The following is a 133,175-nucleotide window of genomic DNA, read 5'->3' as shown; positions in this document are numbered from 1 at the left end:
TTTAGAATATAATCTTATAATCACCAATCAAGCCCCCTCTTAAGACAAGAAAGTCGTTTTGGAGAAATTGTCATTCCCTCCTTGTACTAGAATTCCTAACAAATGCTACGGATGTTCAAAGGAGTCTGATACCAATTTCTCAAAAACAAATAGTATAATAATACATTCATAAATAATATTATAATAGTAAATAATATTATGTGATATTAATTACCTGTTGGGACAATATGTATAAATGTGGTAGCAAGCATTAACCAGATCTGAAAATGAAACAACATCCCCTGTGTTACGGGGTGCCATCATGACACAGAAGAGTGAATCATGGATATCATATGCCTATTTTTAAATTACACCTTTAAAAATGATATCCTCCGGATGCTTCTACTCAAACCTTTATGGAATCTGTTTCAAAGCGAGCAGTAAATGCTAATTTCTGACTGAATTACAGTAAAGCATTGTATTTGCATGCTTGGTTATCTTATCTAGACCATCACAAGACCTTGGATAATGTTTATCAAATCATCTTGAGTTTGGTGATAACTGATTTGTCACAATTTTGTCCGCAAAGTGGAATAGCGACAGTGAAAAGAAGTCTGTGAAATCATTTTCAGACTGGGATTGTTTGCCTGTAACATTCCTAGAGGCCACAGTAAATCCTGCAAGAATGTAAGGGTTTATGCAAGAGTAGACAAAAATAGATTCAACAGATTTTAGAAGTGTGGGTGCTTCATGTGGCCTGCAGGGCGCTAGTTGCCCATCACTGGTGTGTAGCATTTTTTCCCCCTCAAAACTCAGCCAACATTTAGGCGTTTTGATGGTTTTCTTGAATCCGGGGTAGCATGCCACTCAGCCTCGAACTACTGATGCGTGTGTGTGTGTGTGTCTGTGTGTGTGTGCTTGTATGTGTGTGTGTGTTCATGCATTTGGGGTTGAGTCCCCCTAGTATTCAAATCCTACAAAAAACACTCATGTTCAAAATAGTTACAAATGCTTCAGTGGAGATGGTTTGGTTGCACTGTTCGTTCACATTGGCCACTAGTGTGTTAGAGCAGAAAATCTAGAAAATAAAAGCGATTTCAGCTCCGTCCAATACAATGAGAGTCTGTCAAACAATACTGTATTATTCTTTCCTTTCACTGACATTCTGCAGATTCGTTCAGAGATGCAAAATGATCCCTTGAAACAAAACAACAATCACATCTGAACGGAAAAACAGTAAAAAAAAAAATACACAGAAGACAACTGTAAGATGGGAACATTATTTGATTGTTTTTTAGCTTATTCACTGAGTGGCTTTTGCATGGTGGTGGTCATTTGCCTGTGAATCAGTCATCCTGACATAAAACTGCATGAATAATTCAGTTGTTATGGGGCCTTACGTTTGCAGAGCGGCATGAAATATTGAATACAGGATCAGAGATGGCAGTGGAGAAGCCTAATGCAATGTCCCCTCTCTAAAAGACTTGTCTGGCTCGCTACATTCTCACCCACACGGCTTACCATGCTGTATTTAAAGAGTGCAGTTGACACTTGGTACACAGGCCTGATTTATGTTTCACTAAGTGCTAAATCTACAGTATAATTTGTGTGTCCTTTGTTGTCATGTTTTAAACAGTTACTGTCATTACTGCTTATCTCTTTTGGTGTGGTTTATTAGCACAAATAAGAGAGGGCCTCGGGTTTATTAGTTTAACTTAGGAGCATCTAAACATACAGCTATAACATAAAATGTATTGGTAAATGATCAGCCAGTCAACAGTAGAGCAGGATTGACTGCCTCGCCTCTACTGTATGTGTGTTATTGTACTAGGGCGTCCCAGTCTATGAGTCTGTACCGGGTCTTGAAGTTTTTCTTTTTAAGACGCCTCTCAAATGTCTCTACCTGAGCGAACAGACAAATTCACATTGGGATCAAACAATGAAATGTAGCTACACCGCAACATAAATAACTATTTTGAGCATTAGCATTGTTGAAATCAGTGCACAATGTTTAGTCACTCTTTTCACTTGTGTTGTGACCACTTCACATTAACAGACATGCACCTTTATAAAGATATTGTATTTCTTGGAAAGGCGATGCATCACCATATGAGCACTTAATAATCAGCCAATTATGACCTCTAGTGGATAAGATCTATTGCACAACCATTTGATTCAAAATAAAAAAGTCATCCTGATGATAACAAAAGACACAGCATTGCATTTAAAGAAAAAAAACCAAAACATGTTTACCATGTTGTTATCTTTCCAATATTTAAAAATGAAAAATTGTATAAAGGACACCAAAATTGCAGAGTACGACTTAGGGATAATTTTCCAGTGTTCCAAACACTCTATGGTCTATTGTTGAGTTCAGTTAAAGTAATGCTGAAGGACGCTCAGGAAACTCTTCTCATTGGTGGTTTAGAAATAAATAAACCCTCATATCAGAATCTTACATCACTAGCTCTTGTGCAACTCCATTTTCTAGGTTTGGAAGACACTGAATTCCACTAAAAGTAAAGGCATTACCTGTCTTCTTGCTTATGTAAACCTTGTCAATAACTGGGTAACAGGAGACAGGCTCTGCCTTTGATGCACATTTTATCGATGCCTGCCATCTCTTTGCTCAGGAATAAAAACAAACAAGGGCCTTCTCTTTAAAGTGATTTGATTACTACTTTTCATGGAGAGAACAGCGCTCCCCACTTTAACCTTCGTCCTTTTACATCATCTGAAATTTTTAATGCACTTATTGCTATTGACTCTAAGAAATCAACTGGGGAGGATAGCGTACATCCATTTTTCTTTAACTCGCTGTCTCTTTGATAATGGAGCACCTACATTCAATACAAATATTATTTCAGTAGTTCCCAAAGTGTGGAAAGCAGCTCGCACACTCCCATCGTATGAAGGGGGAGATTCTAGTGATCTTAATAATAATTTTAAATTCTGGAGTCCTTAGTAAATAAAGAGTTTAACGCCTTCCTTGCTACACACACTGTTTTAAGCATTCACCAGTGTGAATTTAAGGTTGAACATAATCCCATCTCTACTACCTCACTGCTTGTAAATGGTTTTGTGACTTTCACCCTGATGAAGGCCTCTGTAGCCGCAACGCGTAGGTCACCAGCCATTGTAATGTTTTAGTCCAAATTAATAAAGACTCAACCAAGTCTCAACCAAATCCACTTGAGTGCCTTGGACCTCCTTTTTTGGTATTGTGACTGCTTTGGATAGTAATCAACATTGTGCTGCTCTTTTTGTAGATATTTTCTAAGCCTTTGATTCAGCTGATCATTCCCTGCTATTACAGAAACTAGATCCTATGGCCCAAAACGATGGAGGGAAAGAGAACAGAGACAAATAATTCAATTAGGGATTAAGATCAAGTTCATCTGGGCTCCAGTGCATTGGGGGATAGAGGGGAATGAGAGTGCTGATGTTGCAGCTAAACAGGTGCTGAAGCAAGAAAGGGTGGAGATTGAGGTCCCATTAAGTAGGCTAAATCAGAAGCTAAAGCTTTTATATGGACAGAAATGATCAAGAGATGGCAGCAGAGCTGGGAGAGAGAAAAGAAGGGAAGGCATCTGTACAACATCCAGAGGAAGATTGGATCTAGTTAAACAAGATAGAACAGAAGAAGTTGTAAATACAAGGTTATGAATAGGTCACAGTGGTTTAAACGCAACAATATATAGGATAGGGGAACATAATACAGGGAGGTGTGATGAATGTCAAGTTATGGAGACAGTAGAGCATGTGTTATTGCATTGTAAACAGTAGGCTCAGAATGAGAGGGGATTTGCAGAATCTGTTACAGGGGGAGGGAATTAATAAATAGAATCTAGTATTAATAAATATAATCTAGTAAGAGTCTAGATTGTCTCTACTCTACACTCCAGCCCAGTAGATGGCGGTAATACACCTTTCAGTTGGATTCCAATCGCCTCAAAACTAAAGGAGACGAAGAAGAAGAAGAAGAAGAAGAAGAAGAAGAAGAAGAAGAAGAAAAAGAAGCGAGAGAACGGAGCTTGTCTTAAGTAAAAAGTGCTATCAGTAAGAAGAGACAATTTTTTACTTAAATGTGTGTATCGCGAGTGTCCACAATGCCTACAAACCCCTCCCAAGTAAGTTGAAACGAATTCTTCAGTTTGAGAGAAAGTAAGGGTAGTGGAACAAACCTTTGATAGATTAACTCAAGCTAAAGCTAACCTCTTTTGGGCAAACATTGGCTTCAGTAAAGGAACCCTCGTCACTTAACGTTAGCTAACAAATTACCTTATTAGCTTAAATGTACAGCTTCGTTTAATACAAAAAACAAATGTAATTATTACACCAGGACAGATACATGTATTCACGAAAATACAAAACAAACAAAACATCTCAGGCTATAAACTATCAGTCGTTAACGTTACTATTTTCGTTAACTAACGCCAGCTAACGTTATCCGTTTGGAGAAACAAAGACAACAAACATTCTTTCTGTTTTTAGCTAACGTTAGCTAACTTGTTGAACAAGCTAACGTTAACTTGCAGAGAACATGACTCGATGACAGTAGGTAACCAACTACCTAAGTTGAACGTTTCCCTTTTTTTGTTTCTTTGTTGTTGTTTTTTTTTTGCAATAACTGGTGTTTTATGCCTAGGTGGTGAGGCTGAGGCGTGAGCAGTAACATCTAACCGCACCGCGGTCTCTGCCGTCATGGCAAAGAAGAGGAACCTTGATGACTTGGTGGTGCTGTGTGAGTGGGCATCATGCAACTTCAAGGGCAGCTCCATGGAGGAGCTGAGCGATCATATGTCACTGCACCTAAAGGACCACTTGGGAGACAGAGATGCCATGGAGGAACTTGGTGGGTGAGGAGGATGCCTGTATGCCATGTACATGCCATGTCACTTCTCTTGGGAGCATGTCTAAATGTCAGTTCGCCCAAGCTCTCAGACAGCTTTGCCCATTAGCTGAACAAACACAAGGAGTCAACCAAATATCTCGACTCCTAGTACATCCTCTAATAGCCCTCCCCTCTTCATCACAGTATGTTTTTGTCCCTCCTTGTTTAGATGACTATGCCTGTCTCTGGGAGGGATGTGAATTTCTGGCCATGGGCAGCCCCAAGGAGCTGGAGGTCCATGCCCACTTCCACAACTACCATGGCAAGCTCAAGTTCATCGGGACGCAGCTGCTCAAGTCCCACCCAAACCTCCCCAGCTGCAACCAGGACCCGCACAGCAACTACTTGGTCTCTGAAGGATCAGAGGGACTTGTTTGCCAGTGGGAGCACTGCGATGTATGTATACTGTCAAACCTAATTCAAGTGAAGTGCTGTAATAGTCTCATACATTATATGACACACACTTACTAATGAAATAGGCTTCATTGCTGGTCAAATGATTGCTATTAGCATCTCGCCACCTTTTACGGAATATTGTTTCCATTTTTTGTCTTTGTACAGAGTACCTTTAACAATCCAGAGTGGTTCTACCGACATGCGGACAATCATGTTCAGTGCACCAAGCAGCAGCCTCTCTCACACCAGCAGCAGGCTCTCTTCTGCCATTGGAGAGGTATGACTGAGCAGGAAGAGGTTTTTAAATGACCATGGGAGATGTATTTTCAGATGTACCATACTGACATAGTGTGGTCTAAGGCTGACTTAGCTCTGCTGTTCTCTTCTTGTTTCCGTTGTAGGCTGTGACGCCTTCTTCAAGATCAAGTACCGTTTAAGAGAACACCTGCGGAGCCACACTCAGGAGAGAGTTGTAGCCTGTCCTACGTGCGGCTGCATGTTCTCCAGCAACACAAAGTTTTTTGACCACCTCCACAGGCAGGCTGAGCCAGAGGGTGAGAACAAGGCTGCTTGGGTTGGCGTAGCTTTTCTAGGACTCAGTTGTGTTAAATGTATTGAATAATGTTGATTCCGGTTTGTATTCATATACTTATCTCATTCCAACAGTGTCCCTGGTATGTGAGCACTGTGGCAAAGGTTTTGCCAATCAGAGGCTTTTGAGGGATCACGTGCGACAGCATGGTAATGATTTTCTACAACTCTAACCTTAAATTGTTAACATATTGTAGTTCTTACGGATGCACTGTTTTGGGGATTCCAATTACTGATTTTGTAACAGTGTGACCAGCTGATTTCTGATCACCAATTGAAATTTTGCTTTACCTGGACTTTGTACCTACATTACATAATGTTTAAGTGCACAGCAAGCATAAACAGCAAATTTTCAATGCATCACTGTGTTTAACAAACTGTTCCTATGGCTGCATGACATTGCAGGCCTAACCATTTGTAAATATTGCCTGAGGTGCTTACTCTCCTCTTGCACATGAAAACATTTTTCCACTAAGGCAGCATAGGCTGTGGCTGCAGTTCAAAACCTTAAACTGTTCAGCAAAATCATATCCTCATATAGGCTATGAACACAATGTCAGAAATGAATATATGAGCTGTCAATGTTTATATTAACAGTTGAAAATAGCGAATGAAGACAACAATCAGGCCACTTAAAGGACAGATGGAGCTGTTCTCTATTACAAAAATAAAAAGACTGTATTCAGTTACTATCAAATGGCACATTAGAATAAATAATGACTGAAGGCCTGTAATGTGATCGGGCCGTTGAAAAGGTGCATGGGCGATCACTGATGACCTATTTAGAACCTCTATTGGCCGATTATGAACGGTGCATCTTATGTATTATATTTATTGTGTTTCATAGAGTATATCACGTGTTATCTTTTCATTCACTTCCAGTGAATCATATCAAGTGTCCCTTGTGTGACATGACCTGCACCACTTTGGCAACTCTGAAGATCCACATCAAGTTCCGTCACTGTGACGAGCGACCCTTCCCATGTGACTTCTGTGAGAGCAGGTAGACCTCCAAAACAGCTGATTAAATATAATTTGCAACTGTACCTGGGGCAGCAGGGTGGCATAGTGAGTAGGGAAATGTCCTTCATATAACAACAGTCTGGGCTATTAACTCATATCACTGCGAGAAAGCTGTGGGGACCTATATGTTGAAAACACCGCAAGTGAGTATTTCTAATGATCTTGACAGTATTTTTCTATACAATCTAAACCTATAGAAAATTGTGTAAAAACTAAACTTTGTACATATTTGCATTTAAGGACTTTCAAATTTTATTAATTTCTCATCTTCTTTTGTACTGCAATGATTGAATTCAAATAATTTCATCTTCATTAAATAATGTTTCTTGCACTTTGCTCTGCGTATCTGTGAACTTCTACAGCTTTAAGAACCAGCACGATCTACGGAAGCACATGGAGACCCACAATGAGGGGGCTGCCTACCACTGCACAGTGGAGGGCTGTGATTATTCCTCTCGCATGGCCCACACCATGAACCAACATTACAAGAGAGTACATGAGGTTTGTCAGCGTCAAGTTTCACCAAACATCAAGCACTACTAATAGCACTACTAATACACTACTAATACAAGAATGCTACTTATTCCTATTAAAAGGCTTCGCTGATGAAGACTGTGATGCACAGTTGGTTTCACTACTGTTGACAACATGCACTTATTGTAAGTCACTTTGGACAAAAGCGTCTGCTAAATGATGTAATGTAATGTAATGTAATGTAATTCCAGTATAACTATGTCTGGCTCTTTGGAGTTTACATAGAATTTACATATTTAGAAAGCAATATCACACTTGAGGTCTTGCTGTTGTACTGTATATCAGCACGGCTGTGATTTGGTCAGCTGAAGATAATCACAGCCGTGCTGATATACAGTACAACAGCATGACCTCAATGTGATATTGCTTTTATACAACACATGTATAAACAAAACTATTCATCAAGTAATGGTTGAGACAACAGATGATGTTTGTCTTTTATTCGTCTCCGCCAACAAAAACAGTTCCCTCAGGATTTCACTACCAAGTGTTGCCAAGCAACAGGTAAACTGTTTCCCGACTGCAGGCTAGCTAGCTACTTTGATGTTTGCACAGACGAATTCAGCGTACTTTCTTCCCAATCGTCGTCCTCCTGCCGACCTTTCATAATTAAGATCAAATGTATCAGTATTTGCGCTGTCGCTACTAGGTGCGAATGAATTTAGAGTGTATTGTGTATTGGGAATAGCATTTGTTTGTTGCACAACACTGTATTGTCTGCTAGAAGTGTTAACCAGCTGGTTAACTAGCCAGTTACTCAGCTAACGTCAGATGATGTTGTCGTGATCCGCTTTTTTATTTCTCCTCACAAGAAACGCTCCAGGCAGCGTTTTTACCACACAAAAAAATGCTATGTGTGAACGCAGCCTAATCAAGGTTATATTAGAACACCTGTGAAGCGGAGTGATACATATAGTAAAAAGTCAGCACTCATGGAATGCCTCTTATCCAATCAAATTACTCAACCGGAACTAACTGTTGTATAAAGCCTATTAAGATCATTCATATAGCCTACTGTAATTATTACTTTGGTCTTGGTGACGATTACGATGATGTTCTGTTACTTACATTTTTACATGATTTTCACCAACAGGGTGGCATGATCTCCAAATACAAATGCCATATCTGTGATAGGACCTTCTCCTGGTGTTATACTCTCACTCTTCACCTGCGCAAGAAGCACCAGCTGAAATGGCCCTCTGGACACTCCCGCTTCAGGTATAACATCCTTAGATCCACTTTTCTTTTCAAGCATCAGCTGTCAAGAGTTGATGTGATGCAAGTATAATAAAATGTTTGTTTTGGTACATTTCCTACATAGATACAAAGAGGATGAAGACGGCTACCTAAAATTAAACATGGTGCGCTATGAGACGGTGGAGGTGACCCAGGAGATCATGAAGAACATGGCTAAGAGGCGCCAGGCCCCTCGGAAGGGTCCTAGCACCAGTAGCCGGACCAAGAGGGCTGCCGCCAGACCAGAGAGCGGCCGCAGCTCTCCCGCAGGCTCCTCCTCTCCCTCTTCCTGCTCCTCCTTCTCCTCCTCCTCAGAGCTATCTGGAGGCGAGGACCTTTCATCCCAGCCCAGCCCCAGAGGCAGTGACTCTCCCGTCTACTGCGTCATGAGCAGCATCCCTCACATTGAGGATGAGCCTGGAGGTTTACCTCTGGAGGAGTGTGGCTCTAGTGGGACATCTGGAGCAGTCCAGGCGCTGACTGAGGTCGCTAGGGGCCTCGGCATGGACGTGGTGTGAATCCTCCACCTGCACTACACCATGCATCCTCATGGGTTAGATCCCAAATGTCCTTTGTAAGCTCTCTCCTAGCCATCATGCAATTACAGGAGAAGAAATTTGGTTCCTCTCCTTTAGTGTATTTTGCAGTGGAGTTGAGATTACTTTGGAACTGTATGTCAATGCCACTGTTACCTTCATAGTTTCCATTATTTTTAGACTGATGCTATGTTCAGTTGAAAATATTCCACTCAATTTGTACAGCCATTATTAGTTAAACTGTTCTCTCTATAGCTGTTTTGGAGACCACAATTGCACTATAGCGGCTCTCAGTAACTCTAGTGCGGCAGCTGAGCTTTATGATGGCTGATGTTTACTTGAGATCGCCTAATAAATACAGATTACAGTGTTTCTGTCAGGTAGTCGACAAAGCTAACCGTAAATGTGATGATTGAAATGCCGTCTGTGAAATATTCTTTCTTACATTTCCCGCTTTGTGATCTTAATTTTCTGTGAATTACCATGATGACGCCCTACAGAGTGTCAAATGGCATTATTTTTTTATTGTAGCCTTGAAATATAACTCAATTTACCAAGCAGTATTGAAATAATTTCAGGTTTTCAATGCAAAAGTCAGTCCATGTACAGTATTAGAAGATATACAATTTTTGCTCCTCAGAAAAAGCTATTCTTGGTTTAATTTTTAGATTGCCATAACCACAGAATATGTTATTGTAAGTAACTGCAGCATTCAGATTTTAGGTTTGCATAGATGTAGAAACTTTTGTATTTTCAAAGCATTTTTATTTTTCAAACATGAACATTAATGCCACCTGACCAACTCCCATTCCATGGATTTTTTATGTGTCCATGCCATATTAGTTTAGTTATGACATTAAATGTTTTTGTTAAACACACCGTTTTGTCATGCATCTTAATATATCTGGGCACGTAACCAATTTAACAAGGGAATCATTACATTGTAAAACTATCTATCCACTCAAGGAATCAATACTGTCAAAGTTCAGGACCAACATGCTTCAATCAAACAGGGAAGCAAATGTTCTAGAGAGAAACGTTGCTCGTCTGAATAAGTCTTGGGGCATTTTAGCAAAACAGTTTCTCACTTTCAGTTCATTGGATTTCTTGATTTAGGAGCCTGACAGAGTGTGGAGCTCCTTTAAAGCTATGAGTTGTATTGAAGTATTGAAGGGGGGATGTCGCCAAGGACATACAAGAGTGACCAGTGTGCTCATGAACACAAACGGGCGAATCTTGTGGAAGTAGCCACTCTCTCTTGTGTAAGGCTGACTGTGGAGACATGGGGCCCCGGGTAGACCGTGGTCAGAAAGCCAGCCTGATGGAGGTGACCCATGGTAGCAGAATGGCAGAGTTGAGGTCGGCCAGAGTGAGGATAGTAGTTCTCATTAAGTGAGTGCAGAAACTCTCTCCCTCTGAGGCAGGCGTCCTGCTGCTGCCTCAAGTGAAGATGCTGCGGTGAGAGGCCGTGAAAAGCCTCTCTGTCTTTGTACCACCATGCTGCCTCAGGATTCCTGATCGCTTCAGAGCTATTTAGGAAGTATCCTCTTATAAGAAGGTCTTGGCTAGAGGGGAGGTCCATGCTCTTACGTACATCCCACAATGCCTCACGTGAAGGAACTGGGTAAGGATACTTGTCAGCTCCTGGGTAGGAGATAAGCCCCGCAGGAGTGGCGTTGTATGTCCTGGCCACATTACATCTACTGCCAATGGAGTACAGAGCAGGTGTACCATCGCTTGTGGTAATATGCCACACTGGTGTGATGTTCGAGGATGGATCTGAAAACGAAGTGTGAGTCCTATTGGATGGAGATGGCTTGCTTAAGGCTTGACGAGGTGGTGGACTCTTGGAGGAATCGTGCCGGTCATCTTCCCCCGCTCCTTGCTTCACCCTCTTGACTTTTACGAGGCTCCTACATTCAAGCTGTCTTTTCCTGTCACCTGACTCCCAGCTGCGGCTGCCGTTGTGTCTGCTGTCAAGTTCAGGAGTCTGATGCAATGACTTATCCGTAAGAGGTAAAGCCTTGAGAGAAGCATCCAACCGGTGGCCTCTGTGCTTCTCTGTTTCATCCATTTTCGATTCCCTTCTGTCCCATGGTGGGTTCAGCCTCTGTCCCCGCTCCTCCCAGTCAGGTTTCTCCCTCTTTGCTGAATGGCTGTGGTTAGGCGCTGGTGATGATGAGTAGTGCTGGTCAGGGGAATGACTTTTGTTGAAGTGGCTTATATCTTCTGCTGTTGTCGCTCCTCCTCTCATGTCTGTGATGTTTATTTCTACATTTCCGTATGGAGACTGTCCACATGGAGATTCTAAAAAGTGAGAAGCAGATCAGCTTGATTAACTTTACTGTCTTCTAATACTGTGGCTAAAGGTATTTTATTACATTGTTGTCCTTGAACTCACCTAGATTGGGGCTGATGCAGGAGGGTTGGACTAATTCCTTCTGTTGTAGCGTTGAGTCGGTTGGATCGGTGGCAGATGGAAACTCAAGTGCCAGTTCTTTGTTAGCTTTCATCTGCATTTTCTGTTTAGGGATGCATCAAAGACAGAAGGGAAAGCATGACATATTTTTGGAGCCAGGTACAAAACTATGCAGCCCACAAGTACAGTACGTCTTAACTACATGATGCCATCAAATCCTTCTAATAGGTAACTACAGGGTATTCAAACCTCTTGTTCTGCATTTTATGGTATTGCAGAATTCAAAATGGATTAAATTGAGATTTTTGTGGTTTCTGCTCTGACATGGACTATAATCTGTGAGACCTTACATAGACATGTTCAATCAGTTGAATTGGCCAGAGGTGGACTCAATGTGAGTGTCACTGCAAAGCTGCTTAATATGTATTGACTCAGAACATTTCAGCTTTTCATTTTTAATTAATTTGTAAAAACTCCATTTGTGACATTTTGTCTTATTGTGTATCGAGACAAAAGTCCTAATTCAATCCATTCTGAATTCAGGCTGTAACACCACAAAATGTGGAAAAAGTAAAGGTTGAATACTTTCTGAATGCACTCTAGGTTATGTGACAAGAAGTTTGATCCATTTAATGGTTACCTGAACTTGCTTATGGTAATAGATCTGCCATGCAATGCAGACATGCTTTGCACCCCACCTCCCTCGTTTCTGAGAAGAAGAAACAATGTCAAAAGTTTGTACCAAAAAGTAAAAGAACTGATTCACTAAAGTAAACTATTTTTTCCTCTCACAGTCTGACTGACCTTTGAACTATAACAGGCAACAGGCAAGAAAATATTTTTTCAATCTGATTGTATATGCTACAAGTGTATTGACATGTCCGTTTTTGTTTGATGCATCATGGACACACCTTTGGCCGGAAAGCTCCCTGCGAGGTGTTGTGGAAGGCTGTGAAGGGGATGAAGGAGGGCAGCTTTGGTGTCCCTCTGGATAGGGGCTGGATGAGCTGTAGAGTGAGGTGAAAGGGAATTAATTTGGAAATTATGCTTAATGGATAAGTGGCAAAAAAGATAGAAAGGGTGGACATTTCTAGAAATAGTGATATGACTAAGCGGAGATAAAGGGTGGCTTATGTTGTGTCTGTAGAGAGGAACTACTTTAGTTGGGAATCGGTCAAGCAATGAAAAGACACAATACAACAGCACATCTCCTTACATGACTGTCCTGGGTCCCCATTATAGATGGAGCAGGTAAGATGGCAGAGGAATGGTGAAGCATGGGAGTGAAGGAGTGCTGGTGAGTGTGCTGATGCGTGTGTTGGTGCTGATGGACCTGGGTGTGAACGCAGGAACTGGACTGCTGAGAGGCCAGCAAGTGTGCTGTCAGTTCCTGAGGATGCGGGATGTTGTACTCTAGAGGGTAAGATCACAGAGAGACACACAACATGTACTGTATTTACTAAGTATTCATTTAGGAAGAATAAAGCTCACTTCATTTTACTGTCAAATATTGCAACTCTAACAGAACAATAGGATGTAGTATTAGTATGTTGTAATAAAAACATGTTGAGGTTTCATAATGTCAAAAACTGAGCATGTAGGTGTGTGTATACCTGACTGGGAAGTCCTTTTTGGAACTTGGGGGACTGGCATCAGTGGGTTGGACCCTGGGATCAGTGAGGCTGGCTGAAGAGCTGCGGAAGCTGCAAACATACTGGACCAAAGTGGTGTGGTCCAGTTCACTGGCAAGATGGAGCTTTCCTCTTGATGCCAAGTCTTCTGTCACCTGATTAGGGATCAGCCTTCAGTCAAGGAACAAACAGAAACAATATCAAACTATTTCTGTGAATATTCGCAGAAATATGCATATAATAATTTCCTGCAATTTACTTCATAACCCCCCCCATAAAATCAGTAAAAAGGGGTTGTTTCTTGTTTACCCCTTTTCCTACTTCCTCACATTTTCTTCCCTATCTTTTCCTTCTGTTTTTTTTTTTTCTTTATTAAATATTAATAATAATTAATTAAATTGAATAATATATGGGAGATTCGTCAGAGATGTTGACGTGATATGGCATCTAAAAATGACTATATCTTGTTAGATTGCATCATGTAATCCAATTGAAGACGTTCTGTGTGCCGGTGCCAATCCATTTAATTAATTTGGGATCCGTCCGTTCCAAGGACACATGATTAGTAATGCTGTTAGTGAACACTGAACAATGTGATATGCAGTACATCTGTTGCACCCACTGTGAACATGAGCTAGAAACAGAATAGACTAGAAGAATTCATTACTGTGATACATTATGAATACGTTGTGTATTTTAAGAAATCTTTCTGTACACATAAATCAGTAAAGTAAAAAGTAAAAAGACCCAGTGGATCTTAAATCTTTCTTTTTCTAATCTGTCTTTCTTTCATTCTGTACAGCTTTATGTGACTCTTAATGTTGTAATTGTTCGGATCTCTTGCCTCCCTCCCTGCATATAAATGAAAGAAGACAGATGGTCCCTCTGTGAAATACCATCTTTTCCTAAGAGGGTTTGTTTCGGGTTACTGTTTAGCACACATATATAAGCACACATCTTCCCCGAAAGTGTCTATAAATAGTATAATAGGATTTCCAATTAATTAGTGGGTATCAATTACTGGATTAAGGAACTCATTAACTCAGCAGATTACTCCTCAGATCTGAACAGACCAGTAGAAGAGCAAGTAATTTGCTCCAAATTCAACCTTTCTTCTTATTCTTTTTATGCTGTTGTTCAAAAGTGGTTCATTTGGTGGCAGACAGATTGTGTTTGATAATGCCAACCTGATGCCATCCAGGTACTTTCCATTCTGCTTTGAGTATCCCCACCATCCTGCTGGCATGTTTGTGTCGATGCCCCTTTAACCCCTCTAGGCCGCGGCAATCCAATCGCCTGATCCCTCCTTTCTCATAAAGACGAGATTAGCTGGAGGTTAAACACCCTCTGTTCTCTAAATTTCGTCCATGTCAGCGTGCCGGAGAAATCTCTTAATCTCATAAAGGAGCTGTTTGTTAGGAGCTTTGGCTGGGCACAAAGTAGAGTGAATGAGGTATGAGGAACATCTAGCTGTGTCATGTAAGTGCACACGGGCCGCCGATACTCGTCTTTAAGACAAAACATACATATACAGTATGATGCATGCCATGTATTTCAAAACCTCTCTAAAGTCTTGACATACTTTTCATGCTTTCCTAACAGACCTATACATCAGCAGTCAGCTGTCAGAAGTTTATAGAATAATTCCATTTACCTTCCAGATTATAATGACATTTAACAGACAAAATTCTGTACTGCCCTGATATCAACTTGATAAATCACTGTATATTTAACAAAGTGCCCAGAAGATGAGATATCAGATATCCTTCTTGTTTGTAAGCCAAAAAAACATTTGTGCTTCTAAGTTAAGTTAAATTAAGTTTTAAGTTTTGCTATTTGAATGATCTACGCTCTATGGATGATCATTTTTTACAAGTGCAAACACTGAACCACCTTATGTGCATTTGAAAAAAAAAAAACGCGGCTCTGGTGTTAAATGAGAACAGTGTGTTTACATAATAATAAGCATGTATCTCACCGTTCACTATAGCAGTATTCTCTGGTTCAGCCAAAAACAAATCTGTTCTATTCTGTCAGTATATGCAGTTTCTTACCTAAATGAAGAAAACAAGTGAAAAACCTCTTGAGCTCCTGATGTTTCAGGGCTTTTATCCAGTGAATAACATCCAGCTCCTCCAGCATGCAGTCAGTCACTGGAGTGAAAAGAAAGGCTTCCTATATGTCCTCCCTTTCCCCTCCCTTATCTCTCTCTCTCTCCCTCTCTCTCTCTCTCTCTCTCTCTCTCTCTCTCTCCCCCTCCCACTCTCATTCTTCCTCATACACATGCGCACACAAACACACACACACACACACACACACACACACACACACACACAGGCTAGGTGTGTTATAATTTCTTTAGAAAGTGCTTATTAACAAATTTGTCACAAAATCCTTTATTGGGCAAAAAAAGGACACAAACAATTAAAAACAGAAAAACAAACAAATCACAATGTGTTACTTTTTATATGTTTGTTTTGCTCCATCAAACATGGGAGAGTGCTGCTGTATACTTCGGGCTACAAACACCTTGTTGATGGTTTGTAGGACGGTTTCCCTTGTATTGGACACTATACTGTGGGTCTGGTTACACATGTACATTTATGTTTGTATAGGCATTGATATATATTAAAATATGACATATGACAAGTCACATTTAATGCACTGATCCATACAGTTGATGGGTGAATTCAGTGTCCCTTCTCTCTCCAGATATATAACTTCAATTCAACATGGGACCACCTGTTGCTGTAAGCCAGTGTTAGCTGTCTGTGGCCCCTGCTCATTTAGTCAATGTTACTTACCAACACTAGGAAAGACCATTAACTACTCCTAATGGCTTACTCTAATCCCATTAGCCTCCTAAACCCTTCTGATTTGGTTTAGAGAAAGAGAGCTTATGTGACAACAGAGTTTTACAAATAAGAGTATCTGGATAGAAATCGCAGACCAGACAGAATAAAAAATACAACTCCTCAAGTCCCTATTAACATATTATTTTTCTCCAGAGCACCTGGAGCACCTGTATGAGTGCATACATTTTTTGCATGGGTGGTCCCAATGGGGATGCTCTACCCACCAAAACTCACTCAGATTCTGCTTGACAGTTCAACCTGACCCCTCATCCCTGTACTGTCTAATATTATATATATATATATATATATATATATATATATATATATATATATATATATGTATATATATACATAAAGGATTATTGTATTTATATAGGAATAAAAATGCCTTGTTTGGGTAATGCAAACATTATTGTTACTCTACCATACTAATAGTGGCGTTATATACAGATTCATTTACACAGACTGATTTTTTGGGGCACATCAGATTGTTTCATCGATACATTCCAGTTTTATCTGGTTCTTAGATTACACTCAAGTCAAATAATGAAAATCATAGACATTGCAAACTAATATGATAAACAGTTCATTAAAGTGTTAATTTATGCTGTCAATCAATACTATAATTCTTATACATTTGTCAGCGTACAGGTTGATCATGGATGAAGCATACTTGAACAATTCCAGTTTTGATTTGTGAAAGTTAAGATTTAATTTTCACAAATCAATACTGGAATTGTTCTGAAACTTGGGTTGGATTTTCCTTCCCCCAAAAACTCTCTTGATGACATCATCAAAATTAGCCAAATGTGACGGCAGCTGCATGTAATATCAATGAAAAGCTCAGAATCTAAAGACAGTAGAGCTCAACACGGTGCCACAGATGGCCCCGAACATGTAGACCAGAATCTAATCTGCTGGCTAGAAAAATAGAGTAATTCCTATTATGGCTGCGACCCATTTGTTTGGGTTTACTGAGGTAGTGTTTCTAAATACTGAAACAAGTTCGCTAACCATGGATTCTGTGAATTCTGGGGTTTGGCATGAGCTCTGTCCTGAACGGCCCCAGACAAATTGGGCTACTCTTCCATTGGATCCCATTAAGCAGAACGTAAGGCGGTGATTGGATGAGGCTTTGTGATGACATGTTCTCCTTGATTAGCTAATGCCATTCTCACTAACCAGCCAAATCCTTTTAGTACGGGCAGGGTTAAAACCGCCGCGCCATTGAGGAAGAGTCTTTACCCGGCCGTGACCCCATTACCCCTCATAACCCACAACTCCCTGATGTGCCAAAACTAACCAATCAACTAACAGCAGCTTCTTTTACGCATATGGAAATTATGTCAATTCACATCGATGAAAATAGATGTTTTACATTTAAGGCATTTAGCTGACTTCTCCAGGGCAATTTCTAATGCGAACAGCAGAATGAGTTTAAATTCCTATCAGGGGCATAAAGCCTTTACAATATTCCTCTGACCATAGTATGAGTGAAGTAAAAATAAATGGAGCTAATGAGAGAGGAAAAAGGGATCAGCATCTCCTACTTGATATTTTCTGTTTGAATCGGTCGTGGTTGCACACCAGCTATTGATGGTCTTATTTTAACTATTTTACTCCTGTGAAGCACTTTGTGACTTCGTTCTGTGAAAGGTGCTATATAAATAAACTTTACTTACTTACTACTATTCAATTGTCCCCAACTGTTGAGTCCAAGTGTGTGAAAAAGGCAACAAAGACGATAGGTAGACGCACTTTATTCCTAAAACAGAAGCTGCACCATCAGTAGCGGCACACAATTATATGTACACATATACACACACAATTACCTAAATCTGTTATATAAAATATATAATCTGACAATGTACCTTTTATTCCTCTTCAGAGCTCATTGAGTTACTGTGCGAGAGACTCTGGCACCAAAGCAGACAGAGAGGTAAGTCTCATCCACTCATTGGGTGGGACGCAAATGCCCAGGCCAGCTTTACTTCATTTTTACAGCGTGGCAATAAAAAGGTCTGTACCCTTTGAAAAAATAATACTCTAAAAGCAATCTACAGCAAATTCACTTGAACAGGTTTCCGTATTGTAATTGAGAAAATTACATCACTTTTTAAACCAATTCCTTTACAGTGAGATGGCAATATACACACCCTCTAGGATTTGTAATATATAAAAGATATTAAGCATTAAAAATTCCACATTTAAAAACTTACAATAAATAATATATGCAGGCATTTCATTAGGATAAAATTTCATAGATTGCAATCTACAGTCATTAAAAAGACAATTTATTCTCCTTTATGAAACGTCCCTTGATCATCCAAAATGCTAAAATGGATTCTTGGCATTTGATTGATTGATTCATTGATTGGAAACTTCCAGTCAGTCAGTGTTGTGAGAGATACACCAGGGAGGGAAGTGCATTCTCCACGTCTACCCTGATGGAGCGTGAGGTCCATTTAGTCCTGGGATCCTTTGTAGCAAAAAAACAATCCATGATGATACCGAGTGATCCGTCAGCTCAAACCTCAGCAGTTAGATCCCCTTAGAGTTCAGAGCATGTTCATGATAAAGTTGTACATCTGGTTGAGCACCACAAAGTGAACAGGCAGACAGGAGCGCCGGTCCTGGGTTGCAGGGTCGCATGTCAGCCAGGAGAGGGCGTTGTATTGCTCCAGCACAAATCTGTCAAACGGGGAGAAAGCAGACACACCAATGTTAATAAGATAAGATAAGATAAGATAAGATAAGATAAGATATGATAAGATAAGATGCACTTTATTGATCCTGTAGAGGAAATTCGGGTGTCACGGCAGCAATGTACAGTACAGTAGCAGAACAAAGAGAAGGTAATAAAAAGTGATAAAATAAGAATAGTGCAGAAAGGATATAGGCAATGCACATAAACAATATAACAATATAAATATAAAACGATTAAAAAGTGTCTCAATGTCCAAAGTATTAAACACACGTCATTCCCCTCATTTTAATGTATACACTACCAGTCAAACGTTTGGACACACCTGATTGAATGTATTATGTTTTTCATTATCTTAAAGCCATTTTGATCTATAGGCTTATGCTTAAATGCTTGAAATTTGTTTAAATATAATAAAATATAAATAGTAAAGTTGATGAATATGTATGAATTTCTTTCCAAAGCCTTTGCCTTTCCACCAAGGCAAAGGGCGGCTACTTTAAAGAATTTAAAATATAAGATAGTTTTGATTTAACACTTTTTTGGTCACTGCATAATTCCATTTGTGTTATTTCATAGTTTTGACGTCTTTACCATTATTCTACAATGTGAAAAATAGTAAAAATAAAGAAAAATGGGTGCGTCACAACAGTTGACTGGTAGTGTAGTTCAACTATTCTTAAACTTTACGGATCCGTCTGAACCGAGCAGCGTACCTGAGCACATCAGAGGTGTGGTTAGAATCCAGCGGATGGGAGTGTTTACTGTGCAGAAGCTCATCGGATTGGACAGAAGACACATGCAGGTGCAGAGAGGCCTGGGAAAGGGAAAGACAGATACAAATGAAGAAAAATACAAGTCTTTACATGAATGTATCTAACATAATTTTGGGTTCGAGTGGCAGTTTACCTATCAGACATACAGACCTGAGACCGATAGTATTAGCAAATAATTCTTAGCATTTGTCTTATTACTGCTTGGAGAACTGGATGAGTAGAGATTGCCACATTAGACACAACAAGTTCAGTCTACTTCCAAGTCAGTTTGATACACTTTTCTGTGATTGACACAAGCCAAACTGTTCTGGTGCTCCAAGAAGGTGAAAATACTTGTTAAGAATTCACTATAAATACTATTTAACCAGGGTCTGCAGAGATGTGGTGCTGATCTACCTTGAGGAAGAGTGGGCACTGGTTCTGGGCTTGAGGGCAGGCTGACCAGAACCAGTCGGGGAGCGGTCCGGCCTTGGCTGTGGAGATGAAGTAGCCCAGTGCCATCGGCTGCTGCAGGATGTTCAGAGCCTCCTCGTGGGACTCCATACGATCTGCACTCTGGCCCTGCAGGACATCAACGAACACAATGAATAAAACAATACTCGTTTTCTACAACATGTCTTTTGGGTTATAATTTCATTCCAGCCACTAGGGTTGGGTATTGATAAGATTTTATCAATGTCCATTCCTTAATGATTCCTTCTGAATGATTTGATGCATTAATGATTCTCTGAACATGAACGAAGTCTGAACATGAATTGATTGAAATTCTGCTACCAATCCCAGATTAGAGATAATAAAAAACCAACTACAAAACCCTCAAACTGTTTTATTAGTGTATTACTCATAATACCCTGACTCAAAACTGTACGCACATCTCACAAATGTACACTGTGTGTGTGTGTGAGTCACTGAGTTTGTGACGTGATGTAGTGAGCTCAGGGACAGTGTGTATTGTGTTTTCTGTGGCCTGAGAACAGTTGCCTTGTAACTGAATCATGTAGCATCAAACTAAATGTGTCTTTACAGAAGTATAGCCATACTTTTGATCTCTTCTTTTCTAACATTTGCCACGTTTGCTATGCTGTGCCGCACTCCAGCTACAAGGAAACTGCTCCCCAACACTCTCACACACACACTCTGCTCCCCCTGAGCCTCACTGTGCCACATCACTACTTGGCAGTCACTTGCACACACAGCAGATGAGGAAAGAATGGAGAGTGAGACAATTCAACAGTGATTTAAAAATTGGGCATTTTTATCTATTTAAGGAAAAAAACAAGCATTAAATGTATAGGAATCGATAGCGAGGATTGACAAGGCAAGCGTGTTTTGATCTAGTCAGTTCTGGAAACACCGGAACCGGGTCTCAGTTCCCATCCCTACCTGCCATACAGGCAAATGATGTTTATGGTAGATCAAGTCCATGATAGTCGTGAGCGGAGCTAATGTTTTCATGCGGAAATGATGAACTATAAAAAGGAGACTGACCTTGCTGCCGTCTCCCCCCTGGTGGTAGTGGGAGCCAGGAGAGTGTACAGGCGAGGTGGTGGGGGAGTTGGGCAGGATGTTGATGAGGTCCGGATCCACCATGTCATTGTCAAACAGGTCAAAGATGCCCATTCCGTCAGATCCGTCTGCAGAGAAAAACGTCAGTTCCCTGAATGAGCTCTCGACTGATGTGAAATAAGCTTTCTTTGCAGTCATGACATGAGTAGTATGCAATATCCATTATTCAACATTTCATGGATGTTGGGCAATAAGATAATAGACTTTGCATTTCTTTTGAGGCCTTGTCCGCTGCGGTACGTACCAGGATTGATGGGATTGAAGTTGATGTCAATGGGCTCGGTGGTGTTAGTGTTGACCTGCACCATGGCTGAGGTGGGGAACACCAGGATGTGTGTGCAAGATGTGTCCTGAGGCGTACTCAGCTGGGACGTCTGCATGTTGAGCGTGGTGCTGCGACCAAACACCGAACCTGTCGACACAGAATCTAGAGGAGAGAGGGAAGAAACACATGGAGAGAAGGGTCAGATTAGGATTAAGAATGACTTAATTAAAAACAAACTATTAACGTGTCTCTCTGTTACAAAGTGAAAACAACAGTCAGTTGCTTTTACCTGGCATGATGACAAAGGAGCCCTGGGGCTCCATGGCAACCAGGCAGGCGCTGAGGATGCTGGGAGTGTCAGCAGCAGAGATGCCACACATCCTACATGTCTCCTTCAGCCGCTTACTGAGAGACTGCAGGTTCCTCCTGCTCAGCAGAATACTCCAGTCTGCAACATGGAGAGATTAAGTTTGAGATTTTCATCAGTGTTCATTCAAGTACATAAGGCTTTAGTCAATTGCATGCTGTACAGTCAATGCAGATATTTGAAATGAATATGTACCTCTCAGCTCGCCGTGGCCCATTCTGCCAAGCCGTCCAATCACGACCCTCCATGGCAGTGAGGTCACCTGCACCAGTCCGAGACACCACTCCCACAGCTTCTGCAAACCCACTCGCCTGGCTGAGCCCTTTTTCCTGCGAGCCCTGCACCAAACACAGCAAATACACTTAGAACAGAGACACAATTTTATGTCAACATCCATTAGAGTACTGGCTATACTGCAGGATCTGCGTATGAACCGTGTGTGTGTGTGGGTGTGAGTACCTGTTGGGCACATCGATACTGATGATGCAGGTCTCCAGCAGTTCTCCATGTTGGTCAGTGCAGGAGGCCAGCAGCCAGCGCTGGTCATGGGAAAGGCAGTAGCCTACAAACAGGACGTTGTACTTCTGGGACGCCTCGCCGAACGTCTCCCCCAGCTCCGTCTGCTTGTCTTTCACCGGCGCCAAGATGAAGGGGGGCGTGTACAGACGCAGACACTCAGGCCTCTGTGCAACGGGAAAAGATGGTAAAAAAAAAAAAAATCAACAAAATAAGAGGATCCAAACACAGATTTCTCAACTAATTTTCAGCTGGCTTCCTTCACGAGTCACAGCTGCAACCACAGTGGCAATTACCTCTGGGCTTTTGAGTGCCATGTCAATGGCAAGACCGGGGCCAAAGCCAGTCAGGGCCTTGAAGTTGGTGGAGTTGGGCAGAGGCCGGCGACACTGAGTGAAGACGGAAAAGGCCAGGGACTTGAGGTGCTGGCCATAGAGGTGCCGCTCCCCACTGTGCACAGGCTGCAACAGGTACTGGCAGGGAATGATCTGACAAAAAAAAAAAAAAGCGTATACTGTTATTTTAAACAGGCATCTCATGTAATTTTAAATCTCAGCATTTGTTGTGGTGCTAATCTGGTCCAGAGGCAGAGAGAGCAACTGTTGGTTATGTACTCTACTCAGTCTTACTCTTTTGGATTTTGGATGCCTGCCATATGATTCTGTATGCAAAGATCACTTAATGCAGTTGGTGAGCCTTTGATTGGGTTGGTGGTTGGTTTGCTGGAAAATTGTGGATGGCAGTGAGTTTCCCTTTAATGTTGCCTTAAATCATTTTCAGCCAGAAGTGCAATGTCTGGTCAATTAAATTTCACTTGCTATTATACCGCCCTCTTGGCTATTATAGCAATAATAGCCAAGAGGGCAGTGAAAAAACTTTGTAAAAAAAGCTTTGAACAGTGCTGTGCTATTAATTCTCAGTATCTAGGTTCACTATCCAAATTTTCTAATGCCACCAAAATATCTTTCAACTTCCATTACTGAGTAAATTGCTCCATTTAGACGTGAGACAAACATGCAAACATAACAGCACAGCACATGTAACATAATGTGTGAATCTCAAATCACCTCGTCATTAGAGCCTTGTCTGCATACAGGCTAGAATTTAGCTATGCATCAACAATTTGTGTACAATTACAGAGAAAGATGAGTGACAAGTTATCCATCTTCTAAGGAAGCACGCATGTTGTGATCATCTGAAAGTGAATATTAACATGCATGTGGTCTTCAATGTGATGCTTACTCCACTAAGGAGGCATTTTATGTAGTTTTCTGAAGTCAGTTTCCACACATCAAACTTTGGGTGAAATCTGATAAAATGCATTTCAGCTGTATTATATTTTGAAGTAAAGAATCAGCCAAAAATCCATGTGCAACAAATCATTATGCTCGGTAGGAAGGACACCAATCCTGTCCAAAATTCTGGCATTACTGTGCAAATTACTCATTTTGAACTCTGGTACACAAAAGCCTTTTGGCCCCTCTAGTGGTTCAAAATTCCCTTTGGAATATTGATGCAATCGTGTAATCATTGCATATCAAAGGTGTGGCAGTTACCACCTCTGCTAGTCTCCACTAATGGGTCCCCTGCTCATTCTCACCCTCCCTTTGTGCCTGCTGTCAACCTGCACTGCTGCATCTCATAAATAAGCAAAGGGGACAGATTAGCCAAAACTGAGGGAGGCCTTACTCATTAAGCACAGCAGCAGATTCCTTTGTGAAGTAGTCAACTGATTGTACGAGTGATTTTTGTCCCATGAGACAAAGTTTCACTTGCCCGTCTTAACGCTTCTTTCACGATTCATTGTCTGTTCGGTTATAATACAAAGTCATTCACTTCTATTGGAGACATGTTTGAGGGAGTGGTAACGCAACACCACATTGTGGACATTTCTGATGGAATTGGATTGAGGGATATGAACTATTTTCCTACTTTTGTGTTGCCAACAAACCAAAAACATAGCCATAATCAGGAAGAGCAATGTAGGAGTTAACAGGTTATTTTTGACTACAACATCGGTGATGAAAATTTTCATGTTGACAGTGTTGGTAACAGTTATCATCAAAATTTACCCGCTCCTACCATCATATAAAACCTGCAACTTCACAACTTTCAAAGTGACACGAGGGGCAACATGTTACAGCAGCGCATTTTTGGGTGTTTACGCTCAAAAATTCCACTTTGTTTTCCTTAGACACCAATTCCAGGTGGCTGGAATTTATTCATTTTGAAGAAACCGGAATTTGGGACAGCTCGAGATTATGTGTCAAGCATTTGTGAAGCATACTTGCTTGCTTCACCAACTACAAGAAGTATGCAACAGGTTTGTTCTGGTCCAACCCATCCACTTTTGAACAGTCCCTCTGAGTTATGTCCTGCCCCAACATTCATGTTTTAACCCAAAATACGATGAATTACAAAAGCAAGAAACCATCAAAATGCTGTTTCCGTGTGACTTTAGTGTCGAGCTCTGTACCTGTACGGAGACAGCGTTTCTGATGTGAGGAGGCAGGAACTGGAGCATCTCCAGGTAGCAGCGCAGCAGACCCAGTGAGTAGGCGCTTGAGTGGACCTCTCTGTCTGCGTCTTCGTAGCTGAAGGGGTCTACGATGTACACCACGATGGCAGGCGGGAAAGAAACAGCATGGGACTCCCCGTCTGTTGGCTTGCCCACTTTGTCTCTCTCCATTGTGCTGTTAGGGAAAGTGAGGCAGTTGATCAGCAGGCCGGCTATGTACACACTCAGTTTAGCTGTGAGATTTTCATGAGAATTTAAATCACTCCCAACTGATGAGCAACTGACCTAGACTACCAGTCAAAAGTTTGGACACAGACATTTTTCTTAATTTTTACTTTTTTCCACATTTTAGAATAATAGTTAAGACATCAAAACTATGAAACAACACAAATTGAATTTTGCAGTGATCAAACAAGTGTTAAACAAATCAAAACTATCTTATATTTTAGATTCTTTAAAGTAGCCACCCCTTGCCGTGATGGAAAGGCAAAGGCTTTGGAAAGAAATTCATACATAGGCATCAGAAAAACAGTACATTCAATGAGGTGTGTCCAAACCTTTGACTTGCAGTGTATATGGCAGTAACCTACCTCTCTGGTGTTTCAGTGGGCCCCTGAGGCTGGTTGGCAGACGGTCCGTTTTCCCCCAAACCCCCTGGTCCCTGGGGGTTTGACTGGGGTCCGTTTTGAGACGTGCTGCCCTGCACGCCTGCCGTCCCAAAGGGGGCGTAGGAGCTTGGCTTGGCCGAGGCCATTCCCCCAATGGTCTGGGGGCCTGAGGAGGAGGAGGGAGGGGTGCTGTTGACCTGGGCAGGCTGGGCAGAGCTGGTGCTGGAGTTGGTAGTGTTGGTGCTCTGGGGTCCTGAGGAGGTGCTGGAAGAGCTGGAGGTCTGGGAGGAGGAGGAGGCCACAGTGGGGCTGCGCTGGGACAATAGAGAGCTGTCCAGAGACTGGTCCGACAGGTATGGAGCTGAAAGAGGTGACAGATGAGATAGGAGATCAGCCTTGGTTTTTTATAAGCCACGTGACCTGACTTTGGCTTTGAAATGTTGTTAATAAAAAGGTGTGTTACCCAGATCATAGCGGCACACTTGAGCAAAGAGTTTGAGCTTATTAAAGGCTTCATTGTTCCCGTCTCTGGCAGCCATCTTAAGGAACCATTCGCTAAGGGGCTGCTCTGCCATGCTCCTGCCCTCTGTGGTGCCGACCTTCAACATGCCCTCTGGGTGAGTCTTACAGATGGGCCTGTGCTGCCCAAGCTGGCATGCCTGTCGAGAAAAATGGGAGTGAATGAGAAATGAAATCGTCATTACATTTCATTAGAACCTGAAATTGTGTTTTTGTGGGCATGTCAGGGCAAGAAAGATGAGTTTCATTAGCTGCCAGCTGCACACCTCATACACAGCAGTCAGGTCCTTGAAGAAGGTCTTGGCTCCACGGAGCAGAGCCTCATTCTCTGGGCAGATGACAACATATCCCACATCCCTCTGGGAGCCAAAAGGATCGAGCAGAAGCTTCTCCCAGTAGGGCAACCCAAAGGGAGACAGCACCACAAAATCATACTCATAACCCACCAAAAAGGTAGGGATGGGCAAGGGCTCTGGAGACTCGTCTGTACCTGGGGTGAAAAGACGATCAGGGTTTAGCCTTGGCTCTTGCAACAACTATTGATCATTTCATCCCATGCAGTCAGGAGTAAATGGAATGTGTATTTGAAGACTGAAGCACCAAAACACCCTATAATTGGTCTCTAATCTGTTATGGATCAGTCTGATAAGGTGTGCTTTACACTTACCATAGGATCCTCTCCCTGCCATCTTGTGGAACTGTTGCCAGGTGAGCGGTCCCTGCACGCCCCAGGAGCGCACACTCCTCTTTTTCTGAATGGTGTCCTGCAGCACAGGCTGGAGGGACAACAACACCCGCAGGACGTCCTGAGAGAATAACTTGCTCATATCTGTAGCTTCAGGGAGTGGAGAAACAAAGGGAAGGGAGACTTAGCATGATCAAGTTTCAGGTTTCAAGCAGTAGGAAGGAAAAAAGGACAATAATCTTATGTTAACTTGTCGGTGAAATTTAGAAAAACTCACATTTGCGTTTTGGCCATTGATGAAGACAGGTGCTTTTCACTAGTGTTTCATCTACTTTGCCTCCTGACATATTGTCCATGAACTGCCTGCCATGCTCCAGCGCCATGTAGCAGTCATTATAACAGTCTCTCTCTTCAACCCGCAGGAAAGAACTGGGGGCTGCACTCACAGGCTTGGGATACTCCACACCCGCCATAGGGGCAAACGGGTTGGTGCACTGGTCCTGCAGCAGCAGAATGAGCTCATCTGGAGGCTTCTCCTTCAGGCTGCTAGCCTTGTGCATGGATGTAGCTCGCAGTTCTTCGAAACTCCGCTCTGTGTCCCGACTGGCGTCCGAGCCCCGTCCCACCACATCCAGCTCGTCCTCCAGGAAGAGACCGGCGGATTGGCCAAAGCGTCGGTTGGTGACGGCGCTGAAGCCACAAGTGCAGGGATACTGGGCCTCGCCGTTGTCATTGAGGTACACCCCAACGTCGGCTCCCCGGATGTTCATGTTGCAGACGCACACGCAGCAACTGTCGAAGTTGCAGTCCTTGAAGAGGTTCATGACCGACTCGGAGAGGATGAGGGTGACGTAGAGGCTGTGAGCCTCGGGGATGGAGGGCACAGTGGCCGGCTCCACTGAGCTGAGGGGTCGGCAGGTGGAGGGGGTGGAGGCGGGTGAGTAAAGGTCAGAGTTGTCGTACTTGAGGGAGCCCTGGACGCTGGATGGGCCGCGGGGGGTCCGTGGAGTGCGAGGCGTACGAGGGGTGGGGACGGAGAAACGTGGCGTGGCTGGGGAGGGCAGGATGCCTGCACCGCTGTTGCTGGGAGGGGCGCTGTTGGACATGAAGGGCGTGTGGGTCTGAGGGGTGTAGCTCTGGCTGTAGTCTGGCTCCACACTGGGGATGTTACTGACACAGGGAAAAGCACAATGATTAGACCAAGTTCAGATTCTACCAGAGTTCCTACACATTTTCGGTGTCAAAATGGCTTTTCCAGACCTTAATTTCTTAACTGGATTTGAAGATTTTTGTCAGTGTTCAAGATGATATATATACTGAAAGTGGCAGGGTAATATAACCATCAGCTGGGCCATATCACTGTATGGCTTAAGTATATTCTTCACAACAACAAATATTAAAATATGTGAAATGATACAATAATGGCTACAAATGATAATCCTAAATATGTGGCTACATATTGTAAATTGCAATTACTAGTCTCAAGGTTTTCAGTGACAAAATTATTGTATTGCACTTTTTGCATCTTATATCAACATCTTGACAATTTTCCACTACAGTGGGCATGCCAAGTGAAATTAGCCAATTATTAAGCCTGGAAACTAAAATTGCAATTTATGATCATACACAATTGTGCAGCCGTAAATGACAGTGGCACCTACAACTACAACTACAACTACAACTACAACTACAAGTACATGTGTCCTGCCACATGTGTATCGGGACTGAACAACATCATTTTTCCATACTTGCATAACTGACCATGAAGACAAGTTTCAAACACAGAAACCCCACCCAGGGAAATTAAATTTTTGGTTGCGATAATGCATGAAGCTGGCGGGTCTCTCATGGAGTTTTAACTACAAAGACCATAGTCCATAATCTGATGGAAGTATCACAGTCAGATAATGTTGTAGTGCCATTAGCTTAGATTACTGCATTGAGACACTTTAGTACCTGAAAAAATGAGTTACTGGGTGTTCTAAATAAAATGACAATGACAAGTCATCAATAACACGCCCTCCTGCTGCTGCCAAAGTAAACTGACAACCTGTGGGAAACACTGTGGTCTATTTAGTAGGTTTTCTGTTTTGCCGGCCACCCGTGACTTAAAAGCACAGCCCCGACCTGTTGGCGATGCTAAATGTATTTACCTGTCTTTGGTGAGGAGAGTCATGGATGACACTGGGGGTATCAGTTCCATTTTGCCCAGGGTCCAGCTGGGCGTGTACACACAGTCTTCTGGCAGCTTGATAGGCAACAGACACTGGCTGGGCAGGGCCTTCAGAGGCGCATACATGGTACAGCCTATGAATGGCTGACATGCCTCCGGCTTGTACACAAAAGAGAAGTCCTGAAAGCAGAGATGGTGTGAAAGGGACACCAGTTAATAATAATGAAGGCTATTTAAAAACAGTGAAAACTACTGCAGATGTAATAAATGGCATACCTTGATTTCAGAGGGTTTAGGGCTGCAGAAACCCTCTTCCACCTCCATCTTAAAGTGGTTGTTGAGCTGGCTGCCATCCAACAGGTTGAGGCCCGCCCCTGCTTCCAGGCTACCGTACTCCTTGCCCCCGGGGTTCATGGGAGAGTAACCTATGATGTGCTGCTCCAGGGAAGGGGGGGTGGGAAACATCTGGTGCAGGTCTGCTGAGCCTGGAGAAAAGAGGAGCAAAAGTTATTACCTCTCCTGGGAAGGCATATGTACAAGTTTGTATAATGATCCGCTGATGCTTAATTAGGCTTCTTACTTATGCAAGACAGGGGATCCAAAGTGGCTGGTTTAGCTTCCTTACAGCCAAACTTGTCCTCTGTACCAACACCAGCCCTTCTGGATCCAGGCTGTGTGAACAGAAAAAAAAGGTAGGGTTTGGTAGCTGCTTTGACACAGACTACTGCCATTTTATATTGTACAATTTAGGGGCTAATGTATTCAAAATGACACTGACTGCTAGCTCATCTTCATCAGAATTGAAGATTTTGTCCAGGTCACTGAAGGACACAGCCAGGTCGTTCTCATGGATCAAGCTGGTCGAGGCTGAAGGTTTACTGCCTGAGGATCCTTGGCCATCTGCGCCACAAAAATTCAGAGAGATATTGAATATGGCACAAAACCCTAATCAAAGCAATTCAAAACTCTAAATGCCTGGTAAAATTAGGCAACAGCAGGACAAAAGGAAGACATTCTCACCATCAGCTGAAGTCCCAATTACATCGTCACCCTGGATCAAACAAAGAAAGGAGCAATCTTAATATTCTAGAACACATGCTCCATCAATCCCAATAATATGACTACAACACCTGTTTTAACTGGAGTGTGCTTACTTGGAAAAAGAGCTTTGTTGCAATATGATACATGGAATGATTCGATTACACAACCCGTATCTTACTCATAATAATAATAATACTGGAATATTTGGAGTGCACACTTTGTGATACTCAAAAAGTTATTAGTATGTAGCACCAAGGGTCAATATATAGAATACATAATAGAAAAAAAACATAACTGACTGGGTTCAATGCCCTGTGGCTGGTTAGGAGCCCACCTTGTGTTTCTTGCCACCCTCTCTCTCTGCCCCAGCCTTGTCCTTCTTCTCAGTGAAGCTGAACTCTTCGTCTCCCTCTACGAAGGCATAAGGGTCTGGCTCTTCACTGTGCTCTCCGTCTCCTGAGGCGGAGGCAAGATGGCTGTTTCTCCGCTGGGCGTACGTCTTAACCAGCTCCTGAGACACCTTCAGGGGCTGCGTGGAGCCCGACATTAACCTGAGAGGAGATGAACAGCGCAGAGATGCTCAGACTGATGCAAGCATACTCTTTAAATAAACAGCTATAGTTGCTGTTTTTATGCTAGTGGGGATTAATTTTAAAATACTCACTCAGTGACAGACACCACGCTGTCTGTTCCTCCACCTCCTCCAGAATCATCTCGTATTTTGTCCACAGGTAGCTGGGGTGTGAGGAAGTCGGACGCCTTCTTCCTCGGCAGATTGAAGTACTTCCAGGGGTTGTGGGTGGAATCTTCATGGGGGTTGATGGCTGAGCCCACAAACACAGTGGGCTCCAGGGTCTCGGTGTAGGCCGGGGGGAAGGGCACAGGCATAGACATGGGCTCCAGCTGAGGTTCCTCCGATGAGGCCTTCTGGGGCAGCAGACAAGGCTCCACTGACGGGGGGTAGAAGGGTTGGTGAATGGGTGTGGAAGAGCTCTTCATGGCACCTGGGTCGCCCTCTGCGTGGTCGCAGGGATGGGGGCTGAGAGGAGGGGGCTGGGGGGAGCCGGCCAGGTCGGCAGGGGGGCCGTGGGTGTGCAGCGTAGGCGCTTTGGAGGGGGCTGTGTCCACGTGGTGCAGGCTGGGATAGGATCCCTCGTCCTGCGATCGTAGACAGAGCCTCTGGGCCTGCGGCTCTAGGGACTGCTCCTCACTCACAGAGCTGCGGTGGTGAAAAGGCGTCTGGGGCCTCTTCTGCTGCTTCTCCCCCTTCTCCAACTTCTCACCCAACTTGTGCTTGGGGGCCGGCTGGGGGGGCTGCCCCGATGAAGGTGGGTGTCCTGAGGTGCTGCTGGATCGCTGTTTCTGGTTTTTATGCCTGAGGTGAGGACAACAAAAAAATGCATTTGAAATGCTTTCTTTAACAGTGGTAGCGGTTATAGAAGCTATCAAGTATTAAATAAAACAAAAACAAATACAGTCACTTGTAAATGCGGTCCACTTAAAATACCTTGAGCAATTGCAATGTGCCCTGTGAGTCGACTCCACAAAATCCCAAAGTCCTGTTTTGTCTGCCTCCTCCTCACAGGTCCCATTGGTCAAGGTAGAAAACTTCCTCCTATAAAAAGGAAAGATACAGATTTTATCTTTGAGCACAGAGGTACTCCTTTGACTGGCAGTGTTGACTCTGAGGAGAAAAGCTGAGCGTACTTGTTCTCGGCACGGTTGATGTTGCACTCCTGCCACACAGACTCCACCACCTGGCTGGCCAGCCTGCGAGGGATTTTGCCCCCATGGAGACCTCCGCTGTTAGAGCTGTAGCCGTCAGACGCAGAGGACAATTTCAGCCACCTCTGGGCAGGCTGATAATCTGTAAGGGAAGAAAATATAAACCCACAAGTGCAATACAATGAGTGTGCAGAATCTCACAGAAAATACAGGCTGGACAACAGGTTAATGTACTGAACTGTTCCGTCTTTTGCAGGTTCACTGTTTCGGGGTTGCATTCCAGTAAATATGCAGCTATCGGTCTTACCGGTCTGAGCCTCCTCTGGTGACGTTGGAGGAGTTAGAGTGACAGAGGACATGGCAGGGTCTCTGTGAGCAGCCTGGCCCTGCTGAGCGCCACACAGGCTTCCTGAGGTGTTGGCTGAGCCCTGGGGGACCACAGCAGGCAGGTCCGACAGGGGGATAAGCACTAGGCAGGCAGGGTAAACCATCCTCACTCCCGCTGGAACAGAACAAAAACAACCTGTTAGTGTATTTCCACAACTTCTAACTCCACGTGAAATGCACAGTAAGCACCAACTTTCTCCCTTGCATTTGGTAACTCGCATGGACAAAAGTCACCCTCTATTCTAACATGATGACCTCAGACCGTCTTACCGACGAGGACCTCCACAGCAGCCACCGAGTCGTCCTCCCAGTCCGTATCCTCCATCTTGTCTTCCTGGACCTCCTTGGGACTGGGGCTGATGGGATAAAACTGCCTCCACTCCTCAATGAGCTTCTGGGTAGGGTGGTCTGACATCTTAAAGGCCTGGCCTGTGAGGGTCCCGTTCAAGCCGTAGGGGCTCAGGATGACTGGAGTGGAGAGAGGAGTCGGTATACTTAGTTAAGATATAGTCCCTGATAAACCCCAGCTGAAATGCATACAGGTAAAGATGCAGCATCTTCATGTAAAATGTTACTATGGTGCAAAGTTGGTGAGTTCCTACCTTGCAAGGGGCTGGAACTCTGCTGGGCGAGGCTGAGGTGCTCCTCGCTCAGCCGCTGGAGAGGCTGATGCTGGGCGATCTCCACGCTTGTGCACACATTGCTGTCGCCGTGTACAAAGAAGGTGAAGGCACACGACAGGTGCTCACTGCGAGGACATTGAAAGAAAAACGTGAGTCATTGTAAGAGTTAGAGGGATTGTTTTGCATGCATAGCCGCATCATTAAGGGAAAAAGTGAGCATGGAGTTATTTTTAAGTAAGCATTTGACAAAACCAGCTCATCCACCAACAACTGCAGTGTTTCCCACACGCAGACTTTACTTGGGCGGGCCGCCCAGGTATATTAACGGCCGCCAAAGTATATTTGGCGACCCATTTTAGCATTTCTTATTTTAATTTTTTTATCCGTCTGAGAGAACGACGCCATCCGCGATCGATTAACTAGTGGACAATCTCCCCTCGCTCTTCCCCTCCAGGGTTTCCCACACATAGAAAACTTTGTGGCAGGCCGCCACAATATCAGCACCGACCGCCACAAATTTTCTTTTTTTTTCACTATTTAATCGTAGAACTGCATGTAGCGCATTGATTCGCTCAGCCCCTAATTGCTCCACGCGATCTCTCTCTCTCTCTCTCTTTCTGTCTCTCACTCCCCCTCTCTCTCTCTCTCTGTGTTGCTCGGCCTCTGTCTCTCTCTCTCGCTCTCTCACCGGACCCGTCTGTTCGCCTCCCACTGCACACGCGTGAGGGATAGCTGCTAGTCAGTATCCACTGAGTGGACTGATAACGTTAATATTAACTTTTTAACTCTGACTCTGAATGTTTGCTCCCTCAATCCAGATTAATATTGAAAAATATTTTCAAAGAAGGAAAAGGACTGGTCCTGAGGAGGAGCAGGACAGTCTGGACCAGAGGAGCTGCTGAGCAGTAAAACAGAGTAACGTTAGATAATAATATCAAAGGCTGTAATGTAACGATGTAAAGATACAGGAGAGACTGACAGCACAGAGAGATGCAGCAGGGCAGAGGGGCAGAAAAGCAGATTTCTCTGTAAAAGGGGTCTCATTTCTATTCTTCACCTTGTAGACAAAAGCAAGCACTGTTTATATTTTTAAGTTATGTCATCTTTGACACAAAGTACTTTAGATATACCGGTATACAGGTTAGTTATTTGTTTGACAAATGGAACTATTTAAAATGGAGTACATTAGATAATTTTTCAGCCATCCAGGTAATGGGATCCTTTATTGATATTAGCCTATATATTGACAATATAAGAGAATACAAGAATAAAAAGGCACTCAACCACCCCCCACCCCCACCACCACCTACCACCACAAATACATTCAAATTCTGTGGGAAACACTGAATTGGCACCAGCCTCACCTCACTGTCAGTAACAGAAAGCTAATGTAAACCCTGCAGGCTATTCCAGTTAACAGCGTACTCCCCACCACAGAGACAGCTCACAGTGAAGGAATGACTCAAGAACGTGGGGAAGGAATGAAAAGGGAGGAGAGGAGACAGCTGAGGGAGAGAGAGAGGATGTGAGAGCTCCAATTCCTAGCATATTTGGCTGCGCACTTTGATCCATGCCATTAAACTGTGCTTCCAGGTGGCAATTGTTGCTTACACAGACAAGGGCCAAATGGCCATGGAGGCCGGCTAAAACCTTCAAGTTCAAGTCTCAGCTCCAGCACAGTTTGACCCTGCATCAAACCTACACTCAACAAACAGGCCAAAATGTGAGTTATAAATAAACATGGCCGATTATTATAGCCTTGAAATGTTAAAACAACATCCATCTTTATTTTCTAACTAGTTCTGGAAGGCCATGTGAGTAAATGCACTAAAATAGTCCTTGTTGACATGGTTGCTGTAAAACCACAGTGCAGACTCAGCGTTTTCCAAAGACTGCCCTGTTTACCAGCCAGAGAGGGCAGGCGACAGTGAGACTGCCAGATTTTTCTGTTAGAGGTGCTGCGCTGCTGCCTCAACACCCACTTGTAGACGTCTTCATCTAAAGCAGAAGCCAAAGGGGCCAATTCTCCACACACACACACACAGTGATACCAGTAAGCAAGCAATTGCCTCAGTTCTACACAACAATACTTTTATAGCTACTAAAACACTCTGAAACCACGGGCAAAGCTGCCAGAGGCAACTGAGCAAAAGGGCTGTGCATCAAACACAACACAAGGCTGCTTTGGATCACCGGAGCCAAGAAGCCAAGGCTCAAATTAGCCTGTCAGGGAACTCCAGGATTCCCTAGCCCTCTCATTCAAGTGCAAGGGGAAGCCAAACCTATGCCACTAGCCTTATGTAGAAGAGGTGAGGAAATATAGTGGAGCGGCACACTGCTCTGAACAGGACAGCTCTTTGCGCGCTGCTGCTTGTTCACCTCAGGCTGGAGCAAACAGGCACCGACTTTATATTTCCACAACAACACGGACTAGTTTACAAAGTTGCTGTATCAACATCATAGTAAATACCTTACACTGGAGGCGTGGCTCCATTACCTTACCTTACATTACCTATACTAATCTGATAGACCAAGTTCCCATAAGAGAACTGACGCAACATACGGGATCATTTCATGTAAAAACAGATGATGATTATTATTTTACATGAATTTCACATGTGAAATCCGCTGAAAAATACATAATGCTGAGGATGTAATTAGCGATTTGTAATAATCCCATCATATTCCCCATCACGTCAAAACAGAACCGATTAAATTCCAGGACTCCAAGATTTCTCTGTCTACAGCTCAGAGAATTCCAGGAACTTGGTGACTTGGTGAAGAACCATGAGTTGAGACAATCCTAGTCAGAAATGGCTGACCTGAGCGTATAACATGTGTAAAATATACATAGAAATGAATTCAGTCCAAGGGATACTGCATCACAGTCAATAGTCTTAGCTACTCTGTGGTGTCGTTGTTACACTGTTTTAGGAAAGCCTGATGCGTGTTCTGTTTGTTAATAAAAAGAAGATGTTTAATTCCCAGGAAAGACACAACTGTCAGCTTCTAACAACACAGTTGACACAATACAGCTGCAAGCCGCAATTCTCGAGTTCAATCCCAAACGGGAATGTTAAATATTAAAGGCCGTCAGGGGCCAGGAACTGTTACGTGAATGTTTAAGCTTTGAAACTCAAGCAAGTTTCAAAACAAGGAGAACATCTGCCCAATGAGTCGGTTACAACTGCAGTATGCGTAATACTCATCCATCTTTAATATTTCTTTAACACGGGGCTCTTTGATGGATCTGCATAAAATTTTGCATGCATCCTTCAAACATCGCTCCCAACAAATCCACCAAGTTTCAAAGTAAATCCAACTCATTTAAAAGCAATTATGATAGACATTGGCCACATACGCCAAATCTTGACTAATATTCAGCCATAGTTCAGACTACATGTCATGACATTTGGTCTGCCAGATTAAATTTTGCTGCCTTATGTTTACCTTTAGCAACTGTGCTGCCCCCTATTTGCTGTCTCGAAATTAGCTTGAGGTATGAACTATGTGGACAAGTGCACTAGGGCAAGTGCCATGATGACTGAATGCTATAAAGGGAGTTATACCCAATCTGTGATAAGACATACCTCACTGCAAGTCTGTTGGTTGATACTGACCACATTGTTTTTACTGATTTAGTTGGACAATGGTCAGATTTTCTATTCTGCTCCATTAATGATAGGAGAAACTTTGGTGTAGATCACTCAAAACTCTGAAAATGTCTTTCAATAGAAAATGAAGGAACAGCATAAGGACAATAATAAACCTTGACCAAAACAAAAGGGCTTCTACCTCTATGAGGAATAAAACCCATAACAAAATCAGAAAAAACAAACAAACAAACGTGAACTCCTAAAAATACAGATGCCAGCATGCTCCGTCTTGGAAACTTGTCAAAAATGTTTGACAAAAATGCTTATCATGATCCCAGGCCAAAGTTAAGCAAACACTGACTTTGTCATACAACAAGACATTGCAATATGCTATAGGGAGCAGAGCATACCTTTTATTGATGGGCTTCTCCTCCTTCTGGTAGGGCTTCACAAACCACTTGCCAATGCGGACAAAGCTGCGGTTCATGAGACAGCGTTCCAGCAGGTTGTGGATGGCTTTGAACAGAAGTGTACGACACTCATAGGACAGCCCGCTCTCCCACTCGCCATCCTCTTCACCTGAAACAAGGCAGAGACATTAACCCAGATGCTTTTGACAAAACTCTCCCTTCTGTCTTGTAAAGACAACTGCCTCATGTTAACTGTCAGTTGTGGTATGCCTAAATGGGGTTCGACACCCATGGGGATACTTAGTTTGGCTCTGTAGACAGCAGACTACAGTAATACTTGCAGTGAACCCAATGAGCATAAGGAAAACACATGATTTCAGCGTTCAGCTGAGTGGTTACAATGCAAAACACGTAACCCAGAACAGAGCAAGAGTCACTCAGGTGGCAAAATGAAACATTTCCTCTCATACAAAGCAAATCTGTTGTGAAAAAGTTCCGAATGTGTTCTCCAAGTGAAGCCTTCTTGTTGACATTTCTTAAACGCCGCCGTCATCAACTGTGTTTTCAAAAGTGCCGTACTTCATCGTGATTGAATGTAAATTTCTAACTTAAAAACTGAATTTACATTATTATTCCTATGATCTTCGCAGTTTAGTTGCCTACAGGAAAATGTCAGTCAAGACTGTCAACAGAAGAGTAAAGACCAATCTGTGTTGTCATCAAGAAACACTTTCAGGAGCTCCTGGAAGACAGCAGACAGCAGACAGGAGACGGATTGTGTGGTCTATGTGACGGTACACAAGGGCATTTTCCAGAGATATGAATGTTGGTAGCAACGAAGGGTAAATTAATTCTTGATCCAAAAATCAAGACTGTGTGTTGTGATAGCTTGCTCTCTAAAGCTTACAGCTCCATATCTGTGGCTGAGACCCAATGGATTCCAGAGGGCCTTGGAGACTTGGTTTAACATCGATGACTTAGCCATAAGTCATGTAGGCTATCACAGCTGATTATAGTCAGGCTTTGTATAATCAAAATAGAAGTGGAATTCTATGCCACAGTTCAGACTTGTTGGCACTGTTAGCTCATTTGGGTGTAAAAGCTTGAACAAAGATTCTACAAATCCACCAATTGTTCCTGCTATTCACTGTCAATACGGCAGCTGCAGAAAGTGTCTCTTAATAACATCACAGATTAGGCTCTTGACTCTCTGGATTCTACCTCTGGGAGAGAGATGTGCTTGTTCAAAAATACAGAATAAACTATTTTAAGCTGTCCACATATTTAGGGTATTTGTGCAACTATGCCTGCTATTAAACTGCTGCATGAATTAAATTTCAAGCTGAATCAATTAAGATAATGTGAGATTCACAAATCAGCATTCTGAGACTGCAGAAAACATCTGGAGCACAACAGGCACTTACTTGAGAGCTCATTATGGATGAGCTCGGCAAAACTAGGGTCGTCCCCCCACCAGAAGAGCCAGAGCTCCCTGCGACCTGGGGTGTGGTGCCTTCTCCACACACTCAGCACATCTGCCACCAGGCATCGGCTGAAACTGCACAGGATAGGGTCCTCCTCAGTCACAGGGAATAGGATGGGTGAAGAGGTGGGTCCTTGCCACACAAAACGCCTCCATTTTATTCCAGTCAAATCAGCCTAAGAGATGGAGAGAAACAATGCCAGAATGAACAGAGAGCATTGCATAGCTGCAGCGCTAAAGCCAATCACTGTTGACTACAGAACGTAGTAAATGTGTATCTTTCACCCCCTGCATACACAGTAATGTGCAACTGCAGACTACTTTCTCTGTGAAACACAAAATCACTCATAATTAGGAAAGATGAAAACTTGAGGCTTACTGACAACATGGAAAGTTTGCAGTATTGTCAGGCCACAATCAGGCCTGAATAACTACCATGCAGTAATTTACTCTGCAGTTATAAACAACTGCTGAGGCAACACTGGAAGTCTGTCTAAAAGCAAATTAGCTGGTATAATATGCAATACCAACTATTTGGTTTATCCACTATCCTCCAAGATGTGTGGATGGGTCAGTCAATATTGCAGTGTCACTTTAATTAAGGAAAAATAGAGTGCTAAACTCTATTTGTGTCATTTGCCAATCGGCCTGACCGGTTACCCAGCTTGTAGCTAACATTAGCTGAACATTTTTGTTTCCAATGCCGTGTAAACTGATGATCATGCTAAATTCAAGAACAAGTACCCAATTGTAATGTTATATTGCAGCGTATGCTGTCTCCGTTATTAAAGTTAGATCACGATTTTGCAAGTTGCAGGCCCGATGCCTTCACGCCAGTCTGCAACTGACGTTACAAAGCTTGTTGCCTTATTAGCCAAAATGGCTTTCTGGCCTCCCAGTATAAGAGCTAACGTTAGCTAGCGCAAAGAGCAGAGTGTCTTACCAAGCAAAATAGGTTGGAGTGGCAGTCCTCCAAACTGGCCCCGTTTGGTACAAAGCACGAACTCATCCTTTCACTGCGTGGTTGTAACGTTAGAGTCCATTGTCTCAACCACCATGAGGAGTGATAACTTATTTAGCTAACTTGCAGGCAAAGCGCTATTTAGGTGTAATTATCCCGTGAAACCGCAAACGTTACCAACTAGCTAGCTAACGCTAGTCAAGCACAGACACAACTTCTAACCGGCGCTAGCCACTACTAGCCGGATAGCGAAGCTAACGTTAGACAGCCAACCAGATAGCGTAAACTGTAAGCTTCTAGCTATTCGATTCATCAATCCTATTTGAAATGTATTGTCTGATCTAGTTAGCCGCCAGCTTGCTGCTACATAACCTTAACGTCAAACAGACAATGTTAACATGACATGGACAGACTAGCCTCCAATCAAACACCAGGAAAGCTATGTGCGCAATGAAAATATCAGATCGCAAGCTAAAAAACTTCACCTCAGAAGCTTAGTCCCTGGTTAGCTAATGCTAATGCTAGCTAGCTGATCTGAAACAATTTCAAAGCAAAGGAACTCTCCCCTCCCCCTGATCTCTCTTAGCTTGCTAGCACACAAGCTAACATACCAGAGCTCCAACGTTAGCTAGCTAGCTAAATAAAACAATTAGCTACACCGCCCTCATTTTCGCTAAAACCACCATAATGCTCTGACATAGTGAAACTACTCTTAAAATGAATGAAATGCCAAAATCGCGAGACCACTCATCGGCTACTCTTATCTGACTGATCCATGGGTCCTGCAGATTTCCATTATTTCAGTTCATGGATTGAATTCTTTAATGGCGGCCAGGAGGACAACTCTGCCTCTCAACTCCTATTGGCCAATTTGTGGTAATGGGGGCGTCATCCGGCTTCAAGTAGCTCCATGACTTCACAGGTTTATACAAGATGAAAGCATAAATGCATCTGTCACTCCTTAATGATATCTGTTTCTAAACCTGTTCCATGTTTCATAGTGCAACATCTGCTGCCCATGGCAATCACAAGCAACAAGGGAGTGTTTTGCATCTGAATTTTGGAAGAAAAAAAAAATATATTGTTTGCAGAGAAACTCCAGAATAGATCTTGAATATGAATATGAGGGGAATCCTATTGTCTGACTGTGGCTTTTGCATTAAATTATATGCATACCGTGATGTAGGTCAAGTGGTGCAGACAAGATGGGAGACGTCAGGTGGTTAGCCTATATACTGACACCCCAATGGTAATAGGCTGATAGATAATTATGCATAAAGAACATTGCATAAAGAACTTTTTTGTCCTCGACTTAATTACTGTGCTTTAAATAACTTTTGCTATTAATAACTTTGTCCATTAAAATATGCATTGTGGCGAACAAATGCAAATCATTGTGTTTTTGGAATACATTTACTTTCAATTAGTAAATAATGCATTCAGCCTTAACGCATTTCAACGCCATCTTCCTAACCTGTCATGTCAGTCCCAAGCCACGGGACGGAGACATTTCCAAAGCAATAATATCTCGTACGTCCCTCCCCACACAGGCGGGGCGACAGATCCAGAAATGTCAACAACATGCCGGAGACTATCAGTGACACAGAGAGACAAACTGACGAAGCAAAGGACAGAAATAAGCCGGCTCATAACATCGTGTCTGTAATATCTCAGTTCGCCGACGATAATTTAACATTTGTGCGGGTAGGAAACTCCTTGTGTGCAATCATTGAGCAGCATTTGACTGGGACTGCATGGGCATCAGTTGGATATGACAGTACATTTGCCATACATTAGCCTCAGAGCGTCCAAATTTGAGCTTCTAGTATTTATAAGGCTATTATGGACAGCGAAGATGCTGCAAAAATGCCCAGAAACCTGTTTGGAAATCATAAAACGACATTAGAGGAGCATTCAGGACCAGTATTCCCTCCAAGCTGTATGCGTCTCATAGTTTGACCTAATAATTCATCACATTGACCAAATACTGATATCCTGATTGCTCCACTTGTTCCAGGGCTTTGAAGTTTATGTGTAAAATGATACTAGATGCAGGGACTTGCACGGACAGTAAACCTTGGTGTTTATTGAACTGATGCCCCTGTCAGTGCCTTTCTCACTCTCATTATCCAGCACACGATCAGCTTAGTTTACATAACTGGTTTTGCTGTCACTCTGTCAACTCTGAACTGTCTGCTGCTGTCTTGTCTCTCACACAGAACATCAGCACTGGACTGGCAATTGTTGGTGTTATTGTAATAGCAAGGAGTATCAAACTGGTAAGAGAAGAAAGAGACCCAACTCTTAACAGGTGCACATGTGATACTTAGGCAAGAGGGTTTTCCTCTGCTGCCCACGCTGACTCTGAAACCAGATCATGGCTTCCTTACTTTGGTTAAAGCTTAATTTTGACTCATGATTATTGTTCACTAAAATTTAAAATGTACAGACCATGATTCAGACCAAAGAGCTCCTTCCATCGAGCCAATTAATCCCAAATATTGTTTTGTTTTATAATTGAAAGATGCTAATATGATATATGTGAACCAGAATGAGCGTCAATTAGGTTTTGCCACTCAGTTGTCTCATTCTGCGTCTTCAGATCACCAAGTTTGAAGCTGTATCTGAGATCCCTGCCCGTTTTATTGAGAGGAACGTCAGCCTTCGTGGGAAAGTTAAAACCATCACAGAGAAAGGACTAGAAGTGGAGCATGTCCCAATTTATCTGCCAGTCCTCTCTCCATTACTTTCAAAACAAAAGGGTAAAGTGGGATATCCTTTAAGTGAAATCATGAATGCATACACACACACTCACACACACACACACACACACACACACACACACACTTCAGAACCACCGATTAAAGACCAATTAGGCTTGAGTGCAAACCTTGATACCAAGATCAGCTTATTGGAAATATGAAAAATTAAAGTTAGACTGTTGTAATTAGAGCATCAAATCTGTCAATAGCATGAATCCCAGCTACTATTTCTCTATCAGTTCAATGATAATGTAAGTCTTCTTTCAAATTTGTCTTATGGCTTTTAACTGATTTGTTACACTATGTATGGCTGTAATCTAACTGAGGTCACTTTAAATGTCTTGACATACATGAAATGTCATTGCAACTAAAAGGTGGCATGTTTGTATTGTATAGTCAATATCTGACGCTGCAATGTTTAGTTTTCTTCTCTTCTCATGAGTGAGATTGCCCAGTAAGCTTGTTAGTCACAACAAGCCAGCTGTGTTATCGAATCATGGCGCTCACTAAGCTATAAAACCAAGCCGCCTATACTTTTTAGAGAGTGCTCCATCAGCAGCTTCAGTGTGAAGAACTCACATGAACGAGTCTCCTCTAGCTAATTAGAAGTATTACCTTTGTCCCGTTTGACCTACATTTTTAGCCTACAAAGGCCTGTCATTGGGGACTGTAGTTTTTTACGTTAAGATAATCTACAGGTGTTTTATGTACTTTGTTTTTGTTTATTTCAAAGATTTGCTTGGTTAGATTCTGCCTGTCTGTATAAAATTCTCTCAGTTGGTCAGAATTGTGCCTCACAGAATCAGATCAATGCAGTGGACCATAATCAATACTCTACAGTTCTATACCTCACATACTCTTGAGTCTACATAGCTAGACTCGGACCATACAAGTGAAGATGAAACACCACAGGCCAGCTATTACCCATACTGCACAGGAACATCTACCACAGGTGTAAATGCCCCCCCCCCCCCATTTTTCCCTCTCCAGGTGTGTGCGCGTCCTGGTTGGCGGTGCGTCTGGCAGGAGTGGAGCTGACTCCAGAGGGGAGGGGCTGGCTGGAGAAGAACCTGGCTCCCGCGCAAATCGTCTGGCTGAAACTGATCAGCCGTGAGGAGAACATACTCCACTGTCTGGTGTCTCGCAGCAAGGTCAGCCATCTAATGGCCCGGGAGAGACAGAAGGAAAAACTGGCTGTTGCTCAGCTAATGTCTGAATAATTGTTTACTTGCTGTCTGTGATACAGGCCCATGTGATAATGATAGCTTTTAAATAGTGTGTACCAGCAGACATGTCAGGCTGATATGGTAATCACGAGTTTACAGTTTTCCATGATGTGACTTGAGTGGCCATTTCCTTTATCAGCCTCCCTCCTCTCTCTCCAGCAGGGGTCGATATGGAGCAGCTATATGAATGAAGAGGTGCTCCGGCTCGGTCTGGCACGCACTGCGCCTATCTGTGGAGTCCCGCCAGACTCTCGCCTCTACTGGCGTCTCCACAAACGGCTGCTCAAGGCGGAGGGTAAAGCTGAGAGGAAGGGGCGAGGACTGTGGAAGGAGGACGGCCTACGGGAGAGGGCCACAAAGGCTGTGAGGGACAACGCATTATTCAGACTCATAAGGAGGCTCTTTAAGAGGACTTGATGCACTAATTGATTCAATGCAGAATCCAAAAAAGAAGTTTGTTGGCTTTGAATTCTGAGTGAATCAAAACATGACAGCACACTTCATCATATATGGACACAAATCCCTCTGACTACATCCAGTGTCAAATGTTTTCACTGATGTATTGGCATGACTAATACACAAGGATTCACTAGGCTGAAAAATAGTCTCATCCATCATCGGTTTAATTGATAACAGAGATGTCTCTCAGGCCTGTGGAGACATTTTAATTAGTGGGATGTTGTAAAAAGCAAAAACTCAAACTGTTTTTTTTTTTTATTGCACTTTTCATTACATTCCTATTACACCTGTATCAGAGGGGTAGGGTTTTTATCACCCAGCCTTCAGTAGTTTTAGCTCTGTGTCTGTTTGAAATTATAAAAATGTCGTTATACACCGCTGCCTCCAATCCTGATACTAATCCCCTGGCTTTCACTTCCCCCCATTAAACCACAACCCTAAATCCCTCTGTTCGCTAGCCCCGCCTCCTCTGTTGGTGTGTGTGGGACACCCCACAAAAAATAAGAAAGGAGGGGAGGGGAGGGGGCATTTTAATGGTGTTCAAAAGGAGTGGGGGTCCCCTTGTCCCTCATCACTGTTGCTATAGAAACACCCAATCTGGAAGACAAAGCGTATCAGGGGCTAAACTCTATATTGGCCCCCCTCAAACCCCGTGGGAGCCTTCACGTGTGCGTGTGTGTGTGTGTGTGTGGAGGAGGAGTCTTTAAGAACCCATAAAGAGGGCCCTTAGACATAATGTGACCAAGACATTAGAGCACTTAACCACCAAAACACAAGGGAGAGAAGAGCGAGCCTGGAAACTGGGCCTGCCTGCGACTTCATGAAACTGTGGCATCACTTTACCGGAAGAGTAAATAACACACCGGCATGCAAAGAAATAGCCTCCTTTACCATTATTTTTTAGTTTCTTCTGATGCTTTTAAGTTTCCAATGATTGTGCATCAACACTAACTAAAGAATAGATCAGGTTTGTCAAATTGGGAGTGTGTCCAGGATTTTTTGTGTGTCCTCTTATACTCGTGTGTACTTGTCATTAGTGTTACTAGTATGAATCAATTTCCAGCATTGCACCTCGTGTTCCTGGGGGCTTGTGTTGTTGTTATCATGCTGTGGCCAAGCAAGGCAGAGGAGGAGACAGTGTGTGTGTGTGTGTGTGTGCGTGCGTGTGTGTGTATGAGGAAGACTCGGGAAGTGAAAGGTAGTACTAAAGTAGTCAATCTAATGGGCACACGGAGATTAGAGCAGAGGGGAGGAGGGTCAGAGGGGGGAAGAAGGGGATTTTGGGTCTGTGCACAAAGGCAAGAGAGGAGGAGTCACAGGCGAAGGGAAAGGCAGTGAGGCAAGGGAAGGGAAGGGGGGGTGGTGATGAATCAGCTAGTCTTTCTTTTGTTGTGCAAATGTTACTAGCGGTTGTTACGGCTAGAGTGGCCTCTGATTGGTGGGCCGGTTTAAATTGTAAGGTGCATTTAAGGCTGATGGCTGGTGCTGCCAGACTTTGAACTGTCACTGAGGGAAGAGTGGGAGGGAAACCACGGCTGAGGAAAGCAGCAAGACGAAGACAATAATGTTTCTGAGCTGTTGATCAAAGGAAATCTGCGCTGTCCATTGAGGAAATTTAAAAGGTTTTATTTTATGTATTTTTATGATTGTGATAGGAGTTGGCAGGATGGCTACTGTGGTGCAAACAATAAAAAATTATAATAACAATGGCACATAAACACATTACATTTTACAATTAAAAGAACCAAAATCTTGTCACACAATGTCAAAGTGGATAATAATCATATCAATTTACAGGAGTTTAGTTCAGTGTGGTCAGAAGATATAGTTTTTTCTTCAATTGTTTGGCCTTTATTACCCCTCAATTTAAAGAGAGTGAGTGAGTAAATCAGTAAACCATCTCTTTTGTCATGTGGAAAAGTATCCCAAGCACTTCACTGAAGTAGTCCACTCCGAATCCAGTCCGGATTTTCCCAAAGCCACTGGTCCCACACTAGCAGTACTTATTTGAAAAGGCACTGTGGTGGTGGTGGTGGTGGTGGGTGCTTGCCTACACCAGTGAAGTTGTTGGGACATTCTCTCCCTGAAACCACACCACCAGGACTAACACTGACTCACGTTGGTGCCTCATGCCATGGAAGGAAAGCACCTGAAGGAATATTGTTTTGGTGAAAGTGACACGATTTTCTGAGAAAGCTGACAGCGTGGTTTCAAAATCTGAAACACAAGTGATCAAAGTAAGTGGGCTTATGATGCTTTTGTATGATACATGAAAGACTGACAGCAGGTAACCAACAACAACATGGCATCGAGCCACATAAGGTGCATTTTATTTGCTGTGTAAAGCATGGCCTGTTTCTTGTAAAAGAACAGTGCAGTTTTCAGAGAATGGCAGTCTGCACACACTTAACTGTTTCTTTTTCTGTATCCTTACTTACAGTATGGAGACTGTATACAGTGTCTAAGCAGAAGTGCACCTGTTAGACCTGTGTACCCCAGGTACACATGCCCTGTAAATTAGAAACTATATCAAGAAATTTCAGGTGTTACCTATATTATGCCACTGCAAGTAAACAATAGGTAACCAGGCTCATATCAAATCATTTTTCACTCTTGAATCATTCTAAACAACCTCAAATTTCCAGAACCTGATTTGATCACTTATATTTTTGTCTTAGACATTTGGCTTGTTTGCCATTAGAATCAATAATTCATCTGCTTCAGTGATAAAAAAAACAAAAAACATTTTGTGTTTTATGCATTTCACGTCATTTTGGAGTTCCTGGCCATTGTGCCTTAACAACAGATTTGCAGCAGGGCAGCATAACAAAGGCCTTTATTACACTCAGCCGGTAGCCATCCCAGAAAGAAAGAGATGGGGCACTCCCCCTCAGAGAGCAAGGCCTTGGGGATTTTTTGGATTTGATTTGAGTGGTTCTGTGTGTGTGTGTGTGTGTGTGTGTGTGTGTGTGTGTATGTGTGTGTGTGTGTGTGTGTTTGGCTGGGAGAGAAAGACAGAGAAAGAGATTTAAAAGAAACAGAGAGGTTGTGTGACACCAAATGAAACGCACCCCTAAAAACAAAGGTAGCTATCCATCTCTGCCCTCCGTGACAAACCTCTCAGAGCATCGTCAACAACTGCTACAAGGAGAGTCTTTGTCAGACCCACTGGTGAAGCTTGTATGTAAACCGATACAGGCATACTGGCTTCAGGTCCAAAGTCAGTTACTCTTAATGTGCAGTTTGCCTTCGTTGAGTGAGATTTATTCACATGTGGCAGGTATTTGCTTTCACCTGCTGTCATAATAAACACTCATTGGTACACAACTGTAGTAGTGTAAGGTAGCTATTCTCTCTCTCTCTCTCTCTCTCTCTCTCTCTCTCTCACACATGCATCATACACATCATACACACCCACATGCACTGTATAGCCTGTGTGTGTGTGTGTGTGTGTGTGTGTGAAGGAATGCATCAGGCGTAAAGTGACTCCCTTGTTATTATGTGACTGAAGTACTGTGGACAGTGTATCGGTTTGCTGGTGTAGGGTTGTAGGAGTGGAAACACGACTCTTTGTGGGTGCTGTGATCCCTCATGAATAATTGAAGTCTTTCTCTTGGAGGAAAGGAAGGGAGGAGGGACTGGGGGTGAACACACTGGACCTAAATGAGAAACTCAAACTGCGAATGTGTGTGTGTTTGTGTTTGTGTGTGTGTGTCAGAGAGAGAGAAAGAGAGAGAGAGAGACAGACTGACGGAACATTCTGTAATCTATTTTAGAAAATGAATAATTCAGGAGTCAACATGCTGTCATTTCACACTTTGACAGAGGTCAGCTGTTGTCAATACTCACGCACTTGCTCATATCCATTCAGTTACATTGAGATGTGAGTGAGTGGGCTACTCTCTGTGTATTGTAGTCTCTTGGTGCACACTGACGTGCCTGTGTTGCCAAGTCAGCGTCTCTCGTCCCTCCAGCCGAAAACCAGAGCGTCTGTCTTGTCTGTGCGGACGTAAAGCAGAACAGACAGTTAGAGTCTAAACCTGAGAGCAGCGGGACGGGGATGGGAGGGAGAGGCAGGGGGTCGGGGTGCTTGAAATAGATCTGAGGGGTTGATCTTATGACCTTACCCACCCCTCAATTCCACAGAAAGGCAAGACGACCCCACCACACACACGTTCACCCACACCCACACACACACACGTGCAAACACACACACGTGCATACACCAGCCTACATAAAAGTTGAAAAAAGAGTAACAGACTGTACAGTGAGCTCTTAAAGTTTTCAAAACTTGACATGTTTCTTTATATTTTCGCTCTGCAGACACTGTTACCTTTACAGGATATGTTCACCCAAAATGGCTGAACATTTAGAAGTGACAGCATATTTTTCTATATAATAATAAAGCATTAGAATTAGAATTACAATAATGTGATTTCCAAAAACCTATCCAAAATAAGATTTATAAGATTTAACTTATCCAATAATAAGATTTAACTTATCCAAAAGCAGCTTAATCTTTTCAGGGTGTTGAAAGTATTTGGACATTTTAAAATTAGATTCACTAAAGCTGTTATTTTCAGTTTACAGATTCTGAACACACAATGCTTGCAATCAGTAAACATCACCAAGCCCATGATCTGATATTTCCAGGCAGTCGCAGCTTTAAATCTGACAGTAGTTAGCATACAGAAGCACTGCAGAGGAGTTTCCCCTGCCACCACTCTTTTTGTTTCTGCTTTGCTATGTTAATACAGCGTCTGTTGGCCTGACCGGCTCAGATAGCACCACTGCCCATCCTCTGTAACTCTACCCTGACCCTCCAATAACCCTCTGCCTCAAGGTTTCCTCCATCTCCTTATCAGGTTAAACGCTCACTGAATCAGTTCTGGCTGGCTCATTCAGATCTTACGACTTCCTTCTCTCTCCTCTTAGCTTGGTAGTAAATAATTAGGATATTGAAAACACCGCCATTTTACACCAGCTTTGTATAACTATTAAGCCTGATTTAAAGTGGCATTGTGCTTATTTCAGGTTCAAGGGCTAACTAGCAAAATAATAATTAACAAAATGTAAATGCACCCTTGAGTCTTCAGTGAGAAGGCGCTAGTCTGACACGCACGCACACACGCATGCACGCACACACACACACACACACAGAGAGAGAGAGAGAGAGAGAGAGAGAGAGAGAGAGAGAGAGAGAGAGAGAGAGAGAAACCAGCAACTTCATTTTCAGCTTTACTTTAAAATGTTACAGTTACAGGCTGATCAAGGTCAAAAACAGTGTTGCTCCATGAACTCCTTTTACCCAACTGAGAAAAATAAGTTGTATCACTGCTTAATATAATGAGTCAGCCAAATTGGAAGGACTGTAACAGAAATAAAGAATTCCAATTTCCAAAACAGTCTTATATGAAATGAAAGCCATTTATTTTTTCCTATTTCCCGCACTGTCAGCCTACATTGCAGGAGCCTATAGTTCAAAGAGAGTTGACGAGTGCCCAGTCTCTATACCTGAAGAGCTGCTGTGCCAAGCCTGTTTGCTCTCCATTCTGATAATTGCCTAACAGGCATTGACAGGCTACTCATTGACTCTCGAGTAGCGAGGCGGTTTGCAGGCCGTACGCTATTAAGATCCTTATCCCTCCCAAACCACTTCTAGTTGGCCAAGTTAGAGCAAGATGACCTTGTCTGATAGAAGTCTTTTAAGTCTTTTGGTGCTTATGCTTTACCTCCCAGCCATCACCAGGGAGGAGACCGCTATATTTGAGTATATTATTTACTGGCTCAAGCAGGACACACACACACACACACACACACACACACACACACACAGATGCAAACACATGGACAAGCAGGTGAAATATCTGTTGAACACATGCCAAGTGTTGCCAGCTATGGTAGCCGATGTAATTTCCATCATCCTTGTCATGAGTTTATTTCTGGAATCAAACCATAATTCTAAAAATGTAAGGCTGATAATCTCCCAAAATGCATTGCAGCAGTTCATATGTTACGTGTCATCGCAGTCAGACAGACAGACAGTGTGTGTGCATGAGAGAAAATAGAGTAAGGAATGGCAAAACAGAAAAGAATAGAGAGAAAGAGAAGAAAATATGTGCATATGATATCAATGCAATCATATTGTAATATGTATATTAATTTGCATGCTGTTTGCCTTTGTGAGTAGTGAGCAGTGACAGATGATGTTGTCTTTGTGTCTGGTGTCACGTGAAGGCCATTGTTACAGACACACACACCCATACCCACACACACACACACACACACACAAGGTTGCACTAATTTAATGAGGCTGGACTGAGTGCTGACGGAGGCATCGATCACCTCTGACTTATTGAGTTATCTCAAACGCCACAGCTGGTGCCTCAGAGTGGCATGAAAGCAGATGCATGACAGCCTGGCTTGACTGTGTGTGTGTGTGTGTGTGTGTGTGTGTTTATTTAAATGTGTTTTAATAGAAAGAGAGAGTGGATAGGGTGGAAAGTGAAATGTCAGCCCTGTGCCAAGACCTCAAAAATGCAGGATAATTGCTGCCTCAACATGTCAAACACCAAGCGCACAGATACGCACATGATTGGTTTGTTTTAAGGATCAGGAATGGCCTTATACCAAACTGCACCCATACTTATTTATTCATAATCCCAGAACTCAAGATATTTATATGGTTCATAATAACGTCTTAAGGCTATTCACAAATTATATTTTGGTTCAAGCTGTATCTTTTTTGTAATACTCTATAATTAAGTATTACAAAAGATCAATTAATTGATCCCTGAAGGAGAAATGTGTTTCTTCTTTCTGTTTCTTTGTGTTCCTGGAGCTGGTAGGGATTCAGTGTTTGCTGTATATTATATCAGTATATTGCCCAAACTGTATGCTGTCATATCCAAAGAGGATTTAGTAGTTGTGAAATAACTTTGTTTCTGTTATCCAAATCTACTAAGCTTGGCTCCAAGCCACTTCTTTGTGCCAAGATTTTGCATTCACCACTTTCACTCATATTGCTGATGTTCTGAGAGACCAATTGTACTTGTTTATGTATATGCAATATATCAAATTATATCCCTAAATAAAATATAGTCGACCTTGTTTTGCAGGTATAAGTATAATTACTTAGTGCATATATATGTGCCTGAATTATAGTATTATATAGATTATGGAGTATATATATGAGTTGTTTTAGAAGGTTGCATCTGTGCATCTGTCCTGTAATAGCACTGTATGGACTATCGCAGGCTGTCTCAACTAGAAATGAAATGATAGGCCTATATTGTAAGAGCAAATCTGTGTTTTCTAGATGAATGATTGTTATATCATTCCTTATGTCCTCTGTTGGCTTAAAAAACGCCAAATTTGAATTTTCCAAATAAGTCCTCTTAAGGGTACGGCAAAAGTGCAGCAGAAGTTGCAGGCAGGTCATGCAAAGAAAAAAAGTGGGACTATTAAAAAGCGTTTCAGATTGTATTACTTCAGGCTGATTTAAATACCCACTGCAACAAAACTTTATCTTGGGGGCTTTCTCATCCTACTTTCTGTAGAGGGAGCGGATCATCAGGCAGTCTGGCAGGGGAGCAGTTATTTTTGAGGCACGTTCTCTCCCAGCAGGCCGATAGACAGGAAAGAGCAGATTGTATTCCCTTGGGGTTCGGGCCCTCCCATAGATGAGCAGACGACTAGGGTTACACACAGAGAGGAGGAGAGGCAGAGTCGTTTTACCAACCCTCATGACATGACCATGACAACCTATCCACACAAAGTTAAAACACACGCAGCTCACTCACACACATGCACGGACACGCAGACTTTTAGATTGTTGATGTGTTAAATAGTAACAGAATCATACTTTGCTATCACCGGTGAATAGAAGCTACAACATATAAAGAATTACAACAAATTAATTGACAAATGCGTATTTCTTCCCATTTTTTGTTGTTTGATACCCTGCTATGCTTGTAATAGTATTGTAAAGATCCTAATAAACCAACAGAAACACAAAATGGATGAAATGTTTACTTTAGTAATGTACTATGACTATATTAGTTTTTGGGCAGGGTTTAAAATTGCACCCCGACTTCAGGTGTATGTAGTGGATTCATATAATCTAGCCGTATCATTACTCTGCTCAAACAATATCCCCAGTCATTTCCCTCTGCTGAACTCCTATCTCTAATTTGGACTCTGTCAGGAAAACAAACAGTAATTTAGAAACATTATTCTATAATTAAGCAGTAGGCCACAAGAGGCCGTGCTTTATAGGGATTTCAGAACAGCTAAGAGGCTTTGTAGGTATAATGTGAAGCAGCGTTTTAAAAATCACTGGAAAGCACAGACTCAGGTGGCTGTCTGCGTTTCTAAAATGAAAGGTTAGGTGGCAACACATAAGACCGCAAATGTTCAGTAAATCTTTTATTTTTAATCAGTAATAATGAAGTACAAAGTCAAAGGTATAGGTCTCTGCCAAAGCATCAGAGAGCACTGATGACAGCATGAGCTGAAATATTTACTCTTTAAGCCCTTCTTCTTAATGCTTCTTTCTCTTTTCTTTCTTTTTTCTTTTACTTTATACATTTCCATGTTTTGTAAATGTGATTCATTTGACAAGATTTAGCTTTTTCTTGGCAGTGTGCAGGATATTCATTTGACTTTTTACTATTTCTGAAATTCCTTCCACCTGTACTAACTCAGTCATCAGAGCACAGCAACACTCTTCTATATTTTAATCAATAATAATGAAATATTAATGATAAAAATCTTATTTGTATGCAAAGGAATAGAGTTCTAAATGCAGTATGAGTAGTCATTTTCACTTCATGCATTAATATTTAATTGAACAGTTTTGTAGTTACAGGTGTGCATTGATTGGGTATTTTACAAGGTCTTCGACCGCAACTCAGCCAATCAGAACTGAGAACTGGAACTAACCATTTCATAAACCAGCTTCTAGACTATCTGTAGAATGAATGGCAGTATCACAGGATAATCTGTAGTGAATATTTACATTACATTACATTTTACATTTTAAGTATTTTTCCAGTCACTTTTCCAGAGTGACAATGTGTGCTACAGTAGAATAAGCTTAATTTCTGAGCTCTAACCAACAGTAATGAGACTGAAATCTGCACATTCTCTACATGTTATCTACATGTGTAAAGTGAACCTGCCTAGACACTTTCTGTACATAGGTATAGCCCTCTGTAGACCCAGTAATGTGAATATGAATACATTTTTGCACATCCTATATATTCATATTATTATATACATTTTATTATTTCATTAGTATTATTACTAATACTACTAATTGGCACATCCTTAATCATCCATACTTTTTTCTTATTTTCATTCATACATTTGTATTGTTGTTGTGTTGAAATAGTAGGCTGTATATGTTTATATAACCCCTTCTTATCTTATCTTATCTTATCTTATAATTACATTACATCATTTAGCAGACGCTTTTGTCCAAAGTGACTTACAATAAGTGCATTTTGTCAACAGTAGTCAAACCAACTGTATATCACAGTCTTCATCAGCTAAGGATTAAGTAGCATTCTTATCTTATCTTATCTTATCTTATCTTATCTAAAAAAGCTAAAGTAAGAGTGAAGGAGGGGAGAAGGGGATTTTTTTTGCATTATAAAACACTTTCAAAGAAAGACTGGCCACAAAAGATTTTTAGATTTAGATGAACACTTTGCACACACTCTCTCTTTTTTTTTCTAGCTTCTGATTCATCATGCATGACATGACATGAATGTGAGATTGACAGGATAAGTAAGTTGCTGCCCATATGTTAAGTCATAAATGCCACAGAGTTGACAGGCCTCTAGGTCTTAAAGTGAGGCAGCAGCAGGGTCAGGAAAACACTTTCACCTCAAAGAGACTCCGGCTTGATCCCTGAGCTCTAAGATCTGGTCTAGACAGACACCTCTCCTCAGGTCAGCTGACACCAGACACCAGTAACTGTCGCAGAGGCTCCGGGCCCTTCCGGATCTGTGTGTCTCCTGGTGTGTGTGCGTGTGTGTGTGTGTGTGTGTGTGTGTGTGTCGGGGGGCAGTAAATCACAGGAAGACAGACAAGGAACAGGTGGGGAAACACCAAGCAGTGAAAAGGGTTGTAGGAGAGGTGGGACTGAAAAGTGATCAGTGGATAGAGATGGAAAATTGGGATTCCAGGAATAATGGTGCGGGGAAACAGAAAGATGAAAAATGAGAACACATGGAGAGAGAGATGTAGAAAGTCATAGAGGGGGGCAGATTAGTGGACAAATGAGAAGAGGCGACAGTGATAGGGCATGGTGGGAGAAAGAGAAAGTTTCCATTGAGGAGTTGGAGAGATGTAGAGAGTCTGGGCTAGATGTAGCGTGAATGGCCTCAAGCTGTTGCTGTCATTCATTTGCATTTACTTGCATCTTGGGTCTGAACGTGACCAGTGTAAAACCTTCAAGGAAATCTTGAACACATGCTCTGCAGTAAGAGGTGGAAGAGGTGGCTGGTCAAAAACAGGCTGATTCAGACACATTGCCTTCCTCCTTGAGTGTATACAATACAAATATCATAGAATAAAAATAGACATGCAACAATTTGATATTTAAAATCAACTTAATATACCTTAGAGACACACACCTCCATGTCCAAGTCCATCATTTGCCCCACTATGCTGCGAGGCACGTGCCAATGCTTCCTCTAGCGCATGCAGACCAAATTTCAAAATAAGAGTGACAAAGCAAAACCAAACAAACCCAATAATTTACCTTGTATGGTACATAAAAGACCCATGTAAGTGTGAATGATTTGCAGTGACATCTTAGACACTGTGGAGTCACCAGTGGTTAAGGCCAGTCCAGGGTTAAAGGTGGAAGAGGGGAGCTGTGTCGCTACTAACTGACCTCTTAGATGGAGACGTAACTCTGCTGTCATCCCACCCAAGACTTTTGCAATGTTTCCTCCTAGATGTGTATTTTGTCTTACTTCACTGTCATTACAGTCCTGTAGTTCTTAATCAATCTTCAGATAAAAAAAAAAACTCCCTCCCAACTGTCTCTTTTAATTGAGGGTCTCTGTTTCTTGCAATTAGTGAACCCAATTTTCTACAACACAGAAACAATCATCTCGGTGCCTGATGTGATTAAAGTTAATACCTCAGAACATTGTTAGCCATGTTTTTTTCATTAGTAAAATAGTTGATATCCATTTTGTACTGTTTGAATACTCACATACACTTCCACATTTTCTGATAATATAACTAAAACACCATATAAACCCAGCAAAATGTCTAGGAAGAAAAGGAAACTCTCTCAGAGGTTATATTACATGACTTTTTCAAAATAAAGCTGTTATATGTAGTTGTCTAGCTTGTTCGCTGTGTGTGTGTGTGTGTGTGTGTCTGCATGTAGGTGTTTTCTTTTCTTTCAGGCATTAAGTGCTGTGGGTTTGGGCCTTTATAGACCAGACCAGTTGTTTCTCCTCTTTTTTTTTCTTTTTTTTTTAATTCTTCTTCTATTTAACGATGTCTTTTGCTCCCTTTCTGTTGCGACTTATGAGCCAGGTTGTAACACGTGTTTTACAGACACTACACTGGATTGCTCAGAAGAATGATATAGCACTCATGTTTTAAAAATAACCTTTTAGATTAATTAAATCGCTGTAACATGTTTGACCAACACTTGGCGTAATTCTACTCACTCTCTCCCCTTTCACAGGTCATCCGTAGGTCTTCCTCCTCCTCCTCCTCCTCCTCCTCCTCCTCCTCCCTCACCCTCTCACCATGAGCTCCTGGGTGGTGAACAGGAAAGGAGAGCCACAGTACCGCCGGCACTTCTTGACAGACAACAGCATCTTTCATGGTGAATATCAGTGACACACACACACACGCACACACACACACACACACACACACACTGTATACTGCACATCCCCTCTGATACCTTCATATTGTATGTCATGTGAATGGACAGCAGAGGGAGACACGTCTCTACTGTTGTGCCTGCAATAATCAACCTGTTCAATCACAGACAGCACAGCCAAGAGTCATTCTGGCACCAATCAATAAAACGTATACAATAATTCTGTCAGTAAATCATTAAAATTGTTCTGTGACATGAATAGGAACATAAAGAAAACTGCCAGCAGAACTGTAAGTGAGCTGCTTATTGCACTTTGCCATCATCGCAGAATGCTTTCAGAGTTTAATTAGAAATACGCAAAGTCAACATATTTGAAGAGAAAGGAAACGGCCCACACACTTTGATGCTCCAACAGCTCTTTCCTTTGTCTATGAGATTCCCATAGCCCAGCACCTACAAAGAGATGTGTCTATTTTTCTTCTAGTTATCCACATAGTTGACATCAGGATGGGCCAACAAATATCATTAACAGATGTTTACATTTGGCTCACTGTTGATCTAAAAATATGCTTTGGATTAAGAAATGAGCAGAGGTTGAGTGTGTATGAACTGACAATTAGGTAAGAAGATCAATGTTGGTCATCAGGGACTAGGTATCTCTCTCTGTGTGTGTGTGTGTGTGTGTGTGTGTGTCTGATCGGCACCCATGTACACATGCATACCTGTTTATGCCGGTATACTGTATATCAGGCATCATCCAGTAAACCAGAACAACAATAAACCAGAGCAAACGTGATTGTATAACTTTTAACTTTTTATTTTCCTTGATGCTGAAATGACATCTGGACATTTTGAGGCATCACTTCCATCTTTTATTTATTAGATTGCAGACAGTGAGCTGTCTCACAGACAGATCAGCCAATCCAGACAAATCCATGACAAATCTCTGATGCACCGGTCTGCCCCCGCTGTTGTCACACCCAGCAGACAGACCACTTAAAACCTCACCTTGCATCCACAGCCACCATCTACAGCTGTGATACATGACTATTGTGTGTGTGTGTGTGTGTGTGTGTGTGTACTTTCAACAGTTTGGAGCATGAGTTTAATAGTAGACTTCAGGCTTGAGTGCTCCATTACTCTCCTGTTGATGATGGATTAACCTGATTCATGCAGGGGGGAAACAAATATGACTGTTCCCCCTTTTGTCTCTCCCAGAAATAAGGACATTATCAAATTGTTGGATGGTTTTCCATTTTCTCTCCCTCTGTGCCCATTATCCTCCGTAAATATCTTTCTTTATTAGGATCTCTTTTAGCCCAATTGGGCTGTTCTGCAAAGAGTTGGGATCAATTTATGTCACTGAAATGAAAACGAATACTGAATACAGAAAAGAAAATCAATAGAATACAAAGGGAACATGTTCCAGTCTTCTTCTTCTTCTTCTCCTTCTTCTTCTTCTTCTTCTCCTTCTTCTTCTTCTTCTTCTTCTTCTTCTTCTTCTTCTTCTTCTTCTTCTTCTCCTCCTTCCCTGATACTAGTCTAGTTCCTGCTGCCATTCTGTACTCAGAGGGAAAGGAGAGAGAGACAAAACAAATGTTTTCCTGGACTGACTGACAGGACAGGGCGACTTGTCAGGGAATACCGATAGTTTGGATCTAGCAACCTACAACTTTATTCACTGAATGACTGAATTAAAAATTACCTCATGTTTTTCTCACTCTATCCTCACCCACCTTATTTTCTAATGACACTCTTCTCCTTTCATCCCGCTGATCTCTGCCTGCATTCATTCTTTCCCCTGACAGTCTGTCCTCTCCTGTCGCTCAGTACATGAAAACATTTGTCTCACTCCTCTTCTTTTTCCTTTTATTACCTTTCCACATGATTTTGCTTCTCTCCTCCTCTTGTCCCTCTCTTCTCAGTTCCTTCCCCTTCTTCCGTGCATGAAAGGGTGGCTGATGGTTTTGGTTTGGCCACGGAACATAAATCAGTGTGAGGAGGAGGGGGAAGCATGTCTGTGATCAGGCAGGTGTGGATGAGGAGAGGTTTACATTTAAATCAAAGTGGGCAATGACTGGAAACTCTCACGTGCTTGCTAACACACACACACACACACACACACACACACACACACACGATCAGATCACACAATTCCACTACGCCTTCGAACGAAGTGTGACACTGGAGTTCAGACATGCCTCTTTGTTCCTCCAGACAGCACTTACTGATTAGATAACCTCTGGCTCTCAGTGTTCGACCGTGACTCTGTGTGTGTTTGTGTCCGTTTTGGTGTGTGTGTAGGTGTGTGTGTGTGTGTGTGTTTGTGCGTGTGTTTGTGTGTGTGTGTGTGTGTTTGTCCATCTATAATTGACTGCTCCAGTCCTGAATTAAAAGGCTTTAATGTGGACCACTGAACAAGATAAATCTGGGAGCTCCAGACTGACTTAAGTTTCACTAGGGAAATGACTGAGAGCCAGGATGATGCACTCAACACTTAAAACACACACACACACGCTCGGGCACACTCACACACACACACACACACACACACACACACACACACACACGCACACACACACACACTCACACACACACACACACACGGCTTTTGTCCCCAATTGCACAAGCTGTCTCCAATCAACTGGTCTAAAGTCTGGTGTGTGTCCCTGAAAGTGACTTAAGTCATACCCACACACATGCACACACACACACACACACACACACACACACACACACACACACACACACACACACACAATATGTGCCATAACACATCGCACTCTACACCTATTAAATAATGGTTATGCGGAATCTTGCTCTCTCACTTTCTCTCTTTCTCTCTTTTACACACACACGCACGCACGCACACACACACACACACACTCACACACACATACATAGGAGGGGAGCCCCAATTAAGGCGATTATGTGCGTTACTGTAGAAACCACACAGGCAGCATCACTCATATTTCATGAAGCCTGGGTTCCTGGTGTGTCACTGAAGAGGTATAGATACCTAAAATGAGGGAGAGAGATGGAAAGAGAGAGCGGGGGGAGAGAGAGAGAGAGAGAGAGAGAGAGAGAGAGAGAGAGAGAGAGAGAGAGAGAGAGAGAGTAAAGTGGATCATAGCCTTGGCATTTCTCCGCTATAGGGACACCCCGAGCAATAGATGACCAAAACAAGCAAAAACGAAATGTGGCACAAGTTCAGTTTGGTGCGTAATTCAAACAGAACCGCACTGTCACCAAACCAGTGAAACAGACCGGCGGGAAAGCTGCTGAAATGATCAAATGACCAACTCTGTGGTTAAGCCACGGGTCTGCGCGCTATCATTCACTCCCGCACACTCCACGCCTGACTTCAGCTCCTGCCTATTAGCACCCACTTTTTTCATCGAGCAAATTGTGTGTGAGAAATCGGCTTATCGCTGCTCCTCTATATTGCGCCTGGCGAGGGGCTGTGCGCGCAGAGAGAGGGTTTGGATGTGAGAGGTGTGCTGGTTGGTGAACACAGGCTACAGACCGCGCTGGGAGACAGGTGCTGAGGAGCAGTTTGGGGGCTCGTTTTGGACAATAAGTGACACACGGACTTAACAACGGCGCGCTTCATGTGAACTTCCAATCATCATGGAGAAATGGACTAATAGGGCATGTTTAGATGGCATTTTAAAATACTGCAACTAGGGGAGGAATTAAAGATGATGTCCAAAGTGCATGGAGGGACCTTGTGAGACCAACAACTCCAGTCCTAAATGGCAGAACTTGAAGTTTCCAGAAATCTCAGTTTGGAAAGGGGTAAGCGCAAGATTTCAAGCTTATTGTCGTTTAATTATGTAATCGTTAATCACGGTTCAGTCTCATGTGGAGTGGAGTGTTGCACGCATTCCTATGGATGGCTGCTAGCCTGTGTGGCAAAACGGGCTAATTTGAAGCTCATGCGTAAATTCTCCATTGCGCTTGTTGTTGTTGACGAGCGCCACAGCCCAAATTGCCACCAATAGTTAAGACAGGAATTTTAATTGAGGATCAACCCGCTGACATGGCAGATGCATTGTGCCATGATGTGGAACTGATGATCTGAATTGAATGTTTTTCGACATTTTGAGGTTCAAATATAGACTTCATTAAATCAATCTGAACCTACATTAACATATTACCCAGTCATTTTTTAATGTGTATTCACAAACTCTGAATCAGACTCTGATCATTGACGTTGCCGTTTTCCCTGCCGGTGCGTCTGGATGAGAGAGCAGCAGAGCAGCAGCGTCTTGTCTGGATGGAAACTGTCCCTGGTGCTGAAATATGCCTCCATTGTACCTGTCGCCAGGGGGCAGAAAAGCCCCTTTCTCGCTTTGACAACTGTTCTGCCCTCACTCCACACATCTTACACCTGCAAATAAGTGTGACTATAACACATCGTTTTGGTTGCCTGTGTCATCAGCACTGTTAGGAGCGCTATTAAGCAACATTGAGATGTGTAGAGGTTCTGTAGGTGATGAGGTGCCCAAGAGACTGATCTACCACAGCAATAGAGATGGATCGGATGATAGGTAGCAACACCAGAAATGAGAGCGCCTACTGTGATCATGGCAGGGCGTGTTGAGCACCACAGCAATGTGACAGAGCTTTTGGGTTGAGCTGATACGGTGAATGGAAGCCCCAGCAGTCCCCAGGCTATTAGAGCATTGTGTCTGCTACCCTTTTGCTCTCTCTCTCTCATATGCTGTCAAAAATGCGGAGCATCCCTGGCACTTAGAGAGCGGGTCATGTCAAGCTGTCACTCTTCCACCCTGCAGTGTCTGTGTTGGTGTGTTTCTTTCTCTATGTGAGCGGGGGGGTGTTTGTGCTTAATGGGGATACAGGCCTTTTTTTTTTTTTTTTAAATTTTGGCTATACCCTAAAAAAGATTCCCCTAAAAAGAGTTCTCATGTTTCCAATATGTGAGCTCTTGCTGAGAGAGAGAGAGAGAGAGAGAGAGAGAGAGAGAGAGAGAGAGGTTGAGAGGAGCATGGCTGCTAATCTGCTCCACATGGAGGAAATGGCTTTTCCATGTAAAATGTGTTTTTTCCTCCTGCCTCTCCCCTGTTCTGATGATGATGAATCTCAGCACGTTGCTTCTCTCTTCTCTCTCTCTCCCTTTATCTCTGCCTCTTCCTTTCTGTCGCTCCAGGGCAGAGGAGCTAACAGACACCAGGGGAGGGAGCAAGCTCTCATCCTCTTCTCTTCTTTATGCTGTCGCTTGTATCTCCTCTCCTCTCCTCTCTTCTTTTCTCTTCTCTTCTCTTCTCCCCCTTCCTCCTCTCCTCTCCTCACCTCTCCTCTTTTCTTTTCTTTTCTCTTCTCCTCTCCTCTCCCCCTTCCTCCTCTCCTCTCCTCTCCTCTCCACCAGGGGAGGAAACAAGCTCTCATCCTCTTCTCTTCTTTATGCTGTCACTTCTATTCTCACTCTCCTCTCCTCTCTTCTTTTCTTTTCTCTTCTCCTCTCCCCCTTCCTCCTCTCCTCTCCTCACCTCTCTTCTTTTCTTTTCTTTTCTCTTCTCCTCTCCTCTCCTCTCCCCCTTCCTCCTCTCCTCTCCACCAGGGGAGGAAACAAGCTCTCATCCTCTTCTCTTCTTTATGCTGTCGCTTCTATTCTCACTCTCCTCTCCTCTCTTCTTTTCTCTTCTCCTCTCCCCCTTCCTCCTCTCCTCTCCTCACCTCTTCTTTTCTTTTCTCTTCTCTCCTCTCCTCTCCTCCTCTCCTCTTTGCCTCTAACTCCTCCTTAACCTTTTGTATCCAATTTAGCAATGATCCGTCTCACTTTAGTTATTGTGCTGTCTTTCCCATTTGCTCCTGGAGCAACATGATTTGCATTTACATAGAATTTTACTAATCACGAGTCATCTGCCTCCATGTTGACTTAGCCGCTGGCACTTCACATGTGTTCATGCATCATGCATAGCACACTTGATGTGTGTAAAACCTCGGCTTCTGATGACTATTGGGATTTTCAATTATATCATTTTATCAGATTAGATATATATATATATATATATATATATATATATATATATATATCAGATTATTTTAATGCATTGTATACTTTATAAAGCTGCATGTGGGCAATTTTTGTGTGTGTGTGTGTTATCTCACACAGCATTGTGTTGTGCTTTATGTACCTGTGCTGTGTGTGTGTGTGTGTGTGTGTGTGAGAGAGAGAGAGAGAGAGAGAGAGAGAGAGAAAGAGAGAGAGAGCATATTCTGCATAACAGCTGGCTTTTATTTAATTTCCTTTCATCCCCCACCAGTTGATAAGCAACCCAGAAGCTTGGTCCACTTAGTTATGCAGCCAACACTTAGACCTCTCCTGTGCCCCAAAGTGAAGCACCAGGCAGGCAGCTGTGGCTTCTCATTGGCATTTCTAGTGAAGCATTTGAGATCAGACAGCATGGGAGCCCGGCTCTGTTGCCAAAGATATCTCTATCTACTCACAGTCATCCAGCCAGGCTTCTGCAGGAAGAAGGAAGAAGCAAAAAGCTTGAGGAATGTGGGAGCACTCTATATACTGCATGTGCACATAACACACACACACACACACACACACACACACACACACACACACACACACACACACCCTTCAGTTCCCTCCTTTGATGTCAGTGTTGAACTCCTCCACCCAGGGAGCCCCCTGTAGCATCTTTGGTGAATGCATTATCATGCTGCAGTTGTTATGTGTTTATTTTTATTCCGGTGCCGCTCCTCACTCTCCACCCCGGGGACCTGCGAACCCATTTGTAGCATTGGCGAGTTGAGCGCTGCCATCAGTGCTCTTAATTAGGCAGGGTGAGTGTCTGTGAGATAAGTGTGTGCACATTTTCCCCCTTTTTACGCTCATTTTCTAGTGTTTCTAGCTTTTATATTCCTAATAAGAAGGTATAACAAAATATTTTTGACTACTTCAAACTGAAATAATTCAATTTAGAATTTGAATTAGTCCCCCTAGGTGCCTACATTTAGGCTTATTGCTTATTTATGCTACTTTAGCATGTGAGGGGTTGAAACTGAGAGAAACAAAACATTACTGAACAGTCAATAGAGTACAGAAAATCATAAGCTGCCACGTTCAAGAACATGAATCAACTGCCTTAATTGCCAGTCAATAGCAAAAAGACGGCCATAAAGATGAACCTGAAGTTCATCCTGTCTGTTATTGGGAGGAATCCATGTTCCTTATGGTTTATAAACAAGTAGGCAGTTGTACAGTAATTAACAGGTGTTTCATTTGGAGAAATTTTGCACTGCTGGTTGGCACAGTGGTTCCCCGGCCCTTTCTGTGTGGAGTTTGCATGTTCTCCCTGTGTTCACATGGGGTTCCTCCCACAATCCAACGACATTCAAGTCAGGTGGATTGGAGTCTCTAAAATGCCCATAGGTATGAATGAGAGTGTGAATGATCATTTTGTTGACCATCATACTCTTTGAGCAGGTGATGTAGTTTTAAGTGTTCAGGACTCAGGATCAGTAATGTCACATCTGTGCTGTCTGCATCCCTCCCACCCCGGTGCAGCCTGATTTCCCCACACATTTATCCAGCAGCCAAACTCCATCATTGGTCACAAAGCTGTGCACTTGACTAATTTAATTTCATATCCTTAGAGGAAGAGCAACATAGTCTGGGAGAGCACAGATGAAATAGAGTAGAGACTGGATAGCATAACGTTTAAGAGTGACTTGTAAGGAGAAGAAATAAAGAATGATGATGGGATTACATGAGGTGTATTTTCAGGTTTATCATCTGATGTAATCTTTGTTTTACCCCCTTGCAGCGCTACTAAAAATTGTGCTGTGTGTTTATCTAATCTATAAAATGAGGGTTTAGATGTCGACATGCAGTATTTTGTTTGTAGTGTAGCATTTTGAAGAGTTTCATTCAAAAATGAAATATCCACCATTTGAATGACACCCATTCCAAACATGATTGATAGCTAGAAAATAAAAAAATCACTATGGAATATATTCAAGTTGTTAGCTATAATACTGTAAGACCATTTCTTACATAAGAGCGACAGTGCAGAGAATATAATCATGTGTGTTTTTTAAATATTGAACAATAAACATTGTACACAGGTAACACTTTCCCAAAATGGAGATTGTTTTGGAATTGGAACATTTCTTTGTGCTCCTCTGTCTTGGTCTGAGTATTGAAATCATCAGCCAGTATTCAGTGCCTCTAGGAGTTTAGTGAACCGATACATTTTCATCCCTAGTACTTAAACGGAAGGAAGTTGCACAGAGCAGCACATGATGTATAGCACAGCTTTAGTGTTCCTATTTAACAAATGGCTCTGTGTATCACGGTTGATGTCACATGATAAAGCCCCTTGGTGCAAACTCAGCCGTAAGTGAAAACACTGCCGCTTCATCGCTTGAAATGGATCCTGTTCAAGTGGTAGGTTGGATGAAACATTGCATATTTGCTTTTCATGGTCATGTGCTGCTGGTGAGCAGAGAGTTTGTGGTTTGAGGCTAAGTGCTGAACACAAAGAGCTTGCCAGTGGCAGTGACCACTGGTTACATTGGCATTACCCAGCTTTAAAAATATTGATTCTTTGTTGGAAATAGAATAATTAATCGAACAATTCTTCGGGATAAGCCCTGCAAACACACTCTTTGTCGTGCACTGGCTCATGTACATCAAGGTATTGATCTCTTTCCCTTCTCCTTCCTCTGATTTTGGCATTTCTATCTAGATTGGATAAAATAGTAATATACCTAGTGTTGGTTATTGTACCTTCATTGCTGCCATAGCTTCTTGTGAAAGTGACCATTTAATACCTATCCTCTTGTTAAGAGTTCAGGGTCCAAACCAGGAGAGAAGCCTGTCTTATAACAGCATTTGGATGGGACAGACAGATGTGCTGTCTGTGTATTTTGCTGACTATCCCTGCAGCGCACACACACACACACACACACACACACACACACACACACACACGCACACGCACACGCACACTCGCACCTCTCATGTCACATGTCAAACCATTAAATCTTACTTTTGCTAGTGCATTATCATGAATGTTATGTCATCGCTCTTATCCCTGCCTCCCACTGGTTGACCCACATGAACCCAGCTGAACGCAGAGACACACACATCTGCTGCGCTCCTCTCCCCTCCAGTCCGCTTCTCCATAATCACTCCATAAACGACACAACAATACCGGAGCTGTTAAATGCTCTCTAAATCCGTGTGTGAGATAGCATGTTGGCATGTTGCCAACCACGCTCACACAGCTGCATATGCTCAAAGGGACCGGTGAGCATCAGAGAGAGGTGGATGGGAGGAGCGGGAGGCAGAGGGGCAGAGAACAGATGACCAGGTGAAAGGTGGAAGTGTGTGTGTGTGTGTTGGAGAGCAGACGGTCAGATGAAGGTGCCGCCACAGATCAGAGAGCAGTGCCGAGGAAGATGGAAGACAGGAGGTTTGGGGTGTTAGTTGTGTGGAGTTTGGGTTTATAGCCTGAGACCGGCTTGGAGTATCCGTCAAGTCGGATGTCAGAAGTCTGGAAAACAAAAACAACGCACAGTGTTTCCTCAGCTGAGCCAATAGCTACAGGTAGAACTGAGTGTGTTGCACCCTGGGACTGAGCTGAGGTGGTTTCTCACTTTCTCTTAATTTTCTGGACCTCACAAGGGAGACAAGATGGAGGAATTTTGCTCTTCATTTTTTCGCCCCAGTGCTTTGTCTGGTCATAAAGTGCGATCCACCTTTATTTATGGTCCCACTGAAAAATCGGCAGTGTTACCTGTAGCGACTCTACTGGCCCAAAACGTCTACCATGTTGGTGGCAGCGTGGCCGTGCCGCAGAAATGCAGACTTGTACAGATAGGTGAGTTTGTAAATGAGTTCATGTGTGTGTGTGTGTGTGTGTGTGTGTGTGTGTGTTCCTTTGTGTGTACCAATTTGAGTTTTGAACCTTCAGAGTGAGGACATTTTTACGAAGTGAGGTCATTTTGGCCGGTCCTCACTTCTTCAAGGAGCTGTTTTAGGGTTAGGACTTGGTTTTAGGGTTCAGGTTAGAATTAGGATTATGTGAAGGTTAGGGGATAGGGAATGAATGTAGTCAATGGATGGTCCTCATGAGGATAGAAGTACGAGGATGTGTATGTACATTACCAGTCAAAAGTTTGGACACACCACATATTTTTACTATTTTCCACATTTTAGAATAATAGTAAAGACATCAAAACTATGAAATAACACAAATGGAATTATGCAGTGACGAAAAAAGTGTTAAATCAAAACTATCTTATATGTTAGATTATTTAAAGTAGTCGCCCTTTGCCTTGATGGAAAGGCAAAGGCTTTGGAAAGAAATTCATACATAGGCATCAACTTCACTATTTATATTTGTCTAAAAAACAAGCATTTAAGCATAAGCCTTTAGATCAAAAGATAATGGAAAACAGTACATTCAATCAGGTGTGTCCAAACATTTGATTGGTGGTGTATGTGTGTGTCTGTGCATGTGTGTGTGCATTTATGTGTGGATACTGAGTAGAATGAAACTCACTGCGACTTAGGAAACCCATAAACTATCAAAAATGAAGGTCCGAATCTGCACCGCATCTTACACTTTTCGCCCTTTGGAATAAAATGGACTTATATCTTGTATAAAAACCCCTCACCCTCATTTCTTGTTAGCATGCTTGTTGCCTTCCACTTGTTATACATGTGTGTGTGGACAAACATGAAAACATTGCTCTCTGGTACTATTTATAGCACACAGGGAAAGTGAGGGAGCTCATGTTTATGTATCACAATATCCCCAGGGTGATCGAATCACTCACTTTCTGTTGCCGTAACTTTGAACCTGCGGTATCGCTGAATGGTTGTTCTAATGAGGAGCCGCTCACTACGTGTAGGAGAAAATTTGTCTTTGTGTGTGTGTGTGTGTTTGCTCAGTCATCTCTGCAGTGCCAGTGAAAAGATATGATGTGTTTGGATGTGTGTTATGACAAGCTGAATGTCTCATTCATTTTGTTCTGTGGACAGAGAGAGACTTACATCATCTGTCAACCAGAACTGATAACTGAATCACATTCTGATTAAACTTCAGCCCACAACACCTACCATTAGGTCATCAGAGCTAACAGGCGAAACCGAGCTGGAAATGAAGTTATTTACAACTGCACACATTCATTCAGACAGTTTTATCTTTGTTCTATTGCCGTGCTTGTGTTTCATCAACAGTGGAACTGGTTGAGATGGTTAGCATGGCAGCGCCTTATGCCCCATGAATAGTGCATGAAGGATCAGGCAGATGCTGCTGAATATGAATTTTTGTAGTCATGAATAAATTATGATGAATTTTGGACTGAGGTCAATTCCAGTCATTATCCTCAGACCAAGTCTTTCATAAGATACTTATAAATGGCAAGCAAATATTTTCCCTTAAACACAGAGATCTTGCTGCTGCTCAAGAATTGAAATATTGGCCCTAATTGATCACATAGTCATAGAAATAAAGCTATAGGGGCGGCAAAGGAGATTCTTGACCGCAGTAAAGATTGAAAATGACGTTAAAGATTCGAAATGATGAATGAAAACGGTTGATGATGCTGATGTGATGCCAGGTGCGTTGTGTTGTGTGTATGCTGTCCTGTCCTGACCTGTATTGTACAGTTCTAAGTGAGGACAGGCTTTGTTCATTGGGCTATCACAGAGCCTTCTCTCTCACTGACCCTATTATAATGTGTTTCAATTGGCTGGGCCTCTGTGACAAAACAAAGCTTTGATGTGCTTTCTCTCTGCTCTATGCCGACGGAGATGATGAGTTTTTACACACACACACACACACACACACACACACATACATGCAGGCACACAAACACAAACACACACCGATACACGCAGATGTGTGCGCATGAATACACACACAGCTGGACAGATAAATCTCTCATTCTTCCCCTGTTGCTCCTCTGCAATTTCCTTAACCTCATCCCCTCTGTATCTCCTCCATCTCTCTCCTTATCGCTCCTGCCTCTCTCTCTTCTTCCTCTTAAAGGAAATGGGAGCAGAAAAGTGGGGATTGGATGGGGAAATAACATGTTTTATTGAATTTTTTTTAAATTCTCTGTATTTTTCTCATCTAGATGAAACTAGGATTCTTGTCTTTTTTTTTACGCTCAGGTGGAGTTGTCATGCATGGCTTTGTTTTTTAATCTTCCCACACTTTTCTGTGAGATTGTAGGGAGAGAATTGGCAAATCACAGATAGCCACAGACAATAGAGCATGAAGATTGGCACCTGGGAATAACCTGCATATATATATATATATATATATATATGCCAAGTGATTAAATCATAGTTAAAAGTGGGGACAATGAGAGATGACAATTAGTTTTTCTAATACAATCTTGTGAGATGGGAAGTGGGAGTGTGAATTTAACAGCAGTAGGAATAGGCCTACGAAAGATTTAATTTACATCCGTGTTAATCCAAGAAAGTGATTCAGAGGTGCGGAAGAAATTGAGATAGATTTCATATAGTTCTGCAGCCCAACGCCTTGAAGCTATGATCAAAGACAAATGACTATCCTCTTTGTCAAGACCCCATAGATGGGCAGAGCATCAGTGCTTGTTGCATACTGAATACACAAAGAAGAAGGAGGAGGGGTTGCGAGAAATAGAGAAAGGGAGGGAAAATGAGAAAGAGATGGGGGTTAAGGAGCGCAGGGCAGCGATCATTTGATACAGCCCCTATTGGTCATTTGAGACCCAGTTACATCAGTTCACATCTCTGGTTACCGGGCGCCTCCCCTCTCCTGGGCAGATAGTAACCCCGCTCCCTCTCCTCCTTGGTTCTCCTGGTCCTCAATCTCCAGCCTAACTAGGTTTGAGGTTTGACTCTTCATGCTCCTTACTGGATTAATGGAGTGTAAAGTGGCGAGAGGGGCAGACCTGCTGGCAGAAATGTCAAGGTGTAGGAGGGATAGATAGAAGAGTGGAGAAGGTATAGGGAAGGACCAGAGGAAAATGGAAGGATTGGCAAGAGGAGGGCGGGGGGGATAAGTAAATGGACACTTTTTTAGTTGTATTTTGACAACAGAAGACCACCAAGGGGCTGAGGATGAAAATCTAAAACGTCATTCTTTTCTTTCTAGAGAGCTGCCTCGTGTTGACTGGTGCCGGCTGTAAAAACATGCAGACTTCTTCATTCTCTTTTAGTTTTTCCGTCTGAAACATATCTGGCTGCCTTTCTGCCTATAAGAAAAAAACACTGTTCCATATTTAAACTCCTAGGGGATTCTGGGAGAATGAGCATGTAGACTTCAGTGCTGGCAAACAGTGTTTACTCACTTTGTGCCTGATTTATGATGCTACAAGCATCGGAGAAGCGTTGGCAGAAGCTTGTCTAGTCTGATTCATGAATTTTATACGCCGAAACAGTGAAGAGCGTGTGTGTTCACTGGAGCATCGGTATGATCAATAACATACCCACATTTGACTGTGACCTCCATTAAAATCCAGTGGCATGTGGGCTTCCAATTAGATCAATGAACGTGAATATGCTGATATGCTTCCAATTATGGGGAATGAGTGTGCCTGGTTTCTTTTTCTGCCTATTTGATGATTTAATCAGACCTGGTAAAAGTCTGGACCAAACGAAATTGGTAATGAAGTTATAGATTTCAGAACTGGCTATGTGAGATAAATAATGCAAGAAGGCCTATATTCCCATTTTTTGATCAATTATTTTTCCTATGTCTTACTGTTTCTTCTGTGTCCCATTATTTTCTACACCACTGAAGCGGTTGCACAGCACTCTGAGTGTACATGCTTTATGAGTAGATAGGAGTTTGATTTTACCCCTACAACGGGGTAAGTAATAAATTCACGTGCATGACTTGAGGACAATAGTTCGCTTCATACTATCATACCAAGACGTGTTTTATAAAAAGCATCCTTTAGAGGGGGTCAGACAAAAACAAGGAACTGAGTTCATTTTAGTTTCCCCTGCCTGGTATGGAAAAAGGCGATGTGTACTGATGCGTCCCAAGAATATGATAAATATAGGTCGATTTGAACATCTGCTGCCCTGATTTTATCTTTCAGACCCTCAGTAACATTCGCCTACAGAAGGTTTATATACCACTCTTACCTCCACATGTTCACATCACTAATCCCTTGTATATAAAGTAAAGTAGAAGCAGGGCATGCTATTGAAAAAGTGACCTTTGCATACTGTTATTGTTGTATAAAACTTAAGCTTACCAGATGGCTGTATTTTTTCCAGGTTGAATTTTATTAGATGTTATTTCCTCATGCTAAAACTATACTATCTATCTATCTATCTATCTATCTATCTATCTATCTATCTATCTATCTATCTATCTGTCTATCTATGAACAGATGTGACTGTATCAGTGTGTATCCAGCTGTTTCCATGCTCTGCTGGTTATTATTGCTGATTATTACATTATTATTATATTATTATCAGGCCTAAAACTAGGCTGAAAGTTGTGTAATGTGAACCCAGCATTAAATGATTTCAAATGCCACTAAATTCACGTTATTCTCTCTTTGAAAGCTAGAAACCAGAAAAGCAAGCGTCTGATCTGTGATGTGATATGTAGCCTATATCCTCAAGCTGCTTCTCTGACAGCCAATAAGAGGCTTATTTTGCGAATTCATAAAACAGTTCTTCAGTGTTTTTCAGTACGGAATGGGCTTTGTCATCCACTGTTATGTTATGTTAAACACCTACTGCCGCTGACATTTCTACAGATGAACAGAGAAAGGTGCTATTTGGCTGCAGCCATCCTGAGTTATGCGCTGCCTCTGTATCTGTGGCTAAATACAGTCGGACCGCGTGGATCTCTCATCTCAGGCGTATGTTCTGGGTGCTTTTTCAGTGTTAACATCAAACGTCCAGTAAACAACTCACTCTGATCAGGATGGGTATTCCCCCAATGCCCCCTAACTGCCAGAAACTGTAAGAATCCAAGGTTATCCGCTGTTTTAACTGCATGGCTGTTTGTTTCTTTACCCCCTGCCTGCACTGTTGTTATCAACATGGCAGGTTGTGCAAGCATCGGTGCATTCATGATTTGTCCTGCACCTTGGGAAATGATGCATAGGACTTCGGGGTCATCTGTGTTTATGCTTGTGTGTGTGTGTGTATTACTGTCCCTGTAGTGAGCATCTAGGACTCAAAGAGCTCATGGAAGGTTGTGAGCAAAATTTGCGTTATTGCTAAGCCTATCCTGTATTTGTATACTTTATTATCCCCGTGGGGAAATTTATCCTCTGCATTTGACCCATCCTATACACACACTAGGAGCAGTGGGCAGCCGCAGTACAGCGCCCGGGGACCAACTCCAGTTCTTTTGCTAGTGCGAGGAGTATTAACCCTAACATACATGTCTTTAATGGTGGGAGGAAACCGGAGCACCCGGCGGAAACCCACACAAACACGGGGTGAACATGCAAACTCCAAAGGACCTGGGACGGACCGGGATTCAAACCCAGGACCTTCTTGCTGTGAGGCAACAGTGCTAACCACTGAGCCACCGTGCCTTCCTCAGGAAAGAAAGCCTGTGTAGAAGTATTCTGCACAGCATGTGTTCCCTAAGTGTGTCTGAATGTGTGCTTTGGAGCCGTGAGAGGGTTGCATTCAGTTCTATTTGAACATAGTCACCCACATATTCTCAGAGTATGCATACCTAGATTTGTGTGTGTGTGTGTGTGTGCTTGTTTTTGTCCTCACGAGGATAGAAAGATTAGAAAATTCCTCCAAAGTTAGGACATTTTACTGATCCTCACTTTAGGGTTATGGTTTGGGTTTAGGGATTAAGGTTAGAATTAGGATTAGCTTCAGGTCAGGGTACGAGATAAGGCATGTAGTTGAGAAGGTTAAGGGTTAGGGGTTAGGTGTGTGTGTCTCAGTGTGTGTGTGTGTGTAAGCCTGTGTTTCTTATCAGTCTCAGTCATTGTGCCTGCCAGCTTAGATTGTGTGTCATAGAATATGTATCCCAGAAGATTCCTCTTACATGTCAGGAATTAAAGTTGACAGAGGCGTGTAATTCCCTGTCTGTACACACATCCTTCCTTGGCAGTTCTGGATTATACACTCTGAGTAAGAGAAAACTACTCTAAACCTCCCTTAGCTGCAGCCGGCGAGGGGAGGGATCTAGTAGTAAGAGAGGACTGGGCTCCAGTCTCTGTGTCGCGTCCGCCAGGGTGAAGTGTCCTCAAGTCCCTGACTTTTCTTACCAGATCCAGAAGGGCTGCTCTGAAGCGGACCATGCACTCTGATGAGGCTGGAGGGGGGCAAGCAAAGAGAAATTTTCCCTATGTGTCACATTATTTTTAAATTATTATTATGTAAAGAGACACTCCCACACACTGTCTATACTTGCAATTTAAAAAAATGTATTGAAAAATTACAACGTTTTGGTTCTGACCCACATGTCCTGTAGGCTTCCAAGTCCTCTCCTACGCACCTGTCTCCTGATACAGGTGTGCAAAGAACTAACCTGGTTCCAGACTCCTGAATCACGTGCCACCCCCTTGTCACAGCTTGTTCTAGCTCGGAGAAACAATCGAGCCAATCAGCGCCTTTGTGGGTGGGACTGCTGAACTGTTTTGTCTTTTCCGTTTCAGCAGAATAGATTTGTTGAAATCACCCCCCTAACCAATATATTGTCTTTGCAAAGACGATATTTTTCTTTCTTGGTAAAGTTGGTAAATACGCTGGCTAACCATGTATGTAGAGACACACACACACACACACACACACACACACACACACACACACACAGACAACTGCTAACTAGGAGGCAAACTCAGTGGTAACGATTTATGGTAACGCCATTCAGTCTGAATATCAGGCTAACAAAGAACCTACTTTCCTGAACATTATTATTATAACAAATATACTCTGAATAGACAGAATATCAGGGATATCTTCCTGATATTGAGTTGCAGCCCCTTTTGCACAATCCACATCTCAATTGTCTCAAAGCTTAAAAATCCTTCTCTAATTCGTCTGCTTCTCTTTATCTACATCTCCTCCTTTGTTATTGGTGTCAGATTTAATAAGGGAAGTCAGTGAGAGATAATGGATTTTACCTGGATTCACCTCGTCAGCGTACTGAAAAGAGTACGCGTCCCTCGTATTTTATGCATTCAGTATATGATTATGGTCTCATTGCGTTTTCATCTCAACTCTAATACCTGTTTATGTTGTCTTAGTGGAGTGAGGAGTGAATGTTAGGCTAAGATGACTGAAGTGCTTGAGAGAGAGAGGGGGAAGCGAGGATTGAGACATCGAGAGAGTCTGACCTGTGTCTGTGTGCAGAAAAGGATGCAGCCTCAGGTAGTAAAATGCATCACATTAGCTGTTCCACGTGGCTGAACACCTGAGTTCTTCAAAGCAAGAGGAGTGGAGAGGGGACTCTATAAATTTTGATGCTGGTATATTCTTATGAGAATCTTGGCTATGGGTTTTTTGTGCCTGTGGTTTAATGATCTGTTAATGGTCTAATACATGTTTTTTTGTTTTGTTTTTAAGAGCTTTATTTGAACCACTGATTTGACCAATACTACAATAAAATGTCCACGCATGCTGTCGATATGCATGAAAACACACATAAGCAGGCACCCATGCATGCACAGACACAGGCACGCAAGCATGCATACACGCAACACACCCCCACATACACACACACACACACACACACGCGCACTCCCCTAATGAGGATGGAAATCTTGCTGTCTCTCTGCTGTCATCCCCGTCTGCATCCCTCTCTGGTAGCAGCTGTCACAACAAAGATGGAAAAAAGTTTGAAGTTTCCTTTTATCCTTTGCAACGCTGGACACTGCCAGACAGTCAAGCAATCAAACACACAGCCACATCTCACTATATAATTTCGATCCCTCTGTTCTCCTCTTCAAAATACCTCGCCATTATTTTCTCTCGTTCGTTTTAAGTGCCTTCAACCAAACTTTCTCCTCCAGATGAGTGCCAGAAATGGAGCTTTCTCCTCCAAGTCTGAAGTACCTATATATATCGCATGACAGTGTGTGTGTGTGTGTGTGTGGATTGCAGGGGAAGACAGTGAAGTGTCATCAGATGTAGCTTCCACCTGCCTCAGCACGGTGCCAAGATGTTCTTCCTGTACAACCTACAGCCTCTCTGTGAAACCTAGAACAGAGAGACAGACGTTACCTCTGTCTCATTCACGCTCTCACTGATGTGATCTCTCTCTCTCTCTCTCTTTCCCCTCCCTCGCTTTCGCCCTCAATTGCTTTCAGGCGCAGGTCAACGGCTAACAGACAACTGGCCCTGTGTGTCTACACAGTAGCATCTCTGTTGCAGTTTGGACTCTCACCCAAATCAGCTGTTGAGCGTGTGACACTGTGACACTTTGTTCTACTTCGTCCTAATGAAAGACAAATAAAGTCAGACACCTGTTCCTTTTGTGCCTTTATATAGTGCTCTACTGACCCTTGTGTGTATGTCTGTGTTTGTGTTTGTGTGTTTATCTGCAGTGGAGCGATGTATGAGCGTGATGCAATCCGGGACTCAGATGGTAAAGCTGAAGGCAGGATCCAAAGGGCTAGTGAGACTCTTCTACCTGGATGAGCATCGCTCCTGCATCCGCTGGAAGCCCTCACGCAAGAGCGAGAAGGCCAAGAGTGAGTAACCCCCCCCCCCACACACACACACACACACACAGACATGCATACGCACACATACGATACGATATGATACGATACGATACAATACGATACGATAGAGTTCCATTGTCAAATTTCTCTGAAATTTGTTATGCATCATAGCAGATCCGTTTTAAAAAAGGAAACACACTTCATGCACAGGGTAAACACACAATCACATTGCACAACAGATAATCACACTACATTCACTTACACATAAACATCAGGGACCCTGGGTTACCCCCATATATTGCACTAAGCCCATATATTGCACCCTCCACCCAAAATCTTGCTATTGTACATGTCACAATTGCATGGGGGTCCCTGATTGCACTTTACTGCTGTCTTGGTTGAATAACCTAATTGACTGTGGAATAAAATAAAAGAGCACCATTTGAAAAGTGCACCTAACTTGATCGATGATGTACATAGACATGAAAATGCAGATACCCAGACCCACTCTATCTATCTGTCTTTCTCTCATTACGCTGCTATATCAGCTTCCTTCTTGTGCCGAGACTTACAATCACTTTCTTTTTATTCCGGCTCTGCTCATTCGTCCCCCCTCCAGCTTCTCTCTATCTCCTCCTTTGTGGCAGTAACCCAGCTGTCCTTTTTTTTTTTTTTTCATCCAGAATGGGCGATGCATTTCTAAAACCTGAGTTAGCCACAGTGCTGTGGCTCCGGGATTATCATTATGCAGTTCATGGCCTCCTCAAAGCATCATTGTCATTTATTTACTTCACCGTGTTTTATTTATCAACCCACTGAAGCATACATCTGTGCATGGATAGTGCTTACATGTGTATGTATGACTGTGTCTGTGTGTAGACTGTCAGCATAAGATAAGCCTCTTAGCTCTTCTCCATTGACATGATTAAGAGAAACACAGAACAGATGCCCAGACCCGTTTTTTGAGGCTTTTGTTTGTGTGTGTGTGTGTGTGTGTGTGTGTACTGGTTGTCTGGCCAGCATATTGTTAGATTCAGTCACAGCTGAATTTCAGAGATGAGATTATGTAAAGGAAAGAGAGCGTGTAATGGGGGAATGCTCATTTGATGACTCTGGAATGGTTGATGATAAAAAAATGTTTAGGGGGGTAAGAGGACGATTATAAATTAAACGTATAAAGCTCTATGGTGTCACAAAAAAGACACAAAAAGGTCAGAAAGAAGCTGTTGTTCAGAGGGAAATGAGAGGAAAAAGGATTAGTGCATTGATGAAATGTCGAGGTCACTAATGAATTGTTTGGATTGAATTAGACACCACAGCAAGTCGAAGGACCCCACATGAGAGACAAGAAGAGAGAGAGAGAGAAAGAAAGAGAGAGAGAGAAAGAGAGGGAGCATGTGTACACTGCAGGCAGGCAAAACAGGACATAGTTTACTGGAGGCTGTTTTTCTCTCCTAACAAAGACACAGAATCAAAGATAGCTGAGTGCATACTCCAATCTCATTAGACCGTGATACAGTCTGAAGCCTACACAGATTGCTTTCCCTGTGTATTTTTATACATGAGAGAGGGGGAGGGGGGGGGAGGGGGGAGTTAGGAACTTGTAGAAATTTTGGTGATGGGTATTTGTCAAAAAGCTATGCAACTTTTTGCTGTTTTGCCAGCATTTCAGTTTGCTCCTTTCCTCCTGTCATTGTGTTTTTGACAGAGTTTCCTCTGTCAAAAACATAATGTCAGGAGGAAAGGAAGATAGGAGAAAGACAGGAGGAAGAAGATATTTTGGCATATAAGATAAGTTTTGGTTTTTCCCTAAAATCTTAGGGATTCTGCCGCAAAGTTCAGCTGCAAAGCAATTCAATGTTAACGCCACAGATATCATTAATGTTTCCCTCCAGTGTATTTAATTGTCTTTCTGTCTTCTAACAAACTCTAACTGGTCTTTCTTCCTCCTTTGCATCCCCCTTCCTCCCTCCGCCAGTCACCATTGACTCGCTGTACAAAGTGACGGAGGGCCGTCAGTCGGACATCTTCCACCGGCACGCAGAGGGCAGCTTCGACCCGGCCTGCTGCTTCACAGTGTACCATGGAAACCACATGGAGTCCCTGGACCTGGTAACGTCCAATGCAGAAGAAGCCAGAACCTGGGTGACCGGCCTCCGCTACCTGATGGCCGGGATCAGTGACGAGGACTCACTGGCGAAACGGCAACGTACACATGACCAATATCCTTTGATCACGAAACTATACAAATATAGTACACGCACATAAATATACTCAAACAAATATGTGGTACCAGTCACATTTGTTTGGTATTTTACTAGATCAGACAGCAGCCAAATGAGAGTGACGTACTGTCCTGTATTTTAGTCGCTGGTGTTTCAATTTGTGGGTTCATCCACCTCTAACTCAGTGTTCTCGGTCTGACACATCTTAGTAGCCAGCTGTCACGGTTCTGCTGGTTTTATTCTTCCCAAAATAAATGTCTGAGTTTTTGTATTTTACTTGTTTAAGAGTCTGGGGTATTTGTGCACGCTCACATACTCTGAAGGCTCAAAGGCTAGAACCAATCATAAAAAATAATATTGAACTAAAATACTTCAAATAATGCGAACAGAGTTTGGTTTCAAAAACTGAAACTGAATTAGTGATTTGCTTATTAAGAATTTACTTATTAAGGTTGCTGAAAAGTGAGAGGTGATGACTGCTAACTTGTTTTGGTGCCAGCTGCTGCACTCTAGATGATTGCATATTGGTTGTAACTGTGTTGAGTCAAGATAGAGTACGACAATGAGGCCATCACAGTCTTCCCTATAGGTTAACAGCCAGGAAGTAACGATCAGTTTTCAATTAGATGATTACAGAAGTGTCCTCAGTCTTTAGAGTGTGCTATGCATGTTTTCTTTACATTCATTTTACATCTGTTTTTCAAATATTTCAAATACAGGAGGCCAGGGGTCCCGCATGAACTTTCTTAGAACAAGCAATAACAAAAATATACATACATAATGAGCAGTTTACAAGACTCAAAATTCAATAGTCAGTAGGTTTCAGTAATTTTACAAATCCGTATCATTGGCATATATGCACTATACAGAGGCCTGTAGGGTGGGGTTATCCTGTAACTCTTCATCTCCACCCCCTACTGACTCTTCTGACTTTTTTTTTCATTTATGGACTGTCCCAATTAGGAGGCTTTTGCTCCTCCCGTGTAGCACTGTGACATATTTCCTTTAGTACACTTTAAACCCATATACCAAACCTTTCCTACGTAGGCACTTTCTATCTATCACACACACACAAATGCATGCATGCACACACACACACTCATAAACACACAAACTGTACTGTGCACCCCGTTCTCCTTAACCTGTGTGTAACGTGGATGAAGCAGACGTTTGAGGAGGCTGATAAGAACGGAGACGGACTCCTGAACATCGAAGAGATCTACCAGCTCCTCCACAAGCTGAATGTTAATCTGCCCCGCAGGAAGGTCAAGCAAATGTTCCAGGTCAGAATGTGGAACCGTCTCTGTGAATTCGCCGCTGAATCTGAGGTGCTACTTAATAATGTCACAGTTTAATCTTCAGATGTCAGTGAGATGCAGAAAATGGTTATAGCATGGGACGCTGTGGAGGGCATAGTTCAAATGATGCATCTCACAAAAAAACACTGGCATGCACACACACACACACACACACACACACACACACACATACACACACACACACACACACACACACATACTCATTCATTATTTTACTTCTCACATACACAATACATTGCTCTCACTTTCCCTGGCGAGGTGCTCACTTGCATATATAAATACTCATGTATTCATTATCAAAACATTCAGATAAAATATTTACACATAACATGCTATGACATTCACTAAAAATGTTTGAGCTCCAGGTTTTTGTTTTCAGGAGAACACACACAAAATTCCTTGCACATAAATATTCAAGAGCTCTGACATAACCATTGCATCTTTTATGTAAGCACTTGTGTCATTCAAATACATGTGCAGGAAACATTTCATATTTATGCAGGAGATGTTTTTAGAGGAAAAGGATGAAGTGGTGGAAGAAGAAGGCTGCTACAATTTTTAAAACAGAAGTCACATTGAGTCATGTCAAAAATCCACATAACCACTGACTTGTCTAAGGTGAGCTATAGTGTGCAGAGACAAACATAAACCAAAAAAGAGACAAAAGCCACAGTTAAACTACTAAGAATTTAATGTTTATCTTACTTTCCTCTTTCAACAACCATCTTAGTGGGATAGCTCAAAAGCAAAAGTTGATGCTGTTAGAGAGTTTTGTCTAAAATGATGGCAGCTTTCATTGACATTTTACTGTAATTTGGACTGGGGTGAGCTGGACACTTTGGAAGGGGATGCTGCAACTGCAGGTCATCTGTCACAACTGGCAACCATTAGCACCCTTCAAAAGTAATAATAAAATAATGAAATAATGAAATAATGTCATGATAGTAACATTGTACATATGTTAGTGTATGTATTTTCTTTCGAAAAATCCAAAAGTGGACCAGCTTCCCAAGTCTCCAAAGCGGCCTTGTGACAACCTACATAGGACGGCTATATTTAGGCTTGGTAACATGAGCTCAGAGTGATTATAAGACTTGAAATTGAAATTGATGTATTATATATTATAATGATATATATGTGTGTTTTCTTGTTGTTTATGTTGTTGTATGAATTGTAATCACGCCCAATATATCACCTCATACTATGGATTTAGTTCAGATAGAAAAATCCATTAATTTATCTCATTCCATTCCAGCATGGGCAGATAGCGGCATTGCAACCTTAACAGCAGGTGCAATTACTTAAAATACCTTGGACCTGTTTGTTTTCTGTCCATGCATTTCTAATGGAGTCCATCACAGTGATTTATCCCACTGGTTGTGCGTAGATTCTGTCAGTGATCAAGTCCCAGACGCCCAGAGCGAGCTCATTACAGGAGTGTGATGGAGGCATTAGTTGGTATTATTAGATTTGGTGTGGAGTAGAATGGGCCCCCCCCCTGAGATCCAGGTAATATGAGGAGCTGGATCCCAGTGTGAGGTGGCAGGATAGAGTGAGCGGTGAGCTGTGCTGCATGTCCTCAGGCAACATGTAGAAAGAGATGAGATAAGGAGGGAAAATATGGTTGGAGAGGTAATGTGTTTGTGGAAAAAAAAAGACTGATACATGGTGTATGCTTGGTCGTGTGAATTTGTGTTTGTATCGGTATGTGTGGGAGAGAGAGAGAGAGAGAGAGAGAGAGAGAGAGAGAGGTGAGGGAAAGATGGGAGAGACTCATTCAGGACAGAGTGTTTTGGCATCATATGTTGCATATCATTTAAAGTGATGTTGAACTTTGGTAAAAGCAAAATCGTCGATTCTCTGTTATCTGTTGCTCTGTTTTTTTTCTCTCTCCACTGTATGGCGAAACAGGTCTGAAAATCACACTTCTAGCACATAAACGAACACGAACAAAGCAGATTCTGACAATATATACAGTATAAAAAACTAGTCATTCTGCTGAATTGCTTTTAAGTGAATCACTCTTTATGTTTTTTAAACCTTTCAGTTTGAACAAGTGTAACATCGAAATCCAGTCGGAGGAAACTTATGGTGATGGAACGAGGAAAATAATACCAATAATTGTTAATAGGCGAAAAAAAGCGAGAGACTTGTTTTTTATATATTGGCAGAATCTGCTTTGATCTGCTAAGTCCTGTCTCTCAGAATCTGCTTTGTTCGCGTTCATTTACAGTATGTGCTAGAAGTGTGATTTTCAAACAAAGGCAGTGAATGGAGAGAGAAAAAAAACACAATTCTCCAATCGTCTCTACCGGAGCAACAGATAACAGAGAATCACCGATTTTGGGGTTATATCATGTCCAGGACGCTACACAGCCCAAGGTACTACCAAAGTTCAACATCACCTTAATGTCATATTACATTGTCCAATGTAGAGTATGATGGCAGGGGAAGTCCAATCAAATAGACTCATCAGTGGGGAGGAAAGGCATGAATTCAGCTGCACATAGTCACAGCCTTTCCCCTTCACACACCTTCAAAGATGACAAGTGCACATCTCTGCTATCTGCACACCTATCATGTTTGTTGCATAAATTATAGTCACTGTTGCTGTTCAGATCTGCAAAACCCATGTTAAAGCACTGGTGTGAGGGCAATCAAAGTTTGACAGTGGCCACTATTTTAGGCAACCCCAGAAGTCACAGTTTGTTTGTTGTTGAAAATCTGATGAGGACAACGCCGAAACACAGTCGCCCTTACTGGTTTTTGTCCTCAGCATACAGAGCTGCAAGATCACATTGGACAAGCCATGAGTTTGTGTGTAGAGTTTTACCATGTGTCACCGGTGATGTCACTCCCTCCCCCTCTCAGGAGGCGGACACAGACGACCAGCAGGGCACGCTGACGTACGAGGAGTTCTCGGTCTTCTACAGGATGATGTCACTGCGACGCGACCTGTTCCTGCTGATGATGGCGTACAGCGACAGGAAGGACCACCTGACGGCGGAGGAGCTGGCCAACTTCCTGCGCAGCGAGCAGAAGGTCAGAGGTCGAACAGAGCCGATGAAATGCTCAGCCGGTGAAATTAGACCAGATGCATTGTTCTGAGGGCGGTGCAAGCTAAATTTCAATTTGAGACGCAGCCGCAGAAAAGAGCTCAGATTGGCTGACCCAGACTGGCCTGTTCTATATTGGCAATTGCCCGTTTGAATTGAATGTCGTGGATTACCATAGGCGATATTCCCGTTTCCCCCAATCCCCTTTCTGGAGTGTTTTAGTCTAACGCGTTCCTCACATAGTCTCAGCTGTCTGCCCAGAGGAATCCGTTCCACTAAGCCAATCTATCACGCCTAAGATTGGTTTGTGTCTTGGGAGCTCCCTTCTCTTGTTCTTTTCAGCTTCTCATATCTTTCTTCTTTTTTTTTGACAGCCTCTCGTCTCTCTTACCTTTGAATGCTGTCATTTTTCATCCTGCTGTCTTTATTTACTCCAGCCGGCTAGACTTGGCATTAGTACAGTTTTCAAAATATACTGCCTATTTGATATGAGTGACAATTCATTTAATAGCAGCAAAAATCCATTACAAAAATCATTTGTGCATTTCTGACTTCATTTAGCATCTACACTGGGATTATATCGTTATTTACTGAAACAAAAAAGGATCTATACATGCTCCTGTTTTTGTACTTGTATTCCTAAAAGTCTGTACATCTTTCCTCTCTGCAGATGGCCAGTGTGACTCCAGAGTGCTGCGCAGACATCATTGAAAAGTTCGAGGTGTCCGACGAGAATAAACAAAGAGGCGTCATGGGGATTGAGGGTAACTTCTTCGCATTTGACTGTATTATTTCACTCCTTTATTTTCCATTTCCTCCATATTCTCTCCTCCAAGTTTTTTCATTTTCTGCTCTGTCATTCTTTCTCTTTCCCATTTGCTACTTCATCAATTTCTCTGTCACTCTTTTTTTTATGTCACTCTCCCTCTCAATCAAAGCCAAGATCAGTTATTAACATGTGCCGTTTAACATGTAAGTTTGCTGCCTAGAGGTAGTTGAGTGATTAAATCTGTCACTTCTGGATCCACACATGCGTCCCTGCTGCAGGCCAACAATCAAATCCCAGTAGAACTCTCTCACCTGTGTCTCCTCTACTGTCTGTCTCTCTGCTTTCCTACCTTCTGAATACATTTTAAAAGCTAAAGGTGGGTGGACCACCTGCTCTCCCCCTTAAAAAAAAACACAATTTGGTGGATGCTTTACCCAAAGCACCTTAAAGTATCATAACTCCCCAGTGGGAATCAAACCCCTAACTCTGACAATGTTAGAGACATTTTCAGTCACTAAGCTACAGGGCCAACACTGGTTGGAGGTCTTTACCCTTGTCAAAACATTCAGAGATTTTGTTTTTGGCCAGTGTATGTATCGCTGTCAGTTTATGTAATGCCACACATGACTGAAGGGGAGAGCTTAAGGGAGAAGAAGGAGTGAGGATTGTGGAGGGTACTTGGAGTGAGAAAATTGGGGAGTCAGAATGAGGGCAGAGGGAAAGAGGAGATGAGTGTGTGACAGAGATGAGAGGAGTGAGTATGGGGGAGAGGAGAGGAGGAGGGGTGAGACTAATCTGGTCCTTGGAGGCATGGAGACTAACCGTGTTACTGTGTGTCTGGCTGATCAGACCAGTATGCCTGATGTCTTCCCTGCAGACCAGTGTGTGTGTGTGTGTGAGAGTGGAGTGTGTGTGTTTGATCACACATGCATATATGTGTGTACAGATGTGCAACAGTAATGTACGAACAGATTTACATAGACGTCTCTTTGCAGTGTGATGAGTCATGCACAGCGTGTTGCCTACTACTCTGTATATCAGTGAAACCGTATAGTATTCAGCTGTATGTAATGTTCACTTTAAGATTCAGGAGAAACAATGTGGAAAAAATGGACTGGTGTGTATGTTCAATGGTATATATGTGTGTAAAATCGCCATGGTGATGCCATGGTGCTACATTGACATCACGTTCCTCCATCACAAAACCTTTCCTTCATTTCTATTACACCTTCTTTATCTAATCCCCCCATTTTTTCCATTACTCCTCCCCAGTCTTCTTTTCCCCATTTACTGTCTCTTTCCCAGTCTTTTTCTTTTCTCCCCCACTTATCGTTCTCATCCACTTTCCATTTCTCCTGCTCTTTTCCTCACTCATTTTTACCACTCCTCCAGATGAAAGGATGCTTTCTTCCCTCTCGCTCCTCTTCATGCTGAACCACCTAAAAATGTCAGCCATGTGTAATACGCCCTGCAAATTCAAACCGCGGAACTGTTGGTCGGTTAAAGCATCAAGGCATTAGAACTTAAGCTTAAGACTTATTAAAGCACAAAGTGTCTGTCTGTCCCTTATCCATTGATATTTCCCTTAAGGTCAACATGCTGTTGAAGTGGTACAGATGAAGCCATTGTAGAGGTTATTGTAGAACCTTTACAGCCACTGCATGCACTTAAGTGTTTGGTAAATTCAAATTCTGTCCTTTTTGGAGCTGTTAGAAGGTGCACAATATGATCTGGTGGCTGGTAGTTTGAAACACGTTTTTTTTTTGTGTTACAATGTTCACTTTTATTTTAGAAAATTTAAAAATTTCTTCTTCCCTTCTCATTTTCCACATCCTTGACATCTGCACCATGACTTCTCGACTTAAACATTTGTATTTGTGTATTGAAAAGAAATTATGTCTGACTCCATCTGATTATATTTAACAACTGAAGAGAAAAATATGAATTTAATAACATAAAACAGTGTTGAAGCTTCATTAAACCAGCTAACTGCATTCCAATTCAGTACAATGTCTGTTTTGGTGCTTAGTAATAATTTTTTTCCCATGAATTTGTATTTTTCTTCAGGTTTTACTAGCTTCATGCGCAGCCCCACATGTGATGTGTTTAACCCTTTGCACCATGAGGTGAACCAGGACATGGAGCAGCCTCTGTGTAACTACTTCATCGCCTCGTCTCATAACACCTATCTGACTGGAGACCAGCTCCTCTCCCACTCCAAGACCGACATGTACGCCTGGGTGCTGCAGTTCGGCTGCCGCTGTGTGGAAGGTGAGCAAATACATACATTTATACAACATACTTTTCTGACTACGCATTGTGATTGGACAAGAGGCGTTCCATGAGTGCCTATAAATATACAAACTTGTACCTTATAACTTGAATGGTATCACTCCGCTTTGAGCTAGGAATGGAATGAAGCAAGCAAGGATTTTTATTGCTTAGCAATGCAGAACAAATCGATTGTTGGTGGGGGGCCAAAATAAATTCATTAAATTAAAACCCAAAGCCTGTATCTTTGTTTAATATTTCATAATATTGTAAAAATGTTGTAATATGTAACTTTTGACCCATCTTTACACCTTACGTGCCTAAAACTCAAGAATACTGAATCTGCTTCACCATTATAATATTACAATATTAAACTCTAAAAGTAACATCTTGTGTGTTTCTCACAGAACTGTGAGCCTGGAATGTGCAAATGCCCAAATCTCATAGATAACATTGACCAAGTGGCCTTGACAAAATAATAACTTGGTCTTCTAGAAGGTGGTCACCTCTTATTATGTGTCTCCTTAAAGTGCTAGAACTATAATTATCATTGGTTGTTCAGTCTTGTTCATATGACCTCATTAAGATTTTTGACCATAGCTTTATTATATTCTATCTGTATTAACATAATCATGAATATTCAACACTATAAAACTCTGTGTAATCATCCAGATTTTGAGTTCCTTGGCTCCCAACTTGCAGATTGAATAAATTTGTCAAACTGCCACTCTCTCATCCTGAGTTTTCTTCCACAGTAAGAATAGTGTTTGAGGGAGAGAGACACACAGATTTTTTCCATATTAATGCCTCCTTCCTTTCTCTGTGTCTGTAGTTGACTGTTGGGACGGTCCTGATGGAGAGCCGATGGTCCAGCATGGCTACACCCTCACCTCTAAGATCACCTTCAAGTCTGTCATAGAGACCATCAATAAATATGCCTTCATAAATAACCAGTGAGTCAAAGCTCCCTATAGATTCAGAATGTGTGTGTGCGTTTGTTTGTGACATTTTATGGAAACTAGAGACTAGATATTATCCCATGGGTTTTATACTGGGAGAAAAATGACATAGAATGCCAACCAGAAATGACATTTTACGTATTTCTTCCTAATTTTATACACACATTTTTAAATCTGACTGAAACGTCACTTCTGGTTGACATTCTATAGAGACAATACTTTTCCCTGTGTGTGTATGTGTGCATGCTCACATGCACACATACACACAGATGGCATTATTGATTGTGTATTGTCCTGTATACAGTTTAACTGTGTTGCTTTATGTTTCACTATGGGATGAGATATAATTGCATTGAACCACTCATGAAAAGCTATTTCAGCCTAATTGAACAAGCTAGGACAGCCTGTCAGACAAAACTACTGCTTTTTCCTCCTAAAAAATAGTTCAAACTAGCATTTTCCACAATGTTATCATGGAATACCCATTGAATGTTATGAATTTGATGGAAGGTTTATTCCGCCCCAGGTTTAACAAGAAACTATTGCAACATTTAGAAAGCCAGGTTTGTGTTTTTCAGGTTTGTATTTCTGTGATTCCTGGCAGTAATTAGCACCTACTGAGCCATCTGCTTAGTAGCAGTTCCTCTGCCTCCCAGAGGAGCCACTGTTTGTCTCTGCTGGCTCCAACAATACCCAAACAAAGTGGTGCATGATGCAGCTGCCTGCTGCCACGTTGGCTGGCATCCATTCCATCTAGTCATGATTGCAGTGATGCCGTGACAAAACAATTTATTTTATTCACAGATGCAAACAGTGTTGGGGGTAGTTTCACATTATCTAATTAAACTCGAAGCTTAACTACATTTTTGTAGTGTTTCTGATAGTTAGTTGATTTTTGTCATTTTTAGGCATAGTTTAAGTAATCTGTGACACAAATAATAAAACCACATTTTCAAATAGGAGACGAGCAAACTAGCTAATTACGCACAGATCCAATGGAAACGTCTAGTGAAGAGGTAATATATCACAGTGCAAAATACTGTAATAATGATGCTGCTTTGTCATTGTCTTTTTTGACTTTCACTCGCTTATAGCACCGTCCTCTGTTGTTGAGCGGTTGAAAATGTGACGAGGTCAGGGGGGATTGGGAGTGTCTTGAAATTCCAATAGGCAGAGAGGGAAAGTGAGTTTTGAAAGTCAGAAATCTCAGCACCTGGAAAAGTAATCGTTGAGACATTGGTATTGATCAACAACCCGATGAAACCCTGCAGATATATTATGGTCATTTTGTGGTATGGGACAGTACAATTTTACTTATTGTACCTTTATCTCCTGCAAGTGCCAACTATTTTTGGCTTCATAAGAAAAGAAGGGAATTAATTTTTTTCATCCTTATATATTTTTTTTATTATTTTTAACTTGTTGCTGCCTCTCATGTCCTGATTGAACCCCTTTGACCCCTCCCCCCAGCTCGCTGCCCAGCTAATAAATTGTATTTTTTGCAGTTATGGGATTTTGTATCATATGACATTGCAGATGTAGATATGATCATTTTTGACAAAGTTGTTTTAAGTAACTTTAGTTAAAACAAAACTATATTTCTCTTGAGGGTAGCTTTGCTGCAGTTCAGCTTATTCCAGTGTAACTTGTAAAAACCAAACGTTCAAAGTAGCTTCCCTAACAGTGGAAGCAGACAACCATCCTCACATGCTAATTAGGGAATACATTGTCATGTAATAAGATGACTAATTGGTGATATGTCCTAATGCTGAGTGCAAGGACAGATTATTCAATTGAACGCTCTGTGCTCTCTCTCTCTCTCTCTCTCCCTCTCTCTCAATGCTCCCTGTCTTTCTCTCCTGTCTTCATTCTCACCTTTTCATTCAGCTGATATTTTATCATCAGTGCCACCTGTTATTAATATGATGAATGGCCCATGTGTTGTACTGAAATGAAGTGAGTGTCTGCACACTCCCACATCACACACAAATTATACAGCTCATTTAGCCAGCTATTATAGCTATTATGTTATAACTGTTTCACCTGGGAAGAGCAGCAGGCGCCCCGTTTGTGTGCTTGACTCTCAATGTTTATCTATGTGTGTCTGTGTGTGTCTCTGTGTGTGCATGTGTGTGTGTGTGGGATCAGAGGTAGAGGTGAGAGCTGGGCTGCACCCCCTGAGGGAGAGCTGTCAGTCTGACAGACCTGACATTTGAGCTGTGCCGCTGTCAAGACACAAGTCATTTCACCTTCGCTAAATGAAAACACAAACACAATGCACAAACACGCACACACACACATACACACACACACACACACACACCAAATACAGACATACCATGCCACAAAAGAAGTGTTTATGCAATTGCCTTTGTTTCATTTACTTCCTCTGTGTTTCAAGGTTATCTGCTTGAGATTGAAAGTGAGAAAAGGAAACACATTCTGCAGTGATTTTCTTGCCTGGCAGGTGGAAATGCTGTCGTAAATGGGATTTACACTCATGTCAGCAGATCAGTCTCGTTTCAGCCTATTGGCTGCACTCAAGAAATGCATTTTAGAACCTTTCACAGGTTTTATGTGATTTATGGGAGCCTGAGGATGTGTGTTATGTTCTTTCCAGGTATCCGGTGATTCTATCCATAGAAAACCACTGTAGCATCCAGCAGCAGAAGAAGATCGCTCAGTACCTCCGAGAGATCCTGGGAGACAAACTGGACGTGGGAGATACACTAGGCAGAGACTCCAGGACTTTACCCAGCCCTCACAGCCTTCAGGGCAAGATACTCATAAAAGTAAGATGGACGGATGGATGCATGACTTTTGTTTTCAATGAATAAATTAATTAAAAAATGTCTTTTCTTCAGATTTATTGTGCGGGTGTGCACTTGTGAAAGCAAAGGATCCTTTGAACATTTCTTTCCTCTAATTTTCCTTGAACTAAGTGAAGGGAGCACTCATTATCTCTCCATATTTTGGGTGCTGTGCTTAATCTGTTTTGCTGTACAGAGGAGGGTAGTGGGAGACGGACTGCATATGGAGGCGGGTAATTATTGTCAATAAACAGATGAGGAGAAGAAAGAGGAAAAACGAAGGATAAAACTAGGCCACGGTATTAGTCATAGAGGGAAAAGGAGAGAAGGAAGAGACTCTGGCGTATGATGACAGTGACAGACTGTTGGTTTTCCCTGCATTAATACACACACGCAGACACATGCACACACACACATACACACACAGTGATAACCAGACCAAGGCCTACATGGGGAGACTCAGCACTCGTCTTTATCCACCAACTTGGTGGGAAGTCTATTCAAACACACAGGCAAAGAGAGAGAAAGAGCGGGAAAGAGAGAGCGAAAGAGAGAACATTTGAACGCACAAGTGCATCCAGTGTTAATTGGATTTTTTATAAGAAGAACCAGACTTTATCTGTGACATGAGGAAAGCCTGCATTGTTCCTCTGGAAAGGGGTTTCCACCTTGACCCTCCCCAGCCGGGGCTCTCAAAAGTGAAAGAGCATTATTGATTTTCTATAAAGGCCTTTGCTCTTCCCTAACAGTTGTCCTCCATTGCTTTCCTCCCCCTGCCCTCCTCTGGAGCTTATCTCCTCTCTCCAAACCCCCAGTGGAGTGAGAGAATGTGCAGTGGGAGACAAGAGAATTGCAATTGCAACAATAAAAAAAAAAAACGAGATGGAGTAAGAGTGATTGACAGGCAGAGATAGGAGGAAGAGGGAATAGGTTAGGTGTGGCAGTGGTTTAAGGGCTGCGGGGAGCTGTGACTCTGCCATTGATTTGGGGTCGTTAGTGTTCAGTTGGAGTGGTGCGCTGCGGTCTTACAGGGAGAAGCTTAGAAAATCCCAACTCCCACTCACACCTTCAGAATGGCTCTCTAATGGGCTTCCACTCTGCTGAAAGAGCTGCTCAGAGAATCAGTGACTGATTGTGAATTTAGTGTGCGTGTATGTGTGTGTGTGTGTGTGTGTGTGTGTGTATACTGTGCCCTCTTGGGTGCTTGTGTGTGGCTTTAATGGCTTTCACTCTGACTGTAAATACTGGGAAAAGAGCCACTCAAAGACCTCTGAAGGAGATTACCTTAGTGTGCGTGTGTGTGTGTGTGTGTGGATGTGCAAGCTTGTGTGCAGGTGAGTGAGTGTGTATCTGTAAATGTGCACATACCAGACTAGCTTAGTGGTCCAACCTGCGTGGGCGTTGTAGTGTACAGTATCTGCGGCACACGTGTAGCCGGAGGAGGAGGAGATGTGCGAGGGATTGTGCTGTGCTTAAGACATACAAGGGTCTTATATATCTTTGTCATGCTCACTCCGTCCCCCTCTCTTTCTCTCCTTCCCTCTGTCTCTCTCTCCCTCTCTATCCAGGGGAAGCGTCTGCCCGCCTATCTGTCAGCGGATATCGAAGAAGGGGAGGTGTCCGACGATGACAGCGCTGATGAAATTGAGGACGATTTCAAGCTTAAGAACAGTAATGTAAGTCAGAAGAGACATATCATATAGACAAAAACATATGTACACACACACACACACACACACTCACACGTTACTGCACACACCCTGTCAGACAGGATGTGTCAACTTCAGTACTACAGAAGACTGTACTTATCTACACAATAAACCTGTCTTGTCTGTAATCTTGTCACGCTCACTTCCTTGTTTTCAATTTGTCTTGATCCTCCTCTTTGTGTTTGTGTCACTCTGAGGAGTTACTTTTTATCTTTGAAAGAGGAAAAAAATAGTTTGGAAGCAAAAAGTGGAAAAAAAAGGTTTGAAAGCGAAAAAAGTTTTGACGGTGGAAAAGAAAAAGTTTTCAGTTTCGGATTCTTCGCCTTTCATGTACAACATCCTTTTTTCCATTCATTCATTTTTTTTTCATCAATACAAATCTTTTTGTCATTCATTCAAATCTCTTTTCACAAATCTCATTTTACAAGCTATCCTCATAATAAGGTAATCAAGAGCGTGAGAGAGATTTGAATGAATGAGCAGACATAATTGTAAGTGAAAGGAGAATAATTATTTTTGACTTTAAAACCTTTTTTCACTCCCAAGCCTCATTTTTCACATTCAAAACATTTTCTTTTCCCTTTAAAAATTGAGATACAAAAGTAACTCCATATCACTCTGCCTTTTTTCTGATATTCCTGTCTGTCTGGGAAGCTCTCCTGTGTGGTTGTCTGTATTGTCTCCTTCTCAATCAGATCATTCAGTAAATAGGGCAACAACAGCAGCCTATCAGGTGAAATTCTTAATGTGGACTGGCATTGATTAATGTTGGAGAATCAAATACCTCCCCCCCACACACATGCACCACAAGCAGAGGTTAGATAATGGGATCTTAATGACATTGCTGTGCTAGATGTAATGACTGCACTAATTGGGTTGTAATGTTGATGCTCATGAAGTTTTATAGATCATCAGTGCAGTAATGTTTTGGGATAATCAATGCTAAATGATGCAGATATAAACATTTCCCCAGTGTGAGTGTAGAGAGTTTGAATTTACGATTTATTTTAGTAGACGAGCAGTGTAGCAACGTGTAAAACATGCCAGAGCATAATATCATGGCTTGTTCATTAGATCCATGCATGGCAGATGTAGATCCCTCCTTGTTCCATTTTTAGAGCCTTTCTTAAGCCTTCTTATTTATTCTGTAATACAATACTTCCATGGTCCTCCGCAAAGCATTAAAACCAGGGATACACTCCTGTTATTTTCAAATGGCTAGACCGTTTATTAAAAAATGGGCTGAATCTTCCAGAGTTAGTTGGAGACAGGAGGCTGCAGATGTCAGTTTGGCTCCACTGACAATTGACATTTTGAAGGGATGGTGGCAGGTTTCCACCATATCCACTGAGGAGAGCTTTTTGTATTGAGCTAATTAAACTAGTGAGAGATAAGCATCAGGATGGCTGTCTGTTTTCACAGCAGCCACGACTAACATAGAATCCGATTCCATTAACTAGTGATAGTCGGGCTGTGAAAGAAAGACATGGTGATTGTAGTATTTGTTTACACTTATACGATCTTGAATATCTAACTAAGAAATCATTCACTTTTTATTTTATCAAAAGTAAGCAAGATTATCAATTGTCATAATCTCTTACCCATTGTCTCTGAGAATGGTGGATATATATTATGGTGGATATACTGTATATATTACCACCTCCGTTTCACTGTCTCTGTCTCCTCATCATGTCAGGTTTTTTTTCAAGATGGCACTATCCTCCACCATCCTTAAATATCTCCTTGCACCTCTGTTGAAATGACCTCTCTCTTTCTCTTGCCTTCCTATCGCCTCTCTCGCCTCTCTCACTCTCTACCCTCACAGAGTAACGGCCATCACCAGGTGGAGTCTCACATCAGGAAGAAACTGGACTCCCTGCTGAAGGAGTCTCAGATCGGAGACAAGGAAGACACGGACAGCTTCAGCATCCGCGCCCTGCTCCGAGCCACACACCAGGGCATTCAGAAGAATCTGCGGCAGGTACGCCCCTAACAGGCAGTGTGCGTTACTGCAGGAGCAGGGTAATTCATGTCAACAGATAAAGACAAGAAAGAGGAGAGAGGGAGGATAAAACTAGGACATGGTGTTAGTCATGGAGGGAGAAGGAGAAAAAGAAGGAGAAGGAGGAGACCACTTGCTATATTACTCACAGGACAAACAAAAAGCACAGAGAAAACCAGCCGTCATTCTCCTGCAGCACCTCTTCAGGCCCCTCCACAGGGAACGCTAACTCCATCTCCATGGGTGGTGTTTCATCCAAAGCATGTAAATACAGACCAAAAGTAATGAGAAGCTGAATGTCTGCAGTGTTACTTAATATTTAATTTCCCTGCCTGCCTCTTGCGCTATTCTTAGAAGCTTCAGTTTCCTGACATCCATTTTAATGTAGTGGGTGTTGTGCACCGGGAGTTCCTATTCACTTTATTCTACTCCTACTTTGTTGGTGATCCCCTTCACCCCATTCTGTCTATACGCCTTTCTCTCTCACTCTTTCTCTCTCTCTCTTTTTCTCATTTTCTTCTGTCTCTATATATATCTGTCTTCTCTCTCCCATTTCGCTCTCTCTCTCTCCCTCTCTCTCTCTTTTTTCTCTCCCTCTCTCATCTTCAGATACGCTACGGTTTATTGGCTGATGTCTGTTGCAGCCCCTCCAGCTGCAGTGAGCTTTAGAGTTTAAGTGACTCACTGGGCGCTAATGTGGTTGTTATAGATCCACACACATACATGCACACACGCACGCACATGCATACACTCACGTGCACCTACACACACACACACACACACACACACACACACACACACACACACACACAGTCTCTAACTGTGTTCTCCTTGTCTCTAGAGTTCCAAAGGGGTTCTGAAGAAATCGCAGAGCAGATCCTTCATCGCGTCACTCAAACAGAAGGTGAGGCACATGGCGAGAGGTTGTTCTTCTTTGCTTGTTTCCTGAACTATTTGTGTTGTAGGGTCTCATTGCCATCAAGAGGCAAATTCAGGTCAGTCAGTCTTCAGTTATTGCGCAGTATCTAATACGCCCTTTGCAGAATCATTCTAAATACTATAGCAACCATAACCAACGCCCTGTTGGAAGACCACTGACAAATTAGTGGAAGAGTAGTATCACTGGGCAACCTACATGAACGTCAAAAAGGGCTTCCAAAGTGGCACAGAATCTAATCAAAATAAAGTGATTGGAAGCACCTTCCTTGTGTAACATCAAAATATTTATTAAAGCTTCAAAAGCGCATAAATGGACAACAATGAGCAGGTGAACATATACAGGCTATAAACATTCTACATGCAGAATATGCAACGCGTTTCGAGCTCAGTGCGTTTCGAGTGCAGAGCACCTCGCTCAAGCTCGGTGTTGACACTCAGCAACTTGGACTAGGTAGTTGTGTTTTCGAATTACACGGTGGTCTCCCAACATGGCCGCCAGGGGTTCCAGACTGCTTCTACAAAGCCTCTATTGATATGTGATATTGAAACAAATTAATTATAGTGGGTTTCAAAATCATTTATCATGTATGATCATCTATTAATCTAAAAAATAACTTTAATAAACAACTATATTTCTCCTATAGACTGTGCATTCATCTTACAGAAGCTTTCTTAGACTTTTCTTTCTTAGACTTTGTCTGATTCTAATCATTCCCCAGGAGCGTGGAATTGTGGGTAATAGCCTGTCAGTCATTGTGATTGGACAGCGCCTTAGTCTAATGAAAAAATCATCAAGAGCAGAATTGTGGCATAATGTATTGGCCAAGAGACACGATGTCCCTCAGTGTGATATGTCTCTAAACTTGATTAGCATCACTAATTGTTATGGTGGAGAAGCAAAATGGAAGCGCCCTCACTGTTCTCACTCAAGGTAAAAACTCCCTCAAAGTCACACATAGAAATTGCAAACATATCACCCTCTTATCTTTAGCCTATGGTAGTATATGGCCTATGGTACAATCATAATTAATATTGTCATACTAATCTTCCAGTTCCACACTGCTAATCCTTTGAAATGAGTGCATGTATTATGTGCATCTGTGAATTATACATCCAGATCTAAGTTATGCACTTTCTTGATTGGATCCTCTCTGAGGTATAAGACAACCAGATGTTTGTCTCTTTGAATGTTGCTAATGTGTTGGCCTCAAGAGGGATGGCTGTGTTGACAAACTGCTTAGAATATGTTTTCGAGTGCTGCCCCTCTCCTTGAGGTTCTCTGCTTTTATCTGATGAATTCAGCATCAATTCATCTCCTCGTTCAGTTTTTACATCTGTTGTATCCCTTTGATGAAAGATAGATTTGGACATCAATGTTGTGTGTGTGTGCTTGTTTATGTTTTTTTTCCCCAAATATTCTCTCTATACCCCCTGATTCCTCATCCTGGTTATTATTCACTCTGACTTTCTTCCTCTATCCCCCTTCCACCTCCTTCATCCTTTCACTTTCCATTGTCTCCCCTTTTCCTCTGTTTACCCACTCACTTCTCCTCTTCATTCTTTCATTCCTCCCTCTTTGCATTATGCATCCTCCTACACGTATGTGTTGTGAGTGTGTGTGTGTGTGTGCGCGCGCGCGTTTGTGTCTGTGTGTATGCGTGATTTACATGAGTGTGTGTAATATGTTGGCAAGCAGCCCAAACCCTGCAATTACCGCGACCCTCATCCTCTTCTCAACTCCACTTTAGCTCTAATAGAAATGTTGCTCCTCTCATAGAAACACATGCTCCACCAAATACACACTCTGTATAATTACCAAGCACATACACTATACCTAACACACCCGCCCACACACACACATACACACGCAAACAACTATTACAACAACACACTCTACGGATAACACAGCAATTGCTACAAAACATGCACACTTTACCAAAGACACACAACTATCAAAGACCACTGACAACCAAAGCGCTCTCATAGCACCAGTCTGTATGTGGGCGGGAACATGTGCATGTATGTAATACAGTATGTGGGGGCGGCACTACAACATATGCTTGTTACAACATACGCTTGTGTTAAGATGAAATAAAGAAGCAGCAAATTTGTTCATGGGAGGTGTGCATGCTGTGTTTGTGTATGAGAGTGAATGAATCTCTATTATTAGTATAAGTACACAGTACAGTATCAGTGTAAACACATTTGTCCGTAAATCACGCTTAATATGCGCCATAAAAAGCATTTCAACTGGAAATTAACTTGTACCGAGTGATGTATGCAGTATTTATCAGTTTTCCAATGTTTCAAAGATAGGGCAATAAATGTTAGGCAAACCTTCATGTAATTATACGTGTTTGTGTGTGTGCCCATTATCCAGAGGCACTCCAAATCCAGGCTATCATGCCAGAGTGTGGAGAAGGAGGATGATGATCAGGAGGGCTCTGGGAGGGAGGCCGGAGGACAGTTAAACAGGTGACCTTAAATCTACACTTCACCCCAACACTGGGCCCTGCCTGGCACTCACTGACACTCACTGACACCACCCACAGCTGAGAGGTTTGATGGTTCCTAATTGCTGGGAGCATAAACCAATCCAGAGCATCAGTAGTGCAATGCGAACCACCAAGGCATTTTCAGCAATCAATTATGTCCGTGGGGAAGAGAATCATGGACTTAAAGTTACTGCTCCAAGCCCAAAAAACCACTGACAGCACAGCATTCGGCTGCCAGCGAAGGAGGGGCAGCCTCATGTACTTAAATGGTCTTGATTCCTAATCCTTTCATGTGTAATCTTACTGCGACACTCTTTACAGTGCTGAATGTCTTTTAACATGGCTTAAGTCCAGATTTGGACCACAGCCTCCTTTTGATGCTAAAACTACTTTCTAGTAGCAGAGACTTAAGAAAGGAGCCAAAATTACCTTGATGTGTCCTGGTGTACATTTGAAATGTCACTCAAATGAAGGACCTCAGAAAAGCACAGTGTACAGGCATTATTTCTCTATTTTTTAGACTCTAATTCTCTCTCACACACACTCTCTCTCTCTCTGTCTATCTCTGAGTCACTTTTCTTCTCTCTCCCTGTCTGTGTGAGTGTGTACATTGGGCAGGAAGTATGGAAATGCAGTTGTTTTTTTCTCCTTCAGTAGCTCTCTGTGTATATGGCCTTTGTCTGTCTTTGTTCTTCCAGTTTCTCTTCATGTTACATATTCATGTATGCATGTCCTCGGGAACTGTCACGATGCAGATTTCTGCAAGCATGCTCCTGAATGTCTATCTGACTGACTGTGTGTGTGTGTATATGTGTGTAGATGTATGTGTATGTGTGTGTGTGTGTGTGTGTGTGTGTGTGTGTGTGCGTGCGTGCAAATCTTCCTGCACTGCATGTGCTCTGGTCCCTATGAAGCTTTTTCCCTTTGATGCTCTTCCCTACGGTTTGCAAGCTGCCACGCTGATGGACAATCCTCTTTGCCTGCTATGCTGTTGTCACCGTAAATGCGTAAAGAGGGTGGATGGGGTTGTGTATGTCTTCCTCTCCATCCCTCTGTCTATCTGTAGCTACTTCACTGATCTCATGGGGTGTATCTCTTTCTCTAGAAGATCTCACTCACACTCCTCTGCGTTCTCTTGTTGTGGCCATTGTTTTAGGAGTGGAAGGAAGAGGAAGACGATGAAACTGAGTAGAGATCTGTCAAACCTGGTGGTGTTTACCAACTCTGTCGCCTCACAGGAGTGTCTGAATGAAGGTGAAACACCAAAGCTCACACACATACACACACACACACACACACACACACACACACACACACACACACACACCATAATCTCTCCCTTAAAGTGATTTTCTCATGCCCAACCCATGATTCTCTCAGGTACTCCAGGTGATGTTCTGTCATTCAGCGAGACCAGGGCCCAGTCTCTGGTCAATCACAGAGCCGAACAGTTCCTGGCTTTCAACCAGAGACAGCTGTCACGGATTTACCCCTCAGCCTATCGCATCGACTCATCTAACTTCAACCCCCAGTTCTACTGGAATACAGGCTGCCAACTGGGTAAGACAGCTGTCCGTCACTCTAAGCCTCTGACCCAAAGGGGCCTTGTCCTGTCAGTGCCAACGCCAGGTGCTTTCCCTTCAGCCATATGCCTGCCATTACACATCTGGACAGCATGGACCAATTGACACGGCATACCATTGCAGGCACACACACATGCACACGCGCACATGCACACACACACACACTAAAACACGCGCACAGACTGCCAAAAAGGTGCACTATACTCAACACACAATCAAAGCACACTGCCTACCACGTTTGCAGTATAATACACACTCACACACACACACACACACACACACACACACACACACACACTTTGCATCTGGGCCATGCACATCACACACTTCATTTACACACATATCATATCATGGTTTGTCCCAGCTCAGTCATCTGTGCAGAGACTAATGGATATGAGTGCGATTAGCACTAATCCAGTTGAACAGAGTTGTTTATGTGTTTGCATGTTGTGTGGGGTTGTTTCTGTGTCTGTGAGTGTATTTGGTTACAGCCAGGACAGGAATTTGTGAGGATAAGGGAAAAATACATAGATAAATGAAAATGAGATGAAGGGTTGAAAAGAAGGGGAGGGGTTGAAAATAAAGGGAGAGGGATGGGAACCAATTTAATGAAAGAATGACACAAAAAATTGTCTGTTCCGGGATTGAACAGATTCAAGAAATCCAAGATCCAAGGAATCTGTGGTTCTCTGTTTCTCTCTCCCCAATCCAATCAATCCAATCCAATTCAATTTGAATATTGGTGTCATAACAGTTTTTAAATTGCCAAAGCAGCCACACTGTACAACAAAAGCAACAGTAACAAAGGTGACAACAAAAAAGAGAAAAAGAGAATGATGTAATCTCCCTGTCACTTACAAATACTCCTGAACTGGATTGTGTTTGAAACAGCTGTGATTCATCCCCTTTGTCTGTTTCCATTTTCTTTTTGTTTCCCTGCACATATTTATTTATTTATTTTTAAAATTTAGGTTGTGTGTGGAAAAAAGGCTTTCCCCTTCCTATAACGAAAGATTAAACGAATGAATAAACAAAAGAGCAACGTTTAATGAATGTAAAACATAATGACTGATAAAGAGATTAATCACTCTGTTTATATGGGTCTCTGCCACCTATTGATTTTTACAGCAGATTAATGATTAACCTCACAGTGATTTCCGCAGTTTATTTAATATCTGGATACAGATAGGATTAATGAATATCATATTGGGACTAGAGGCTGAACAGTGGATTGGGCAGCTAAATAAACATCCTTCTTTCTGTCTCTTTCTCTCTCTTCCAGTCGCCCTGAACTACCAGACAGAGGGCAGGATGATGCAGCTCAATAGAGCCAAATTCATGGTTAATGGAGGTAGTGGATACGTCCTCAAGCCCCCTCCCATGTGCAAAGGTACTGAAACAAACATGCTGCAGGCACACATGCATGCACACATTCAAAAAGAACTTTGAATCACTGGTTATTTATGCAGGAATATTTATTGATGGTATCTATGAAAACTTTTTTTTTTTTTTTTTAGCTATCCAACTAGCAAGCAAGGCTAGCAAACTAGCTAAACAACAACCCAATAAGGATGGATGGCTTTTTGACTAGTGTTAACTAAACTGCTATCATGAATGAATTTGATCAGTTATTGTTACAGTTAGTTAACGCTGCCTTTGCGTGCTTGCACAGGTTATTTTTTATGGTCTATGTGCAATACTCACGGAGAGAATACAAATGTTTTACTCTGTAATGGATGTGAATTACAATGTAGCAAGGTGCCATTCTTCAGTCAAACATACTCAAATAAAAGTAAAATTACTGACTTCAAATATATTCAAAAAAAGCTACTCAATTACAGAAATAAGAATAAATGTATTTTGTTACCTCCACCCTTGCATGTATATGTATGGAAACAGGCACACACACAGACGCACACACACACACACACACACAGTGGAGAGATGACAATGAATCACAATTCTTCTTCTACTGTCTTTTATCCCCTCTAGGCTCCTTCAACCCATTCTCTGATGACCCACTTCCAGCTTACCCCAAGAAACAGCTGATTCTCAAGATCATTAGTGGACAACAGCTGCCCAAACCACCAGACTCCATGCTTGGAGACCGTGGAGAGGTACACACACATAGATGCACATATGTGTGCATGCAAGCTCTCTCTCTCTCTCTCTCTCTCTCTCTCTCTCTCTCACTCACACACACACACACACACCTATACACAAACACAGATGCTTGTAAATGTCCATGCTCAAACAACCACATACAGAGATGTACTCAATTTACATTCAGCAGAGACACGTTCAACAGCATAAATTATTCTTTGAACTGTATTTATAGAATTGCTTAATAGAATTAATAGAATTGCTAAACCTTGCCATTTAGTAATGTTATTGCCCTTCCCTCTTCATCAGATTATCGACCCCTTTGTCGAGGTGGAGATCATCGGCCTGCCTGTTGACTGCTGCAAAGAACAGACACGAGTTGTAGATGACAATGGTTAGACACACACGCACGCTGTCTCTCTCTCTCTCTCTCTCTCACACACACACACACACACACACACACACACACACACATACTCTACCAAAAACATACATTATACTGTACTAAACACTTCTTAAAACTATATAATGACTTGCTTCATGTGACCTTTCACTATTGTTCCTGGGCTCCCTTCTATGACTCCTTATATATCACTTACTGTGTTTTTATAGCTTTTGCTGTTGATTTTATGTTGTTGTTTTTTTATCCTCTGCAAAGCGCTTTGTAACTTTGTTTAGAAAAGTGCTTTGTAAATTAATTGATTGATTGTTTTTCTTATTATCATTATCAGATATGTATGGCACACAAGCAATAGCTAATGTAATCTCATACAATTAAGTCACCTCTATGAACTTCTAATAAATATTGCCCCCATCCCTATAAAACAGAGTTTAAATGATACAATGCTATAGCTACTGAAGTTGCGTTTTACTTTGGCCTGTCGAGTACTGTCGGGCTCAAGAGTCAGACTAATTCCCTAGTGTGTTGGCATGAACGAAGCAGAAGAGAAGGGGGTCTGGTGTTTATCCTGGCCTGTCCCCAAGGGGAGCGACCACAGCAGGGGGAGGGGGAAAGCCTCCGCTGGAAAAGGTTATTTGGTCCTGGGAGCTCAATAGTATTATGAGATTACTGTGCAGGGGCATTGATCCATTAAATAAGATGATTGGACAAATCATCTTATCATCTCCGTCTCTTCATTTTTGGATGTCTGGCTTGATACACATATTACTAGTATTTGCTTGAATGCTCTCTTCAATCTAACAGATACTGAATGTAACAGATACTAAGTATTTGCTTCCCCCCCCCCCAAGGTTTTAATCCAGTATGGGAAGAGACACTGTCCTTTACTCTCCACATGGCTGAGGTGGCTCTGGTGCGTTTCCTCGTCTGGGACCATGACCCCATTGGACGAGACTTTGTTGGCCAACGGACTGTTGCCTTCAGCAGCCTTATGCCTGGTCTGTGCAGTATTCCTCAGTTTTTCAACATTCCATCTGCTGGGAAATTAAACATTTGGGACTTTTTTGTGATTTTTGTGTATTTAGTTTATGCAGAGGACTGTGTGTGAATGACATGCACTTAATGGGGGACACAAGATGTCATTGTCAATTAGTATCATTGTAGCTATTGCAAGACAGATGGACAGACAGACACACACACATGCACGCTCACACTTACTCACATGATATCCCCCATGGCATTGGCAGTGCTATTGCTGTTGGCCATATTATCTTGTGTTTGGTGAACCATGATTCGTATTATAAAAGACCTGTGGCATGGCAGGTTATTCTTGTCCACATTCAAGTGACAAGTTATCTCTGAACTCCTGATGCCCTCTCCTCAGGCAACTAGTACACAATCAACAGTCTGGTTACAGCTGTTATCTGTCTTTGACTCATTCACTCATTTACTCATGCTCTCGCTCACTCACCACTTATATTCTCACTCTTTCCCTTCATCTCTAACAACAGGTTACAGACATGTTTACTTGGAGGGGTTGACCGAGGCTTCCATCTTTGTGCATGTATCAGTGCATGACATCTATGGGAAGGTAAGTACTCTATAGCGCTGATATGTTTACCTCTAATATCCCCCCTGTGAACCTCTTTTGACAATTGAGGGTACATTCGGGAGGTAAACGGAAAAGTTGTCAAAAACAATATTTGTTGGTTTTTCTCATCCCAACACACCATTCAAGCTATGCTCCTTCAATCCTTTGTCTTTCTAGTGGAGTCCTCTAGTCCTGAACCCCAGCTTTACCATAATGCACTTTCTAGGATCTAACAAGGTATCCTGATACCATAGGGTCTGTATGCTGCATGAAACTGTGATGCATGAATGCAAAAGTGCAGTTTTGTGTTCTGCTGTATCCACAGTGGGTTGTTTGTGTGTGACATTAAACAATTAAGACTTTATACAATTTGCTTATAAGGCCATTTGAGTTTGCTGCTGGCATTAAGTTTTATTTCGAAGAACTGTTCTTTAAGAAGAACATATGCAGTACTACATTAAAAAAAGCAAGCATTGTAGATTATGCATGCATAATCTACAATGGCTTTTTGCAGCCTGTTTGTTGTGGTGACTTGGGAGGTAATGGTGCCATCTATTGGCAATGCATACAAAAAGCCATTGTTGACTTTGCACTAAGCTGAGTGCAATACATGTGTCTTTTGATTGTTTTATTAAATATTAATGTCTGAAGTGTGAAGAGTTCTGTTTATTCTCAGATGTGCATCTTGGTTGAAAATGTGTTTTTAAGAAGCAAACTTATTTTCCTCTTTTTTACCATTCTTTTTTCCCTTTTATTTCCTTTTCCCTCCCTGTTCTAATCCTCCTGCCCTCAGGGTCGTCAGCTGCGAGGCATCCGGGGTTTGTTTAACCGTTCTTCTAAGTCTACGGTGGACAGAAACTCTAGTGCTGCCCTTAGGAAACGCTCCATCAGCGATCACCTGCTGCGGCGCACAGTCAGTGCCCCTGCTAAGGGACGCAAGAAGACCAAGATGGCCCTAGCAGAGTCAGTGGCTTCTATATCAGACCGAAATAACAGCACAGGAGCAGGGGCAGGGGCAGGAGGAGAGTGCATAGCAGGGAAGGAGGCAGGTGTGGAGAGACGTCAACTACCCCGGGTCCCCCTTGCCCACAGGCCTATCTCCATGCCCTTGGACAGACTCCTGCAAGGGCAGCTGTCCCTCTGCTCCCCGGACAAGGAACAGCATGATATGGGTGCAGACACTGTCATTGGTGGGTATTCTACTCTGGCCCTTTGAAAGCTTAGTTATATTCTGGAATAAAACTCAAAATTACATCTGTTCAACGTAAAGCATTAGAGGTTTTGTAAGATTCAGGATGCATTATGTCATACTCACACAAACCAACCAACAGTGTTTTGTAGTGTTGTGATCACAGAATCACTATTGGCTTTGGGAACAATATGCCTTCGCTGTGTTATCCAAGTAATGTCATTAAATTATATGTCAGACTTGCTACTGTGTTTGTGACAAAATGCTTAGAGTTGAAATGTCTTTGGCTGCATTTTGCCTCGGATGGCTTTGCACTTTGACTAATGCTAACTTTTCTAATTCCTCTCCTTTGTCTCACTTAGCCTTCTCCAAATAGCTAACATTGATGCACAGTAATCATGTGAACTGACAGACTACAGACTATTCTCCCTAATACCTTAACTTGCCTTTTCTGTCCCATCTTCATTCTATTGTGTTTCTTTATAGTAGAGAACTGACTAGGATATCCCTGCAGGTAATCTAAAACACCTATTGTCTGAAGGTTGCGTCATTCAAAAACATACCAGTATTGCGTCCACCCAGTGTATTTTGTACTAAAGTGGTTTGAGAAAAATATTGCTGTGTCATCTGATCCCATTTGACCAAATTGATCCCATTTGACCATCTCTTTCCTAAATTGGTGTTTGCAAATATGGATTCTTCCTTTTTTTACCTTCACAGCCTCATTTTCCAGCCTCCCCTTCACAGTTGTACTTGGTGGTACATTCCATTTGTCTGTGCATTGCAAGTGGCTTGTGTTGGCTGGACTGTTAATTGTTGTCAGTTAATTGTTGGTTGGCTTGGTGTTCTACGTTCTATTGTAGAACGTATAGCTAAATTTATAAAAAATTTTGTTTAATTTTCTGTGTCCATAGGAACTTGCCCCTTTGACCGGCCCAGGTCTTCCTCTGTGGACGTCCTCATTGAATCATCGGCCTCTATCGACCCTAGCGTCTGCTCCCCTTCTAAGACATACATCAATAGAAATAAAGAACTCGACCAATCAGAAGAGACCTCTTATCTGGTTATTGGTGGAGAAGCAAGAAGTGTAGATGACAAAGACCAATCAGAAGTCAGCGGAGGAAACAAAGCAAAGATCATCTCCACAGGAACAGAGAAAAACTGTTTCAGCTCACCGTCTGGGAACAGCCAGAGGAGATCAAATAAACCAGAGACATCTTCAAACAGCACGACATTCACAGTTGCACCTTCAGACTCCTCATCCTCCTATTCTGCCGCCTCCTCTGTGGCCCCTCTCTCCGCTGTCAGTGTGGACCACTTTGATCTGAAGAGTCCTGGCTTCTTGCATGACAGTGCCATCTCCAGACTCATTGATGCTGTTTCCTTAGGCAATGAGAACGACACCTGTGGTTCTATCTCTGCTCTGATTGGTCAGTTTGATAGCACTGTTGACCAGGTCAATCTTACAACATTATCTAATGGTTACAAGAGCATTGATCATGTCCTTAATGCCCCTTCCCACACCACCACTCAAATGTCCCACACCCTACACCAGTCAAACTTCAAGCCTACCACCCCAAGCAAAGCATCGCATGATTTCATGTCTCCTCTCAAGACCACCAGAGCATCTAATCACACAGGCACAATGAAACGCCCTATCAGTCCTCAAAAGGCAGCTCAAAAGACCAATCATACAAACCATGAAATCCTTTCACCACGTAAGACTTCCCAGGTAGACCCACCTGTTCCCCCTCTCCTCGCCAGCCCAGAGACCACTGAGCAAGAGGAGGTCTACACCATTCTGGATGAGGAGGTGTTGTCGCCTACATCAGTGTACAACCTGAAGGAACAGACCATCCATCTTCAGGCAGACTCTATGTACAGCACCCCTTCAAACAGCTTGGGGTCTTCTCCAGCCAAGGTGCCTCAGGGTTTGGGGAAAGAGGACATTGTGGGTTGGGGTAATATTCAGATGCAGAGGGGCGGTAGTGAGGAGGTTGGTGAGGCAGAAGAGAGTGTGTATGAGGAGGTGTATGATCCCACAGGGCCAGTGTCAGAACTGGAGCACGGGGTGTCGAGAACTTACATGGGCCCTTCTGTAAACAATGACTGTTTCCAGTTTTGCCATGACTCAACAGGAAGTGCTTTTACAGAGGTAGAGATAAATGTTGATGAGGATCCATTGGAGATGATGCTGACCTCGCCACAACATGTCAGCCCATGGGGAGGACTCACAAGTCCAACCAAACGCCATGCCATTTACCAAAAGAGTGAGTCCACTCCCACCTACTCCCAGCAAAAGCTGCCTTCATCATACAGTACTCAACACCAGCACTCATCACATGCATCTAATCTACCATTTTCACAATGTTCTTCCCAACTAAACAAATCTTCCTATCAGCTGTCCCAAAACCACCAGCTCCCATCCAGCTCCCAGCCTTCTCCCTTTCACAGACCCGTCAACTCTAGACCTTCCAACCCTAGTCCGCTGCGTCAGAACAGCTACCCCATTCCTCAGAACAAACCTCAGTCCTTTGACAACAACAAAGAATTCAGCAGGTCCTACACCCAACAGAGGAGCTACAATGGCAGTCATGCCCTAAACAGGTGCCACCAAGATCGGCTTGGGGATAAACAGATGGAGAGGGAGGCAGTAAGGTGCTTCCAGAATGGTTCCTCCTCCTCTGAGAGTCTCCCTGGCCTGTCAGGTGTGCCTATAAGCCTCTGTAATGACAGAGGCTTGTATTCCCCTACTTCTGACTTTGATGTGGTGTACAGCCAAGTGGACTATGACTGCTTCACACCCTCATCAGCATCTTCAGCTTCTCACTACACCCAGCCACCCAGCCAATGCCAGACACAGTCATACATCCAAACACAACCACAGAACCAAATGTTTTCCCATATCAATAATAGGCACCAAACTCTGTCTGAAACCGGAGCTTCATTACAGACTAGTTTAGGCCCTTTCTCAGCTCTACCTGAGTCTGGTCCCATAACCTCCAAAGCCCCCAGCCCCTGTAAGTCCAAGTCCCTGGGAGACCTGACCTCTGAAGACATATCATGCAACTTCCAGAGTAAATACCACATTATCAGCCGCAGTTTCATCACTCCCCATATGACGAACCATAAGAGGATGGGTACACTGGGGGATGTAACTTTCCAATCACAGTCTTCTGATCCACTTACAGAGCAGCTACGTAAGCTGGTCACTTTGGAAGGGGATGACAGTGACAGAGATAGACCCCAGTCCCCCCAGCTGCCTCAAGTAGCAAAACCGCCACTGTCACAACCACAGCCACAGCCACCTAACACAGCTCCTTCTGCTCCCAGGGATATAGATGATTCCCCTCCACTCCTCACCCGCCGCCTATCCTCTCGGAGCCAAAGCCGTGTGCGTCACATCAATAGCCGCGCCCGAGAAAGGCAACAGGAGGCTCTGAAGCCTCGGCCAGGGGTGGTGATCAATAGTACTGCCAGTATTGGTGGGGTAGTGTTGCGGAATAAACCAGCCTCACAGAACCCACCAGCTAACAGACATTCTACTGGTTCTTACATAGCAGGCTACCTGGGTCAGCTGGAGGACAGGGGACTTCCTGAGGGAGCGTGCACATCATTACGCTATGGATATGGGGACCACTATGGAGATCGCTACTATACTGATGATTCTCTTCCACCTGCAGACTCTTCCTGCTCTACCTCAGAGCCTGAAGTCTACTTTCTGCTCAGACTGTAGCTCTAAGACCTGACTATAACCTAAAATGAGATGAAGAATCAAACAGTGATTCTTGAGGAAATACAATTACACCAAAAGCCAGAAGATCAAGGAAATAATTAACATTGTTTGCTCCCATGTTCAGCTTTAGCTTTCCCTTATGACAGTTAAATAAATCTCATTCTGGGATATTTGTAGAAAAATATACTCTGTACAATATAACTGACACATTACATACTGTATATTCTATGGTTGGATCTGACAGCATGAATTTCCTGTATGAGATACCTACTATTCAATAGTGAATGAGCTTTCTAGTCTGGCAGTGTGTTGTCTCTGTTCTGCTCAGTGTGTAAATGTACTTGGGAACGGTGATTCCTTTAAAACTACTTCCTAGACTGATGTACAGATTCTTGTTTTCTTTGTCCTTGTGATGTACTGTCCAAACTGTCTACATTTACTATGAAGCAAAAAAAGAGGAATTGTGTTTAAAGCAGAAGGAAAATTTCTCAGTCTTTGTATCTTTTGAATGTGTAGTATAATCAAACAGCCACTTTTAAAGGATGGGATCCATATAATCAAAGATCAAATTTAAGTCTTCCTTCTCTTTTTAGTGGTACAGTATTTCTATATTTGTGTTGTGTGTAAATATTCTACACATTGTTTTTAATTTGAGATGGGTTTTAGTTGAGAACCAATCTGTAACTTGTACATTTAGGTTTTTGCATGTTAACTGTGGACATGTCGAGCATGACTATGCACCAATCTATACAATAGATGTTGCAGTGCCCTACTACCTTTGCACAGAGCAAATAGTTGCTTTGGATACAATAGAGGACATAGGCTTGCTTGCATTGGGTGCAATACAGTACATAGACTTGCTTGCTTGGACTTGTTGCTCTCTTCTATGACTTCTAGAATTTGAAACACTATTGCATATTTTAAACATTTGGAGTTTAAAAGGCTTTTATTTTTATAATTACTTTGATACAGACTGCAAAAACGATCTCTTGCTGGGACTGGTTATTTAATTTTGTATAACTGAATGGAAGGAAACACTCAGAGAGACAGCTGTGCAGGGACAGGCTGAGGACATTAGGGGTTTTAGACTGGACAAAGCTGCAGTTTTTTAATCTTTTTTTCAGTGTTAAACCATCCTCTTTTCTTTGTATGGCTGCTCATCAGAGGACTGTGAGCATTTTCCTACCAATGCAATAAAATATTGAAGTATTTGATTTGAACAAATTAAATGTTTATCTCCTGTTTTGTTCAAAATGCCACATAGTAACTAACAAATAGGGAAACACGTGTGAGAACTAATGAGTGACTAAGCTACCTATGCCAGTGAAATGCAACTGAATGCAGATGCAAAATCCATATTCAAATCCAAATTACGGGATACTGAGTTAGCTGTGACTTGTAACAATGTGCAGTAGTAATGTATGCACATCTAAAAACCTTAATCATTTCCAGATATGATCTGCAAACAAAGAGAAAAATCATGTGTCATCCTCTTTCCCCATATGCCACGTTTTGATAATGGGATGTAATTGCTTGTGTAATGACTGTGTAATTGAGGTGACAAACGGCACACCTGTTGCTGTGGGCATACAACTCTCTACGCTGACTCCAACCTAGAGTACTATATTATGCTAACTTATATAACTACAGTATATGAATCCAGAAACGGACACAAATCTGGCATGTTGAATGATCTATGTCACTTTTGATCTCTGCTCTACAACTCATTAAGATTCGAGTTAAGCAACCTCCCACACCATGTGTAGTTGCTTATCCTGAGGTACACTGTATGTACAGGAGTCAATGACTTTGGCTCATTCAAATGGTCTGTTATTGTAGCTGATGGAGTAAAAACATGATAACACCCCCCCTCCCACACACACACCACCACCACCACAACCACGTACGCGAACACTAATCGTTTGCTATCACGCTATTGTTGTTTCACCTTCACTCTTGAGAGGAGTGATTTGGGGTTGTGTGCATGTGTCATCCTGTTTACTATCTTCGTGCCATAGGCTTTACAGCTATTATAAATACCCACATCAACACTTGAGTTGTGCAGAGCAGGGGGGGTATGTCGTAGTTAAGATACCATTTTCAGTTTTAGTGTTATACATAGTGATGGAAGTATTTTAACAACGAACATCTTTCTGTTTAGCTGTTTAAATTACACTTTTTCTCTGCAGGTGGATGACATAAGGCTGGGATGTTACATCTTGGAAATATTTGAATTGGGAATTTTTTTGGTAACAGGAGCTGTTGAATGTTGTTGTGAGGTACTCTGCTTGACTACTTTTAATGAAGAACTTGATGTGTTCCATCTTCAAATGTGATGTAGGTCTGATCTGAATTCATGCTAAGCATACTGAATTTATTGCACAGGTTGATTTATATTCCGCCTCGAACAGCTCCATCCATGTCTTGGTTCTCCTGGCTCCTCACTCGGTGGCCCTCCTCAGCCCTGTACCTGCTCCTTCTGGGGGTGGTGGGCAGAGAGGTGGGGCTCAGGTTGGGGCTGGAGGTGGCTCACACGGCGATGTGTTCTCGCTGGGGTGCGCCAATGGAGCAGAGCAAGCAGGGGCTCTCCCAGGATGGTGATGTGGTTATCGGCGGGCTCTTTAGCCTTCATTACCTGCCTTCAGTTATAGACCAGGGCTTCATTAAGCCGCCATACTACAAACCTTGCACTGGGTAAAACTGTTTATCACAGTATTTACTGTAGTTATTGTATTGTACATAGGATGAAAGCACATTATCTGCAGTTTCAGGTTTGACAAATACAAAAAGCATATATTTGCCTTTTTGTGTGGTGCTTGTATATTTTATTTACAACACAGATTATTAGGCATTATTAACACTATTGTTGAGATGGTGTAATGTCTGAAACAGATATAGGACCTACTTTTGATAATGGTAGTATTTTTTCTGTAGAGTTTGTTTAATATGTTTTTCCTTTGCTTTGTTGGACATTTCATTGTTATTTTTATTATAGTAATGTCCACAATGATTACTTTTATCTTGTCACTGATTGACAATGCAGTCAAACATCTTGACTTCTATTCCTCTCACTCTACTTCTCTCCTGTGGTCTCAGATTGCAGCTAGAGTCGTTAAAATATGTGTATGCTATGGTGTTTGCTGTGGAGGAAATCAATCGTAACGCCATTCTGCTGCCAGGCGTGAGGCTGAGCTACCATATTCTTGATAGCTGTGCCCGACACCCCTGGGCCCTGCAAGGAGCACTGTCACTGGTTGGAGGAGACAGCCACAGCTGTAACTCAACAGCCCCTCTCCCTCATTCAGCTGTGTATGGACAAACTGGGGAGAGAAGAGGTACTATACAGCTTGATGTGCACATCACTCCTACTGTGTCCATAACACAACCAAATGAAATGATGGTAGCATCAAGAGGGTAATGTTGTCTTTGAGAGAGTGACGGTGTTTATGTATATGCATTATCCATGTTAACAAACTAAGTGTAGGGTGCTGTGTTTGTTATGATCTGCTCTCATAACATTTCCCACTATGTCCTCTGATGCGGTCATCAGGTAGTCCCCCTGTTCCTTTGGTCATTGGTGGTGCCTCATCCACAACAAGCATAATCCTGTCCAGGACCCTGGGGCCTCTCTCTGTACCTGTAGTGAGTTTCATTACCTCAGAAATGAAGCCTCAGAAAAAGCGTAGTTGATATGAAGCTCAAAACACTGTTCACAGTTCAACAATTATTATGTTTGATAAAAATGATGAGATGATATTTGTGATAAAAACAATATATATACGGTATATACTGTATACATATACTGTATATATAATAGAATATAAAATAATTTAAAATGTAACATTTTCATTTCTTTGTCTCAGATCAGCTACCTGTCTAGCTGTCCCTGTCTGAGTGACAGGCGTAATTTTCCCAACTTCTTCAGAACCATCCCCAGTGATGTTTACCAAGCCAGGGCCATGGCTCGGCTTGCCATACGCTTCCACTGGACTTGGGTTGGAGCAGTGGTAGCAAACAATGACTATGGTCGCCTGGCAATCCAGGTGTTTGTGTTTTCTGTTATATTGAATAGTGTTCAAAATAAAAGAATTAAAAAAATGTGGAGCTAGTCTGTAGTAATGTGTATTAATTTGTAATTAATGTGTCTGATTTTTGTTCCATTTTTGATATAAATATATTATTGCTCAATCATTTTGACTGTATGGTTCTTTTCACCTCTAAATTTCAGGAATTTCAGAAGGAGATTCAGGGGGCAGGAGTGTGTTTGGCATTCTTAGAGACTGTCAGCAGGGAGACGATTGTGAGAGATGCCAGACGAGCAGCAGTCACTGTTCAAGCCTCAACTGCAAGGGTGATTCTGATCTTTTGCTGGTACACAGATGTGAGGCATTTATTCATGGAACTAGCCAAGAGAAATGTGAGAAACTGAAATGAAAGAGTATTGAACCCACTGGACTCATCATCAAAATAAGACATCTAATTTGGAAATCATGACAACTATTTTTATTTTTGCAATTTATTTCTCTTTGCTCTCACTCTAGGTGACTGACAGACAGTTTCTAGCCAGTGAGGCTTGGAGCACCAGTGGTGATCTTCTTCAAAATCTTGCCCTCTCTAAGGTGGCAGGTGGTGTTCTAGGTGTGGCTATTCGAAGTTCAACTATACCTGGATTCGAGAATTATCTCAGAAGTTTGCATCCATCTCATCGTCCTGAAGATGAGTTATTAAGAGAATTCTGGGAAAAGCAGTTTGGATGTCGTCCTGAAGCTACACAATCACATGCCACACCTCTTTCTTCGTATCCCTCTTCGCCATTCAACTCTGTAACTCCTCTCCCAAGGTCTGACCATCCATCAAATGTCTCTTCTTCATCTCCTGCCAACAGGTCCCCTCATTCAGCTCCCCTACCCCCCTGCAGTGGGACAGAGTCCCTGGAGGGGGTGCAGAATCTCTTTACTGATACCTCCCAGCTGAGGGTGACCTATAATGTTTACCTTGCTGTGTATGCTGCAGCTCATGCCCTTCACAGCCTTCTCTCCTGCTCCGACAGAGACAGCCCTTCCCGAAGCAACAGCTCCACCTGCTCCTCTCCACAAAACATCAACCCCATAGAGGTAAATGCAATCGAACCTTCTGTGGCTTGTCATTAAGGCTTGTAGCGGGTACTGTTTTAATGAAACTGTGAGAATAGTTCTCCACATTTTGATAAAGTGTATATTATAAATGCATTTGTCACATACAGTATTTCACACAGTTTAATTGAAACTATTGAACTATTTCATTAACAACATTTTGATGCTTCCAGCTGCTGCAGCACTTGAACAAGGTGAACTTCACCACTCCACAGGGGGAAAAGTTTTACTTTCAAGGGGCCGATATTCCAGCAATGTATGACCTTGTCAACTGGCAGACCACCCCTGAGGGGTCACTCAAACTTGTTTTGATTGGTCGAGTGGATGGGTTTGATCTCCAGCTTAACCAATCAGCTATTCAGTGGAGCACAGGGTCCAATCAGGTAGTCAGATAGAAAAGCATCTTGATTCAAGCTAATGATAAAATTACTATTAAATTCAATGTTTACAAGACATTGACAGTGCTTGAGAATATGGTTTGGCTTATTGTTTAGGTGCCTGTTTCAGTGTGCAGTGAGAGCTGCCCCCCAGGTACCCGGATGGCCAGCAGGAAGGGGGAACCTGTCTGCTGCTTTGACTGTATCCCATGTGCTGAAGGGGAGATTAGCAATGAAACTGGTGAGGGAATTACTGCAGCAAAATGTTCCCACCAAAAATTGATAGAGTTTGTATGAATTCTTCCCTGTCTTCTTCTCCCAGGTTCCCTCCAGTGTGAGCGTTGTCTATCAGAGTTCTGGTCCAATGCTGAGCAAACTGCCTGCATCCCTCGTCAACTGGACTTCCTTTCCTTTAATGAGACCTTAGGCATTACCCTGACAACAGCAGCTGTGTCGGGTGCCGTGGTGACAGCAGCTGTGTTTGTGGTCTTCCTGTGCTACCGTCACACTCCTGTGGTGAGAACCCAGAGTAATATATTTTCTGTTAGATCCAAAACACTCGGCCTATCTAAATGCCCACATCTTTGTCTGTTAATGAGATTATCTCTATTTATCCCACTCCTCATTTCAAGGTGCGAGCCAACAATTCAGAACTGAGCTTCCTGCTTCTCCTGTCACTGAAGCTCTGCTTCCTGTGCTCACTGGTGTTCATTGGTCGTCCGTCGGTCTGGTCTTGCCGCTTCCAGCAGGCAGCATTTGGGATCAGCTTTGTACTTTGTGTTTCCTGCCTCCTGGTCAAGACCATAGTAGTTCTGGCTGCTTTCCGCTCAGCTCGGCCTGGTGCTGGAGCACTGATAAAGTGGTTTGGTCCAGGTCAACAGAGAGGAAGTGTCTGCCTCTTTACCTGTATACAGGTGAGGATATTGTTTATTGCTGATATGATGAGAACTCTCAATTATGTATATTTGACTGACTACATTTCGTATAAAATAATAACTTTGAAATATGTTTCCATTCATTTTTTTTTTCCAGATTATCATCTGTACTATATGGCTGGCCCTCAGCCCCCCTGAGCCTCGACGTGACCTGGGTTTCCAAGGGTCAAAAGTTACCCTAGAGTGTGCCATGGCCTCTGTGGTGGGCTTCTCTCTGGTCCTGGGCTACATTGGCCTGCTGGCCTGCATCTGCCTCCTCTTGGCCTTCCTGGCTAGGAAACTTCCTGACAACTTCAATGAGGCCAAGCTCATCACCTTCAGCATGCTGATCTTCTGTGCGGTGTGGGTGGCCTTTGTGCCTGCTTACATTAGCTCTCCGGGGAAGTACATTGTCGCTGTGGAAATTTTTGCCATCCTGGCCTCTAGCTATGGCCTCCTGCTCTGCATCTTTGCCCCAAAGTGCTTCATCATCCTCCTGAGGCCTGAGAGAAACACCAAGAAACACCTGATGGCCAGATAGCAGACAAACACATGTTCTTCTTCAATGACAGTATGTCACGCTTAATCATACCTTTGTCTGCTGGAGACACTGGGCTTCCATCTGCTCCAGTGGAGCTGTTCAGTGGACAAGAGTACAAGACTTCAATAGCACTGTGAGGTTTCCAGGTCTTCTTGTGTGTGTGTGTGACACCTCCCTCCCTTGCAACTGCTCCTCCATTCTGCTGCTGTAAATAATGCAACTTATGTTAACTTGCCTATATGAGGTTTCGAAAAAATGCCTCCCCTTACCTAGACAGCCACACAGAGCTTCTCGTTACTATGATTAAGAGCATTTCTGCTTTCGACATCATTAAAGTCTAATGAAATAATACATGTTTACCCCTGAAGAAAAAAACAAAACGAAATTAAATACTGTTAATTAAAAATGTGATTCATTCATTTTGCATTTATTCAGTAGTTAATTATCTTTTCCTGTATGACACTGTTGCTTCCAATTCTGATTAAATATCTTTCCCAATTGTCATGGTTGAATAAAACACACTCCAGCAGCTCCTTTGAAGTCAGAATATTTTATTCAACTGAAAATGCAATCAATAGATAATTCATTCATGTGTGAAAGACTATAGCATTTGCAGCATACTACATTGTAGTTATGACCTTGTTATCATGAATGAACACAAAGTAAACAATTAAGATTTATTGATTTCTTGACTTTCATTGTCAGATCAGTGCTAATTTTATAAAATCAAAATGAAGATTTTTTTTTTTTTTACACCTGACTGCCATGCTTTATTTAATCATGGATGGTGTAAAAAATCATTCTAAACACATATTTTGTATTTTTACAATAACAAACAGCTTACACCTTACCTAATTTTGACCAGCAGGCCCACCCTGGTACAGCGGAGCCATTTTAAACTCTGGCACATATCACACCACATATCATTCCACCCGAGGCAGTCAAAACATTGGTGATTTCCTAGGCAAATTCACTAGTCTGCTTGACCATGAGGCATTTTTTTCTTTCCTTCTCTATATTCCAATTTTCCCCTATCCCGGGATCAATTAGGTTATCACAGAGGCTGTCAGAGTGGACTTCATTGCTTACTGATTTACCGTGTGATGCCCACTAGATGGTAGTAGTATACTGAGGTATTTAATGAGGCTCTTCATATGCTTCCTTCTGTGTCTCTCATTGCTTTGTTTTACATGCCAGGAGGCTCCAATTAAGTTTCTTCCTCTTTGCACTTTCCCACTACATCCAATGACCCTACTTAGCCTGAGGAACAGGTTTGGAACATCTTGCCGCTTCCTCCTTGTAATGTATTTGCTCTAATACCAGTTTAATCTTTTTTCCCTTTTGCGCTTCACATACAGTATCCTTATGTACCAGTTGTACTTGCTGATCTCCTTTAGCCGAAAATGGCTAAAATCCATTTCTGCCCAGTTGCGAGAACAAGTGGTGCACCAACTTAAAGCCTTAGCATTAGCCTTCAGTAGGGGAGAACAGTGTAAGCTGAGCCTGTGGGTAAAATGAACCACCCCTTGTATCTAGGCAACCATACACAAAATGAATCATGTAATCACAGATTTAGGAAGAATAATTCATTTCCCTGAATCTGTAATGTAGGACAGCATGTAGAGAAAATGGTAAGAGAGCCAGGTCAAAAAGTGATGTGTGCTGAGCCTGTGCCTATGACACATTGAGATTATTTTTGTCCTAAATAATGCAACCACAATAAGGAAATTCAATTGCAAATGTGAACAGTCAAATTAATTTTAAATATGGCACGGTTATGCTTCACTTTGGAGTGAAAATTGGATTACTTGTCGTACATTATGCTTATAATTCTATTTCATGATTTCAAATGAATTGTCACTTCTCAACTTCCATTACTCATTTGTCTTTTTCATATTCAAATAAACAACATGCTTGAACTGTTTCTAAACTTTAATTAATACTGCTGTACTGGGCCTATATGAGAAACCCTGGTGTCTAATCAGCAACAAGGTAAACCACCAGCCACCATGCTAATGTAATGGAGGTGGAAGTGGATGCAGATGCATTACAAAATGAGGCCACATGGACTCTTGCGGCGACCACACTGATACAACAGACAGACAGACAGACATCGGGCTGTGTTGGAACGTCAACATGGTGGGCGAGACAGGAAGTACAGGAAAGCTTTGCTCATAACTGCTATTTCATAGAAACAAGACTAGATAGACCTAGTGCAAGCCGGGACTCCTCTTGGCTTTCGTACCCTAGTATAATACGTGTGCTCTGCATTGTAGTGATATACTATAAGTGTGGTGGCCTGCACAAACCCTTCACATGGTGAAGGGAAAATTTGACATGTTTAATTTGTGATATGTTGATTTTGAGTTTTTTAATGTTATGTGTCTAAAAGTAGCTAAGTGAGAAAAATGGCTTTAAACATTCCAAAACATTCAATTTTCTCCAGTGGCATTCCACCAACTTAGTCTGTAAGGAAAAAACACATCAGCACTGAAAATAAATCCAATATGGTTTACCTCATTTGTTTAACATACTTGGTCACTTCTTTACAGCAATCTGAAATCATAGGATTGTCTTCAGTGTGTGTCTGTGGATGTCCTTTACACCTAGCAATGCATTCTGGTAGCTCCACGGTGTGTTTCGAGAGACAGTGTGTGACATTGGCCGCTCCACAATTGCATATTGTTGAGGTCTAGGCTATTTTATGCAAATCAGGGGCGTCCAGTGTGACTCGCCGCCTCTGGAAACTCCCGAAACTCATGTACAAACTTTTAAAATAGCAGTTGTCGATGTAAAATGAAGACAGATTCAGCAACTGCATGGCTTATTTGTGTTTTCCGCTATGTTTTCCAAAACAAACGTAGGGATGCCTCTAATTGGCTAAACTGATGGTGAGAAATCCATCCGTCCATCTGGGTTGAACTTTCTGTCCATCAAAATGGATGGAAATCTGACGGAGACAGACGTGTCATGAGCCCACATCGAAAATGAACGTACAAGGACAGACACAATGGATTATTGTGGCCACCACCTTAAAGGATAAGGCTGGTGTTTTTTAATGCATTGCTTACCGTCAACAAATCCTATGAAAATAACAAAATCAACAATGCGTTTACTCTACTCTCGTTACTTTCTGACTTCCACGTACTGTTTTTAGCCGTCAACCCGAAAGTCATTGGCTCCAATTGTAAGCTAAAAACCTTGAAATACAGCTCACAAAGACATAGTTTCAATTTTAAAAATCACTAACTGTTCCCACGAAAAGTCAGACTATTGTAGTTATTACCAAATCAAATTCAAATGGGAACAAATTCTTTTACAGCCGGCTTATTAAGTTGATAACAAAATCATTGCTGATTTTGTTATTTTCATAGATCCTATCAAATCCTATGAAAATAACAAAATCAGCAATGATTTTGTTTTGCCAACAAATCTCGTCCATCTAGCCGGTGCCCAATGAAGTCATGTCCCAGCAGCCATAGAACTCCATTGTATTAAAAAAACGATTAAAAACACGTCAAAGAGCCATGCCGTTGCTCTGGGCAACATATTTCATCATCGCGATGCACCGGGCCAGCCAACTTTTTTTTTAACAACTTAATAAGCCGGCTGTAAAAGAATTTGTTCCCATTTGAATTTGATTTGGTAATAACTACAATAGTCTGACTTTTCGTGGGAACAGTTAGCGATTTTTAAAATTGAAACTATGTCTTTGTGAGCTGTATTTCAAGGTTTTTAGCTTACAATTGGAGCCAATGACTTCCGGGTTGACGGCTAAAAACAGTACGTGGGAAGTCAGAAAGTAACGAGAGTAAACACATTGTTGATTTTGTTATTTTCATAGGATTTGTTGACGGTAAGCAATGCATTAAAAAACACCAGCCTTATCCTTTAAGTGTTGACACTTTGTTGTCTCTCCAGTGTTACATCTGTCTGAATGGGTTCACTGATCCCATATCAAATCCCTGTACCACATTTGCACAGCCTGTTTCACAGGACACTGCTAAAGCTGTGCCTTGTATCAAATGTATCTAATGTATGCTCATCTAAAAATCAACGAAGATGAAGTGCTGGATATGATGTGCAAAACAATGAGAAAACATGCATGCACACATACACGCAGCCTCTTTTTTCCCTCTTGGTACATGTAATAGGATGTAATTGCTTGTGAAATGAGCGGTGATGGAGGTGAGGAATAGCACACCTGTGGCTATGGGTGCCAGCCCTCCCCTGATCCCATCACTACCTCCTCGCCTAAGCGGCCACCTGACCTCAACCAACCCTTTTTCATTTTTTGGTTGTGAACTCAGCATTCGCAAACCAGATTTTCCACTGTATTACTCAATAAAATATATGACTAACATCATGGTTTGGTTTTGAAAAAAAAAAAAAAAAAACACTAAGCAAAAACTGTACTGCAGATTTATTCCAACGGCAAATTAACTAAAAGTACTAGAATAGCACTCAGAGAGATGCTTCACCCGCGCTGCTTGAATGTAATGTAATTTAAGGGTCATGAAGGAAGGTGTCATACAATGGCAGTCATGCTTTATAAAGTGGAAAGGGGCTGAGTCTGACCTTATTATGATTATAGTGCAAGTCTGTGAAAGGTTTTGTAGTGCAAGTCTGTCCCTTGTGGCCTATAGCCTACAAGTAAAATTTCATGCGGAACGCTTCCTCAGTGGGGTATAGGCCTAGTGAGCTCATGCCACCTTGTTTCATCCACAAATAAATGTGACTTCTCCGATCACGGATGTAAGCCCAAAATGATCGGATGACAATAGTCGGAAAAAATATATCCGTACTGGATAATCGGTTTGTCCGACGGCTCACCCCTAGTGTGAACAAGCCCATGAGAGTCTGTCTCCATGCACACACTTCTTCACTGGGAGTAGGGGCTTTTATCAGAAGTCGACACACCAAAGCAACAGGTCAGTAGCCCACACAAAACAACAATGTATAAACAATGATATAACAATCACACAAACTTGGAAAGCATAATTGGAACAACAACAAAAAAATCAAGGCAATTATTTCCAGTCCCAAACAATGCACCAAAAACAGTATAATACTAATGCAATGTTACATTCATAATAACCATTAATTATATATGTAAATTAATCTGCATCTATAGAGGGCGTTCAGGTCATGTAATGTGCCCTCTGCCAGCCATGTTGGAGGTCCTCAGTTCTTGGCAACATCTGGGAACAGCTGATTGTATTTCTGAACTTAAACAGTATCAAATAGACTTCTGTGCTGTTTTTGTGTGGAACTGCACGCGACTAATTTTGTGTTTAGATAATGTTACTTCTGACTCATCTGATTTGCACAATAGCTAAAGTTATGTGGCTAGCTGCATGTTAACATTAACATTAGTTGCTTTGCTAAATTTGTTTGCACGTTAACTATGACACTCAAATAGTTTGTTTAGGTTTACTCAGCTGACTCGGAATAGTTCACCCAAAAATGAAAATTCTGTCATGATCACCCTCATGCCACATGCCAGTTTATTAGTCCATATAACACAGCCGGAGGTTGCCAGCACAACTTCGTAGCAGCCTTCTCTGAAAAAACTTACTGTAAGTCTTTGGGGACCGATCTTTAGAGTTACGGAAAAAAATAACAAAAAATAACCATAAAATTACTCCACACAGCTTGTCCAGCATAATCCAAGTCTCCTGAAGCCAACCATCGCACAGTGAGTGGAAAAGACCGATATTTACACCATTATTTAGCACAAATCTTCACTAATTGTTTTCAAAAGACTGTTGCGCGTGCACGCACCCAGACCTGGTGTGGACATGTGAATCTCCCCGACTTTGTTGTTTGTTTATCACAGAACTTGAATGGGTACCGGTCTTTCCCATTCAAATCAGCGTTCCTGGATGGTTGGAGTGGCGGACATTTGGGCTAAGCTTCTGTATTTAACCTTACGGCAAGTTGCTGTGAGGGGTTTTGCAGCAAGGACCAAAGCAGTGGAAAACTGGCATTACAGCTGAATTAAGTTGTCACTCACATAGGTAGTGGTCTTTGCTGTCTTTTTAAGTAGGTCAAAAGTTTTGACATCTGTGAGCAGCAGTGGATAGTTAATCTGTTTCTAACTTTTCTTCTACGTTAGTTTATAGCATTTAAGGGGCTAGATTAAGTTAAAGGTCTGTTTGATGATGCTTACCAGCTAGGTTTGATAATATGCTGATTTTGCTGAGAAGAGCTAGCGAGAGAAGTACAATCTCTGATAATGCTATGTTAACTTTGTCGCTAACAGCACCTTTCAGTTGAGTTTGCTATACACTTGAGCAACAGACAAATCTTCTAAATCACACTTTACGGCCTACTTGCATTGTCAACATAGCAACTGACAATTAAAATTCAATACACGCCATTTTATGCAAAATGTCAAACAGTGGAGGGACTATTCCATCCATTCAAGTTCTAGTCACACATACTGAAAAAGCTCTGCTGAATGTGACATTCGCCAGTGGTTCTCAACGTGGGGTCCGGGGACCACCAGGGGTCCTTGAGGGGGTTCCAGGGGGTACCCCAGCAATGTTAAACTTCACCATTATTGAAGAATGACAGTTGAATGACTAACCCTAACCCTACTGAAAACTGGTTTGTTTGGTTAGCTGTAGGATGACGCAGACTAAATCATTTGGCCTGCAATTATGCTCTCAATATTTTTGGGGGGACAATGACGAAAATAGCGATACTCACAGCACACTATGGTGTCCACCCTGGAGTCATGTGACCGTTGAGGCTTAGTAATTAGTAAAAAAAAATGAATTAAATAAAATTGCCCGCATGGGCAAAGACACGGTGGGCCGAATGGGCTTTCTGGGGGCTTGCCCAAATGTGGGCTGCCCACAAAAACCCATACGGGACCCATAGGTGGAAAATGACTGTGGGCCCCGCATGGGCAAAACCAGAGTGGGCCCTTTAGAGTGGGTTTGCTCCAGCCCACACTGCCACCAAAAACCCCAGCCCCGCATGGGCTTGTTTGCTGGGTAGGGACATGGATTATGCACAAGCTGTATGGAGTAGTTTTATGGTTAATTTTTTGTTCTGTTTTGCTCTAAAGATGGAGCCTGCTATGAAGTTGTCCTGGCAACCTTCGGGTGCAACATGATCTCACACAAATACGTGAAATGAACACAAACTCTAAAACGGCGATTTACGTGCTGTGGACACGTATTATGGGAAAATAACGTTTCTCCACCACAAACTGAATTACTTCCCCACAACAAATTTAAATACGTTCCTCTGCCACAAATTTAAATACGTTCCTCTGCCACGAATCAAACTATGTCCCAAAGGTTGGTTAACGGTTACATTTTGGCAAGTAAAACGACTTTGGTTAAGTTTAGACAAGTAAGACAAGTTTGGTTAAGGTTAGGGTAAGGTTATGGTTAAATTTAGGCAAGTTAAACAACTTGGTTAAGGTTATGGTTAAGCAACTAACACAACTCGGTTAAGGTTAGGGAAATGGTTTGGCCATGGTTAAATAAGAAAAACGTTTGTTAAAAATTCTAATGTGACAGTTGAAATGTCCTTTAAACGCTGGGAATCGAACCCCAGTCGCCCACATCAAAGGCAAACGCATACGCCTGTCCACCGACCCCCACACCCTTGGCCACCGTGCTACTTCAATGTGACACTACTTCCTGTTTATAGTCGTGTCTCCTTCATGTAACCGTTTCGTGCTGGGAATACGTAAATGTAACACTTTAACAATTTGCTGTGAGTCGTGTTTATTTCATGTTTTTCTGTGAGATCAGTCTGTCCGGATGTGTTAGGACTGACAAACTTCACCTGTGTTTCAACTGGCATGAGGGTGAGTAGATAGAATTTTCATTTTTGGGTGAACTATTCCTTTAAGTTACAACCTGGAGTGCTTAGTAGTGGCTAGGGCTAAAAGATGGTTTACCATGCCACAATTTGGAAACAAATCTACTGTACCATTCACTGTTCACTTTTAGCTACAACATTATCCACACCCATGGATCTTTCTCAGATATCTCTTTTATTTCTTATTTTTAGCTTGGTTGTTTTCGAAATTAGTGCACAGTCTGCAAATGGTCTATTAAATTAGCGTGTAACAACAGCACCAAGACAAACTTCATTGATCTTCTCTCTAATATCCATCATATTGTGTCTTCATTATACCAAGAAGTTTAATACTCCTGAGTCAATCTCCGCTCTACCAACATACTTTCTAACCTTTATCCTCCCTCTACCATTCTTTCTCTTTCCTAAATATACCAATATGCACTAAATATGCAAAATAGTGCTGCAACGGCTAGCAATTGGGTTGTCTGAGGGGGCCCCATGATAATATCTTTTTGACTAATTGTCAGAAATGATGCCTTCATATTAATAGTCAAAACCCTTTGTGTTGAATATTTGCCTCAAATTAATTTTGATAGTGTAGTATTATGGCTTTAGAAAAATACCATCAGAAGATTGGTTCTGTGTGTTGCTTTCTATTTGTCCCGGGGTATGATACCACAAAATGTGCTGGACTGACTTATGGCACAAAGGGGCCGCAACCAAAACAGGATGAGGACTGCCTACTTAGGTGAACAAATAGGCTACGTAGACAATTACACATGCTGTACAGTCCCACTATAGCTAGGTGTAACTAAGTTACTACGGTCCTGGTGGAATAATCACCACACCCTATGTCAAGATGATTAGATCCACTCTACGCTCTGGTAGGCTAGCTGTCTCCAGTATCATTGTCAAAATGTTATATTGACCAAACCTAATAAATTTCACACCTGTTATGCAAAACTGCTTTGCTAGCTCCATGTAGATGTAAGAAAAATATTCACCAGCAAAAAATATTTTTGTCAGCATAGCCACTGCAGTTGCAAAGTTTAGCGAGACTGTAACACCGAGCGAGCGAGCGAGCGAGCATCCCTCAATATGAGATAAGGGAATGCCATTTGACTGACTGATCGACTGACTGACCTGAATTTGGCTCCTGAGGCATCTTGTACTGTCGGAAAAATGACACAATCTTTTTCCAGTTCAATTATTCAATTTGCATTATGGCAATTTCACGTTACTTATTTAGTATACATTTGTCTTCTCCCTTGCGATGAGCAAGCGACAGTGCAACAGTGATGTACAACACATACCGATGCGGATGTAGCATTCTTCTTACTCGACTGGTAAGTTAGCTTGCTAGCTAGTCGAGCTATGATACTTGTGTTACAATCTAATATTGAGCTGGAAATTCAAGTAAATGATGTGCCAATGGGTGAAGTAGCTGGTATGGTTACTTGAAAAACCTGCAACTTAGGCCGTCAATTAATGAAGGGGCAGATTCCTCTCCAAGTCGCTGCACTGAGATCTGGATGTAAACATGGCAGCCTTGTAAACATAAAAAATGAAGACTTTCCAAACGTCTTTGAAGGTAATACATTTATTCAACATAATCATTCGGGTCTAACAACATACTCTATGTCTGTACGAGTGAAATTATGAATGTAAACAAATCCATGTGGTTTGTGTGTAAAATTCGTGTTCGTGTTTTTCGATTCATCTTTACCGGCTCTGTTGAGGGAGGTGGGGCCCATGGAATTTAAGATCTACTCTGTCACTCTTTGTAAATCACTTTGGATTTAAGTTTCAACTAAATGTCGAACATGTAAATGCAACTCCATTAGGTTTACAGTTAAAGGGATTGTTCGGCATTTTGAACCCTGGGCCCAAATAATCTGTTTTCCGTCATGATCCCTATTAGTAGAAACCATAACTTCGCTAGCCGCCTGCTCTGCCTGTCCAGTAACAACGGGCTTCCCCCTCCCACACTACTGCAATAGAAACCTAGGGGCATAGTCTTTGAAAACTATATAATAAATGTTGTTTTGCAAAAACATGACGCTCACTATAATCATACTTTTTTCCACACACATCCTTTCACATGAATCACTCTTTGTCACGCCATTGTTTTGCCTTCACTCTTGAGAGGAGTGATTTGCGTTTCCATGTGCATGTGTCATCCTGTTTACTATCATTCCACCATGGGCTTTACAGCTATTATAAATACCCACATCAACACTTAGGTTGTGCAGAGCAGGGGGGTATGTCAGATACCTTGTCAGTCGTACGTGGAAGTTATATCTGGTGTACATAATGATGCAGATACTTTAAAAATGGTTACATCTTTACCTGTAAATGACCCTTTCTCTCTACAGGTGGATGACTTAAGGATGAGATGTTAACTTTCTCCTGCTGCATTGTGAGAGTCGTCTGGGAAGGATTTGATTTGAACTGTTGAATTTTTATAGATATTTTGTTCATTGCACCTCTGTTTAATGTATATTCTGCCGCTGAGATATCAGTTATCTAATTGAGTATATGTAACAAGTGTCTAGAACAGCTGTATCCATGTCTTGGTTCTCCTTGCTCCTCACTCGGTGGCCCTCCTCAGCCCTGTACCTGCTCCTTCTGGGGGTGGTGGGCAGAGAGGTGGGGCTCAGAGTGGGGCTGGAGGTGGCTCACACGGCGATGTGTTCTCGGTGGGGTGCGCTAATGGAGCAGAGCAAGCAGGGGCTCTCCCAGGATGGGGATGTGGTTATCGGCGGGCTCTTTAACCTTCATTACCTGCCTTCAGTTACAGACCAGGACTTCACTAAGCCGCCATACTACAAACCTTGCACTGGGTAAAACTGTTCACTGTACATGTTATTGACTGATTACTGCATGTCACATACTGCACACTGTCTGCAATTTCAGGTTGACAAACACAAGAAGCATAGATTTGCCTTTTTGTATCTGATGATTACTTTTATCTTGATGACTTGCAGTCAATTGAACATTTTGACTGCTATTTTTCTCACTCTACTTCTTTCCTGCGGTTTCAGTTTAGATCTCGCTCCATTAAGGTATATATATGCTATGGTGTTTGCGGTGGGAGAAATCAATCATAACGCCATTCTGCTGCCAGGCGTGAGGCTGAGCTACCATATTCTTGATAGCTGTGGCCGACACCCCTGGGCCCTGCAAGGAGCACTGTCACTGGTTGGAGGAGACAGCCACAGCTGTAACTCAACAGCCCCTCTCCCTCATTCAGCTGTGTATGGACAAACTGGGGAGAGAAGAGGTACTATACAGCTTGATGTGCACATAACTCCTACTGTGTCCATAACACAACCAAATGAAATGATCATAGCATAAAGAGTGTGATGTTGTCTTTGACATAGAGCCAAACTGTATTTTCCACGTAACTAAACTCAAGTAGCGTGCTCTTTTTGTCATTCATCTGTTTTCAACACATCCCCCACCATGTCCTTTGATGTTGTCATAAGGTGGTCCGCCTGTTCCTTTGGTCATTGGTGGTGCCTCATCCACAACAGGCAAAATACTGTCCAGGACCCTGGGGCCTCTCTCTGTACCTGTAGTGAGTTTCATTACTTAAGGAATAAAGCCTCAGAGGAACATATTTTTGTATAGTGCAAATCAGATGAAGTAGTTCATATGAAGCTCAAAACATTTAATCAGTTACTATTGTTTGATTAAAAAATATCAAATTATGATAAAAAAAAAAAAGACTTACATTAAATTAATATTAATATTGTATTTTCATTTCTTCATCTCAGATCAGCTACCTGTCTAGCTGTCCCTGTCTGAGTGACAGGCATAAGTTTCCCAACTTCTTCAGGACTATCCCCAGTGATGTTTACCAAGCCCGGGCCATGGCCCGGCTTGCCATACGCTTCCACTGGACTTGGGTTGGAGCAGTGGTAGCAAACAATGACTATGGTCGCCTGGCAATCCAGGTGTTTGCTTTTGTTGTTATATTGATTGTAGAACAAAGTTTATAGTATTCATATAATAGTGTGCCTGATGGTTATTACATTTTTGATATAAATACACTATTTACATGTTAATTTGTCTCATATTTGTGGCTCTTTCCACCTCTATATTTCAGGAATTTCAGAAGGAGATTCAGGGGGCAGGAGTGTGTTTGGCATTCTTAGAGACTGTCAGCAGGGAGACGATTGTGAGAGATGCCAGACGAGCAGCAGTCACTGTTCAGGCCTCAACTGCAAGGGTGATTCTGATCTTTTGCTGGTACACAGATGTGAGGCAGTTATTCCTGGAACTAGCCAAGAGAAATGTGAGAAACTGAAATGAAAGAGTATTGAACCCACTGGACTCATCAAACTGAGACATCTAATTTGTTAAAAGTGACAACTGTTATTGTTGTTACATTTTAATTCCCTTTGCTCTCATTCTAGGTGACTGACAGACAGTTTCTAGCCAGTGAGGCTTGGAGCACCAGTGGTGAACTTCTCCAAAATCTTGCCCTCTCTAAGGTGGCAAGTGGTGTTCTAGGTGTGGCTATTCGAAGTTCATCCATACCAGGATTTGAGAATTATCTCAGAAGTTTGCATCCATCTCATCGTCCTGAAGATGAGCTATTAAGAGAATTCTGGGAAAAGGAGTTTGGATGTCGTCCTGAAACTACACAATCACATGCCACACCTCTTTCTTCGTATCCCTCTTCGCCATTCAACTCTGTAACTCCTCTCCCAAGGTCTGACCATCCATCAAATGTCTCTACTTCATCTCCTGCCAACAGGTCCCCGCATTCAGCTCCCCTACCCCCCTGCAGTGGGACAGAGTCCCTGGAGGGGGTGCAGAATCTCTTTACTGATACCTCCCAGCTGAGGGTGACCTACAATGTTTACCTTGCTGTGTATGTTGCAGCTCATGCCCTTCACAGCCTTCTCTCCTGCCCCGACAGAGACAGCCCTTCCCGAAGCAACAGCTCCACCTGCTCCTCTCCACAAAACATCAACCCCATAGAGGTAAATGCAATCAAACCTTCTGTGGCTTGTCAGCAAAGCTTGTAGTGTGTACTATTTTAATGAAACTGTGAGAATAGTTCTCCACGTTTTGATAAGGTGTATATTATAAATGCATTTGTCACATACAGTATTTCACACAGTTTAATTGAAATGTGAACTATTTCATTAACAACATTTTGATGCTTCCAGCTGCTGCAGCACTTGAACAAGGTGAACTTCACCACTCCACAGGGGGAAAAGTTTTTCTTTCAAGGGGCCGATATTCCAGCAGTGTATGACCTTGTCAACTGGCAGACCACCCCTGAGGGGTCACTCAAACTTGTTTTGATTGGTCGTGTGGATGGGTTTGATCTCCATCTTAACCAATCAGCTATTCAGTGGAGCACAGGGTCCAATCAGGTAGTCAGATAGAAAAGCATCTTGATTGAGGTTAATGATAAAATTGTTATTAAATTCAATGTTTTTCTTTGTACATTTACAAGACATTTATGTTGTGCTTGAGAATATGGTTTGGCTTATTGTTTAGGTGCCTGTTTCAGTGTGCAGTGAGAGCTGCCCCCCAGGTACCCGGATGGCCAGCAGGAAGGGGGAACCTGTCTGTTGCTTTGACTGTATCCCATGTGCTGAAGGGGAGGTTAGCAATGAAACTGGTAAGGAAATTACTGCAGCAAAAAGTTCCCACCAACATTTTATACAGTCAATGGCACAATTGCTGTTCATAATAGCATAAACAGGCTTCCAACATGCAGTAGGTGACCCAGCCTTTAACCTGAAGTTTTTCGCTTGTCTGCAATTTCTGCTTTCTCTTTTGTTGTCCTTCAATCTCTATTAATCTGAAGAAGAGCAGTGTGCTCGAAATGTCACTTTCTGGTGCTATGCAATAAAGTAGCAAAAGGGAGCTACAGTGTGCGGACTTTCTTTCCTAAATATTGTATCACTTCCGGGTCCAGCACCTGCCTCGAATGGTTCCTGGATGTGCGCGACCATTTTCTGTTCTTCTCCCAGGTTCCCTCCAGTGTGAGCGTTGTCCATCAGAGTTCTGGTCCAATGCTGAGCGAACTGCCTGCATCCCTCGTCAACTGGACTTCCTTTCCTTTAATGAGACCTTAGGCATTACCCTGACAACAGCAGCTGTGTCGGGTGCCGTGGTGACAGCAGCTGTGTTTGTGGTCTTCCTGTGCTACCGTCACACTCCCGTGGTGAGAACCCAGAGTAATATATTTTATGTTAGATCCAAAACACTCTGCCTATCTAAATGCCCACATCTTTGTCTGTTAATGAGATTATCTCTATTTATCCCACTCCTCATTTCAAGGTGCGAGCCAACAATTCAGAACTGAGCTTCCTGCTTCTCCTGTCACTCAAGCTCTGCTTCCTGTGTTCGCTGGTGTTCATTGGTCGTCCGTCGGTCTGGTCTTGCCGCTTCCAGCAGGCAGCATTTGGGATCAGCTTTGTACTTTGTGTTTCCTGCCTCCAGGTCAAGACCATAGTAGTTCTGGCTGCTTTCCGCTCAGCTCGGCCTGGTGCTGGAGCACTGATAAAGTGGTTTGGTCCAGGTCAACAGAGAGGAAGTGTCTGCCTCTTTACCTGTATACAGGTGAGTGTTATAGATGCACTGTTGAAGTTTTTCAGAAATAATGAAATGATGTTTGATGTATGATATTTCACTTCCAGTCAATTCACTTTGAACAATGCATGTTTTCATCCAGGTTCTCATCTGTACTATATGGCTGTCCCTCAGCCCCCCTGTGCCTCGACGTGACCTGGGTTTCCAAGGGTCAAAGGTTACCCTAGAGTGTGCCATGGCCTCTGTGGTGGGCTTTTCTATGGTCCTGGGCTACATTGGCCTGCTGGCCTGCATCTGCCTCCTCTTGGCCTTCCTGGCTAGGAAACTTCCTGACAACTTCAATGAGGCCAAGCTCATCACCTTCAGCATGCTGATCTTCTGTGCAGTGTGGGTGGCCTTTGTGCCTGCTTACATTAGCTCTCCGGGGAAGTACGCTGTTGCTGTGGAGATTTTTGCCATCCTGGCCTCTAGCTATGGCCTCCTGCTCTGCATCTTTGCCCCAAAGTGCTTCATTATCCTCCTGAGGCCTGAGAGAAACACCAAGAAACACCTGATGGCCAAATAGCAGACAAACATATTTTTTTCTTAATCATGTCTTTGTCTTGGGGAGACACTGGCCTTCCATCTGCTCCGTTGGAGCTGTTCAGTGGACAAGAGTACAAGACTCCAGTTGCACTGTGAGGTTTCCAGGTCTTCTTATGTATGTGACACCTGCCTCCCTTGGAACTGGTCCTCCATCCTGTTGTTAATGTGACTTATGCTAACTTGCCTGGCTGGTGAGGTTTAGAAATAACTTCTCCCCTTACCTAGACAGCCACACACTTACGGCTTCACTTGTTACTATGATTAAGAACATTTCTGCTTTCCTTCGACATTATTAAGCTCTAATGAAATAGCATGTCTTCCCCTGAAGAAAAATACAAAACATTTAAATTAAATACTTATAATTAAAAATTTGATTCATTCATTTTGCATTCATGCAGCAGGTTCTCTTCCGCTATATGACAGTGTTCTTATTAAATATCTAACCAATTGTCATGGTTGAATAAAACACACTCGAGCAGCTCCTTTGAAGTCAGAATATTTTCTTACACTGAAAATTAAATCAATGGATAATTCATTCATTGGTGAAAGACAATAGCATCTGCATCATACATGTTGTAGTTATTACCTATGCATCTTCATTTCCTCACATTGTTAATATGAATGAACATAAAGTAAACAATCAAGGTTGACTGATTTATTGACATTCACCGTGAAATCACAGCTGATTTTTTAAAATATATATTTTTTATATATATTACTGTTATGCTTTAACCCTGGATAGTGTTTTTGCCTAAGAGGGGCAAAATTATTAACACATTTTATTCTATTTTTCCTATAAAAAATAGGTAGAATTTTTTCAGTGAGATGTAAAAGTTCATGTTTTAAATAAAATCCTAAACATGTTTTAAGTTTCAGAAAAATTAGGTATACTAGGCGACTGACAAAATATTAGATTGTCTCTCTAAATGTGTCTCAAATATTCCCTATCGCTACAAGGTAAGCTTTTTAACCTGGTTTACCAGGTTTTGATTCTCCAAACACCTATATGTGGCTCAAATGAAAGTCATGGGATATATAGAGCTAATCAATCAGTCTGACAACCTCAATCATGGCAACTTGTGTCATCTGCTATTTGAATCTGTCAGTCTGCTGGCGGAACCACAGAAATAGTCTCTTTTTGTAAAGTTCCTGAATCTCCTGTGAAAGAGTAGTTTCCTCTGTTGCGAGGTCATGAGCGACTCTTTCACTATGTTGAATGGAGGTGGAACACATTGAAACTGGACAGTATAACCCAGTCGAAGCTTTCTGTCCATCCATTCTCATCGCCTCTGCCGTTCCTGATATAATTATGTCAGAGGGCGGGCTTGTAACTGTTGAGCGGAGGCTAAAAAGCATTTCTACATGACTTTGGCCCTCTACCAGCAAATGGCCCAGCAAGGGCAGACCTTCCCATGGGGGGCTGAATTCAAAAGGGCCAGTGACCCTATCTGACTGCCCAATCTGATGCACCGCTTGCCGGACATGGTGTGGCAGATGATTACTGAGTCGAAAACGGTGGTCTCACCTCGGCTCCATGCCACCTGTCCTCAACAATGTCCGCATGTCGCTTGAGCAAGGTGCTAATGTCAGCAGAGCAGGCAGGCTGGAAACTGTGGTTTTGAACAGTCTGCTTCCTCCCATCTAGCCAGTAATAGCTGGTCAACGGGTAGAGCTAGTAGTTAGTTAGTTAGTTAGTTAGTAGTTGTGACAAGGACACACCCAACAGGCCCAGGTTGTTAATATGGGGACGACAGCAATGGGTCTCACCGCCGTTGCCGGTCTGTAAGCACCCTCCATGAGATGGTTGAGGCGTCAAGGAGGAACGGTAGGTGGGAGCTGTAGGCCGACCATCTCTGCAGCTGCTCTCATGATGGTGGGGAAATCTTGTTTCTCTGAAGGTGGAGCAGGAATGGCGGTGGAGAAGGATGCCGCCTGGGCAGAGGTAGATGAGATGTTGTCATCATTGGCGCCAGGAATGGCATCTGGTCATCAGGACAGGGCTTGGAGGAGCCATTGTCACACTCTACCTCACTGTTGTTGAATTCCATGGAAGATGGGAGGGCCCGACGACAGTTGATGCATTCTGGCGGTTCCACCATCCCCAGAGATGCATGCTTGACACTGAGGCACTCATACATTGCTGGTGGGGACCAATGGTGATGACCAGTCCAGAGTACATCAAGCAGTGAGGTCTGAATTCAGGAAGTTGGTTAAAACGTCTATTGTCAAATCCCAAGATCCCAAGTAGTATTTACTGTACCGCTTCCACAGGGGGGAATGTATGTAGTTTGTGCTATACGCAATTATTTTGGTAACCTCAACATTTGTGGTACAAACACTGAACATTTTATAAAAATGTTATCACAAAAAAGTAGGCTAACCTTACCAGCCACCAAAACCAATATTACAAAATGAGGCCACGCAGATTCTTAAGTGTTGACACTTTGTTGTCTTGTTGTCTCTCCACTGTTACATCTGTAAATGGGTTCACTGATCCCACATCAAATCCTTGTAAACCACATTTGCACAGCCTGTTTCACAGGACACTGCTAAGGAGTTGAACTTTCCAAGTCCATTTTCTTTCTCATCTCCATCAACAGTGGCATTTCATGTCCAAATACTGCATACATTAGCCTGCATTTGCAATAGGGGAAGAATCATTTTGTTTGGAAACGTCAACGCCCAGTGGGCTCAGCCATTGAAAATACAGGTGCTGTTTGGATTCTCCAGGCTGTCAACAAGCTGCTTGGAATCGTCGACGTACCTGCAGAGCTCCAATGCGCGTCAGCCAGCACACAAGCCCTGATTGGCTGTGTTGCAGCCCCGCGTTCCATGCGCTACTGCTTTATAAACACCTGTTCGCAGTGTGTGCACAGCACGCCAAGGGGTGCACCGTGCCGCTCCGCCGCTTGGTGTTCCAAGTCCATTTTCTGTCACATCTCCATCAACAGCGGCATTTCATGTCCAAACACTGTAAGAAAAGTCATGGAAGGACAACATTACATTTGCAATAGGGCAAGAATAATTTTATTTGGAAATATCTCAGCCCATGAAAATACAGGTGGTGTTTGAATTGTCCAGGTTGTTAGTGAAATGAAATAGCTGTGCCTCGCTGGACAGCTGCTGGGAATCCTCCACGACCTGCATATAGGTCCAGCTGCTATGTAGTGTGCAGCCGGCACACAAGGCCTTATTTGGCCTTTTCCCAATCCACTTTTAAATACTGCCCAGTGTCTTTAATAAGAACTGAAGACAATGAAACAGTGTGAGAGAGCTCCACCCAACAGCACAAACACTCGGTTTCCCTAAAAAAGCGCTATCAACCGCGGTGCGGTATGCACTTTAAGTAGGTAGATAAGCTCTGCATGATGTCACGGACGCCGCAGTGTGTCAACGAAGGCAGCTGCTTCTAGCCTGGAGATCCAGAGGTCGACAGTTCGCCTCCCCTCGGCCACAGTGACCGCCAATGCGGCCCTCTGTGTCTGAGTGAGACTCCGCTCCCTAGCTTCTCCTTTTCACACTCTCTGTCATATCATACAATTACTTTCCAACACAAATTAAATAAATGACTAAATAAATACAGCATTAAATCAATAAATCAGTAAAAATTATTGCGACAACAGACAAGAGTTGAACTTTCCAAGTCCATGTTTTTTCCCTCACATCTCCATCAACAGCGGCATTTCATGTCCAAATACTGTAGGAAAAGTCATGGAAGGACAACATTAGCTTGCATTTGCAATAGAGGAAGAATCATTTTATTTGGAGAGTTCAGTTTTTGAGACTGTAACAGACAGCTAAAGCTGTGCCTTGGGTTAGGGTTAGGGTTTCTGCTGAAATGCAGTTCCAAGGATATGGATATTTTTGGATATGGATAGGATATGATGTGCAAAACAATTAGAAAAACTGCATGCACACATACACACAGCCTCCTTTTTCCCTCTGTGCCACCTCTTGGTACATTTATAATGGGATGTAATTGTTTGTGAAATGAGCGGTGATGGAGGTGAGGAATAGCACACCTGTGGCTGTGGGTGCCAGCCCTCCCCTGATCCCATCACTACCTCCTCGCCTAACCCCCCTGAAACTAACTGAATGTGTCTTACTCCCAGATGAAGTGACCACCTGCCTTCTTGACCCAGACGCAGTGACCCAGGCCTAATGGGGGCCCTAAGCAAAATTTGATTTATCTCCCTCCCATTTTGTGGTTGTGAACCCACCATTCGCAAACCAGACTATCCACTGTATTACAATAAAATACATGACTAACATCACGGTTTGGTTTTGAAAAAAATCACTTTTGTGTAAAATACTGCACTGCAAATTTATTCCAATTGCAAATGACTGAGAAAGCAAGTTTGACAAACAAATCATTAACTAAAAATAAAATCAAGTCTTAAATTTCCAGTTCCAAACAATGCAAAACCATAAACGTGCATGTAAATTAATCTGTATTTCCCAGGTGAGGTAACGTCCCCTCTGCTGGCCGTGTTGGAGGTCCGCAGTTCTTGGCAACATCTTAGAACAAGTTGTATTTCCTAACTTACATCTTGGCTGTCCAAACAGTATCAAATAGACTTGGGTGCTGCTGATGTGACTAATTTTGTGTCTTCTTCTCAAGCTACAACTTGGAGTGCTTTGGAGTAGAGGCTAGGGCTAAGAGATAGTTTACTATGCCACAGTAGCCTAAATTTGGAAACAAATAGGCCATTGACTTTAAGCTAGAACGTTAGCCTTTCTCACATATCTTTTTCTTTTTTCCCCCCATTAGCCTGGTTGTTACAGACTTGCACAGCCAATTCACCAATAGAATGATGGTGCCAGCCACGGTTGTTAGTAGATTTGTTGCTAAATTACCATATAAGCTGCAGCACAGAAACAAATTTCACTCAGCTGTTCTCTCTAATATCCATTGTGCCTTCATTGTACCAACAAGTGGTGACAAAGCCTCATCATGTTTACTACTACTCAATCCCTGCTCTACCAAGGTACTCTAATGTTTCCTACAACATTTTCTCTCTCATTTTTCTTACCCTCCTACACTATATGCAAATCTGTGCTGCAACAATTGGCAGTTGGGCTGTCTGAGGGACCCCAGATCATTTATTTTTAAATAAATATTGTCAGAAATTATTCCTTCATATTAATACTGAACTGAAAAATATAGCTGAAACAACAATATGCTTGGGCAGCCAAGACGGGCCCTGTTGAGGGAGCTTGGGTCCTACATCAAGAAATTTAAGATCTACTCTTGCACTCATGTAAATCACTTTGGATTTAAGAGTCAACTAAATGTCAAAGATGTAAATGTAACTCCATTACAGTTAAGTCTCCTTTTGCAGCAGTGGTCACTGATGTTCAGGTAAACTGTATGCCACATGAATGTTGACCTTGGTTCGTTCAAATGACATTATTATAGCTTGTGTAGTAAAAAGTTAAAATCCCTCACTCACACACACATCCTTACACATTAATCAGTCTCTGTCATGCCATTGTTGTTTTGCCTTCACTCTTGAGAGGAGTGATTTGGGTTTCCATGTGCATGTGTCATCCTGTTTACTATCATTCCACCATGGGCTTTACAGCTATTATAAATACCCACATCAACACTTAGGTTGTGCAGAGCAGGGGGGTATGTCAGATACCTTGTCAGTCGTACGTGGAAGTTATATCTGGTGTACATAATGATGCAGATACTTTAAAAATGGTTACATCTTTACCTGTAAATGACCCTTTCTCTCTACAGGTGGATGACTTAAGGATGAGATGTTAACTTTCTCCTGCTGCATTGTGAGAGTCGTCTGGGAAGGATTTGATTTGAACTGTTGAATTTTTATAGATATTTTGTTCATTGCACCTCTGTTTAATATATATTCTACCGCTGAGATATCAGTTATCTAATTGAGTATATGTAACAAGTGTCTAGAACAGCTGTATCCATGTCTTGGTTCTCCTTGCTCCTCACTCGGTGGCCCTCCTCAGCCCTGTACCTGCTCCTTCTGGGGGTGGTGGGCAGAGAGGTGGGGCTCAGGTTGGGGCTGGAGGTGGCTCACACGGCGATGTGTTCTCGCTGGGGTGCGCTAATGGAGCAGAGCAAG

General features: G+C 42.4%; 6 protein-coding genes across 10 annotated transcripts; 5 read left to right on the top strand and 1 right to left on the bottom strand.

The window, feature by feature from the left end:
- Positions 1-3,998: 3,998 nt before the first annotated feature.
- Positions 3,999-9,986, top strand: LOC139916915 (histone H4 transcription factor). 2 transcript variants are annotated; one of them, XM_071905916.2, is made up of 10 exons: positions 3,999-4,109; positions 4,628-4,834; positions 5,043-5,269; positions 5,435-5,546; positions 5,671-5,823; positions 5,936-6,010; positions 6,743-6,863; positions 7,246-7,384; positions 8,511-8,635; positions 8,739-9,986. In XM_071905916.2, exons 2-10 carry the CDS (start codon positions 4,684-4,686, stop codon positions 9,169-9,171), a joined length of 1,536 nt encoding a protein of 511 aa, XP_071762017.1. In that variant the 5' UTR covers positions 3,999-4,109; positions 4,628-4,683; the 3' UTR covers positions 9,172-9,986. The 2 variants fall into 2 exon arrangements, with proteins under 2 accessions (XP_071762017.1, XP_071762026.1); XM_071905925.2 differs by lacking the exon at positions 3,999-4,109 and having other exon boundaries at positions 4,682-4,838.
- A 7,852-nt stretch (positions 9,987-17,838) lies between these two features.
- Positions 17,839-39,821, bottom strand: LOC139923318 (mediator of RNA polymerase II transcription subunit 13-like). The gene is made up of 30 exons (XM_071914055.2): positions 39,000-39,821; positions 37,998-38,232; positions 36,574-36,742; positions 32,547-32,692; positions 32,215-32,412; positions 31,865-32,059; positions 31,540-31,699; positions 31,340-31,447; positions 30,497-31,207; positions 30,167-30,383; positions 29,812-29,842; positions 29,570-29,691; positions 29,372-29,462; positions 29,068-29,276; positions 28,772-28,971; positions 26,896-27,788; positions 26,601-26,768; positions 26,200-26,423; positions 25,878-26,073; positions 25,397-25,775; positions 24,765-24,981; positions 22,585-22,776; positions 22,232-22,455; positions 21,968-22,110; positions 21,695-21,853; positions 21,385-21,567; positions 21,063-21,208; positions 19,971-20,135; positions 19,515-19,615; positions 17,839-18,785 (listed from the first exon to the last, which is right to left on the bottom strand). The coding sequence occupies exons 1-30, from the start codon at positions 39,063-39,065 to the stop codon at positions 18,653-18,655; spliced, it is 6,381 nt and encodes a 2,126-aa protein (XP_071770156.1). The 5' UTR covers positions 39,066-39,821; the 3' UTR covers positions 17,839-18,652.
- A 773-nt stretch (positions 39,822-40,594) lies between these two features.
- c18h3orf33 (c18h3orf33 homolog (H. sapiens)) lies at positions 40,595-43,912 on the top strand. 2 transcript variants are annotated; one of them, XM_071914059.2, is made up of 5 exons: positions 40,595-40,721; positions 41,237-41,296; positions 41,620-41,779; positions 42,770-42,930; positions 43,168-43,912. In XM_071914059.2, the coding sequence occupies exons 1-5, from the start codon at positions 40,599-40,601 to the stop codon at positions 43,420-43,422; spliced, it is 759 nt and encodes a 252-aa protein (XP_071770160.1). In that variant the 5' UTR covers positions 40,595-40,598; the 3' UTR covers positions 43,423-43,912. The 2 variants fall into 2 exon arrangements, with proteins under 2 accessions (XP_071770160.1, XP_071770159.1); XM_071914058.2 differs by having other exon boundaries at positions 43,165-43,912.
- Positions 43,913-55,236: 11,324 nt separating this feature from the next.
- Positions 55,237-105,140, top strand: plch1 (phospholipase C, eta 1). Of its 3 annotated transcripts, XM_078284330.1 has the most exons (24): positions 55,249-55,327; positions 73,865-74,011; positions 75,963-76,206; positions 77,363-77,492; positions 80,400-80,570; positions 81,255-81,348; positions 83,421-83,624; positions 84,457-84,577; positions 87,204-87,375; positions 88,962-89,069; positions 90,928-91,083; positions 91,946-92,008; positions 94,424-94,518; positions 95,695-95,792; positions 95,919-96,098; positions 97,404-97,511; positions 98,114-98,238; positions 98,534-98,618; positions 99,476-99,622; positions 100,136-100,215; positions 100,393-100,452; positions 101,009-101,405; positions 102,319-102,905; positions 102,960-105,140. In XM_078284330.1, the coding sequence occupies exons 1-24, from the start codon at positions 55,249-55,251 to the stop codon at positions 105,138-105,140; spliced, it is 5,832 nt and encodes a 1,943-aa protein (XP_078140456.1). The 3 variants fall into 3 exon arrangements, with proteins under 3 accessions (XP_078140455.1, XP_078140456.1, XP_078140454.1); XM_078284329.1 differs by having other exon boundaries at positions 55,237-55,327; positions 102,319-105,140; XM_078284328.1 differs by lacking the exon at positions 55,249-55,327 and adding an exon at positions 65,010-65,196 and having other exon boundaries at positions 102,319-105,140.
- A 2,419-nt stretch (positions 105,141-107,559) lies between these two features.
- Positions 107,560-112,104, top strand: LOC139930826 (extracellular calcium-sensing receptor-like). Its single transcript, XM_071924113.2, has 12 exons — positions 107,560-107,834; positions 108,237-108,475; positions 108,691-108,782; positions 109,004-109,183; positions 109,369-109,557; positions 109,682-109,938; positions 110,026-110,254; positions 110,446-110,655; positions 110,767-110,890; positions 110,972-111,165; positions 111,282-111,563; positions 111,682-112,104. Exons 1-12 carry the CDS (start codon positions 107,560-107,562, stop codon positions 112,102-112,104), a joined length of 2,694 nt encoding a protein of 897 aa, XP_071780214.2.
- A 10,395-nt stretch (positions 112,105-122,499) lies between these two features.
- On the top strand, positions 122,500-127,057 carry LOC139930823 (extracellular calcium-sensing receptor-like). The gene is made up of 12 exons (XM_078283934.1): positions 122,500-122,774; positions 122,976-123,214; positions 123,420-123,511; positions 123,711-123,890; positions 124,043-124,231; positions 124,353-124,609; positions 124,697-124,925; positions 125,115-125,324; positions 125,452-125,575; positions 125,931-126,124; positions 126,241-126,522; positions 126,635-127,057. The coding sequence occupies exons 1-12, from the start codon at positions 122,500-122,502 to the stop codon at positions 127,055-127,057; spliced, it is 2,694 nt and encodes an 897-aa protein (XP_078140060.1).
- The last annotated feature ends 6,118 nt before the right edge of the window (positions 127,058-133,175 follow it).

This window comes from Centroberyx gerrardi, chromosome 6 (assembly GCF_048128805.1).
Source record: "Centroberyx gerrardi isolate f3 chromosome 6, fCenGer3.hap1.cur.20231027, whole genome shotgun sequence".
NCBI classification, from domain to species: domain Eukaryota; kingdom Metazoa; phylum Chordata; class Actinopteri; order Beryciformes; family Berycidae; genus Centroberyx; species Centroberyx gerrardi.
This window is presented reverse-complemented; position numbering and strand designations above follow the sequence as displayed.

Excerpts from the sequence above, each read along its gene's own strand:
- c18h3orf33 (XM_071914058.2), top strand. The coding sequence starts at position 40,599 with ATGCCGGAGACTATCAGTGACACAGAGAGACAAACTGACGAAGCAAAG. Across the intron at positions 40,722-41,236 it reads ATAATTTAACATTTGTGCGG|AACATCAGCACTGGACTGGC; the intron begins GTAGGAAACTCC and ends TCTCTCACACAG. Across the intron at positions 41,780-42,769 it reads ATTACTTTCAAAACAAAAGG|GTGTGTGCGCGTCCTGGTTG; the intron begins GTAAAGTGGGAT and ends TTCCCTCTCCAG.
- LOC139923318 (XM_071914055.2), bottom strand. The coding sequence starts at position 39,065 with ATGAGTTCGTGCTTTGTACCAAACGGGGCCAGTTTGGAGGACTGCCAC. Across the intron at positions 24,982-25,396 it reads CCCACTGAAACACCAGAGAG|CACAATGGAGAGAGACAAAG; the intron begins GTAGGTTACTGC and ends TTTCCCTAACAG. Across the intron at positions 22,456-22,584 it reads TGGCACTCAAAAGCCCAGAG|AGGCCTGAGTGTCTGCGTCT; the intron begins GTAATTGCCACT and ends CCCGTTGCACAG.
- LOC139930826 (XM_071924113.2), top strand. The coding sequence starts at position 107,560 with ATGTCTTGGTTCTCCTGGCTCCTCACTCGGTGGCCCTCCTCAGCCCTG. Across the intron at positions 108,783-109,003 it reads GGCCTCTCTCTGTACCTGTA|ATCAGCTACCTGTCTAGCTG; the intron begins GTGAGTTTCATT and ends TCTTTGTCTCAG. Across the intron at positions 109,184-109,368 it reads ATGGTCGCCTGGCAATCCAG|GAATTTCAGAAGGAGATTCA; the intron begins GTGTTTGTGTTT and ends TCTAAATTTCAG.
- LOC139930823 (XM_078283934.1), top strand. The coding sequence starts at position 122,500 with ATGTCTTGGTTCTCCTTGCTCCTCACTCGGTGGCCCTCCTCAGCCCTG. Across the intron at positions 122,775-122,975 it reads TACTACAAACCTTGCACTGG|TTTAGATCTCGCTCCATTAA; the intron begins GTAAAACTGTTC and ends CTGCGGTTTCAG. Across the intron at positions 126,125-126,240 it reads GCTACCGTCACACTCCCGTG|GTGCGAGCCAACAATTCAGA; the intron begins GTGAGAACCCAG and ends CCTCATTTCAAG.
- LOC139916915 (XM_071905916.2), top strand. The coding sequence starts at position 4,684 with ATGGCAAAGAAGAGGAACCTTGATGACTTGGTGGTGCTGTGTGAGTGG. Across the intron at positions 6,011-6,742 it reads GGATCACGTGCGACAGCATG|TGAATCATATCAAGTGTCCC; the intron begins GTAATGATTTTC and ends ATTCACTTCCAG. Across the intron at positions 8,636-8,738 it reads TCTGGACACTCCCGCTTCAG|ATACAAAGAGGATGAAGACG; the intron begins GTATAACATCCT and ends TTTCCTACATAG.
- plch1 (XM_078284328.1), top strand. The coding sequence starts at position 65,010 with ATGGAGGAATTTTGCTCTTCATTTTTTCGCCCCAGTGCTTTGTCTGGT. Across the intron at positions 77,493-80,399 it reads AGGTCAAGCAAATGTTCCAG|GAGGCGGACACAGACGACCA; the intron begins GTCAGAATGTGG and ends TCCCCCTCTCAG. Across the intron at positions 87,376-88,961 it reads AGGGCAAGATACTCATAAAA|GGGAAGCGTCTGCCCGCCTA; the intron begins GTAAGATGGACG and ends CTCTCTATCCAG.